Source organism: Odocoileus virginianus, chromosome 11, assembly GCF_023699985.2.
Source record: "Odocoileus virginianus isolate 20LAN1187 ecotype Illinois chromosome 11, Ovbor_1.2, whole genome shotgun sequence".
NCBI lineage: Eukaryota > Metazoa > Chordata > Mammalia > Artiodactyla > Cervidae > Odocoileus > Odocoileus virginianus.
Window position 1 is genome coordinate 9,175,616 of NC_069684.1, and position 102,795 is coordinate 9,278,410.

General features: G+C 39.4%; 1 protein-coding gene, 1 long non-coding RNA gene and 1 pseudogene across 5 annotated transcripts; 2 read left to right on the forward strand and 1 right to left on the reverse strand.

Moving 5' to 3' along the window:
• Positions 1–30,725: 30,725 nt before the first annotated feature.
• Positions 30,726–31,751, reverse strand: LOC110145613 (uncharacterized). Of its 2 annotated transcripts, none has more exons than XR_002316263.2 (2): positions 31,433–31,751; positions 30,726–30,934 (listed from the first exon to the last, which is right to left on the reverse strand). It is a non-coding gene; the product is annotated as an uncharacterized lncRNA (long non-coding RNA). The 2 variants fall into 2 exon arrangements; XR_002316262.2 differs by having other exon boundaries at positions 31,032–31,751.
• Positions 31,752–31,859: 108 nt separating this feature from the next.
• Positions 31,860–101,763, forward strand: PPP2R5A (protein phosphatase 2 regulatory subunit B'alpha). Of its 3 annotated transcripts, none has more exons than XM_020906012.2 (13): positions 31,860–32,787; positions 63,613–63,809; positions 68,546–68,647; positions 85,245–85,337; positions 89,588–89,718; positions 90,232–90,291; positions 91,186–91,294; positions 92,097–92,150; positions 97,279–97,329; positions 97,627–97,746; positions 97,827–97,954; positions 98,752–98,853; positions 100,559–101,763. In XM_020906012.2, the coding sequence occupies exons 1-13, from the start codon at positions 32,595–32,597 to the stop codon at positions 100,719–100,721; spliced, it is 1,503 nt and encodes a 500-aa protein (XP_020761671.2). In that variant the 5' UTR covers positions 31,860–32,594; the 3' UTR covers positions 100,722–101,763. The 3 variants fall into 3 exon arrangements, with proteins under 3 accessions (XP_020761671.2, XP_070330009.1, XP_020761672.2); XM_070473908.1 differs by lacking the exon at positions 31,860–32,787 and adding an exon at positions 35,502–35,544; XM_020906013.2 differs by lacking the exon at positions 31,860–32,787 and adding an exon at positions 48,089–48,112.
• Positions 39,125–39,225, forward strand: LOC139037565 (U6 spliceosomal RNA; annotated as a pseudogene).
• Positions 101,764–102,795: the final 1,032 nt, after the last annotated feature.

A 102,795-nucleotide genomic window follows, 5' to 3' on the forward strand; every position in this document is an offset into this window, starting at 1 on the left:
CATATTGATTGACTGATTAATCAATCAATAGACAGACTTCATTGGAGTCCTAAAAGTAATTGTCTTTACAGTTACTCAGTTCTCTGTTTCTTTGGGTTCTGTGCTTCAAAAAAGACAAAAGGAGACCCATTGCAGATGCCAGAGAGAGGCCCTTCCAGAATCCAGGGTGAGAAATACATTAGCCTGAATCCCTGGCTTACCAAACTTGGACACTGTGTTGATAATCAACTTTGTCACCTGGAACTCCATGAAGTCAGTTTCCCTATGTGTATACATTTCTTTCCTTCACACCAACAATCCAGCAGGTACCACCTTCATTTTCTTTTGTATGTACAATAAGAGGGAAAGAGCCAGAGACGTATATACAGTGTTCCACTTCCCCAAGTCTGAATGGGATATGGCTCCAGTTCCTAGAGGGCAGAACTGATGGGAACTGAATGCTATTTGATGTTTTAGGTGTTTCCAGTTCAAAGAACTGGAGGACAGAACCAAGGCATGGAAAACAGCATCCACACAGAGGGCAGAGGTAGCCGCTGCGAGGCACTTCTCCCAAGTGGCTGCTGGAGAGCAGGTGTCCATGAGCACACAGACACCACCGTCTAGGATGCCCGGAAGAAACTGAGGAAAGGAACAAAGTGCTGATGCATGCCACAGCATGGGTGAGCCTCGACCGTATGCCAAGTAAAAGACGATAGACACACAAGGCTACATATTGTATGACTCCCTTGACTTAAAGATATCCAGAAGAGGCAAATCCATAGAGATGAAGAGTAGATTAGTGATTGACAGCAGCTGGGAGGGGAAGGGAATGAAGAGTGACTACTTACTGGGTATGGGCTTCCCTGGCAGCTCAATGATAAAGAGCACCTGCAATGCAGGAGCCATGGGAGATGAGGGTTCAATCCCTGGCCCAGGAAGATTCCCTGGAGGAGGGCATGGCAACCCACTCCGGTATTCTTGCTTGGAGAATGCCATGGACAGAGGAGCCTGGCAACCTACAGTCCTTAGGGTTGCAAAGAGTCAGACATGACTGACATGACTCAGCACGCACTTACTGGGTGCAGGGTTTCATTTTCAGCAATGACAGCGTTCTGGAATTAGATAGTGGTGATGATTGCAAAACCTTGTGAATGTATTAAAAACCACTGAATTGTGTACTTAAGGTGGTAGATTTTTGTGGTATGTAAATTATATCTCAATTTTTTAAAAAGGAAGGAAAGAATTGGGAAACTTTGGGGTGATAGATGGATGGCCCAAGATCCTAATCCACCAGCGCTACAAGCTAATAAAATTTTGGTTATCTATGTTAATGCACCTTCTTCTGTTATCCAAATTGTTCCTCATTAGGCTGGTGATGATTGGGATTATGGCTTTCCATAAGCATTGAAGGAGGTGTGGTCTTCCACATTGTACAGGGGTTATGACCTCTGTGGCTGTCCATGGTGGCCCTACATCTCTGTGAACTTCTTCAACGCTTAGAATCCCCACTGCCCATGACAGAGGGATGGAGACTTTTTTCTAATTGTTTCCTGAGTGTCCATTTATTTTCCTAGTTGCAATGTAAACTTTTTGAGGGTAGAAACTGTGTCTTTTTAGAAAATTAGAAATTCTCTCTTCTCCTGCCTTAAGCTGAGCACCCATAGGTGGTCCTCGATCACGTGACCTTCTCATGCTGACTCTAAAGTGGATATAGACCTGGAGTCTGGCAGCAGGGCCCACACTGTGTGAGCCTTCAACTCTGGACAGGGCTGTATTCTATTTGCTGCTAAGCTCTTCAGATTCCTCTCTGAAGGTCAGGGATAGTTCACGGGAACCAGAGATTTTTCCTCATTTCTGTCCTAATGCTTGGCATCATTTGTTCCCTTCAATGGGAAAGCTAGAATGATCTCCGCAGGTCATGCGTCGCCTGCTTCTTCTGGGTCACAATATACTCCGACATGGAGCAGGCTGATTATGATAATAGATTTGATATTATTAATAAACTCCATCAAAACTGAGGCCTAAGCAACAAAGCCAGTTCAAAAGTCACTACAAGTTTTCTCTTTTTTTTATTATCGATACTTTTTCACTGACATATAGTGGATCATAAAATGTTGTGCTAATTTCTGCTGTGCAGTAAAGTGATTCAGTTTTATATATATATACATTCTTTGTTTAATATTATTTTCCATTATGGTTTATCATAGGCTATTGGATACAGTTTTCTGTGCTAATACACTAGGACCTTTTTGTTTATCCATTCTATATATAAAAGCATCTGCGCATGCCCATTTCCCACTCCATCAAGTTTTCTCTTTCAGTGGAAGGAAAAGGAACTTCCAATTAACGTGTTAGCGTTTATCTCCCTCCATCCAGTTCCTCCCACGTTTCCTAACCTTTCGGGAATAAAAACAAATCATTTCTGACAGCGGTGAGCCCCCCTCCGCTCCGGGAAGCCCGGTCGGGAAGGTCGTCACGTCCCAGCCGTCCTTCCTGCGCTGCGCAGCCCTCTGCCTCTCAGCCTCCAGCAGAAGCAGGCCGGCACAGCCGGGCCTCCCCTCCAGGGCCTGCACTTCGGAGCCTCCAGACGCGCAGGCTGGGTGTTGACTCGGAGGCTTGGGTGAATAGGAATGTCGCTTCCTTGTTGCAGAGCTGGCGGACTGCCCGCCGTGCCTGCTGACTGCGAGCCAGAGATGGCCTGAGGTCTACCCGTCCTCTCTGCAGCCACGTTCTCAGCCTCCCTGTGGCTGGGGCACGTCTGGACTCAGCATTTCTGCCTCCCAAGGGGATATGCGTGCTTGTGTGCATTATGTGGATGTTTGTGGAGTTTGTATATATCATGGGCTGGCGAGTTTATGTGCACTATGGGTTTGTGTATTTTGGGAAGTGAAGTTCCAAGTATATGTAAAAATCAGTATTTGTTGTAGAACAGTCTAATAAAGAAAAATGTAAGTGAAAAGCTACTCAATATCACCTTAGTGAACATTCTCCCTTGTCTCTCTCTCTCTCCATATATATATTATATATATAGAGAGAGTTCAATTGCTCTATCGTGTTCGGCTTTGTGACCCCATGGACTGCAGCACACCAGGCGTCCCTATCCTTCACAATCTCCTGGAGTTTGCTCAGACTCATGTCCATTGAGTCAGTGATGCCATCTAACCATCTCATCCTCTGTCATCCCCTTCTTCTCCCACCTTCAATCTTTCCCAGCATCAGGGTCTTTTCTAAAGAGTCAGTCTTTGCATCAGGTGGCCAAAGTATTGGAGCTTCAGCTTTGACATCAGTCGTTCCCAATGAATATTCAGGGTTTATTTCCTTTAGGATGGATTGGGTGGATTTCCCTGCAGTCCAAAGGATGCTCAAGAGTCTTCTCCAGCACCACAGTTTGAAAGCATCAATTCTTTGGTGCTTATATATATATATATATATATATATATATATAGCCATTCTATGAGGTAGGTACTATCAGTACCCCTCTTTTACACATGAGGAGAATAAGTCACAGAGAAGGTCAGCAATGTTAGCCTCCAGTCAATGGCCTCACAGCTGGTAAAGGTGCAAAACCTGGATTTGGACTCAAGTGATTCAAGAACTCTGTTCTTCACCACCAGCCATGGACTACACAAGCCAGCAAGGGAGTTCACTCATTCATTCAACACTTACTGAGCACCTAAATGACATGGGCTATGTCGTGAGGGTAAAAATATGAATAAGACCCAGATCTTGTTGAGACTCAAAGTCTTTTGAGGGAGGAAGATATGTAAATAAATCATTGCAACTCAGAGTAATAAGGCAGATTACAGACAGAACAAAGGGGAAGCCATTAATACTAGCTGGAGAATTTATAGAGGTGACATTTTAATTGTGTCTCAAAAGAAAGAACAAAGAGAAACTTTACAAGAGAGTTAGGGTGGGGGACCTTAAAGGGTAAGGACATTTCAGGCTGAGCAAATAGCATGTGCAAAGGTACTGGAATCTCAAGTCCGTGGTGTGACTGCAGGGAGAGTAGAAAAGCCAGAGGAGGTGTGTATTGGAGGGTAGCTTACAGATAGGAATGCAAGACTGTTGAGGGTCTGGATGCTCCACCGAGGAGTTTGGCCTTCATTATATAGGCAGGGGGGAGCGACAAGGGTGTTTGATCATGATGATGTTTTAAAAGAACAGCTAGGTGGTGGCTCAGATGGTAAAGAGTCTGCCTGCAATACAGGGGACCCAGGTTCAATCCCTGGGTCGGGAAGATCCCCTAGAGAAGGAAATGCAACCCACTCCAGTATTCTTGCCTGGGAAATCCCATGGACAGAATAGCCTGGCAGGCTATAGTCCATGGGGTTGCAAAGAGTCGGACACAACTGAGCAACTAGTACTTAACGTCCTGCAGGAAGATTCAGAGTGGAGTGGGATAGTAGTGGGAGACAGAGTAGAGATGGTATTAATAGTTATGTGTAAGTCAGAAAAGCAATGATTCTCAGTCCTGACTGTCCAGGAGCACGCCCAGGGAAGGAGCCTAGAGCTCAAGAGGGAGGTCTGGGCTGGGAAGATTTTGGGAGCTATGAACATATGGGTGGAAAGTTGGAAGTTGTAGAAGTAGATAATGAGGTGAACTCACTCAGTGGTGTCTGACTGTTTGCAATCCCAGGCACTGTGGCCCGCCAGGCCCCTCTGTCCATGGGATTCTCCAGGCAAGAATACTGGAATGGGTTGCGATTCCCTTCTCCAGGGGATCTTCCCAACCCAGGAATCAAACCCAGATCTCCTGCGTTGCAGGCGGATTCTTTACCTCTGAGCCGCCAAGGAAGGAGATAATGTTTTGATGCAATTAGCCTAGGGTGGGGCTGGGATAACAGGTGACTTTAAAAACTCCCCAGGTGATTCTACTATGCCCACAAGGTTGGAAGCATGTTAGCACAGGGTACTGGTTATGGCTACAGGCTCTTAGCTCTAAGGCTTACCAGCAAGCAGGGGACCTTGCACAAATTACTTAATATCTTTAAGCTTTCAGAAGTCTTCTCATCTGTAAAATGGAGATGGTAATAACTACCTCATTAGCTTGAAATTGAATCAGGTAAGGTATCTAGGTATTTGAGCACTGTTCCTGGCACATAATAAGCATTCCATACCTAATAGTTATTTTTATATTGCTGTGATTTACAATTCCAAGAGGATTGAAACTAAGTCAAAGGCAGGGAAGATGGCAAGAAGTACATGAATTATAAAGACATTTCAGGGTTGGAAAGATGGGGCTCAATGAGCAGTTAGATAGACGGTGGGTGAGGAAAAGAGAAGTGAAGAGAATTCCCTGATTTCAAGCTTGAACAACTTGAGTGGTGCTGATGCTGTAACTGAGTTTGGGAAATCAGGAGGAATAGTGTACAATGCAAGAGAAAAGAGAAGAGAAGTGTTGGGATGGAGGAAACAAGTCGGACTAGACGTACTGAGCAGGGTGCTTGAGGCCACGCAGTAGAGGCATCTAACAGGAACTAGAGTTATGTGTGGTCTGGAGTCAAGAGAGGTCTGGGCTGGAGATGTTTTTATGGGAGCCATGAACATATAGGTGGAAAGTTGAAACTAAAGAAGTAGATGTATCTCTCAGGGAAAGTATACATAGTGAGAAGAGATGAGGGCCAAGTCTAGAAATTCGAATGCCCACAGGTAAGGGGCAGGGGGTAAGGAGTCTATCCCCCAAGAATGAGGTAGAGAGTAGAAAGAATAAAGTAACAGTAATTAACATAAGGAAAACGCTCGGAAATAACTGACTGCAGGGAAAGAAAGAAGCCCAGGATGGAAAGAGGTCTGGTTAAGAGTGTTGAGCAAAATAACGGATTTTTAAAATTTGGTCCCTTTGATTCGAGGGTGCTCTTAAAAGACTTTCCAGTTCCCTCATTTTGCCCACTCCTTTCAAAGGGCATCTTTTCCTTCCAAATCTGGATGGCAGACCTGGGGGCAGGAGCCGTGGCACAAAGCCTTAGCCACACCCAGCCCGGCGGCTGTGAATCACTGTACAGAGCATCATTTCAGGCCGTGTATGTGGAGAACCTTCCCGGAAGCTCTCAGGAACCAGCCTGGGGAAAGCCCCTGCCGCCCAGCACTCCTCCCCAGCTCTCTGTGACTCACAGAACCTAGCTGACCTCTTCCTCCTCAACTCTACCCTCCAGTCAGGCATCCTCACCTCCCCCTTCTCCACCTGGAGGAATGTTTTCAAAGTAGCTCCTCCCCAGGAAAGATTTAGAGGAACCAGCTCGCTCACTGAGCCCAGAGAGAGACCACAGAAGCGGGCAGTGTTGGGAACCAGGACTGTGCAAAGAGCCTAGCCGCTGAGGACTGGTGGAAACCCTTCTGAAGCTCAAGTCTGATTTTAGTGGTTCTCAAAGTTTGGACCAGCAGCATCAACTAGGAGCTTGTTAAAACTGCAGATTCTCGAGGTGGGTCCCAGACCTACAGCTTCCGGACCTCTGGGCGTGGAATCCTACAAGCCCCTCTGAGTGGTTCTGACACATGTTCAAGTTCCAGAGCTGCTGTCCTGCATCTTTAACAGAACTGGAAACACCAAGGTTGAGAATCTTTTCTGTCTCTCTCACCCTAGTACACAATTCTGCAGACAGAAGAGCATAATAAATGCTAATCAGCAAGTATTTCTTGAGGATTTGGTATGTGAAAAATTCTTCACAACACTGAAGCTAACACACACACACACAGACTTTATCTTTGAGAGCTCACGGCACATGCAAAACTTAGGTTGAAGACTGGGTAACACAAGGTTTAAGTGTTGAAATGAGTGGATTTAGACAATACTACAAGGAAAGTGAAGTTGCTCAATCGTGTCCAACCCTTTGTGACCCCATGGACTGTAGCCTGCCAGGCTCCTCTGTCCATGGGATTTTCTAGGCAAGAGTACTGGAGTGGGTTGCCGTGCCCTCCTCCAGGGGATCTTCTCAACCCAGGGATCGAACCCAGGTCTCCTGCATTGCAGGCAGATTCTTTACCATCTGAGCCACCAGGGAAAGACATTTTGCTTTAAAATGAGTTAAAAGAGATCTCACAGACAAAACTAATTATGATAAGTAAGCGTGACCTTGTTTGGATCCTAATTAAAAAACACAGCCAACTCTAAAAATGATTTTTTTAAGAACAACTTGGGAAACTTGAATATAGACTGAATAATAGGTGTTAAGAAGGAATTATGATCAGTTTTATTAGGTATGATCATGGCTTTGTGGCTATGTATAAAAACGTCCTTTGGAGGAATGCATGCTTAAGTATTTGCGCGTGAATTTGCACTATGTCTACAATTTGATTTAAAGTGTTCTACTCCCCCCCCGCCCACACACATACTCTCCCCCCCCAAAATGTGGAGACAGGATAGACGAAATAAATATGGCAAAATTTGATGGCTGTTAAAGCTGGCTGGTAAGCTCATGAGGGTTTTATATGAGTTTGGAAATCTTCATACTCCAAGTTTTTGCTTGTATGTCAGTGAAGTGATGTAGACCTGAATGGCAGAGCAATTTGGAGCTGGGTGCTAGAGAAAGGACTGGAGCCCCCAGAGAAAGATTTGTTAAGGGGATGTTGCCAAGTACTTCCTTCCTCCTTGCCTGTCTCTCTCTCTCTAGGAGTTAGCACCTCCCACATACCAAGTGGGGTACAGTATAGTAAAAGCAGCCCAATGGGAGCAGCAGGTGTCCTTTGGGGAGAGGGGAGGTGGTTGCAGAAGTCAGCTGCCAGACTGCAGAGGAGTGTGGGAAATGCCAGGCTGTGTGTCTGGCTGGACTTTGTGTTGTAGGCAGTGATGAGGCTTCTGTGCAGAAAATGCAATGATGAGATCTTTGCTCTGGGTGGATTCATTTTGACATTCTGGGCAGGATGGAACGAGCTGGAGAGATCTGGGAGGGGGCTGTTACCAAGGTCCAGGCATGAAGAAGTGATAAGGGCTTGGGCTTTACAGGAGTGACATTTCAAGATGAACCAAGAAGCAGACAGAGCTGCTGGTGACGATTTAGGACGGTGGCAGGTGTGAGTCAAAGATTCACTTGAAGGACTGGGTACATGGAATGAAATGACGAAACTGGACTGATTTGGGAGATGAGGATGAAGAAGGTGCAAAAAATCTAAGGTGAGGCTAGAACTGAGCTGAGTTATATCAAACAATGCATGCATGCTTAGTCGCTCAGTTGTGCCAAACTCTTTGGGACTCCATGGACTGTAGCCCGCCAGGCTCCTCTGTCCCTGGGATTTTCCAGGCAAAAATACTGTTGCTGCTGCTGCTAAGTAGTGGGTTGCATTTCCTTCTTTGCGGTATCTTCCCAATCGAGGGATCGAATCCGCATCTCCTGTGTCTCCTGCATAGCAGGCAGATTCTTTACCCGCTGAGCCATCTGGGAATAGACTGTTCCAAGTAATAGGCCAATTTGAGGGGAAGTGAGGAATTCAGAGTCAAATAAATCGACCGGTTACGTAAATAAAGCCTGATGAAAGTTTGGAGACTAGAGTCTGAAAAAGAATATGGAAAAGTGAGTGGCTGAGCAGAGATAAGAAGTGAAACTCTGGGGACAGTGGGGGAGGCAAGTGGGTGTTTCCTAGATGCTGAAGAAACCCTGCTTTTGAAACCCTGCTCTCCTGTGGTGTTTGCTTCCCGTTTGAGATGGGAGAAACTTCCTAGGCTTCCATCCATTGGGCATGGCTCTAAGGGGCATCGGTCTGCACCACGCTGCATCTCGGTTGGATACTGATGGCTGAAGGACACAGCCCCAGGCTAGAAACTCCAGAGGGCAGGGGTCACTCTATTACTCCAGTCCCAAGGGCCCAGGATGTAACATGCTTTCTGGCGATGCTCTGCTAGCTGCTGCTGAGCTCCCAGCTTTGAGCTTCGCAGAACTAGGAGACTAGTTCTTGCCCTGAGAACCCCATGAACAGTATGAAAAGGCAGAAAGATAGGACACCGAAAGATGAACTCTCCAGGTCAGTAGGTGCCCAATATGCTACTGGAGATCAGTGGAGAAATAACTCCAGAAAGAATGAAGGGATGGAGCCACAGCAACACCACCACCCAGCTGTGGATGTGACTGGGGATGGAAGCAGAGTCCAGTGCTGTAGAGAGAAATACTGCATAGGACCCTGGAATGTCAGGTCCATGAATCAAGGCAAATTGGAAGTGGTCAAACAGGAGATGGCAAGAGTGAACATCGACATTTCAGGAATCAGCAAACTAAAATGGACAGGAATGGGTGAATTTAACTCAGATGACCATTATATCTACTACTGTGGGCAGGAATCCCTTAGAAGAAATGGAGTAGCCATCATAGTCAACAAAAGAGTCCGAAATGCAGTACTTGGATGCAATCTCAAAAACAACAGAATGATTTCTGTTTGTTTCCAAGGCAAGCCATTCAATATCACAGTAATCCAAGCCTATGCCCTGACCAGTAATGCTGAAGAAGGTGAAGTTGAACAGTTTTATCAAGACCTACAAGACCTTCTAGAACTAACACCCAAAAAAGATGTCCTTTTCATGATAGGGGACTGGAATGCAAAAGTAGGAAGTCAAGAAACACCTGGAGTAATAGGCAAATTTGGCTTTGGAGTACAGAATGAGGCAGGGCAAAAGCTAACAGAGTTTTGCCAAGAGAATGCACTGGTCATAGCAAACACCCTCTTCCAACAACACAAGAGAAGACTCTACAGACGGACATCACTGGATGGTCAACACCGAAATCAGATTGATTGTAATCTTTGCGGCCAAAGATGGTGAAGCACTCTACAGTCAGTAAAAACAAGACCAGGAGATGACTGTGGCTCATATCATGAACTCCTTATTGCCAAATTCAGACTTAAATTGAAGAAAGAAAGGAAAACCACTAGATCATTCAGGTATGACCTAAATCAAATCCCTTCTGATTATACAGTGGAAGTGACAAATAGATTCAAGGGATTAGATCTGATAGACAGAGTGCCTGAAGAACTATGGATGGAGGTTCATGACATTGTACAGGAGGCAGGGATCAAGACCATCCCCGAGGAAAAGAAATGACAAAAAGGCAAAATGGTTGTCTGAGGAGGCCTTACAAATCGCTGCAAGAAGAAGAGAAGCAAAAGGCAAAGGAGAAAAGGAAAGATATACCCATTTGAATGCAGAGTTCCAAAGAATAGCAAGGAGAGATAAGAAAGCCTTCCTCAGTGATCAATGCAAAGAAATAGAGGAAAACAATAGAATGTGAAAGACTAGAAATCTCTTCAAGAAAATTAGAGAAACCAAGGGAACACTTCATGCCAAGATGAGCACAATAAAGGACAGAAATAGCATGGACCTGACAGAAGCAGAGGATATTAAGAAGACATGGCAAAAATACACAGAAGAACTATTCAAAGAAGATCTTCACCACCCAGATAATCACGATGCTGTGATCACTCACCTAGAGCCAGACATCCTGGAATGTGAAGTCAAGTGGGCCTTAGGAAGCATCATTACGAACAAAGCTAGTGGAGGTGATGGAATTCCCGTTGAGCTATTTCAAATCCTAAAAGATGATGCTGTGAAAGTGCTCAATATGCCAGCAAATTTGGAAAACTCAGCAGTGGCCGCAGGACTGGAAAAGGTCAGTTTTCATTCCAATCCCAAAGAAAGGCAATCCCAAAGAATGTTCAAGCTACCGCACAATTGTGTTCGTCTCGCACGCTAGCAAAGTGATGCTCAAAACTCTCCCAGCCAGGCTTCAACAGTACGTGAACTGTGAACTTCCAGATGTTCAAGCTGGATTTAGAAAAGGCAGAAGAACCAGAGATCAAATTGCCAACATCCGCTGGATCATCAAAAAAGCAAGAGTTTCAGAAAAACATCTACTTCTGCTTTATTGACTATGCCAAAGTCTTTGACTGTGTGGATCACAACAAACTGTGGAAAATTCTTCAAGAGATGGGAATACCAGACCACCTTACCTGTCACCTGAGAAATCTGTATGCAGGTTAGGAAGCAACAGTTAGAACTGGACATGGAACAACAGACTGGTTCCAAACAGGAGAAGGAGTGCATCAAGGCTGTATATTGTCACCCTGTTTATATACAGAGTACATCATGAGAAACTCTGAACTGGAAGAAGCACAAGCTGGAATCAAGATTGCTGGGAGAAATATCAATAACCACAGATATGCAGATGACACCACTCTTATGGCAGAAAGGGAAGAACTAAAGAGCCTCTTGATGAAAGTGAAAGAGGAGAGTGAAAAATTGAACTTTTTCAACTTAAAGTTAGGACTGAACATTCAGAAAACTAAAATCATGGCCTATGTTCCCATCACTTCATGGTAAATAGATGGGGAAACAGTGGAAACAGTGACAGACTTTATTTTGGGGGCCTCCAAAATCACTGCAGATGGTGACTGCAGCCATGAAATTAAAAGATGCTTGCTCAAAAAAAAAAAAAAAAAAAGACGCTTGCTCCTTGGAAGAAAAGTTACGACCAACCTAGACAGCATATTAAAAAATAGAGACATTACTTTACCAAGAAAGGCCCATCTAGTCAAAGCTATGGTTTTTCTAGTAGTCACATATGGATGTTAGAGTTGGACTATAAAGAAAGCTGAGCACCAAAGAGTTGATGCTTTTGAACTGTGGTATTGGAGAAGAGTCTTGAGAGTTCCTTGGACTGCAAGGAGATCCAACCAGTCCAACCTAAAGGAAATTAGTTCTGAATATTCACTTGAAGGACTGATGCTAAAGCTGAAACTCCAATTCTTTGGCCACCTGATGTGAAAAACTGACTCATTTGAAAAGACCCTGATGCTGGGAAAGACTGAAGACAGGAGAAGAAGGGGACAGCAGAGGATGAGGTGGTTGGATGGCATCACCGACTCAGTGGACATGAGTCTGAGTAAACTCCGGCTGTTGGGATGGACAGGGAGGCCTGCTGTGCTGCAGTCCACGGGGTCGCAAAGAGTCGGACACGACTGAGCGACTGAACTGAACTAAACTAGGGGACTGTTTGTCAAGACTATTTAATTACTGGGCTAACAAACAAGGAAAAAAAAAATGTCACACGGGGCAAGATTTCAAGATCAGAATTACTTCAGCTGCCTGTGGAAATAACACCAAGTTGTGCAACAAGGCTTTTGGGGTGAAAAACACACATTCCATCTTGGTCTGACAGTCTGACCACTTGTAAAGCACAACCCATTTTTCCTTTTTCGGAGCTGTGGACAGGACAGTGGTGAGATGCCCACCCTCCACCAGGAGAAAAAAAAAAGAGAGAGAAAGGCCTGATATTTTGCAACACCCTAGAAGCTTTGTATTGGGTTCTCTTTCTGATTCTTTGTTTCCGGAAAAGGACACCAAGGAGCCAATAAGACCCAAGGTGGGTTATTTTTTTTCTCAACTGCTTTCCTTCCTGCTGAAAACCTCTCTAGCTTTGCCCATCCCCTCTTCTTCACCCCACCCTCACCCCACCGCAAAGCCACTTCCTCCCCAGAGTCTGAGCTCGCCCACTGACACCCCATTTCTCCTCTACTCCACGCTCCTCCTCTCACAGCTACCCGCCCAGGGCTCACGCCCAGGCAGCTCGACCCTGGCCGAGATTCCGCCCTCACTCAGCAGCCTGTACAGAGCTGGCATGGTCAAGAGGGGTCACCTTGGGAGAAGGCAGGCAGCAGTGACTGGGGTGGTAGCCTGAGAGCCCGGCCCATCTGGGCCCTGTCTTGCTGGAATCACTTTAAATATGACTTCCTATTATTACTCCTCTTAATATTCTTAATATATGAAGAAAAGCTAACACTGAGTGTGTACCTGATTACATGCCAAGCGCCTTACAAGACTTCTCATTGAATCTCCTAGGAAACACGTAACGTAGGTGCTGTCACCGTTCCCTCTGTATCCATTCATCCATTGATGGACACTTAGGTCTCTTCCATGTCTTGACTTTGGTAAACAGTGCTGCTATGAACACAGACGTGCATGTATTGGGTTGACCAAAGAGTTTGTTTGAGTTTTTCCATAACTTCCTATGGAAAAACCCAAACAGACATTTTGGCCAACCTGATATCTTTTTGAACGAGAGTTTTTGTCTTTTCTGGATATATGCCCAGAAGTGGGATTACTGGATCATATGCTAACTCTAATACCATCCCCTTTTAAAACATAAGGAGGTAAGGGTCAGAGAGGTTAAGCAACCTGCCCAAGACCAGACAGCAGCCAAGAGGCCATGCTGGGATACAGACGCAAATATGCCTAATTCCTGATCCCCTGCTCTTAACCGTCATGTTATGCTGCTTAAAAGGCATTTAGCTCGACTTATCCCCACCCACAGAAGTAGGGAAGACCATTTCAAACAAGAAGGTCTTTGGAAAATGAAGCTGGTCACCAGACGTCTGGGGTTATACTTAGCCCCAGAATCCACAGGGACCTGTACCTGGTCATCTGCAGGGAACCCTGCTCTTTCTCAAGCTTGCAGTCACCAAGCTCCTGCTTTGCCAGGCCTCTCGGACCACATCCTACTTGGGCAAGTGGTAATAGGGCCAAGGTCACAAACCTGATTCTTTCGTGGTTGTGTTCACATCCATCTAACCTGTGGTAACATATGGTACTCCTAACCTGGGCCAGCATTTCTCAAGTGTAGACCCCTGGATGGCAATGGAAGTGCTTGATATGATCCTCTATTTTTAAAAAATAAACAGTAAACTATGAAACTATGTCCCCTAGAGATCAATTGTCAAAAGTTACAACTTTATATGAAGATAGTTATCTATTTGCAATAGAGACCTGGCACCTCATTGAATCCTAATCCCTGAAAGGCTAAGCTCCCAAATTTACTCCTTTTTCCTTAAAGGTATACTGAGAAGTTGTAGAGGTGTTCTAACCCAGGTGAGATATCAAATTTTGTTTACTTGTTCTGAGCTTGTTGAGGTCATGACATACCACCTCCTGACATCCCTGCTGTGAAGAATCTAGGGTTCAGTAACTTGGCACAGATCTGGTCTAGGGCTAGGTGTACAGCAGAAATGAACAGCTCCAGAGAAAACCATACAAGTTGGCCTCCTGCAACCATGGCTGAAGACTGCGGGGATTGCTAGTTGTCCAAAACAGGCTCAAGGCCAATGAAGGAGGTGAGTTCCTCTGTGTACACAGCACTGCAGAGGGCCTGGTGGAGAGCCAGGGCCATGTGCAGAACTTCGACCTGAGTGGAGGTGGCAGGGAACACACTCATGCGGGTGAAAATAGGCATGGAGACGTGCACCCAAAACTACACTATGTACCGTGATGAGGGGGGCCGAGACATGAAGGGAAAAGAACCAGTGGGTTGAAAAAGGGAATAGATGTCCAAAAGAGGGAGAGCATGGAGCTTGGAGTTGAACAGTTTAAGCCTAGATGGGGAGAATAATGTGTCCCTGGGTGTGGACACGGGGCCCAGGTCAGAGAGCGCTTGTGGAGCTCAAGGCTTATGCCCAGGAGAACACTGGAGATGAAACCAGCTGCTTTCTGTGGCACCATGCCATTGCCAGATGGTTGGGATGGTTTTACCCCCAATCTATAACCTCATTGATTAATTCATCAACATTTATTGAGTTTCAATAAGTGACTAGCATTGTGCAAGACAGCAGAAATATGATTACAGTTTAAAGATGGTCTTACCTTCCAAGAGCTTATGCCCTAAGTCTAGTTAGGGAGATAGTAAAGCAAAGAGATGATCACAGCAAATGGTAATAGAGACAATGATAGAGACGCTCTCAGGCGCTCAGAGATAGCCTAGGAGGGAGACCAAGCTGGGGGTGTGTCAGGGATGGCGGCACCCGCGGCATCTTAAAGAACAAACAGGAAATGGAAGTAGTCCAGGTGGGAGAATGCATTCTCAGAGTTCAACATGGGTGATGCTACTGAAAGGAGAGAGCACATGGGGAATTAGAAGTATTTAAGTGTGGCAGGGAGTGTTGAGGAAGAAGATACCGGCAGGACTGAATGTCAAACTAAGGTTGCAATGGCAAGCGTCTTGGGATTAAAGATCTTAAGCAGGGAAATAATGGTGTTAGCTTTAATCCTTCAGTGGTTGATAGTCATGGGTCTAGAGAAGAGAGGATAGTTTTATGGAGAATAACCACAGCGCCTCTCCTGAATGCATGCCCACCATCTCTCCCAATATCTTTACTCCCCTCCCTTAACATTTCTGTTTTCTTTTTTCGCCCTGTACTATTCAGTGCCCACACCAAGAGTGTTGTGAAGATATCTTGATTCTACTCTGCTAAGGAACATGAGCAGGCTTGGGGTCAAGTTCAGAGGCCTCCATGTGAATTTCTAGATTTCATTCCAAGGTACCCTTCAAAAGTACCCAGGAGACTGAGAAATAGTTTGGCAGGAAGATGCCTTGCAAAGTCTTGCAGATATCTCTTACCTCTGCTCCAAAATCCCAGGGTAAAGGCAGGCTCTAGGGGACATGAACATGAACACATGTTCATGATATTTTTGATATTAGTTCAGAACAATCTGAGAATAGGCAGAGTAGGTAGATGGATGGATAGATAGATAAACAGATGGGCAAATACTACTGTTGGTATCACAATCATATTCTGCTACCCAAGTTTCTCTTTTCAATAGCTACCTTCTCTGTTGTAAGAACTTTAACCTATTTACATATAATTATTTTCCCTCTAAAATGGTTTAAAATGCCCATTTGATTTCTAAGACACAGTGGGTATTGGGGGCACGGACTAGCTTTTTAAATGGACTGGTTTCTTTGAAAACAGGAAGCAGTACTGGCCAAGTTCATTAAAAATCAGCATCAGAGAATACTTACTAAGTACTTAATTATGTAATCAGATTTTGGCTTGGGGGCTGGGGACAAAGTTAGAAAGGAAGAGGGAGACTGGTTGTACCTGGCTGGGTGAAAAGAGAGCAAGGGACTGAGACAACTGGGTCCCTCTCCACACATGCTGGCCTCTGTCGGCCCAAGTCTCTGAGCCTGGGGGCCAAAGCCCCAGACTTGTGATGTCCTACTTCTCCAAGTCCAGTGATTAGGGACCCTTTTCCCTGGGGAGGGTTAACCCCCTTCTGGGAATGATTGTCATTGGTGCACTCAGCCTAATGACACAGTCTAACTTTAGAATAGAAGAATGGTTTTAAAGATGTAGATGTATGTTTAACTGGGAAGATATTCCAGGGGTTAAACCCCGCCTTTTCCCTGCCCTTGCTATGTACTCCTTTGTACCTCCTTCGTAGGTTGATTTACCTCTCTGTCTCAATGTAGCAGTCAGCCTTTTAGAAAACATCTTCGTTATACTTTTCAGATTTCATAGCATTATATCATTATACAGAATAATAGAATTTTGAGGAGGGAAGGCCCCTCCTCAAACCCGCATGAATTGCTACCCAGACTCACACTGAAACTAGTGATAAAGCCTGAATCCTGTCTCTCTTGTCTCTACCATGTTGCCTCCCTTTCTCCTTGCCAATTCACCATCACCTTAAAGCCACAAAAATGCAAAACAAACTTGAACCTTGTGTTGAGAGCTAAGCCCATGAGTCATGGTTGAACAACAGCTTCTTTCTCTCCACATTAGCTGTGTTTCCTCCACTGTAACCCAAACAAGAATCAACCGTGCTACCATGAATGTCATTAAAATGATGCTTCCCTCAGTGGCGCTGGAGTGGCATTCAGGGTCTCCTGTCGTGGAGCAGGCACTGTTTGGATCCTGCAGTAACCCAAGTAGTAAGCTGTCTTCTCCTGATGGAGTAAGCAGGGGGATTTGTGAGTGCAGAAGGCACCCGACCTCATTCACTTTCAGATGGTCAGCAAATCCTCTGGTGGAAAGAAGGATTTCCAAACATCTTAAATACCTGAGGATAGGGAAAGCTCCCAGGGCAAGAGGAAGGAATTTCTGGGAATAAGCTGTCTGAGATCAGCAAAAGAACTGATTGGAATGAGACCTTGTGTCACTTTCTAAAATTGAACATGGCTAAAAATAGCTGTTGGAGGGACTTGGGAAAGAAGGAGCTTTGCCTTGAGTTCTAGGAATGTCCCGTAGGGTGGGTGTCTGCTTTGCTTCCTGACCTCTGCTCTGTCCTTTGCTACCACCTCTGCCCCTCTTACTTCCCACATCAGCTCTGTTCTGCCTGTTCAAGCTTATCTCAAACTTTTGCTAAAAACTTCCTCTCTCCAGTGATGCTCTTTGTTCTTTGTAGAGGATACTTGAGTCTCCAGAGTTCAATCTCAAAAAAGGAACTTCCCTCTAATGTTTTCAAATGTTCTCCACTTGTGGACCAAATATTTTTTGAGCAATTATCATGTGCTGTTGGAAAATTCACAATTTATAAAGCATACACCCTACATGATTACTTTAAAACAATACGAAGTAATATATGGTTAAATGTCAAGGAAATGGCAACCCATTCTAGTATTCTTGCCTGGAAAATTCCATGAACAGAGGAGCCTCGCGGGCCACAGTCCATTGGGTCACCAAGGAGTTGGACATGACTTAGGGACAACAGCAACAACATACACAACAGGTAGGAGGTGTCTCAGGAATTTAGAAGAGACAGAGAGATCATGTTGGGGCTGGAGTCCATACCGAAGGCTCCACAGGAAAGCAAACCTTCAGACTAGATGGTAAGAGGGTGGAACTGGGGAGATTGGAAATAAAGCCAAGCTGAGAAGTACTCCCCCCCTCTACCATCCCTACACTATTGAATTTAAGAGCAGTGAGCTGAAACAATGTCCTGCTGTATAGAGGGGGAACCATATCCAATCTCCTTAGGATAAACCATAATGGAAAGGAATTTTTTTAAAAAAAGAATGTACATATGTGTTAAAAAAAGAATCTGAGAGTGGATATGTATGTATGTTGTATATCTGTAACCAATTCACTTTGCTGTATGCCTGAAACTAATGCAACTTGTAAACCAACTATACTCCAAAAAACAAAAAAAAAAGAGTCATGAGCTGAGCCAGATTACAGAAACTTCTGAACACCAGCTAATGCATGGAAGATTCAGCAAGTTTGTGGTGGGCCCCTACCTCCTATCAAACAATTCTGCATCCCTTATCTCATTTAATTCAATAACTAAACTTGTGAGAAACATGTTGTTATCACTATTTTACAAATGAGTGAATTAACAGTTAAGAAATTTCTCAAAGACACATAGTTAATAAAACTACAGTGATGGCTATTACACATAGAAATTCCTATGTGTTAGATACTATTTAAGAATTCTTATAACAACTCTTATAGTGAGGTAGGAACTATTGTTATTCCCCATGTTTTAGATGGGAAAAACTGAAGCATGGAGATGTTTAGCAACTTGCCCAAGATATACAATTAAGAAGTGTCAGAGTCTAGACTTGAATTTAGGCTACCTGAAGCCTAAATCTTAGTCTCTGAAGTCTCTACCCTAGGGTAGAGTTGCCAGTAGACATACAATGCAAGATACAGATGTGAGCCACATATGTAAATTTAAATGTTCTGATGAAAGTGAAAGTTACTCAGTCGTTACAACTCAGAAAGTTACAGCTCTTTGGGACCCCACTGACTATACAGTCCATGGAATCCTCCAGGCCAGAATACTGGAGTGGGTAACCTTTCCCTTCTCCAGGGGATCTTCCCCACCCAGGGATTGAACCCAGGTCTCCCACAGTGCGGGCAGATCCTTTACCAACTGAGCCACAAGGGAAGCCCAAGAATACTGGAGTGGGTAGCCCATTCCTTCTCCAGCCAATCTTCCCGACCCAGGAATCAAATCATGTCTCCTGCATTGCAGGCAGATTCTTTACCAACTGAGCTATCAGGGAAAGTAAAAAGAGGGGATTCCCTGGTGGTCCGGTGCTTAGGATCCCATCCTTCCCCTGAAGGGGACACGGGCTCAATTCCTGGCCAGGAAACTCCCTGTAAGCCATGTGGTGCGGCCAAAAATAAAATTTTTTTTAATAAATAAAAAGTTTAAAAGGTAAAATTAATTTTAATAGCATTTTATACCAAATATCTTCAAAACATTATCATTTCAATATGTAATTATTATCTTTTTATATTATTTATGTTTTTGTATATTCAGTTCAGTTCAGTTCAGTTCAGTTGCTCAGTTGTGTCCAACTGTTTGTGACCCCACGCACTGCAGTGCGCCAGGCTTCCCTGTCCTTCACTGTCTCCCAGAGTTTGATCAAACTCATGTCCATTGAGTCAGTGATGCCATTCAACCATCTCATCCCCTGTCGTCCCCTTCTCCTCCTGCCTTCAATCTTTCCCAGTATCAGGGTCTTTTCCATTGAGTTAGTTCTTCGCCTCAGGTGGACAAAGTTTTGGATGTCACATTTTTATTCTAAGTCCAGGGTGCATTTTTAAACTTAGGCCACATTTCAATTCAAATGTTAAATTTTCATCAGAAATAGTTATCTTCTATTTCATACAATTTGTGGTTTAAAAAAGTAGAGTTTTTTCAAATTATTTCAAGCATACTGAAGTCTTCCAATGACTGGGTTCAGTTTCAAATATCACTCTTCCAATGTGAGCATCTGTATTGTCAAACTTAGTTTTTTTGTTTTAGAAGAAATGAACTGACTTTGAAATAAATTGAAATGAGTTTCAGTTCTATCTAAGTTAAGTAATTCACTAACTTTTCTGCAAACCCAGTATTATTAACGTTAAATTCAAAGAAGTATTGTACAAATTGAAAAGCAACTATGAATTCATCAATATTCATATTTATATAAAATGTTCATGTTTTTATTTTCGTTTTTGCAGCTGACTTACATAATGCTCTTGGTTACAATGAAAATCTTCTGTATATTAATTCAAGCTTGAAAATATGAAAATAAATTATTATTAATATTATTATTGTGAAAATTTTCAATTTCAATATAAATTCTTATACCTTCTTGATAGTACTGGTGCCTGTTGGGGATCCCTGCTGTAGAGTCTCTTCTAAAAGCCCTAGGACTTCAACAAGTTCTCTCCATTCTGCCTGGTCGGAACTCGATTGTTTCCCAGCTCTGCTAAGGAGCTAGGTTAACTTTTAGCAATCTGAATTCTCTTTCCTAAGTCCCATAGAGTTAGTTGTACCTTATGCAGTTTAGCATTCAGCTTAAGATTCAGAGGGACTCAGGATTTCTTTCTCCGTATACCTCCCTGTTCTCTGGTATTCTGCCTCAAAAAATACAGCCACCTCATCCTGCCCAAACTCTGATCGTTTTGCCCTCGTTTTAGCAAGACTGTTTTGTCTACTTGGATCCCTCTTCTTGTGATCTGGAAAGTGCCTCCAGGCAGAAAGTTAGGCACATTGTACAGATACGTACTTCCTTTGTTTCTCTCCTCCCAGGAATCACAGTCCTGCACTATGTGTTGTACGATGAAAACAGTTATTTCATGCATTTTTGCCCCAATTTCTTGTGTCCTGTGAGAGGGTTAATCCAGTTTCTGTTAATTTTCATGTCTGGAAGTGCAAGTTTGTTCACTGTGATTTCTTTTTGCACTACTAAAATAGCTCTTGCTTAAGTCAATAAAAATATTTTTCTGTACACGTCAAACTGTCTTCTAACTTTCCTCCTTGATGTCACTAACAGGCTATTACTTCCTTTCTCCCCAGGAGTCTAAGTCAATTCATTTCCTTTGTTTTTGTTTTTGCAACCCATCTGTTCTGGCTTTTACTCTGCTGGTGCTACTTCAGTGTCACTTTTCCTGTGGGTGGACATTCTCTAAAGTGGTGCTCAAGTCTCTCTTTCTTCCTTTATCTAGCTCGCTTTGGGGAATCCTTACTCCGCTACCTGAAGGTTGGCAGTCTGTCTGCTGGCTGGATCTAACGCACATTGCAGAGAATTCTCTTTGTGTCTGGGTTTCCCCTTTCACAAATGCCCAAGTATCAGCAGGAGGAGAAGGGGACGACAGAGGATGGATGGTTGGATGGCATTGCCGACTCGACGGACACGAGTTTGAGCAAACTCTGGGAGTTGGTGATGGACAGGGAAGCCTGGCGTGCTTCAGTCCGTGGGGTTGCAAAGAGTCGGACATGACTGGGTGGCTGGACTGAACTGATCAGCTCAATTTCACCATTTTTAAAATACAGTGACCCCGACTGGGGAGTTAGCTGGCGCCACCCTGCATTGGAAGCGCAGAGTCTTAACCACTGGGCCACCAGGAAAGTCCCTGCTGAGCCCTGTTTGTGAGCGCAAGGGCCGCTGTGTTCCTCATCCCTGACTCCCTGCCACAGCGGCTGGGCCCTGCTTCTCCTACTGCAGCCCTTCTTCGTGTTTAGCCCTGGAGATCCCCGAGGCACACGGCAGGCTGCACATCTTTTGCCCATTTGCTTCTGTCATTCTTTTTTTTTTCCTTGAAGAAGAAAGAGAGGTTTGTGTTGTTTGTGTAATTTCCCTCTTTGCTCTGGCCTACTCCAGGTGGTCAGACCAGTCTATTCTTCATTTTTCCCTCTGTTAAATCTAGCATATCATCGCCTCTTTTTAAAAATAAAGATCCAGATCTCCGCCTCAATGACCTTAAGAAACTCTGTTAACTCAACGACCCTAGCCTCAGATTCATCTTTGCGTCCCCTTTCCTTCCTTCCTCTGACACTCCTTTCATTCCCTAGTCACAAGAGAAAACTGGCTTAGCCTTTGAACTTTTGGTTAAAGGCCTCCAGTTCACGTTGTCCACCAATTCAAATTCTTGGCACCATTTGTAATTCTTCCCTTTGAATTGCCACCCTCACACCCATCCAGTCTCTCTGGTATTTCCTTGTAATGTCTTTCGTATCTATTCTCAGGGCCATTTTAAATTAAATCCTGTGGTTGTCAAGGAAGGGGGAATGGGGAATGTCAAGGGCTGGGTAGTCGGGACTGTCATTTGGGAATTTTTTCAAAATACCGTAGAGCTTAGAAAATCTCCACAGGTGGCTGATACACTTTGCTTAGCACCACTCAGCCAAGTCCTTATCCTGGACACTTATCCTCACTTCCACCTAATCTCATTGGCTTCCACTTTCCCCACCCAGCACTGTTAAAACACTGCTTTCCAGGAGACATCTTCCATTCAGACATTCTTTGACATCTCTGCACTGACTCCAGCATGAAGTCCAGACTTACAGACACTCCATCTTCTGATACATCTTCTTTGTCTGCTGCTTCCTCCAAGTTTTCATACCAAACTCCCTTCAACTTCCTGATGTATGTACCTGCTTCTTTCAGGGCTTTGCCTTAAACATCTTCTTCCTGTTTCTTGGAATAAGTTCCCCTTTCTGCGTTTTCTGGACTAACACCTTATGTGCTTCAATTCTCAATTCCAGAACCTCTTCCTCCAGAAAAGCTGTCTTGCTCCCCACCCCATAGATTCTGCATTCTACTTCTCTGCTTACTTCTGACATAGCGATTATTATACTGTTTATGGTGGTTTGTGGGGTTTTTTGCTTTTGTGATATCATTTTACTTACTTTCCCAGACACTCTGAGGGAAAAACCTATTGCTGTTGTTGCTTTCTTTCCTATCCCCAGAACCTAGGGCACCAACTAGCCAATAATAATCATTGAATGTTTCTTGAATGATTCAATAATCATTGAATGACCAACCTAGACAGCATATTAAAAAGCTGAGACATTACTTTGCCAACAAAGGTCCATTTAGTCAAGGCTATGGTCTTTCCAGTCGTCATGTATGGATGTGAGAGTTGGACTATAAAGAAAGCTGAGTGCTAAAGAATTGATGCTTTTGAACTGTGGTGTTGGAGAAGACTCTTGAAAGTCCCTTAGACTGCAAGGAGATCCATGCAGTCCAGCCTAAAGGAGATCAGTCCTGAGTGTTCACTGGAAAACCTGATGTTGAAGCTGAAACCCCAATACTTTGGCCACCTGATGTGAAGAGATGACTCATTTGAAAAGACCCTGGAGAAGGGGACGACAGAGGATGAGATGGCTGGATGGCATCACTGACTCGATGGACATGAGTTTGGGTGAACTCCGGGAGTTGATGATGAACAGGGAGGTCTGGTGTGCTGCGGTTCATGGGGTTGCAAAGAGTCAGACATGACTGAGTGACTGAACTGAACTGAACTGAACTGAATGTTTCTTGAATGACTGAATGAATGTAGTTTTTCCTGCTTTCTCTCCCATTACTCCTTTAGAAATCACCTTCTTGAGTCAAGACATCTACATGCTATACTTCCCAACCCAAGTGCCTTCATACCCTTCCTGCCTTCACTGACTGGTGGACACTCATTCCAAGCAGTGAGACAGAGGGCGGGCGGAGGTGGGGCGTAATAAACTGGACCCTTTGTGTTGGAGAGGTGTGTAATAAGCGCTTAAATGGCACTCTCCCTCAACACTTCTACTTTACTTAGTTAATCATGCCCACTCCTCTGGCTCCAGCCAAGATCTCAGTGCCAGCACCACCTGTGAGCTCGCTTGGACTTTGTCTTGGCTCTCATCAAATACTGTCCTGAGAGAGAAGTCATTAATGTCTTTTCCTGGGCTTATGCCTCATCTCTCCCCCTCGAGTTGGTGCTCCCTTACGGTGGGGACCACAATATTTAGCCATAGGCTCTGTGTTTATAACAGGCCTCATAAATCCGTGATGGTGCCTGTTTGGTCCATAGGACGACCAGCCCTCCTGGTTAGCCCATCTGTGTTTGTAAATGATACCATATTTCCTCTGGTGCATATTCCCTGCTTTGTTCTCTTGGTTGAATTTTTTAAAAAATATTTATTCATTTATTGATTTACTTGGCTGTGCTGAGTCTTGTTGCAGCATGCAGGACCTTCCATCTTTGTTGGGGTGTGTGGGATCCATCTCCTTGACCATAGGTTGAACCCCGACTCCCGGCAATGCGAACGCAGAATTTTAGCCACTGGACCACCAGGGAAGTCCTCATGGTTGAATTGTGATTGATGTGAGCTCTCCCCGCTGATAGTGAACTCCATGAAGTCAGTCTTATTTCACTCATGGCTACCCTCCGAGCACCTGGAATAAACCAGGGACATTACAGATCAATGAATATTTTTTGAGTGAATAAATAGGAAACATTGGACCTCATTATATCTCTCGATTAGCTCATTTTCCCACTAGGTTACAGTACTTCAGAGCGCCACATTTACAAATTTTTTACAGTGCTAGGCATCTTATAGCAGTGAGAGTTCAATCCAGTCAATTAAATTTCTTTGTGAATGCCTCTATACAGACTGAATAAACAGAACTAGAATTTCCACTTCTTTCTTTCTTTTTTTTTTTTTTTAACTTTTGGGTGTCACTGTGTACAAGTTTTGATGCCTGAAATTCTTTAGATTATCTTACAACCACAAATAAGTAAGCAAGTGTTAGTCACTCAGTCTTGTTTGACTTTTTGTGGCCCCATGGACTGTAGCCTGCCAGGCTCCTCCATCCATAGGATTCTCTGGACAAGAATACTGGAGTGGGTTTGCCATTCCCTTCTCCAGGCTCTACTGATTTCTACAAGAGAAGAATAGAGAACCCCAGAGATGCTAGAATATAAAAAAATTGTTCCAGGACATGAAAGAAGTCACTGGAAACAAGGAGAATAGGAGAATTCTAGGAGAATAGAGATGAGTGTCACACAGATGAGAGAGACCTTAATCATCTTGTTTGATCTCTTTCTGCCAGATTCGTTGTATGAATAGTGCCTGGTATATGGCAGGTGTTAAATTTATGAAGGTGATTACATATACCTACCCAGAGACACACACAGTTTAAAAAGAAAAAAACAACTGTGTCCTTTGGCACAGAAGTCAAATCTTAGGATCTGGAAACACTGGAGAATTTCCAGTTCAATAATTCCTGAAAATCCTGTAATGTTACGAGTACTGCTTCTTCAAAGCATAGACATCACCTGATATTGAGGATATAAGGTTAATTTCTTAGATTTTCAGACTGACTATTTTTTGGAAGTTTGAGCCAAAGTAGGAAGCCAGTAAGAGAAAAAACATTGCTGGCATGCAGCCACTAGGTATCTTAAGACAAGGACTGCTTCAAAACTTGCTAATGCTTCCTCCAGGCAGATGAAAGAAGATCAGTTACAGGTTTGTACAAAATCTGCATATGAGTGGAACAGTAAGGAGCTATATAGTAATTTTATGGGCTTTCCAGGTAGTGCAGTGGTAAAAAAAAAAAGAAAAAAATCCACCTGCCAATGCAGGAGACGCTGGAGATGGAGACATGAATTTCATCCTTGGGTCAGGAAGATCCCCTAGAGAAGGAAATGGCAACCCACTCCAGTATTCTGCCTGGAAAATTCCATGGACAGAGGAGCCTGGAGGGCTACAGTCCATGGGGTCATAAAGAGTCAGAGAGGACTGAGCAAGAATGACGACAGTATTTTTAGAATTACTGTGCTGCAAAATACAGCCAGAGAGCAGTTCTGTTTTGAATTTAATCTGCTTTTTTTTTTCCTTTTGCTCATTCACCTCCACATCAAATTTTGACTCAAGGTGTTGCATAATATATTCTTCTGCTGAAATGGAATTTTTTTTTTGGTAGTATGTTATGTGAAATAAGTAAATTCACTGGCTGAGATAATGAAATCTTTTTTCTCAGTTCCCTGACCAGGAATTGAACCAGGGACCATGGCAGTGAAAATCCAGAATCCTAACCATTAAGCCACCAGGGAACTCCCTGAAAATCTTTTTAGTAATGAAGAAATGTGGGTAAATTAGTTTCTTGAATGGCAAGTATTCTCTGTTGTTTTTGTCCTTATCCATATAAAATTTTTGTTTTGTTTCAAGACTCACTTCAAACATTACTCTTTCTGTTACATTTTCTCTGACCCTCTTTGCAAACCAAATTTGCTCTTCTTTCCACTGTGCTTACACAGCGCTGTAAGGAACACTTAGGATATACTCTTTGATCATTTGTTTGTGCTATCCCTCCTCACTAAATTGAAAGGTCCTTGCTTCATTTATCTTTTCATTCCTAGTGTCTGGCATATTGCCTGGCACATGGATGGCACTTGAAAATACTTGCGGGGTTGAGTTCACCAATATCGGTCTTTTAAACCCCACTCTGCAAAGATGAAAAGATATGTCATGAGCTGAGCTCCTTCAAACTATTCTAGTTCCTCATCTAGTATACAGGTAAAGTATCGCCCACATCAGGGGTTATCCAGTATTTTCGACTCAGCCCACTTAGATGGGGCAAAAGACCTCACAGCTATGGGAAAAGGATTCAGAGATAATCATAAAGTGTAAGTGTACCAACAAATATTTTGGGGGAATTACTAATACCTCTGCTGTACCAGCAGCTCACATTCATTCCTTCTGAAAGTCCTATGTAATCCTCCGCTAAGATAAATCTCCAATCTAATCATCTCTACAGCTACTGACCTAGTCTGGGTTCTTGGTTGGCCAACACAATAGCCTGTACAATAGCCCACAACAAACTTATTTAATCATGACAAGCTTAACTGACAGCAATTTTTAGCAAAAATGGCATCAACTAAAAACCATGACTACTGATCTTGCCCTGTTGACAAAGGGTCCTTTCTGAAAATTGCTGAAATTCCATTTGTCTCAGTGTGCACTTGTGTTTGAACAGTGGCCAGAAAGACAACACAGAATCAGAGTTCTTGGGAAAAAAATCTAAAAAGTGCTGAATTTAGTTTATGAAAACCAAGTGCCCAAAATCTTTGACCACTTGGCGAGTAAGTTATTAGTCAGAAGATTTCATTGTATAAGAAATAAAAGTCTTCTGTAAGTCCTGGGGGAAAAAAAAAAAAGGACTTTCCAGTTTGGATCAGTTTGAGGTCTGTGAGAAGGACCTGCTTGATCTACCTGGGGTCAGGTAACAACTTGACCTGATTAGCATTTAAGGTCCCTTCAAATTTCATATTTTGTTGATTCATAGCATGCATGTATAATATCTGTAACATGAGTGAATTAATAAAATGATGAAAGAATGAATGCATAGATATGAATAAATCTGTAAGAACTCTGGAAGCTTCACTGAAGTATAGAGCGGTGGTTTTCAAACTTCTTCAGTGATGCGTGCTCAGCTGATCAGTCGTGTCCAACTCTGCAAGCCCATGCACTGTAGCCCGCCAGGCTCCACTGTCCATGGAATTTTCCTGGCAAGAATATTGGAGTAGATTGCCATTTCCTACTCCATCTTCAGTGATGAAATATCTATAAATCATGTAGCTTTTGGTGGAGCCTCTAAAAATGTCAATTTATTAAATCTTAAGAGAGTAAACTGATTCTATCTCTAGAAGCACATAAAAGAATCTGATAGCATTGATTGCCTCCCAGGAAGGGAATTTTATATAATTTAAATGCATTTAAATAAGAAGGAATGATATATTAAAAATTAATGTTTTATGATACTATCTTGATTTAGATTCAAGTACAATAGCACAGTTGTATGAATAAAAATTCTAAGAAAGATACAAGGAAAAAGTTTATTTTGTTTCTGTAAATTGGGAAAAGATCACTACTATTTGATTTTCAGATAAAGCATATTTGTTTGGTGTTCTATAGGAGTACCGTTTGGGAATCATCTTAAGGAAAGAGAAATGTTGGCAGCCAAAACTTTGCTTGGACATGCTTTACAGAATTTCACAGTGATTTGAACATAATACTGTCTCTGATGCACTCTTAAAAAAAATTCTTCTAGTATTCTTGAAATTTAAAGCATAAATAATATGCTTAGCCATCAGAGTTGCTGGAATGTTTTTTCCTCTAATGCACACTTTAAACCATTAAAAGACCATGATTTTGCTATCGTAGATATTGTCATCTCATTCAGTTCAGTCGCTCAATCATGTCCGACTCTGCAACTCCATGGACTGCAGCATGCCAGGCTTTCCTGTCCATCACCAACTCCTGGAGTTTGCTCAAACTCATGTGCATCGAGTCGGTGATGCCATCCAACCATCTCATCCTCTGTCATCCCCTTGTCCTCCTGCCTTCAATCTTTTCCACCATCAAGGTCTTTTCCAGTGAGTCAGTTCTTCGCATCATGTGACCAAAGTATTGGAGCTTCAGCTTCAGCATCAGTCCTTCTAATGAATATTCAGGACTGATCTCCTTTAGGATTGACTGATTTGATCTCCTTGCTTATTTTCCCCAGCAAGCTAGTCATTGTGAATAAAAGAATGAAATCAGTAAAGAAATCAAGTCATGTAAGGATAAAGTAAAGCAAAGAATTTGCCAGTGATGAAGTCTTGGCCTCTGACTTATATATGGGTCTTCAAATATGGGGAAAAACAGGAGTTCTACAGCATGGAATCATCGCTGACACTCTTGCTTGTCAGGGGTACAAACAGTTCAGCACTGAGATTGCGATTTTCTGTTAGATGATTCTTAGGGACCGAATCTGTTTATGTCTCAGATACCTTATTTACTTAAGACAGTGCATGGAAGAGAAGTGATTAATATCATGCACATGATAATACATATGTTCATACATATGTTCATAAAATTATCAAGTGCATGATATTCACTTTTCCAAGTGTTGTTATTTTATGCATCATATTTAAAACTCATGCCAATATTGTAAAGAAGGCTGGTTACTTTTTTTTTCTGACATAAAAATGTGGAAATCAAACCTCTGAAAGGGTAAGTGACTTGATGGGACCATACTATAATTAATAAAGTCAGGCCTTTTGAGTCTTTGGCTGTAGTCCGTTCCATCCCACCCAAAATGTTTGGTAACTTGAATCTAGAATGCCATCTTGCTCTCTTCTTCAGTTTTGACTCACACTTTCTTTAAAATTTTTCTCGAAATTCTTCTCCAAGAGGCTGTTTCAGAAAACCCAGACAGTTTTGCTGGTTCCAAGCCTCCCAAGAATTTTGTTTCCAGTATCTATTTTCTAACTGTTCTGTTCAGTCTCTATTTTCCATTATTTATTATATGTCATATTCCAGTATGAATTTTACCTTTGTTAGTGTGCTTTCTGCTATCTATTTCCCCTTCTTAGCCTATGCAAATTCTCTTTATTACAAATTCTGGACATTTATGATCTACTTTAAATAACATCCAGGTGGCTAGAGAATAGAGTTTCAAACATTCACGTGCATAAGAGTGACCTAGGAAACTTAGTAAAAATGTATTTCTCAGGGGACTTCCTTGGCAGTCCAGTGGTTAAGACTCTGTGCTTCCAATGCAGGGCACGCAGGTTCAACCTCTGCTTGGGGAACTAAGATCCCACATGTTATGCCATGCGGCAAAAAAAAAAAAAAAAAGATATGTTAGTGCTTTTCCCTTCGGTTCTGATTCTGTGTGTCTGGAAGAATTCTGTGTGTCAGGCCCAGGAATCTGCATTTTAAATAAGCCCCGCAGAGGATTCTTATGCAGGTAATCCAATGAATATACTTTTAGAAACCTTGTTCTTGAGAAATAAAAATTAGATTGGTAGATACTGCATATTTATACTTTGTTCAGTAAGAGATACAAAGGTATAAAATAAGCGAGTTCTTACTCTTTTTTTATTAATTTCATTTATTAATTTCTTTTTGGCTGTGCTGGGTCTTCATTGCTGGACGCAGGCTTTTGCTAGCTGCAGAAAGTGGGGGCTACTCTCTACTTGCAGCGCTTGGGCTTCTCACTGAGGTGGCTTCTCTTGTGGCAGAGCACAGGCTCTAGGCTCGTGGCCTCAGTCATAGCAGTGTCCAGGCTGAGTTGCTCTGTGGCACGTAGGATCTTCCCGGACCAGGGATGAAACGTCCCCTGCACTGGCAGGCAGATTGTTTACCACTGGACCACCGGAGGTCCCTTATTCTTTCGATGTTTACAAACATCCAGGGAAGAAAGAGCATAGTACCTGCAATCTCTGACCTCGTATGAGGACAGACTTTGTGAGTGGTGTAGGTGATAAATGCTTTGTGCTTAGTCGCTCAGTCGTGTCTAGCTCTTTGCGACCCCATGGGCTGTAGCCCGCCAGGTTCCTCTGTCCATGTGGGTTCTCCAAACATGACTACTGGAGTGGGTTGCCATGCTCTCCTCCAGGGGATCTTCCTAACCTAGGGATCGAACCCAGGTCTCCCACATCGCAGGCCGTTCTTTACCGTTTGAGTCACCAGGGAAGCCCCAATAGATGCTTTAGGAATGCAAAGAAGAAAGGCATCACTTTGACTCAGATTATCATGAAAGGCTTCAGGAAAGATAGGGGTTGAGCTAAGATTTGAAGAAAGATGGGCCTCAAAACGATGGGGGGGGGGGGGAGAGTGGATTATTTCAAGATATTAGAGCTAGTGATGGTCAAGGAATCTGCTTCTAGGATATCAGTATGTAGAATGATGTGTCTAAACTGAAAAAAGAGTTTGTGTAGAGACATGGCACAATTTATGCCCGGAAAAACATCCACGAGTTAGAACGAGGAGAACCTGGAATTGGGACTTTACTCCAGAGGTACTGGATGGTTCTTCACACGTGCCAATAAAATAAATGTGGCATTTAAAAAGACTTATCTGGCAGTGAGTTTGAAAGCCCTGAACTATATTTGGGAATCGGTTAAGCAAATTGCAAGGAAAGCTTGGTTTGAACGTTTGTTAAGATAGATTCAACACAGTCTGGAGCTTGATTGGATGAGAAAGAAGTCTAAGACACTGCTGAAGTTTGAACCTCCTTGACTAGGACGCTTGTGTTCAATATCACTACTCAGTGAATATAAGGAGGGAAATATTTTAAGGTAGCATTTGATTCTAGATCTAGAATTCAACTTCCTACCACCTTCTTTACCTGTGCATCAGGTAGTGTTGCTTAAATATATGGCAGCTATTTTTAGCATGTCGAAAGGAAAAGATCTGGGGCTGGTGGAAGAGAAATGGAGATTGGGGTCCACTAAGCCAAAGACAAGACAAGCTGTGCAGTTCACTTGTTTTTATTAGGCATCATTATACAGAAAGCACCGGACAAAAAACTAAGATGACCAGCATTTCCGGTCTTTAAGAAGTTTAAAATCTGGATGGAACCTGTAAGATATCCTAGTAAGAGTAAACGGCCAGTCCTCAAATCTACAAACTTCTGATCAGCGAATTCATACTCGTCCTGTAGAAGCAGTTCAAGGTCTCCGGCTGAAGAAAAGGGAAAATTAGTAGGATGTTAAATTGGGAATGAGAAACCTCTTCTTGGAGGATGTGGATTTGGGAAAGGGTATGAAGTAGTAGGCACCAGACAGTCCGAACTCGCGCTAAAACAGCTCTCAGGAACTGTGCTGCCAGAACCTTCAGAGAGCTGTAAATTTATCCGGTAACTTCCAAGTGCGCGGCTTAGGGCCAGAGAGGCTCCAAAGCCCGCCCAAGAGTCCAGCATCTCTCTCCCATTGGACAAGCTCATTTCCTCGCCTTCCTCCTCGGGGCGACTTCAGCCATCAATCACAAGGCTTGTTGCTCCACCTCTTTCCAGTGACGTAACACTTGGCACGCCTTCGCGCTCCCGCCTTCAAGCTCCCCACCAGTCGCTTCAGCTCCTTATTGGCCAGCAGAGAGGGGAGGAAAGGGTACGAGCCTTCCCTTTTGCTCTCTAAACTCCCTACTCTAGTTTCCCGGTCTCCTCATAGGCTGTCCACGTACCCATCGCCTAGAGCTGTCGCGCAGGCGTGCACTTACGCTCGCTGCTGGAGCGGCACTTCCCCTCAAGACTTCAAGAGTTACGCGTTGTGACGTAAGAGGGGCACTCCGCTAAGCCGTTTTCACTTACGATTGGCTGTGGCCGAGGTCCATCACGTAACCACGCCCCCCTCGCTCCGCCCGACCTCCCAGTTTGATAAGACCTTGCAGGAGGCCATGCCTCAACCCTTTGGGCCGCTTCGCCCTGCGATTGGTTGAGGGAGCTGGCATGCTTTCCTACCCCCCACCCCGCAACTCCTTCCCTAGCTTCCGAGAGGCTGGCCGGACCCCTCGGAAGTTGTCAGTCAATCTCTTCCCTCCCCATCCCCCCCGAGGCCCCGCCCCCGGCCTGCGCGCCCCAAACGCGCGCGCGCGCACACGCTCGCACTCCCCCTACAGCCGCCCGCCCCTCTCCTCTCCCAGCACCTTCTCAAGTTGTAGCGGCCGCTCGCCAGGGGTTCTCTGTGGGCGGCGGAAGGGCGCGTGGGGGGGGGGTTCGGACCGCTGGGCGCTTCGAGGAGCGAGTGTGTGTGTGTGTGTGCGCGCGCCCGGGGCCGGGGCAGCGGGTCACCGCCCCGGGAGATGAGGGGTCGGCGCTGACAGGGAAGAGCGCCGGCGGTGGAGACAGCAGCTCGGAGGGCCCCGCGATGGCAGCGCCTCGGGAGGAGGCTCGAGGCAGGGCGGGCTGCCCTGGCAGCGGCCACTGAGGTGCTGGCGGGCCGGCCGGCCGGGGACCCGGGCCGCCAGGGACGAGAGGCGCGTTCGACGTCCGCGCCCTCGCGCCCTCGCCTCAGTTGTCTGAACTTCGGGCTCCTGTCCACCCGCCCTCGGAACTCGGGAGTCAACAACTTCTTCACACACCACCCCCCCTCCGCCCCCGCCAGCCCCGGGGAGCTCGCCGAGCGGCGGGGACCGGGAACCTCCGGCCCTGAGATGTGGCCGTGAGGCGTCGGCGGGCGGCGAGGAGAGAGCTCGGCGGGCACCCGGGAGCGGGAGGGCGGTGCGGCCGGGGGGCACGGGGCGGAGGGGCGCGAGCTCCTCGGCGCCTCTCCCCCGCCTCCTCCTCCTGCCGCTGCCCGTTCCGTGCAAGCAGCAGCCCGAGCTGCCAAGCGCCAGGGCCGCGGAGATGTCGTCGTCGTCGCCGCCGCCGCCGCCGCCGGCGGGGGCTGCCAGCGCCGCCATCTCGGCCGCCGAGAAAGTGGACGGCTTCACCCGGAAATCGGTGCGCAAGGCGCAGAGGCAGAAGCGCTCGCAGGGCTCGTCGCAGTTCCGCTGCCAGTGCAACCAGCCGGAGCTGCACCCCTTGCCCCAACTCAAAGGTAGGTAATCTCCGAGAGCGCAGCCCGGGGAGGAACGCACGGGTTCTCCTCGGCGCCGCTGGAGTCTTTGCTTTCTCGGGGGCGGGAGGTGGGGGGTTCCTTCTGCCCACTTGGGGCTCGCGTTCCCCAAGCTTCCTTGGCGTCTTCCCACCCTCTTTATGATTTCAGACAGGTTGGATGTTAAAAGAGTCTTGCTTTTTCTTCCCCCTCACTTATCTGGGTTCACTTTAACTCTTCCCTTCTTGGAGGAGGCCAGCACCCCTCCCTCCCCACCTGCGCTCTCGGGTTCCTGCCCTTGGGATTGCAACTCTCCTCCTGAGTTCGGAGGGGTAGACTTTTTTTTTTCAATCTTCTTCCTCGAGTCTTGCCCTTCCCCATCTTGTTGTAACAACCTGTCTTACGTTCCGACCTTCACTTTTCTGAGACCTGCCTCTCTTAGCTAATCTTTTGCTTTTCCACTTAATAAGCGTCTTTGCGCACACTCTTTTACTTCCCTCTCATCTTTCCAAAGAGTCTTAGGACCAGGAATCCTAATGCGTACACCGGTTAAGAGTTACCTGCCTTCAGATTGATTTATAAAGAAAAAGCCTAAAAATCTGACCAGGGTAGTGTCTTTCTTACTGGGTCATTAGATTAAATGTTACTCTTTAGCCCAAAGAATGGGAAGATTTAAAATATTGTCTGAGAAGATACACACGGTAGAGTTGGAAAAGTATTAAGGAGTAGGTCGTGGTGCCTTGCAATGGAATGGGAACTTGGTTCGCCAAGCAGTGATTCCAGGGACTCTGTAGAGTTTGTACAGTAATTCAAATTGGTGTCCGTGCCTAATGCCTCACAGGAGAACTTGGCACTCCTTCTGGCTCACTTACTTTTCCCACTAGGTTTAGAGGATTAAAAAAAAAAGAAATTGGTTCCTGACGTTCTAGTTTATTTTTTGTGGATTACTACCTTTTAATTTTATAATCTAAGGTCTTTGCTTTTTATGAGATAGACATTGTCATGGAACAAGATGATAATGGTTCTAAACATTTGAATTTCTTTTTTTCTGCAAAAGAAACCTGATTGAAATCTAGATCATCTGTTTTGCAAGACCAGGAAATAAAGTTTCTGTTCCTAAATAGATAATGTTCAGGAGGTTTTTCGATCAATTTAAAAGAGCTCCAGCATCCAGTTCGAGGCCAGCTTGGTTCTGATTTGTCTTTAGGCCTAGGAATCCAGTCTTGGTTTGGCCAGGAGTCTATAAAGAAAACCCCAGATCAAATCACAGTTGACCTGCAGTAACTTTGGAGCCCCATTCACATCCTACACTACCCTGCTTCTTGGGGTGCTTCTAAGCATCCCACTGCCAAAATCAAACTGGCTTTTGAAAGAAAGTTTTATTTAAGATGAGTAGCCTGTGGTACTGCGTTTATCATTTGCTCTTTAGTATACAAAAATTGTTCAGACGTACATATCATAGCCTACAGTAGACCACGATGGTAGATGTTGCCAAGACTTTAATTCTTGAGTGATGTCATAGCTATAAAACAGTATTATCTTACTTGTTAGGATATTGAACTGCTATTCATGAATTTTAAATTTTAAACTTAACTAAAACATCATAGTTATTTTTACATTATTGGGTTTTTTCCCCATTAAATTGGCAAATTATTTTTGAAGGTTTGGTGCTGGTGTTAGTGTTTTCTTTCATATGTCTTTGCTTTTCAGTAAGATATTGTGGTTCTTTATATTGTTTTTTCATTTTTTATTAATTTTTATTAGAGTATAGTTGCTTTACAATATTGTGTTAGTTTCTCCTGTACAACAAAGTGAATCAATTCTACATATACTCTGTTTTTTAGATTTCCTTCCCATTTAGACCACAGAGCACTGAAAAGTCCCTGTGGGTTCTCATTATCTGTTTATTTTCTACACAGCAGTGTATATGTGGCATCCCCAGTCTCCCAGTTCATCCCACCACCCTCTTCCCTGCTTGGTGTCCGAATGTTTGTTCTCCACTTCTGTGTCTCTATTTCTGCTTTGCAAATAAGTTCATCTTATATTGCCCTTTTATATATAATTTTGTATTTAATAAAAATAATTGAATTTTAAACCTATATTGATAGTTACTTCAAGCCAGGAGATGCAACTTTAATATATTTTGCTTTTAAAAGCCTAGCAAAAATACACAGTCAGTAATCATCTAAGTTATATGGTGTGTAGTTCAACAAGTTGAAGGTGCCATTAAATGTTTTATTTATAGTATTTTGCTCACTAGTAGAGAAAAAAAATGAAATTTTAGATTTAATCTATGTGTTTCACATGAAAATACAGTATTCTTTATAAGGAAATTTATGTATTCAGGATAAATTTATGTAAATTTAATTGAGGAATAAGATTCTTACTTAGATTACCCACTGATAGGAAAAATGACTTTTACTCCAGTTGCCAAAATGCTTGAAAAGTGGTTTTTTAAAAATTCAGTTGCTTCACTTAGTACTTGGGCAGTGTGTCCTTGATACCACATGTTGTGTGCTTTTTCTGTCAGTAGTAGTTTTTTCCATTTGTGGCCTTAACAAAAACCAGTGGAAAGCCCTCTAATATGCGTATGAAAGAGAATTTTTCTTCCTTCTCTGAAATACCATCTTACAGTGGAGTGATTCAGATATTTGTGGGCATACAAGATCTTTTCAGTGTTTATACCAACCTGCTTATGTTACACTTTGTCCACATGGATCTGAGCTGGAAGGATGCCAGCTATTTTCCTCAAAGCATACGGTGGGTAAAGATTAACAAAATAATCCCATTTTTTCATCTAAAGAAGTTTATTTGTGCGAAATAACTTACTAATGGTAAAAATGGTAGAAATGTTCAGAGAAAATTCTATTTTATTAAAGAAAGTATTTTAAAAACAAGCCTTGTTTAAAAGGAGTTTTTAAAAATGAGAAACTGTTATGTAGGCCCTCAATCTGCCTTGTATAGCTTAAAAAGTTTTTTTCCAAAACACTTGAAATTTGTTACGTTAGTTCTATAAGTTCCTCTGAGAACTAAGTATGAGAAAATAAAAGTAGGGACATTCTATTAATCATTTCTCTGTATTTATATTTACATTAGTATTGTCCTCAATTTTTCTACCTTAGAATTTTCCGCTAGTAACCAACAGTTAGGAAACATTTAACTTTCAAAAAGAATAATAACCTGTTAATGGGAAGTTTTTCTGTCTGTTTAACCTGTTTTGTGTCTCTGAAAGAATTGGTTTGGTTAGAATAATAGATGTCATACAGTTATATAACAGCATTTATAAATTATTTTATACTTTTCCTTACATTTGTAAATTATAAAAATAATATCAATCATAATAAGTGAAACAGTCCAGAAAGTTGTATAATACCTAATCCCGGCTATCTGTTTCTTTTTCGCACCTACTGAGGTAATGTTGTGTGAGAATCCACTACCTTGTATTTTTACAAAAATTACATATCATTGTGTCATCCCAGCAACTCTGTGTAAGACCAATATTATTCCCAGAGGTGACTTTGAGACTTAAAGAGCTTAGTTTCAGGCCTGTGATTATTTCTCTGGATGGCAGTTGACACTGGCACCCAGGTTAAATGATTTCAGTATTTTTGCTGTTAACCTGCTTTATGAACATTTGAGCAGGATGATAATCAAGTTGGGTCATTGGGGTCAGCCCTGGGTCAAAGGTAAACATTTAATCTTTCTGAGTTGCTTTTCTTATCTGTAAAATGGGGATAAAACCTTCTATCTCCCTAGGATTGTGAAGTTTATGTGAAATAATGTAATTGGTGCCTAAAAATAGGCAAAGAATATTAGTTCCCATTCTCTTGATATTTGGAAATTCAAATTAAAAGTATTTTTTAAATGAAGGGTTCACATAAATAGTACAACTTTGCTAGTGTAAAGTATTAATTATTTATAATCAGATCTCAGATATGATTTATGTGCACTGAGGTGAAGCCATACATCAGCATAAGTGTGGATATGGAAATAGGGTAGAATGACTTTTTAAAATGTTGAATGCTATAGTTAGAAGTTTTTTTAATCAAGCAAAGAAATTGAATTAACCAGTAGAATTACACAGGTGTGCGTCTCTCATAGGAGACAGACTGTAAATGGCAAAGAACAGAATGAAACTGGTGTTGAGATTAAAGTCCCCTTCATATGAGGTAAAGAATTTCCCAAATTTCCTCGGTTTCTTGGTTGTTACATTCTTAAAAGTTGGGTCCTCCTGGAGGTATTGAGGCTTGTAATAGTGGTGTTCATTTGAAGTGTTCCCTTATCTATAGGGAACACTTTTTGTTTTTGTTGTCGTTTTTCTTGATATATGTGGTCACAAAGAGTCGGACATGACTGAGTGAACTGATGTGGTCTTTTAGGGTATCTGGTACAAGAGCACTGACATGATTCGAAATTTCCTAACTAATGACTTTTTTTGTGCTGGTGAGGAACACTACTCACTCAACTTTTAAAGTTTATAGATTTTTTTACCCAAAGTTCATTCATCTAAACCCAAAACCCATTTTAGTAATTGGGATAGCATTAAAGGAGAGTTGAAATTCACCTGAATATGTTAAAAGTGTTTCTTTACAAAGGAATATATAACATTTTAGTCATTTTACAACTATCTTCTGGAAGTATTAATAGTACCATATTTCTTCTAGTCAACTTATTTTTTAATTTTTAAAAACTTTTAGGTTAGGGTATACCTCTAGAGAAATTACTATAGTGTCATCGTTGGCCTTCACATGAAGGAAAAATGTTTCCATTTAAGTCTTAACATTTTCAGAATTCCTTTTTAGGGTCAGATTTCTTTTCCCCCCAGTTTTATTGCCACCTCTGATTCTTAATTGAACTTTGGATCCTTTTATGAAGTGCCTGTAAAGTAAGACTACAGTTAAATGTGTTTAAGTAAAATAGTGTGATCATTGGGCCAGAGTACCGTCCTGTAAATAAACTGAAATTGTCTTCCTGCATTATTGATGAGTCACAATCACTTCGGGCTGGTTGGTTAACCCTTCTGAACTTTTTACTTGTAAGAATAGTATTTTCCCTTGATACAGTCTTAAAGATGAATTAGTCTTTAATGAGTTAAAGACTTTGGATGACAAAGACAGGTTTATCAACAAAAATAATACATTTGGGAAATAATAGATTTTTGAATATTCTTTGAATTTTAACTTTTTAAAAATTGTAAAAAGCCGGGGATGGAGACTAGCTTATTTTTATTTATATATGGTTAGCAGAGTTGTCAACCCTGGCTGTGCTCTTAGAGAGTTTTAAAAAGCATCAGTGCCTGGGTCTTACCCTCAAGTGATTCTAAATAAATTGGTCTAAGGTAGGTTGCAGGCATTTGTATTTTTGAAAGCTCCCAGAATAATTCTAATGTGCAGCCAGGGTTGAGAATCACTGGTTTGACATTATCTATCTATTGATTTAATTCATTAATTGAGGCTTTGTCCTTTTCTCTAGGTACTCATGGCTCATTACCCAGCCTATTAACATTTCCTGCCCTCACTTCACCTGCTGCTATTTACTCTTCACTCTCTTAACTCTGCTGCCCCCTGTGGCTAACCAGCTGCTTTCCTGAAGGGGGAGAATGCTGTTGGATTCTGGAGTTTTAGGTGTGATCTATTGGATTTTGTTGTAGTTAGCGTAATTAAAACTCTGCTGTTATCCTTTGATACAAGGTGATCAGGTTTGTTTTAAGGTGATCAGATTTGTTCTTTTCTGTGATTTTTGGAGCTGTGGCTGAGTTGTCAAGCAGAAGTGAGAACATAGGAAAGCAGTTTGCCTAGTTTTAATCCCATCATTCAGGGTAACATCAGTTCAGTCCAGTCGCTTAGTCGTGTCCGACTCTTTGCGACCCCATGAATCGCAGCACGCCAGGCCTCCCTGTCCATCACAAACTCCGGAGTTTACTTGAACTCATGTCCATCGAGTCGGTGATGCCATCCAGCCATCTCATCCTCTGTCGTCCCCTTCTCCTCCTGCCCCAAATCCCTCCCAGCATCAGGGTCTTTTCCAGTGAGTCAACTCTTCGCATGAGGTGGCCAAAGTATTGGAGTTTCAGCTTCAGCATCAGTCCTTCCAATGAACACCCAGGGCTGATCTGCTTTAGGATGGACTGGTTGGATCTCAGGGTAACATAATCCCAACCAATTTGGAATGTAAAACTATTTACTGTATATTCACAGCATTGTTCCACCTCTTGAAAATTTAGAACTAATAACTACTGTATAAATTGACTATTCGGTGTTGAACAAATGAGATACTGTTGATCATAACTGTGTTTTTGGTAACGCCTTATATTTATTTAGCATCAAGTAATGTTTTTCTTGTGGTTGCCTTGGCAGCACATATACTAAAATTGGAACTATAGAAGATTAGCATGGCTTCTGCACAAGGATGACACATATTTGTGAAGCATTTCAGAATTTTGCAGAATAAACAGAGCATTTTGGGGGGAAAAAAAGAGAGAGAAATTTTTTCTTCAGAGGGTTTTCACATCTATCCTCTAAAATTTTTTTTTTATCCTCTAAATCGTGACCATGACCCTAGTCTTTTACTGAAGGTAGGGCAACAGGGACCTGGGGGGGCCGTTCACATTTTATAACCGTCTTTTGTCTTTGGTCTTTCTATCAGCCAGTTTGAATAATACCCGTATTTGTTGATTTGTTGTTTTGAGTCAGTGTCAGTCGTTACGTAGTGAAGTCCTCTCTCCAGAATGAGATGGTAAGATTTTTGTGAAAGCAGAAGTCATCTGTTTTCTCGTATCCTGTTATAGTACCAAAATACAGTGTTGTGTGCATAACAAGTGTGATCATGTAGATAGTCACTGTTTTGATTAAGAAATTACCTGTTAGCCCTCCCTTTACACCTTTATTCGGGGTTTTTTTTAAGTAAATTAATTTTGGATTTTTAATACCATGATAAATAGTAGATATAGTTTTGAAACAGATGATTGCTCCTGTATTTGGGGCTTTGCCAGTAACTGGTGTGACATGTAACATTATTGCTAGGGAAGGTATTGTGTAAGATCTGTGTGGAAAAGTAATACTGGGTTGACTTCCAGATGTGAACAGCTGTATATAAATACCAGATAAACTGAAATAACTGATTTCCAGTAATTTCTAAATTTAAGGTCCAGTCTTTCTTTATAAGGATGTCCTTGAGGAGATGAAAGGAACAGATTTTAAATACATAATTACTTTTAGTGCATTATTATGTAACAGGTAACCCACGTGATGTATCAAAAGAGTTTTACATGACAGACTACGTTTATGTGAAATAAGCTGTACTTGTCTGAGCAGGATATTCACTAATGAGCAGTTTCAGACCACTTTTTATGTATATGTTTTTGAACTCTTCCCTGAAGAAATTGATTCATGTGGGTTTTTGTGTGAGTAATGGTGCATTTTAGAAATCTTGCAGTTTTGATCAGATTTCTTAAAGAAATCTATTAGGATTTTCTGGTAGTTTGCTGAGTATGATAGGTTCACGTTATAAAATCCAGAGAACCTATTTCTAACTTGGGTACTGAAGGCAAGGGATTTCTTGGGCACTCACTCCTCCTACTGGAATGGTGATGCTAATTGCATTTACTGTTGACTTACTGCGCTGTTGTATCTAGTTGAGCCTTCCAGTGCTGAATGGGACCTCAGGAGTCATTCTGGTTTAGCTTTCATTGGGAAAGAGTTTTACTGTTGTTCCTTAAAAAAAAAACACACACGCATCTATGCAGGAGACCTGGGTTTGATCCCTGGTTTGGGAAGATCTCCTGGAGGAGGGCATGGCAGCCCCCTCCAGAATTCTTGCCTGGAGAATTCCCCATGGACAGAGGAGCCTGGCGAGCAACAGTCCATGGGGTCGCAAGAGTCAGACGTGACTGAGCAACGGAGCACACACGCACACGCACAAAATAAGTAGCTATCTTCTCTTCCCACCAGAAGAGACTTCTTTAAGATAGGGAGAAAAAGTATGGGGTTTTTAAGCTCTTAGATGCTCCCTCAGAATTTGCTTAGTGAGTGAGTAAACTGCACAGACAATAACTAAAAAGAATGTTATCTCTCTGAAACCAGAATTTTTTAATGACTGGACTTAACTTGTAGTAAAGGAGTATAAAATATTGACTCTGGCTTCAGAAATGATACATTTTTTCTGTTTAATTGGTCTTTGCCTTTGACTCACACTCACTGATAAAGGGGGAGAAGGAAATAGCCCCCCACTCCAGTATTGTTGCCTGGAAAATCCCATGGATGGAGGAGCCTGGTAGGCTACAGTCCATGGGGTCGCAAAGAGTCGGATACGACTGAACGACTTCACTTTCACTGATAGAGGATGTTCTAGAATTATAATTATTATCAGAAGATGATGATTATTTGAACTCATGGTTAATCCTGTGCCTTTAAATTTATAAAGTAAAAATGATGAGACAGTTTTTGTCATAAGCTCTGAATTTTGATTTAGCAAAGCTGGGTGTCTTTAAAACAATTTTCCAAACATACTTTTCTAAAGATAAATATTTGTTGAAGTCATAAGTAAAATAAAATATAACTTCTATAGGAATATATGCTTTTTTCCCACTTGCACTACCATTCTTCTTTTAATTAGCCAGAGGAAAAATATTTTGTTGGCCTGCTGTGAAACTGGAAATATGCTTTGCTTTCAAAATCTAGTACAGAAATATTTTCCTCTTTGATGTTCATAGTGCTTAAATTTTAGGTGAACCATTGTAGAGGTTAAAATTTTATTCAGTAAAGTTAATAAAACGATGAATACTTTTTCTTTTGAAATGCCTTTAGGAACTTGTGGTCTGGTGGGGTACATCTAGACATGTAAGCTGGTGGTTTCAGTTAGCGACAAGTGTTGTGATAAGAGTAAGCAGTAAAAGCCTAGGGTAGTGTCTGAGGGACCCAAGTCAGTTTTGTATGTGAGGAGAGATCAGGGAAATCTCCCTGGAGGAAGTGACAGGTAAGCTGAGACCTGAAAGGCTAGATGTGTTAGACCAAGACAGATGGGTTCTAAGAGGCCTGCCAAGGACAACGTGGGCATCCTTAGAGGTAAGTAAGTGGCTGTGATGTAATTCATCTCTTTGCATGCTCATGGGCTGTGGCCATGGGATTCTCCAGGCAAGAATACTGAAGGGGGTTGCCATGCCCTCCTCCAAGGGATCTTCCTGACCCAGGGATTGAACCCTGGTCTCCCGCGTTGCAAATGGGTTCTTTACCATCTGAGCTACCAGGGAAGCCTGTGACTTTGATAAGGAATATTAAAATAGGGAACTGGCTAGAGAAGAGATTGGAGCAACATGTAGGATCTAGGTAACAGCCTTGATGCTGTGTCCTGCAGTTATTCCTGACAGTAGTGTGAAGAATGTATTGGGAGATGACAGTGAAGAATCCTAGTTAATGCTGGCACAGTAACACAAGCAAGAGGTAATGGTCTCCTTGTCTAAGTGGGGATGAGTGGTATCACAGCAGGGACTTGGAAAGAGGAAAAATCAATGATGATACATTCCTGACTTGGGCAGCTAGTTGTCTGGCAGCAGTTTACTGAAAGGGAAAAAGAGTAGAAGATCATATGTGGGAGAAGATAGTGGTTCTACACGTGGGACAGGTTGAACTACCTGTGGAAATAGAAGTGAAGAGTCAAGTAGGAAATTAGATATTTGGATCTGGAGCTAAGTAGAAAGAGCTGCGCTAGGAATCAGCATTTAGAAAGTTTAGATTAAAGATGATTTTTGAAGAGATGCAAGTAGAAGCAACTGCCTACTGAAAATGTATAGACCAAGAAAAGGGCAAAGAATATCATCATTTCGATGATGATCAGAAGAAAAGGAGCAACAGCTTGAGTGGAAGATAGGAGAGAGTAGGGACAGGAGAGAGTAGGGACAAGGTGGTCAAAGGAAGAAAATGTTTTTAAATAGGGGTGGGGCTAGCAGCAGTCAGAAGAGCTGCTGACAGGTCAAATATATAAGAACTGAAAAGCTTTCGTGAGTTTGGTAGTCTTCAGGCATCACTGGTGACTCGAGATGCGTTTCAGAGGGTTGATGATCTTGAAACCAGAGTTCTCTAAGGTGGGGAGTGAATGGAAATGGAGAGCCAAGTCAGTAAGTATGGGCATCTCTTTTAAGAAGCTTGACAATTAAAAAAAGTATCACTCAAACTGCTGGGTGGAGAATGGATTGTAGCAGAACTAGATTTTTAGAAAGAGGACCAGTCAAGAGTTTGTTTTAATAGGCTAGATGAGATATGATATGGCTAGGGCTGGGGAGGTAGCAGTAAAGATGGAGAAAGAGAGATGTGTTCAAAGTACAGCTAAGCTGGGATCTGTCAATGAACTGTATAGAGGAGATGGACAGACAAAGGTAGGAGTCAGAGATGTTTCCCAGGTGTTTTAGCTTGGACAGCTAGCTGAGTGCATAGGTCTACCACCACTGAGAAGGAATACATTAGAAAAAGAACCAGGTAAAGAGGAAAAATTCAGAGTTATAATTTAGACAATTCTTAGTTTGAGATGTCTTTTGGAAACCTAGGTATAAATATAAAATAGACTTTTGGATGTGTGAATCACAAGAGTGCCCATTGGTAATTTCTGTAACTTCTAAATATGAATTAAAAGATGTTGAGATTATTTATTAGAAAATGTTAGTAGTTTGAGATGTTGACCACTATATCTTTTGGCCAAAATGGGATTATCTAGCCCCATTGAGTGCAATGTCTCTACAAGACATCGTATAGTGGTAAGATATTTTTTATATATGTGGCAAATAGATGGGGAAACAGTGGAAACAGTGGCTGACTTTGTTTTTATGGGCTCCAAAATCACTGCAGATGGTGATTGCAGCCATGAAATTAAAAGACGCTTACTCTTTGGAAGGAAAGTTATGACCAACCTAGACAGCATTTTAAAAAGCAGAGACATTACTTTGCCAACAAAGGTCCGTCTAGTCAAGGCTGTGGTTTTTCCAGTGGTCATGTATGGATGTGAGAGTTGGACTATAAAGAAAGCTGAGCACCGAAGAATTGATGCTTTTGAACTGTGGTGTTGGAGAAGACTCTTGAGAGTCTCTTGGACTGCAAGGAGATTCAACCAGTCCATCCTAAAGGAGATCAGTCCTGAATATTCATTGGAAGGACTGATGTTGAAGCTGAAGCTCCAATACTTTGGCCACCTGATGTGAAGACTGACTCATTTGAAAAGACCCTGATGCTGGGAAAGATTGAGGGCAGGAGAAGAAGGGGATGACAGAAGATGAGATGGTTGAATGGCATCACAGACTCAATGGACATGGGTTTGGGTGGACTCTGGGAGTTGGTGATGGACAGGGAGGCATGGCGTGCTGCGGCTCATGGGTTCGCAGAGTCGGACATGACTGAGCGACTGAATTGAACTGATCACAAAATACGATGGGATAGGTGCATGAATAGAGTAAGTTACTTAATTGACTGTTTTCTGCCTTTAGACTAGAAGTTAAATACTTTAGGACCTAAGATCCATAACTTCCTTCCCAGTATTTAGGCAGTTAGTGCTTGGTTTTAATATTTATTGAGTGAAATATTGAAGCAAATGCTATTAATTGATTTAAAGAAAAACACCATTTTGTGCCATGCAGTAATTTATAATTTTATAATGATTTATAATGAAGTGATAGTTTACATACAGCTCCAAATTGAGCATTTTGTTGATGAAGAAACCAAAACATATAGGTTATATTCTTGTGCAAGTCATTTATAACTTCATCTTCTCAATTAATTCCTCCTCTTTAATGTGAAACTGAAGATATGTATTGTCTGCAGTAAAGCAAAATTAGCACTTTATTTTTTATTTTTTAGCACTTTATGTTCTAACCGTGCAAAGGAGAAATAGTTGAAAGCCTTACAAGAAAGATACTGATATCTTACAGTACCTGGGCAGGTAGGCCAGTACTGAACATAGATTTATCCAATACCCTGTAAAGCAAAAGATCTTTACGTCTTAAATTCTTCTGGTATAAAAATGCTTTGTTGATTTTCTTTGCAGGTCTTCCTTTTAGCACAGTTCTTCCATTTTTTAAGTAACGTGAAGTTTTTCTGTAGAAGAAATTGGAGAGTATCTGTTTTATGAATGAGTACTGAGAAGCAAGATGAAGTGAACTTTTAAATCGGTTAGCACATTTGTGTCAGCTAGATTTATAATTTGGTGTGTCTACTCAGTTAAAAGTTATAATCTGTAATTAGCAGCGTTGAGGAATTATGGAATTGTTATGGGATATCACAAACTGATTAGATTCTGTCCACTTATTTTTTCCTCTCTGTTCCCTGCTACACATGCTATGTACAAATAGTTTTTGAAAAAATTTTTTTTACCTGTGACCATTTTAACATTGTACTTTCTAATCATTATTTCCCAATTCAAGGAAGGAAAATAAATTGGAGTCAGATAACTGAGGCTTGAATATAATAAAAGTCAGTTGGGCCAATTCATCTTATCACTTGACTGCTATTATTCTCCTTCTAAATTCCCCCCAAAAACTGAAATTAGACAATATGTCATCTCATTAAGTAGTTATCTACATATATTTGTGCTCCCAGACTAAATTTGAATCCGAAGTGGAAATAAAGTAGCAAATGTAACAGTGAAATATTTTTAAGGTGCATTTAATTTTCACAGTTGTATTTTCTTCATAGGAAATTTCTATGATTCATGTAAGAGAGGTTAAAAAATAACCCAGCTTTTATCTACTTACCAGATACCTAGGCACTGATTTTGGTACTTCATAAAGTTTGATAATTCTGTTTTTGATTTATACCACCTGGTAAGCTTACACATAACATATCTTAATATTTTGAGAACTGCTTTAAAAAAACATCTAGAAAAGTAGTTTCTCCTGTGGAATAAGAATGACTATTTTAGGATACAATACTTGCAATGAGTCATGAGTAATCTCAGTTTTCATGGTTTTCTAAAATAAACTCATTTAAAGACTGTGCAATGAGAAATATCATATTCTTAACTTCCCTATTTCTTGTATAATGGCTTTATTATTTTTGTATAAACTTACAGACTTACTCTTAAAAAAACAAGCCAAAAGAGAATCTTAAAAGAAGAAAGTAAAAATCCCCAGCCAGAAGAAACTTCTAAAATTTTGAGCATCTTCTTAGATTTTCCTATTAGTGAGATCATATAATGTATGCTGTTCTATAATTCATTACTTTGACTTTAATAAAATATTATAAATAGCACATTTCTGAAACAAAAAATGAAATCTATAATTGTTTCTGAATATATTTTATTATTTTTGGAAATGCTGAGTCAAATAATTTTAAACCTTGATTATGAAAATTCCTTATATTATCCATAAAAGGAGAGGAAATAATTTCTAAGAGTAGTGGTACTTTATTTTAGGGAGATTATACATGGATCTCTTAGAAAATCTAATTAAAGGAATCCATCATCTTCTCAGAAAATACATACAGTATTTTATATATAATTTCAGGGTCCTTGAATTGCACTACCGCCACCACCACCCTGAAGCCTATCTCTGGTCAGATAGAGGAGGGGAGTGGGTAGGGTGTTTTGTGGACTACCATAGGCCTTGCTCTGGAAACTTCAACAACCCTGTTAAAGTTGGTAATCCTTTTTCTTAACACAACAGCAGGTGTTTCTCAGGGAGTGCAGGTAGGGTTAGCTAAAAGACGAAACTCATCACAGCTATCAGAACCATCTATAAAAACACTTAATACTTCTTGTTCCCCAAAGGCCCCAAATGAAACAGTTCAGTTCAGTTAGTCACTCAGTCATGTCCGACTCTTTGCGACCCCATGAACCACAGCACGCCAGGCCTCCCTGTCCATCACCAACTCCTGGAGTCCACCCACATCCATGTCCATTGTGTCGGTGATGCCATCCAACCATCTCATCCTCTGTCATCCCCTTCTCCTCCTGCCCTCAATCTTTCCCAGCATCAGGGTCTTTTCAAATGAGTCAGCTCTTTGCATCAGGTGGCCAAAGTATTGGAGTTTCAGCTTCAACATCAGTCCCTCCAGTGAACACCCAGGACTGATCTCCTTTAGGATGGACTGGTTGGATCTCCTTGCAGTCCAGGGGACTTTCAAGAGTCTTTCCCAACACCACAGTTCAAAAGCATCAATTCTTTGGTGCTCAGCTTTCTTTATAGTCAACTTTCACATCCATACATGACCACTGGAAAAACCATAGCCTTGACTAGACGGACCTTTGTTGGCGAAATAATGTCTCTGCTTTTTAAAATGCTGTCTAGGTTGGTCATAACTTTCCTTCCAAAGAGTAAGCGTCTTTTAATTTCATGACTGCAGTCACCATCTGTGGTGATTTTGGAGTCCCCCAAAATAAAGTCTGTCACTGTTGCACTGCTTCCCCATCTATTTCCTATGAAGTGATGGGACCGGAGGCCATGATCTTAGTGTTCTGAATGTTGAGCTTTAAGCCAACTTTTTCACTCTCCTCTCTCACTTTCATCAACAAGGGTGCTTCTAAAAACCTTTACTGTATTTAATGAATAGTAGGCTTTATAATCAAATTAAGCAGATGATAGAGATATTCCATTTATTCTCCTAGGAGTCTGTTTTTCAGTATTCTGCTTCCCAAGGTTCTACATTCCAAGAAATCCATCTAATATGCCCCACTAACTTATCTTCCTTTCTTGTTCTTATCTACTTTAAAGTGATTTTTTTAATTGAAAAAAAAATGGTAACAGTGAATTGTTTGAGATAAAGATTGAGCAGTTACGTCAACCCTTCTGTAGTGTAGTAGTTCTGGACATACTCATATTTGAATGGTAGTTGAGTAAGACATGTTTAATATTTATGTTCTTTAAAGTTTTAGATAGTGTTCTAGGGGTTTTCTTAAAATGGTATATACAGTTGTATATTAGAATGCATTATCAGACTGGTAGGGTACATATATTCAGAGTCCTAAAATGTGATATCTACAATTTCCCCAGCATTTTCAATTTTAATGAAATCATAGACCCTTAACTAAGTCATATTTAGTTACAATGCTATGAGTCATTTGTTAATAAACATTTCCATTGTTACTTTGTAATAGCTTGATCCTCTAAAGTTTCAAATAAAAGCTGATTTTAGACTCCTAGTTATTAATGTTCTAGGGGTATTGCCAAAAAAAGCTACATGTCCTATATTCTGTGCCAGTTTCTTAAATTAGAATCTTGGATTGCATCCTCAGCGTGTCACTGTAGTGGTATTGCTGGGTTGCTATGATACGGTGCTTGTTCTATAATTTGTAGCATGAATCTTATATGAGAACCTACTTTAGATTCCAAATATGTGAGCAGCAGTAATTGGGAGTATGTTACTTTTTTTCTTTTAAGAAAATTATACCTATAAAACTGTTATTTCTGTTACGAGTTCTGATACCTAGACCTTCAAACTGTTCTTAGATGTAAAACAGTGAACAACTTGAAATAATTTAGTCATCGCTAAGAAGTTTAGTTTATCATATTAACTTTTATGAAAATGGACAAGAGCAAGATTTTATGATAATGAATATTTTAAGATTTCAGTGTTCTCGGTATTTGAGGTCTTGAAAGAAATGAATGCAGACTAGGTTTTCTGATAATAGTCATTTAAGACAGTACCAGTAAAACCATATGACAAGGGAAAACTCCAAGCTTTAATACTGTTCTGAATGTAATTATTTTTCTTCAGTGAACTGTTCTTAAAACCAGCCTTACATTGCCATTTTAATAAACTATTATTATCATCTCTTTTAAGAAAAATGTTATTGAAGTATAGTTACTGAAGTATAGCAATGTGTTAATTTCTGCTGTATGGCAAAGTGATTTAGTCATACATATATATACATATATTAACTTTAATATTATGGTTTAATATTATGGATAATATTATATATTATCATTAATATTATGAGCTGTGATCAACCTAGATAGCATATTAAAAAGCAGAGACATTACTTTGCCAACAGTGGTCCGTCTAGTCAAAGCTATGGTTTTTCCATTAGTCATGTATAGATGTGGGAGTTGGACTATAAAGCAAGCTGAGCGCCGAAGAATTGATGCTTTTGGACGGTGGTGTTGGAGAAGACTCCTGAGAGTCCCTTGGACTGCAAGGAGATCCAGCCAGTCTATCCTAAAGGAAATCAGTCCTGAATATTCATTGGAAGGATTGATGTTGAAGCTGAAACTCCAATACTCTGGCCACCTGATGCAAAGAACTGACTCACTAGAAAAGACCCTGATGCTGGGAAAGATTGAAGGTGGGAGAAGAAGGGAATGACAGAGGATGAGATGGTTGGATGGCATCACTGACTTGATGGACATGAGTTTAAGTAAGCTCCAGGAGTTGGCGATAAACAGGGAGGCCTGGCGTGCTGCAGTCCATGGGATCGCGAAGAGTCAGACTCGACTGAGTGACTGAACTGAAACTGATTATGGTTTATCACAGACTATTGATTATAGTTCTCTGTGCTATACAACATGACCTTGTAGTTTATCCATCCTATATATAATAGTTTGCATCTGCTAATCTCAAACTCCCAATCCTTCCCCTCCCCACTCTCCCCTTCCCCTTGGCAACTACAAGTCTGTTCTCTATATCTGTAGCCTGTAATTTAATATGTTCATTTGTTTCATATTCTAGATCCCACATGTGAGTGGTATCATATGATACTTGTCTTTCTCTTTCTAATGTACTTCATTTAGTGTAATAATTTCTGGGTACATCCATGTTGCTTCAAATGGGATTATTTCATTCTTTTTATGGCTGAATAGTATTCCATTGTGTGTGTGTGTGTGTGTGTGTGTGTGTGTGTGTGCACATGTGCATATGTGTGTGTATATATAAAATACTACAGCTTCTTTACCCATTCATCTGTTGATGGGCAATTTTGATTGTTTCCATGTCTTGGCTATTGTAAATAATGCTGCTATATGAAGATAGGTGTGCATGTATCTTTTCAATAGTTTTGTCTAGGTATATACCCAGCAGGGAGATTGCTGGATCATATGGCAATTCTAGTTTTTTGAGGAAACTCCATACTGTTTTCCATAGCAGCTGCACCAATTTACATTCCCATCAACAGTGTAAGAGGGTTCCCTTTTCTCCACACCCCCTCCAACATGTATTATTTGGACTTTTTGATGATGGCCATTCTGACCTGTGTGAGGTGGTACCTCATTGTAGTTTTGATTTGCATTTCTCTAATAATTAGTGATGAACATCTTTTCATGTGCCTTTAGGCCATCTGTATGTCTTTGGAGAAAAGTCTATTTAGGTCTCCTGCCCATTTTCCAATTGGGTTGTTTTTTTGTTACTGAATTGTAGAAGCTGTTGATTTAGTATCTGTTTATTTTGGAAATTAAACCCTTGTTGGTTGCATCATTTGCAAATATTTTCTCCCACTCCATGGGCTGTCTTTTCATTTTGTTTATGGTTTCCTTTGCTGTGCAAAAGCTGATAAGCTTGATTAGGTCCTATTTGTTTTTGTTTTTATTTCGGTTGCTTTGGGAGACTGATCAATCACTGATATTATTTCTGTCAGAAAAGAAAGTTAGTCGCTCAGTCATGTCTGACTCTTCATGATCCTGTGGACTGTAGCGTGCTAGGCTCCTGTAGGCAAGAATACTGGAGTGGATTGCCATTTCTTCTCCAAGGGATCTTCCCAACCCAGGGATCAAACCCCAGTCTCCTGCATCGCAGGCAGATTCTTTACAGTTTGAGCCACCAGGGGAGCCCCGGTAAAATTTCTGTCAGAGAATTTTTTTAAAACTTTCTACTTTGTATTGTGGCATAGTCGGTTAACAAAGTGCTGTGATAGTTTCAAGTGAACAAGGAAGGAACTCTGCCATACTTACGTATGTATCCATTCTCCCCCAAACTCCCCTCCCATCCAGGCTGCCACATAATGTTGAGCAGAGTTCCACGTACTATGTATAATTTAGGTCCTTGTTGGTTATCCATTTTAAATGTAGCAGTGTGTACCTGTCCTTCCCAAACTCCCTTACTATCCCTTCCCTCCAGCAACAATAAGTTCATTCTCCAAGTCTGTAGGTCTCTCTCTGTTGTGTAAATTCAACTGTATCATTTCTTTTTAGATTCTACATGTAAGGAATGTCATACAGTATTTCTCTATGTCAGAGAATGTTTTGCCTGTGTTATTATTAACTCTTACATGTAAATTTTCATTTACATGTTCCATGAAAATTTCTAATTTAGTATGCTAAATTAGTATAGGCAACGTAAAGACAAAACAAGAATATTCTAAGCATCTGTTGTAAACATACATTTATGGTGGAATGAAGTTTATGTGATTATTATGTGTATATGATCTTTAAACTGTAGTTGATCCTTAAACTTTTACTATCTTTGAATAATACCTTAGGTATTTGACATAAAAGTATTTTAGAGATCAGGACTGGATTAAATTTTTTTTTCCATTTATTTTTATTAGTTGGAGGCTAATTACTTTACAACATTTCAGTGGGTTTTGTCATACATTGACATGAATCAGCCATGGATTTAAATGTATTCCCCATCCCGATCCCCCCTCCCACCTCCCTCTCCACCCGATCCCTCTGGGTCTTGCCAGTGCACCAGGCCCGAGCACTTGTCTCATGCATCCAACCTGGGCTGATGATCTGTTTCACCCTAGATAATATACATGTTTCGATGCTATTCTCTCGAAACATCCCACCCTCGCTGTCTCCCACAGAGTCCAAAATTCTGTTCTGTACATCTGTGTCTCTTTTTCTGTTTTGCATATAGGGTTATCATTACCATCTTTCTAAATTCCATATATATGTGTTAGTATACTGTATTGGTCTTTATCTTTCTGGCTTACTTCACTCTGTATAATGGGCTCCAGTTTCATCCATCTCATTAGAACTGATTCAAATGAATTCTTTTTAACAGCTGAGTAATATTCCATGGTGTATATGTACCACAGTTTTCTTATCCATTCGTCTGCTGATGGGCATCTAGGTTGCTTCCATGTCCTGGCTATTATAAATAGTGCTGCGATGAACATTGGGCTGCATGTGTCTCTTTCAGATCTGGTTTCCTCGGTGTGTAAGCCCAGAATGGATTAAATTTTTTAAACATCTTTATTTAGATATGATTTGTGTACCGTAAAGTTCATCTTTTAAAGTATACAATTCAGTGGCTTTTGGTATATTTACAGATAAGTGCTACTGTCACTATAGTCAATTTTAGAACATTTTCATTATCTCAAAAAGAAATGTTATACTCTTTAACTATCCCGACACTAAGCAATCACTTATCTATATTCTGTTTCTACGGATTTCCCTATTCTAAACATTTTGCATGAATGGAAGCATACAATTATGGCCCGTTGTTTTTTTTTTTTTTTGGCGTGCTCAGTCGTGTCTGACTCTTTGTGACCCCGTGGACCGTAGTCTGCCCAGGCTCCTCTGTTCATGAGATTTCCCAAGCAAGAATACTGGAATGGGTTGCCATTTCCTTCTCCGGGGAAATGGCAGTAGTTGTGACAGGAAAAGAAAGTGAAAGTGAAAGTCACTCAGTCTGTCTGACTGTTTGCAACCCCATGGACTATACAAGAATTCTCCAGGCCAGAATACTATAGTAGGGAACCTTTCCTTTCTCCAGGGGATCTTCCCAACCTAGGGATCCAACCCAGGTCTCCCGCATTGCAGGCAGATTCTTTGCCAGCTGAGCCACAAGGGAAGCCCAAGAATACTGGAGTGGGTAGTCTGTCCCTTCTCCAGTGGATCTTCCCAACCCAGGAATTGAACTGGGTCTCCTGCATTGCAGGTGGATTCTTGACAAACTTTTTGTCAAGGACTTTTTGTCTTTTCCTGACCACAGCCTCAACTTTAAATTCCAGTGACTTCCAGCTAACTGCTCTCTTGTTTTCAGCAGTGCAGTGGAGCATCATTGTTCAGCAGTCCAATCAAATTCAGGCTCCTTTGAAGGAATAGTTCTTGATGTTAGTGTTCAGTATTTGTTCTGACACCAGGAGGGCTCCTCTAGGCTGCTCCTTTATCTGGTACTGTCTTGCAAACTCTCCAGCCTAGAGTTTAGCCTTATATCCTCATTGAATCTACAGATCTCTCTATTACCTTTTACCACAACTGCCACTGTTTTGAGAAATTCAGCTTAAATTTAAGCTTGAACTTTTCATGCTCTGTTGAAAATGAAGCCAGTTCCTTTGGGAAGAGACAAAACAGCTGATTTATGGCTTGTTTCTCCCCCTTCTCCAGGCAAAATCTTGTGAGCCAGAGCCCTGGAGCTGGGAGGGAGTAAAATGGCTTGCTTCTCTCTGAGGAACAACCCATTTTAGGAGCTGAATGTGAGGTGGAGAGGGGGCAGGAGCCTGAGATTTTCTTGGCTTTCCTCTTCCAGTGTGGAACCACAGCCTTACAGTCCAGGACTAAGGTAACTGGAGCCCCAGTGGTCTCAGTGGTTCTGCACCAAGAGTAGAGTCTTGGTTCCACAGGTCGAAGTTGGGTAGAAGATTGGATTTCTACCCAGGTAGGAGAAGGACTTCTACCCTTCTTGACAACACTGACCTGGGAATTGACCTCTGCAACAGGTAGCTGTGGGCAGAATGAGAACCGCCAGCGTTCTGCTCCACACCTGAAGAAAGCTGTCTGACTGGGGACTGGAGGTAGAGGGATCCTTGGGTGTACCTCTCTGGAGTGGAATTTCTGCCAGCTGAGCTGACAGGAGAAAGGCAGGAAGCTGTCTTGGTTCAGGAACCAAGACTGGCTTTTCACTTCAGATATTCATAGATATTCTTGGATAGATGATTCCTCATTTACTTTTCACCTTAGGATCATTTCCAGAGGCTTTAAAAAGTTATTTTTAAAATGATCTTCATCAACTTCACTGGAGAGCAGGTCTGTGGAGCTCTTAAGCTTGTCTTGCTAAAAGTTGATCTCCCCGTGGACTAGAAGATTTAGCTTCTTTTATAGTAATAATTTCTACCTTACAATTATCTAGAAATTCATAGCTTGCAGGTATATAATAATGCCAATAAATTTGAAAACTTAGAGGAGAGGAGTTGGGAAAATCCCTTGAAATAAAACAAACAGCTTTCTCAAACTGACACAAGAAGAAACAAAAGTCTGAATAAGTCTTACATTTATTTAACTGAGTCCTAATTAAAAACCCTGACAAAGACAGTACAAGAAAAGGTGATTACAGACCAATATCCCTTGTGAACATAGATGGAAAAATCTTATACAAAAGATTAGTATTTTGAATTTAGCAACAAATAAATACAATGATATATCATGATTATGTGGGATTTATGCCAGGAAGCTAAGGTTGGTTTACATTCAAAGTGATTTGCTGAATAAATATTCATAGAATAAAAATGTCCTGTTATTCCTTCAGTACAAATAGAAAAGTTGAAAATTCCTTTTCTGTACAGTTAGCTTCTCTGTAGTGCTTTTCCATGCACACTCCAGTCACCCAGGAGCCTTGATCTGCAGTGTCTGTTTAACTCAGTCTATTTGGCTTTTGCTGTTTCAAACCTGTGTTGTTTCTTCCTATACTGCAGTCTGGAAAGTGTTACAGATACAGCTGTTGCAGTTGTGGAACTCACTCTTTTTTCCTTCTCTCGGGAATAGCAGTCCCGTAGTACCTGTTTTCCAGCATCTGAAGATAGTTACATCATGTATTTTGTCCAGTTGTTAGTAGTTTACTATAGGAAGATTAGTCTGTCAGAAACAGAAGTCTTGCCCACACTTTTTGTCAAGCTTATGCAATAAGTATGAAATAATATGTGGCATTTCATACATAAACTCACATATAGTTTATATATAGTTACATTTTTCTCCTTAACTAGTGTGTGGTTAAATGTCTTTTCTTATTTATTGGTGCTTTGTGTTTCACATGCCTTTCTATAGGTTTATCTTCTTTGTCTTACTGATTTATAGATTTTGTGTGTGTGTGTGTGTGCATGCTGGGTGCCATTCAGAGTTGGTTAGAAAACTCTAAATCTAATTTTCCTATTCACATTTAGTTTTTTAGTTATCTTGGAATTAAATGTATATATAAGTGAGGGAATCTAATTTTTTAAAATGAATAGCAGGTTGTCCTTGCATAATTTATTTTGAAATTCCCCACTGACTTTTTTTTTAAAGAATCAATTCTACTGTATATTAATCTATGTATGTGTGCATATTTCTAGGTGCCTTATTTCCCTGGCCAATGGTCTTTTTGTCTATTCCTGCACAATACCATTTAGTTTTAATTACCTTGTGTGATAAGATCACTGCTCCCTTCTTTGTCTTAAAAATCTTCTTGGCTATTCTTGGTTGTTTATTTTTCCAGATCAATTGTGAGAGCAACTCTTCAAGTTCTAGCAAAACACCCTATTGTAATCCAAAATGTATCTCTATTATTTATGTCTTTGATATATTTCTTAAGAGTTTTATAATTTTCCTCGTAAAAGTCATGTTTTGTTCTTTGTTAGATCTCTCAAATCACTTGCCCCTGGAACCAAGTCACCATATGGAGAGGTCATGTATGGGGGTTCTGGCATTAGCCGTAACTAGTCATTCAGCCAGAGGCCAGAATCAACTATAAGACATAAGAGTGATTGAGCCTTCATATGATTGCAGTCCCTAGTTTTCTAGTTTTTTTTAGCTTGAGGCCTTAGACATCATGGAGCAAAGATAAGTTGTCTGTATCTCTGACCCAATGGAATTGTGATAGATAATAATTATTGTTGTTTTAAGCCTCTAAAGTTTGGGATTATTTGTTATGAAGCAGTAGAAAATTAATACACTGGATACAATTCTGGTTATGATTTGGCTTTTCCTATAAGCAGGAGAGTTCCAGAAAAACATCTACTTCTGCTTTGTTGACTACACCAAAGCCTTTGACTGTGTGGCTCACAACAAACTGGAAAATTCTTCAAGAGATGGGAATACCAGACCACCTGACCTGCCCCCTGAGAAATCTATATGCAGGTCAAGAAGCAACAGTTACAGCTGGACATGGAACAACAGACTAGTTCAAAATTGGGAAAGGATTCCATCAAGGCTGTATATTGTCACCCTGCTTATTTAACTTATATGCAGAGTACATCATGTGAAATGCCAGGCTGGGTGAAGCACAAGCTTGAATCAAGATTGCTGGGAGAAATATCAATAACCTCAGATATGCAGATGACACCACCCTTATGGCAGAAAGTGAAGAGGAACTAAAGAGCCTCTTGATGAAGATGAAAGAGGAAAGTGAAAAAGCTGGCTTAAAACTCATTCAAAAAACTAAGATTATGGCATCCAGTCCCATCACTTCATGGCAAATAGATGGGTAAACAATGGAAACAGTGACAGACTTTATTTTCTTGGACTCCAAAATCACTGCAGATGGTGACTGAGGCCATGAAATTAAAAGACGCTTGCTTCTTGGAAGAAAAGTCATGACCAACTTAGACAGCATATTAAAAAGCAGAGACATTCCTTTGCCATCAAAGGTCCACATAGTCACAGCTATGGTTTTTCCATTAGTCATGTACAGATGTGAGAGTTGGACCATAAAGAAAGCTGAGCACTGAAGAATTGATGCTTTTGAAGTGTGGTCTTGGAGAAAACTCTTGAGAGTCTCTTGGACTGCAAGGAGATCCAACCAGTCAATCCTAAAGGAAATCAGTCCTGAATATTCATTGGAAGGACTGATGCTGAAGCTGAAGCTCCAATACTTTAGCCACCTGATGCGAAGAACTGACTGATTAGAAAAAACCCTGATGCTGGGAAATATTGAAGGCAGGAGGAGAAGGGGGCGACAGAGGATGAGATGGTTGGATGGCATCCCCGACTCGATGGACATGAGTTTGAGCAAGCTCTGGGAGTTGGTGATGGACAGGGAAGCCTGGCATGCCGCAGTCCATGGGGTCGCAAAAAGTCAGACATGACTGAACGACTGAACTGAACTGATAGGTTTGCTTAAGGTTTAACTGGGCTTCCCTGGTGGCTCAGTGGTAAAGAATCTGCCTGCCAGTGCACGAGACGTGGGTTCAACCCCTGAGTTGGGAAGATCCCCTGGAGGAAGAAATTGCTACCCACTCCAGTATTCTTGCCTGGGAAATCACATGGACAGATATAGTACTTGGAATAATTTCTCATCCTAAATTAATAAAGTAGCATTTGTTACTATGTCATGAACTTGGCTAAATTCTATTTATATTTTATATGATAAGAAAGCATGTATCTGCATGTATAAGGCTGAGGAATAAACTCAGACATTGAAAATTCATCATGAACACCATGTTTCTTTAGAAACTGACCTCTTGAGAATGAATTAACATACTAATGTGGTTGAGATTGGGTTTTCATATATTCCATGATACTTATATACTCAGATACAACTTGTACGATGTTAAAAAACCTGAACTTGTCTTAAATACCTGTTAATTTGGTGGTACAGTCTTTCTAGATAGGTTTCATAAACTGACACCAAAGAGTACAGTGTAAAACTTCCTTACATTTTTCTAAAGACTCTTATTTACTTCAAAAACTTCTTACAAAGTTCACTAATATCAAGTGAGTCAGGTGATCAGCTAGGTTCTGTACTCAACTACATAGGTATTTTTTTCTCAAATAGCTTATTCTGTGAACCTTGAGATATCTTGTGACTCCAGTAAGAATCCACCTTGGAAGTCATGTTGCATCACTTCTGCAGTATTCACTCTATTCCGTGGAAGCAAGTCACTTTAGTTCAGCCCATATTGATGGCAGAAGTAGACTCCACCTTCTGAAGAAAGGAGTATCTAATAATTTGTGGACAAATTTTAGAACTACTGTGCTTGATAGTTTGCAGTAGTTTTGGGCTTCCCTGGTGGCTCAGATGGTAAAGAATCTGCACTGCAGGAGACTTGAATTCAATCCTGGGTCAGGAAGGTCCCCTGGAGAAGGAAATGGCATCCCACTCCATTATTCTTGCCTGGAGAATCCCATGGACAGAGGAGCCTTGTGGGTTATAGTCTTTGGGGTTGTAAGAGTCCAACACCACTGGGAGACTAATGCTTAACACTGCACTTGATAAGCTTGAAATTAGTACAGAGGAAGTTTTATAAATTAACGATATTAGGCTTATCATATCCTGATTCTCTGCCTCACAATACAGGGCATAGTTGTGTTTAATGGTCCTAGTAGACTTAAAATCCTTTGACTAAAGTTTTTTACTGCAAGAGGAGAGGGTGGGATGAATTGAGAAAGTAGCACTGACATATGTACGGTAACATGTTTAAAATAGGTAACTGGTAGGAAGCTCCTGTACAGCACAGGGAGCTGAGCTCCGTGCTCTGTACTGACCTGGTGGGTGGGAGGGAGGCTCAGGAGCGGGGGGATGCATGTATACTTAGAGCTGATTCACGTTGTTTGTACAGCAGAAACTAACGCAGCCTTGTAAAGCAGTTATCCTCCAATTAAAAATTTAAAGAAGTTTTTTACTCATTGAGTAGTGTTTGCATGGGCACTGTCTTTATTTGCTTCTGAGGAAAATGAAGAAATAATGATGGGAAAGTGCATTCCAGCCAGTACCTGTGCAAACGGGCCACCTGGGGAACCTGGAACTGTCAGCATGAATGGAACTTAGGATGTAAAGGGGGAATGATGGGAAGTGAAGTTGGAAAGGTAGTGCCCCTCAGTTTCTCCTTCTCTCCCTTCAGCCTCAGCTTTTGTCATCTTTACATTTTTAAGACTAATATTTTCTATGGCCATAATTAAGTTTTATGTAAATTGTTGTTAATTCTAAAAATTGAAAGCCAGTGGGCAGGGTTTATGTGTGACTGCATAGGCTCCAGAGCTGCATAATATATTTCCTTTCTTATTTAGTTTTTTTAAGTATTTCCTGGAATTTCTAATTGTCTATTTTTTTTCCACCTTTAACATACTCTCAGTTTTTTCAAGATAACCCTAATGATTCTGCTTTGAAGACCAGTTTCTTAGGGCCTTCTTTCCTCCTGCTCTAAACTGATCCAGTTTTTTTCTAGGTCTGCTTTTCTTTTTTTTTTTTTCTTTTTCTTTTTCATTTATTTTTATTAGTTGGAGGCTAATTACTTTTCAATGTTGTAGTGGTTTTTGTCATACATTGACGTGAATCAGCCATGGATTTACATGTGTTCCCCATCCCGATCCCCCCTCCCACCTCCCTCTCCACCCGATCCCTCTGGGTCTTGCCAGTGCACCAGGCCCGAGCACTTGTCTCATGCATCCAGCCTGGGCTGGTGATCTGTTTCACCCTAGATAATATACATGTTTCAATGCTGTTCTCTTGAAACATCCCACCCTCGCCTTCTCCCACAGAGTCCAAAATTCTGTTCTGTACATCTGTGTCTCTTTTTCTGTTTTGCATATAGGGTTATCATTACCATCTTTCTAAATTTCATATATATGCATTAGTGTACTGTATTGGTCTTTATCTTTCTGGCTTACTTCACTCTGTATAATGGGCTCCAGTTTCATCCATCTCATTAGAACTGATTCAAATGAATTCTTTTTAACGGCTGAGTAATATTCCATGGTGTATATGTACCACAGTTTTCTTATCCATTTGTCTGCTGATAGGCATCTAGGTTGCTTCCATGTCCTGGCTATTATAAATAGTGCTGCGGTGAACATTGGGGTGCACGTGTCTCTTTCAGATCTGGTTTCCTCAGTGTGTATGCCCAGGAGTGGGATTGCTGGGTCATATGGAAGTTCTAATTCCAGTTTTTTAAGAAATCTCCACACTGTTCTCCATAGCGGCTGTACTAGTTTGCATTCCCACCAACAGTAGGTCTGCTTTTCTTGAATTTCCGTAATTCCTGGATTCCATTCCTTGCCCTTTCTCCCTATTGCAGTGTCATGTCCTCAGAATTTCCTATGAAAGGTTGTTTGAGGGTGCTAAGTTTTCCAAGTAGTTGCATGTATGAAAGCGCCGTTTTTGAACCTGTATACCTTGTTGATACTTGGCTAATTACAGCGCTCTAGATTGGCATAAGAATTCTAATGGCAGAGTCCCATCATATGCTGGCTTCTTCCTTGCTGGTAAGAAATCTGGTGGAGATCTGCCTCTGGTTCTTTTGTGAGTGACTTTTTAATTTGAAGGCTTTTAGTCTTTTTACCTGGGCATCTGAAATTTCAGTGTTAGCTAATAAATTACCCCTTTGTTTAGGTTTTGTGATTTTTTTTTTCTGTTTATTTAATTTTCTTTCATGTTATGGTCTTTTCCCTGAATATCTGGTGATCCTTTATAATCTATTGATATGTATGAGTGAACAAAAAAATGACTTTAGAAGTTGGGTGGGATTTATTAATGGTCTAGTTTTGTTTACAGTAATTGGGCAGGGAACTAGTTAAAAGCTAGAATGTATGAATATTTCTCTGGGACTGTTCGGTTTCTTTAGGAGCAACTTTCCAAGTTTGGTTTTTCTTTGTGTGTGTGTTTTTTTTTTTTGATGGCGGTGGGTCTTTTTGTTTTTTTCCTGGAGCATGAATGACTGTGTTTTGGAGTGGGGTAGTAAACTGTTTAGCACATAACAGCTTTATATACTGCCACTCCCCCCCCATTTTCAGTTCAGTTCCCATCCTCTATTTCAGCTGGCTTTTCTGATCTGAAGTTCTTTAGGAACCTCGTCTATAATCCCTTTTTCTGTTTATTCTAGGATGTGACTTCCTCTCTTTTGGTTTTGTCACTTGCCACTTCACGTACTTTGAATTTTCTAGAAATTTGACTAAGTCTGTTGCCGAAGGGACCATTCTTCTATTCTCTTTGATACTGTGAATTTCTCTCTCTCTCTCTCTGTCGCTGGCCTAATCATTTACAGTAAAGGGAAGGAGATAAATAAATTTGCCATTTTTAAGTAATATGCATTATGATCGCTAAGTGGGTGAAGATGTAGAAGATAGCTGTTAAAGGAACACTTGATATTTCAAAGACAGTAGTCTTATACTTACTCTCTTTCCATTCTAGGTAATTGAATCCCAGTTTCTTTTCAAGCATTCTTTGTGATCTCGGGCATACTATGTACTGTGAGGTCTTACAGTGTTAATACTTCACATATTGTGGAGCTGTGGCTTTCGATTTGTTTTTTGACTGAAAACTGTAATAAAAAACACATTTTACTTTACAGCTCAGTTCTCATGTAGTGTTTCATAAAATAACACTCTTACATACAATATGCTGATATTTTATATTTGTTTTTAAATTCTGGTTGTGACCCTTGATTCTGTGTCTACCTAAGGCCATGCAAGGATCTCAGTAGCAGTGAGAATTTTTTAGTGGGATCAAATAAAATAGAATACAGTTAAGTTTTTAAAAAATTCATCTTTCAGCCAAATTTAAACTAACTATGTGTTTTGAAAGACATACCTGATTTTTAGATGATTCCTTGATCATGTAGCTTTTCTTGTATCTCTAATAATTTACATGAAGAGCTTCTTATATTGGGGATTTAATAATATTTTTTAAAAGAGCACGATATCCTTACCTCTGATATTGTTATCAATATCAGTATTTTGAAGCAATGACAATAAGTATGACTATATTGATATTTCAAGTCTATTACATTGGCCTAGTAAAAATAGTCAAGTAAAAACAATATGTGACCTTACCACCTGAAAGTAAGACATTGCCATATTGAAACACCACTGAGTATGCTTCATTTGCAAGCATGCTTGTAATGGGGAAACTGAAGTATAACGTGATCAGTGTAGACACTGTCAATACTTTTTACATTTAGTGAACAAAATTATTATACATTCTTTTTCTCACAAATTACTTTTTATTCATATTTATGAAATACAGCCAGGCTATCGTCTTATTTTTTCTGCTTATTGAAATAAATTTTTTGTCTCTTATGAGAAAATTCTGAAAATTGATGTTTCAGAGAGATCCCTAAGAGTTAGGCTATATTAAACATCTGCAAGTGCAAAATATTTTCTAATTTTTGAATGATGTAAACATTGATCTTTTCTTACTAGGATAACCATTATAAAAATGTTGTTGACCAGTGTAAAAATGTTACATGTCTTGAACCTAGAAGTAGGCCAACCAACAGCAGACGACAGGAGCATCCTCTCTTCTCTCACTTAACCTTTTACAATCTGATCAACTCTTCCACTATTGTTTTACCTTGGCTTCCAAGAGACTCAACACAAGTGCTTAAATACAGCAGTCAAATACCTTGTATAGCTTTCCTCCTTTTAATTAATCCTGATTTTATTTTTAATTGTTCTGTTTATATTTAATCTTGCAAGCACTCTCAAATTCTTTTTGACTCCAGGTTATATAGAAAATAGATTGTGTGGGTGTGTATATGTGTGTGTATATGTATGGTAAACAGCGATATCTTTTACATTTGTTTATTGCCTGATAGCATTATTTTTTAAGGTTTTATATCTTGCCTTTTCAACTTGCTTCTAAGCTCTTGAAGACAGGAAATCATCTCTAACTTTCAAAACTAGCCTCAAAGGACTGCTTTAAAAGTTTCATAGGAAACACTTAGAATTGTATTTGGCATGAAGGAAGTGCTAATGTTAGCAGCATTATGTTTTGTTATGTAGCACGCAGACTCTCCATAGAACATGTACTTATAGGAGGGGTTTAGGTAAGAAAAGATTTCTCTATTTCCCAGTACCTACAAAAATTTGAGGACTGGACATTTCTATTTTAACTCAGTGCCAAACAAGTTGAAATGTTAACTGCTTTCTAAATATATCTAATGTTTGCTAAAATCCAAAGGTGACCTCTCCCATCCAAATATTAGGTAATGCTGGGACATAATTCTGGAGGAAAAAGCAACTTGAAAGAAGTCTTTAGACTAAGTAGCACATTACTGAATGGAGAAGCTATGAAAAACATGAATTTCTTCTGAGAGGAGGCTGAAGAGATAGGTGCCCAGAAAAAGAAACTTCCTTTTTATATGTAACATGTTCCTGAATCTACTATTTGCTAGTCTTGAAGATCATATTGTGTCTTCTGACATGTTAGTGGTAGGCTACTAGCCTGTTATGTAAGAGAACCCCATGGACTTTAGCCCACTAGGCTCCTCTGTCCATGGGATTTCCCAGGCAACAATACTAGAGTGGGTTGCTATTTACTCCTCCAGGGGATCTTCCTGACCCAGGGATTCAACTCGCGAATCCTGCATTGGCCAGTGGATTCTTCAGCACTGAGTCAACCTGGGTAACCCCCTATATATACCATGTTAGTAGTAAAAGAGATGAAAAGGAAAGCCTGCTCAATGAATGATCCTTGCCCTTGAGGAACCTCCTCTGAGTTGGAAAGACCCCTTGGAGTAGGGCACTGGTAGGTGGTGGTGATGGTGGTTGTTTAGTCTCTGAAGTCATGTCTGACTCTCTTGCGACCCCATTGACTGTAGCCCGCCAGGCTCTTCTGTCCATGAAATTTTCCAGGCAAGAATACTAGAATGGGTTGCCATTTCCTACTCCAGGAGATCTTCTCAACCCAGGGACTGAACCCATGTCTCTTGAGTCTCCTGTGTTTGCTGGCAGTTTATCACCACGTCATGTGGGAAGCCCTCGGATGTCACAGCTGTAGTCTAAATGATGACTGTGAGTCATTAAAGTGCAGAGGGAGTGACGAGAAGAGGACAGATTGCAGATAAAGAAATGGAATCAATAATATTTAATGATTGATTATGGGTAGTGAGAGAGGAGGAACGTAAAATTTTATTCCTGGCATGAGTAACGGGATTACATGGTAAATTTCTCAGTAGGCTTTTGAGAGAAATTTTACTTTATGTATGTGAATAGCTTCTACAGAATAGTAAACATATGAAAGTAACTTCTGAGTAGGTCATTTCTAAGTTTCTCTTTATTTTTATTTATAGATGCCACCTCAAATGAACAGCAAGAGCTTTTCTGTCAGAAGTTGCAGCAGTGTTGCATACTGTTTGATTTCATGGACTCTGTTTCAGACTTGAAGAGCAAAGAAATTAAAAGAGCAACATTGAATGAACTGGTTGAGTATGTTTCAACTAATCGTGGTGTAATTGTTGAATCAGCGTATTCTGATATAGTAAAAATGGTAAGCTTCTAGACTTTAAGTTCCTCAGATTTATATAAATTAAAGTAAGATCTGAGGTGTAATTATAATTTCATGAGATTGATTTTTAATAAATGTACAATAGTTGATGTACTCAAAAGAATTTTTTTAAAAAATATTCCATTTGAAAGATACATTCCAGTGATGCTATCATTGCTTTGTAATAGTTTGAGAATTCAGTAGCCACAATGACTGGTGGCTACCACATTGGAGAGTGTGGATATAGAGCTTAGGAGAAAGATGTAAGCTCAAGATTATATGGGTTGGTAATTAATGTCATGCAGCTGAATGGAGAAAGAAGATCGAAAGGGGGAAGAAAAGACTAGTGAAAAATATGGGGTTCTCCATATCTCAGAAGTAGATAAGGGAGTCAAATCTAAACCACTCTTATTTAGGACATTTTGATATCATACATGTAGATTCTATAGCACTGAATTTTAATCAAAACTCAGGACCCTTAAGTTAAATGATATAAACAAACATTTGAAATATCTGATGTGAAAAAAAAAGTATTGAAGAAAGATTGTTTAGGGTACTATTTATGAATTATTTAACCATATTCTTCAAACTGTAGAAATTTGTTTAGGACATATGATTTTTGTATTTTAGTGCATAACAAAATATAAAAAATTCATTTGGAATAATTAAGAGTCACCAGGCACACAGTTTAAACTTGTGTTGGTTATAAAAGGTTTCAAAAGAGTCGGACATGACTGAGCTACTAACACACAGAAGGTTATAGCAAGTATGATCTAAACTAAAGTATACTCTTTGCATTGGTCACTTAAGAAGGCTTTCTTATCTCTACTTGCTATTCTCTGGAACTCTGCATTCAGTTGGGTATATATTTCCTTTTCTCCTTTGCCTTTTGCTTCTCTTCTTTTCTCAGCTATTTGTTAGTCCTCCTCAGACAACCACTCTGCCTTCTGGCATTTCTTTTTCTTGGGGATGGTTTTGATCATCACCTCCTGTACAGTGTTACAAACTTCCATCCATTGTTCTTTGGGTAGTCTGTCTACCAGATCTAGTCCCTTGCATCTATTCATTACCACTACTGTATAATCACAAGGGATTTGATTTAGGTTATACATGAATGGTCTAGTGGTTTTCCCTACTTTCTTCAAATTTGAGCCTAAATTTTGCAATAAGGAGCTGAAGATCTGAGCCACAGTCAGGTCCAAATCTTGTTTTTGCTGACCATATAGAACTTCTCTGTCTTCAGCTGCAAAGAATATAAGCAGTCTGATTTCAGTACTGGCCATCTGGTAATGTCAATGTGTAGAGTCATCTCTTACGTTGTTGGAAGAGGATGTTTTGCCAGCATATGCTGGGTCATAGAAAAGGGAATTCCAAAAAAAATCTACTTCTGCTTCATTGACTGTGCTAAAGCCTTTGACTACATGAATCACAACAAACTGTGGAATATTCTTAATGAAATGGGAATCCCAGACCATATTACCCGTCTCCAGAGAAACCAGTATGCAGGTCAAGAAGCAGCTGTTAGAACTGGATATGGAACAACAGACTGGTTCAAAATTGGGAAAGGAGTACATCAAGGCTGTATGTTGTCCCCCTGCTTATTTAACTTACATGCAAAGTACTTCACATGAAATGCCGGGCTGGATGAATCACAAGCTGGAATCAAGATTGCGGAGAGAAAAATCAACAGTTTCAGATATGCAGATAATACAACTTTAATGGCAGAAAGTGAAGAGCAACTAATGAGCCTCTTGATGAAGGTGAAAGATAAAAGTGAAAAAGCTGGCTTAAAACTCAACATTCAAAAAACTAAGATTATGGCATCTGCTCCTATCACTTCATGGCAAATAGATGGGGAAACAATGCAAACAGTGACAGACTTAATTTTCTTGGGTTCCAAAATCACTGCAGATGGTGACTGCAGCCTGAAATTAAAGGACGCTTGCTCTTTGGAAGAAAAAGTATGACCTACCTAGACAGCATGTTGAAAAGCAGAGACATTACTTTGCCAACAAACATTCGTCTAGTCAAAGCTATGGTTTTTCCAGTAGTCATGTATGGATGTGAGAGTTGGACCATAAAAAGTGCTGAGTGTCAAAAAATTGATGCTTTTGAACTGTGGTGTTGGAGGAGACTCTTTTTTTTTTTTTTTAATTGGAGGCTAACTACTTTACAATACTGTAGTGGTTTTTACGGTACATTGACATGAATCAGCCATGAGTGTTCATGTGTTCCCTTGGACAGCACAGAGATCAAACCAGTCAATGCTATAGGAAATCAGCCCTGAATATTCATTGGAAGGACTGATGCTGAAGCTCCAATACTTTCGCCACATGATGCAAAGAGCTGACTCACTGGAAAAGACCCTGATCCTGGGAAAGATTAAGGACAAGAAGAAGGGGGTGACAGAGGATGAGATGGTTAGATGGCATCACTAATGGACATGAGTTTGAGCAAGCTCCAGGAGATGAAGGACAGATAAGCCTGGTGTGCTGCATTCCATGGGGTTGCAAAGAGTCAGACACGACTTAGCTACTGAACAACAACAAAATAAACTATACTCACATATTTGAGTCAAATTATTCTGTAATTTGCCATATGTTAATAAATTCTGGGATTTAATTTGTTTTCTCAAGCATAAAGGTGTGTGTTTTTTTGTGTGTGTTTTAAAAAAATTTCTTTTAACTTCTGGGTACTTCATTTCTAGTTAAGAAGCCTACTCAGTCTCTTAGTTCCTTAAAGCTTTTTGCTGTATTTGCAGTACATAGTATTGGTGGCTACAAGGTTTACTTTTTCTTTTACTACAAACAATAATGTGTGATTTCAAAGGCAAATTATGCCCTTCTTTGGGATGTATTCCCTTTTTGAGTTCTAGCTATGAGTTTCTGCCACTTGTTGTGAAATTGATATTTATTAAATTGTCTATTGGCTCTTCCCCATATACAGGTTTTGAGTTTTAGAAAATCATATTTTAGATTTTTACTTTCTAAGTCTTATGGTTGTGTGTGTGTGCATGCTAAGTCAGTTTAGTTGTGTCCAACTCTTTGCAACCCTGTGGACTGTAGCCTGCCAGGCTCCTCTACCCATGGGATTCTCCAGGCAAGAATACTGGAATGGTTTCCATGCCCCACTCCAGGGTATCTTCCCAACCCAGAGATAAAACCCACATCCCTTGTGTCTCCTGCTTTGCAGGCATATTCTTTGCTGCTGAGCCACTGGGGAAGCCCCTTATAGTTCTAGTAATTGACGGTTAATAGTTATTTGGCATACAGTAGATGACTTTATTTTTCTGGGCTCCAAAATCACTGCAGATGGTGATTGCAGCCATGAAATTAAAAGACTCTTACTCCTTGGAAGGAAAGTTATGATCAATCTAGACAGCATATTAAAAAGCAGAGACATTACTTTGTCAACAAAGGTCCGTCTAGTTAAGGCTATGGTTTTTCCAGTGGCCATGTATGGATGTGAGAGTTGGACTATAAAGAAAACTGAGCACCGAAGAATTGATGGTTTTGAACTGTGGTGTTGGAGAAGACTCTTTGAGAGTCCCTTGGACTGCAAGGAGATCCAACCAGTCCATCCTAAAGGAGATCAGTCCTGGGTGTTCATTTGTAGGACTGATTTTGAAGCTGAAACTCCAATACTTTGGCCACCTGATGCAAAGAGCTGACTCATTGGAAAAGACCCTGATGCTGGGAATGATTGAGGCCGTGAGAAGGGGACAACAGAGAATGAGATGGTTGGATGGCATCACCAACTCAATGGACATGGGTTTGGGTGGACTCCGGGAGTTGGTGATGGACAGGGAGGCCTGGCGTGCTGTGGTTCATGGGATCGCAAAGAGTCGGACATGACTGAGCAACTGAACTGAACTGAAGATGCCACTTCATAAGAATCATTGTGAATTTGCTTACACCACCAAACAACATTTGTCTCATCCTATTCCCCGAATAATTTATCTTAAATGACTGACACCTCAAGTGTTAGGGCCTTACGTGTTTATTGAACCATTTGGTCTGTCAGTCTGTTCATCCTTCTTCAGAGAATTTTGAGTTGGGCTCATAATCTATTCTTTACTAGAGAAGAAGGATTATAGCGTACTTTGGTACTTAGACAATGTGAAAGATGAGTTATAATCTAAAATGAAGAGTTCCAAAGCATACCCTTATTTCAGAGAGATTAGTATTTTTTAAAGGCTCAGAGTAAATGAAATCAAATCATCATGGGGTATTATAAACTATGTCTGTAATGGCTGTGAAAATGTTATACCCCCATCCTCCTCCTCTTTATAAAACGTGGAGTGTGTATAAGAATAGAGATATTTACCAAGCTCTTGAGTTATAAGGTAAGTAAAAATCTGGGCTAAAGTAATGGGAGAAACTGTGGAAAGACGGATAGGTTAGGGATAGGGAGACTTAGGGACTTTATGCGCCCCTCCCTCAGTTTCCTCCCCTCCACTTTTTTTTTTTTTAAAGCAAAACTTTGAAAAAAAAATTGTAGTTTAAGGAAGTGGAATCTGGAGGTAGTCTGTATGAAATGTGATGTCTGTAGAGGTCAGAGTTACGGGGTAGAGAAAAGAAGGAAATGGGGCCTTCATATCTTGAAGAGGTTGATGGGTTTTCAGCTAAACTTACAGTCACAGCTTTTTTCTTAAAGTTATCTTTAAAATATTTCGTTTTGAATTTTTAAATTTAACTGAACAACAGAGAATAGAAGTCTAAATTTATTTTTCTTTACAGATCAGTGCTAACATCTTCCGAACTCTTCCTCCAAGTGATAATCCGGATTTTGATCCAGAAGAGGATGAACCCACACTTGAGGCCTCTTGGCCTCACATACAAGTATGGAACATAATTTTATGTTGACAATTTTTGCATTTATGCTGTTCTTCTGAAATCATAGAACTCTGTTTTAGATTTGAGTGTCTACTTAAAGTACCAGATTTTTAATACATTTTCTTAACATTTCCTTTTCCCAAAATACTGCTTTTCATTTTTTTTTTACTGTAAATTACACTTAACATTTACCTTTTAAACTGTTTTAAAGTATATTCCATAGCATTAAGTACATTCGTACTGCTGTGCAGTTATCACTATTACTTAGTGTAATAGCCACTTTTTCATTACCTTTTCATCAGTCACAATCTTTTCATCACCCCATATGGAAACACCCCTGTCATTAACAGTCAGTTCCCATTCTTTACCCACCCCCTACCTCCCAGCCACTGGCAGCTATTAATCTACTCTCTGTGTCTGAATTTGCCTGTCCTAGATATTTAATATATATGGACTCATAATATGTGACCTTATATGCTTAACATAATATTTTCAGGGTTCATCAATATTGTACCATGTATCAATATGCCGTTCCTTTTAATAGCTGAAAAATATTCCGTTGTGTGGGCATACCACATTGATCCATTAATCAGTAGATGAACAGTTAGGTGGTTTCTACTTTTTGGCTGTTGTGACTAGAACTGGTATGAATGTGTAAGTTTTTGTTTAATGTGTTTCCTATAAGTTTTGACATGTTGTGTTTTTATTTTCATTCATTTCAGAATGTTTTCTAATTTCCTTTGTGACTTATTTGGCCTATTAGTTATTTAGGAATGTGTTTAGTTTCTGGGCTTCCCTTGTGGCTCAGCTTGTAAAGAGTCTACCTGCAAGGCAGGAGACCTGGGTTCCATCCCTTGATTGGGAAGATCCCTTGGAGAAGGGAAGGCTACCTACTCCAGTATTCTGACCTGGAGAATTCCATGGACTGTCGTCCATTGGGTCGCAAAGAGTCAGGTACGACTGAGTGACTGGGCTTCCCTAGTAGCTCAGCTGGTAAAGAATCTACCTGCAGTGCAGGAGACCCTGGTTCAGTTCCTGGGTCAGGAAGATCCACTGGAGAAGGAATAGGCTACCCACTCCAGTATTCTTGGGCTTCCTTGATGGCTCAGCTGGTAAAGAGTCCCCCTGCGGTGCCAGAGACCTGGGTTTGATACCTGGGTTAGGAAGATCCGCTGGAGAAGGGAAAAGCTACCCACTCTAGTATTCTGGCCTGAAGAATTCCATGGACTGTATAGTCCAAGGGGTCACAGAGTCGGACACGACTGAGTGACTTTCACCGTAATTTCTACATATTTGTGGCTCCCATATTTCTTTCTGTTATTGATTTATAATTTTATTCCATTGTGGTTGGTGAATATACTTTGAAATTTTCAATCCTTTTAAATGTATTGGGCCTAGCATATAGTTTATCATGGAGAATGTTTCCTGTATACTTAAGAAGAATGTGTATACTATTGTTATTGGATGGCGTGTTGTGTTGAAATCTCTTAGATCTAGTTGGTTGTTTAAGTTTTCAATTTCCTTGTTGATCTTCTGTCTAGTTCTCTCCACTGTTGGAAATGAAATATTGAAATTTCCTACTGTTACAGTTGAATTGTCTGTTTCTCTCTTCTGTTACGTCAGTTTTTGATTCATGTATTTTGGGGTCTTATAAATTATGTTTATAATCATTTTATAGTTTTTGTGTTAAAATTCATTTTGTCTGATATAGTATTCTATAACCTCTATTTAAATACTATATTTACATAAATACTATATAAATATAGTATATATAAATATTACATAAATTTATAGCCACTATATAAATACTATATATAGTATTTTACAGCCACTGTCTAACTCTCTTTTGGTTACTGTTTGCATGATATATCTTTTCTGTACATTTACTTCTTATCTATTTGTTTCTTTTAATCTAAATTGTGTCTCTTGGGAATTTTTTGTTGGTCCAATGAATGGTTAGGACTTCTCAGTTTCACTGCTGAGGGCCTAGGTTCAATCCATGGTCAGGGAACAAAGATCTGCAAGCCACACAGTGTGGCTAAGTAAATAGTGTCTCTCGTAAACAGCATGTGGTTGAAACCTGTATTTTTTTTAAATCAGTTCTGACAGTCTCTGCTTTTGATTGATGTTTAATCCATTTATATTTAACGTAATTGCTGGCAAGGTAGAACTTAACGTTCGTTTGCTGTTTCGGCCTTCCCTGGTAGCTCAGTGATAAAGAATCAGCCTACAATTCAGGAGATGTAGGTTCTATCCTTGGGTTGGGAAGAACCCCTGGAGAAGGAAATGGCAACCCATTCCATTATTCTTGCCTGGGAAATCCTATGAACAGAGGAGCCTGGCAGGCTCCATGGGGTCACAGAGTCAAACACAATCTAGCGACTAAACCACATTTTGCTGTTCTATGTCTTATGTCTTTCTCATTCTTCTACCCCTCCATTATTGGCTTTTGTATTAAATAACGGATTTTCTGGAGTACCATTTTAATTCCTTTGTTTCTTTAACTATACTTTTTTGAGATATTTTCTTAGTACTTACCCTAGGGATTACTCTTTAAAACGAACTGGTTTGGTTGAATAGTAGTAGCACACAAAACTTCGGCCCAGTATGCCTCCATCCCCCCACTTCTGCGCTGTTACTGTCGTACAAGTTGGGTCTTTATGCAGGCATTTTATTGAGCTTTGCAGATACTGCATTTACAAATTGAAGGTTTGTGTCAACCTTGTGTCAAGCATGTCTACCAGCACCATTTTCTTACTTCATGTCTCAGTGTGACATTTTGATAATTCTTGTAATATTTCCAGCTTTTACATTGTTTTATTTTTATGGTGATCTGTGATCAGTGATCTTTGATGTTATTATTGCAAAAAGATTATAACCTGCTGAAGACTCAGATGATGGCTAGCATTTTTAGCAATAAAGTATATTTAAATTAAGGTATGTACATTGTTTTTATAAAACATAATGTGATTGCATATTTAATAGACTATAATATAAACATAACTTTTATATACATTGGGAAACCATATGACTTGCTTTAGTGCAAAATTCACCTTATTATGGTGGCCTGGAACCAAACCTGCAATATCTCCGAAGTATGCCTGTACATTGTACATCCATCAACCCAGTTTTGTAATTATTGCTTTATGTGATTGTCTTGTAAAACAAAATGAAAGAGTTATAAATAAAAATACATTTACACTCTGATATTTACCTATGTAGTTCCTTTACCCATGCTCTTTCTTTCTTCCTATGAATTCAAGTTACATATGGTGTCCTTTCGGCTCAGCCTGAAGGATTCCCTTTAATATTTCTTGTAAGGCAGGTCTGTTAATCTGGGAATATCTTAATTTTTCCTTCATTTTTGAAGGACAGTTTGGCTGAATATAGAATTCTTGGCTAACTGCCTTTTCCCCTCAACACTTTAAAAGTGTCCTCCCATTGATCCTCAGGTGTCTATGGTTTTCTGTCCAAGTCAGTTATTAATCTTACTAGGATCTGATGTATGTGATACATTATCCCTTGCTGCTTTGAAAATTTTCTGTTTGTCTTTAACTTTTGTCAGTTTGATTATGATATCTCTAGATATGGATCTCTTTGACTTGATTCTAGTTGGAGCTCCACTGAGCTCCAGTTGAATTCATTGTATAAATTAATACTTGTCATCAAATTTGAATTGTTTTTAGCCATTTCTTCAACTATTATTTCTTCTTCCTTCTCCTCTCCTGAGACTCCCATTATGTGTAGTATGTTGGTGTGACTGATGGTAGCCCACAGGTCTTTGAAACTCTGTTCATTTTGTGTTCAGTTTTTCTTTTCTCACCTCAGACTAGATTGTCTCTATTGATCTGCCTCTCTGCCAGCTCAAAGTGTTTTTCATTGTTTTTTTTGTGTGTGTGTGTGTGTGGGAAAGTAACTTTACTGAAGTCCTCACTCTGCCATTGCAGAAGTCCTCTCTGAAGCACATCTTTTTAGTTGAGACTGAGGGAGGGATAGTCGTCCTGCCTTAATGCCATTGTGTGACAACTCACTCCTCATAATTATTGGAAAACTGGTAATAAAAACTTACTATTTAAGTAGGACAAATTCTTCCATTAAACCCTCTCCAGCTAATTGTTTCTAGCCCTAACTTTTTTATTCAGACATTCCCCACAAATACGTGGCTTTAATAAAAGGTCGTCTAAGGTTCATTCAGTTAACTGAATCATGTTGGCGCTACCACACTTAATACTTAAATAACTAGGGCTCTTTAGATAAGATTGAGAGCAGAACATATTGTAACTCTTATGCTGTATTTAAAAACTGTTACAAAGGTCCCATTATAGCTATGAGATATATGTGTTTAGGGTTTCTTCTGCATGGGGGTGTGTATATGTATGTGCACGCTCAGTCATGTCCAACTCTTTGCAACCCCATGGACTGTAGCCCCCCAGGCTTCTTTGTCCATGGAATTTTTTGGCAAGAACACCTGAGTGGGTTGCCATTTCCTTCTCTAGGGGATCTTCCCAACCCAGGGATCATATCCATGTCTCCTGCATTGGCAGGTGGATTCTTTACCCACTGTGCTGCCTGGGAAGCCCTTACAGGGTTTCTTTACACATGTTCTTATATAGCTAGTCTTTATGATTATTGGCTTTTTTATTGTATACATTAGGTTTTATTTTTGTTCTCCAGATTGTCTAATTAAAATGCTCTGAGAAGACCCATATTATGCCTTCAGGTTACAGATATTTTCTTACTTTCAAAATAAGCAAAGCTCTGAGGGAGAAAGTAAAAGGAACTCTTGCCTAATGCTTCAACTATAATGACTTTAATATTTTTTATTGGGGTATAGTTGATATGCAATATTATATTAGTTCCAGGTGTATAAATAGTGATTTGGTATTTTTATAAATTATACTCCATTTGTAGTTATAAAATATTGGCTATATTTCCTGTGCTATATAATATATTCTTGTAGCTTATTTACATTATAAATAGTTGTTTGTACCTTGTAATCCCCTACCCCTTTCTTGCCTCTTCCTTCTTTCCTGTCCCTAGTGTAACCACCTGTCTGTTCTTTATATCTGTGAGTCTGCTTCTTTTTTGTTATATTCATAGTCTGCTTTATTTTTTAGATTTCATGCTTAAGTGATACCATATTTGGCTTTCTCTCACTTACTTCACTTAGCATAATACCCTCCAGTTTCATCCATGTTGTCGCAAATGGCAAAATTTCATTCTTTTTATAGCTGAGTAGTATTCCCTTGTATATATATACTATATCTTTTTTATTTGTTCATCTGTTGATGGATACTTAGGTTGCTTCCGTATCTTGCCTATTTTAAAACTGCTGCTATGAACATTGGGATGCATGTATCTTTTCAAATTAGTGTTTTTGTTTTCTTTGGATATGTGCCTAGGGGTGAAATTGCTGGGTCTTATGGTAATTCTGTTTTTAGTGTTTTGAGGAACCTCTGTATTATTCTGCACAGTGACTTCCATCTGTTTACATTTCCACCAGTAGTGCACAAGTCTTCCTTTTTTTTGCATATCCTCACCAACATTTGTTGTTTGTGGTCTTTTTGATGATAGCCATTCTGAAAGGATGATTTGTGTATTTTTAAGATGATAGTGTTAGTGACCTAAAATCTGCAGGCAAGCACAATGAAATGTTGTTCTAGAGAATTGAATCTATTTGCCTACATATGACCGATAATATTGGTTTATCAGATGGCTTGCTGATCGAGCTTAGCTAATTAAATTATGTGTGTGTGTGTGTGTGCTCAGTCGTGTCCAACTCTTTGCAACCCCATGGACTATAGCCCGCCAGTCTCCTCTATCCATGGGATTTTTCAGACAAGAATACTGGAGCAGGCTGTGTAATAACACTATAAAAAGTAGATATTGTTGATATGTTATGGATAAGCTTGAGATTAAGCTAAAATAGATTCAGAATCCTGCCCAAGATTATACAAAAAGTAAGTGGTAGGATAAGGTTTATAGCAAAATACTGCTCCAGTGTCCTTGTCCTACATTATTAAAAGCTTTACTACCTCCCCTAGAGTCCATCTACGGTCCAAGACAGATACATACAAATTCCTATGATGTTTTAATTCATACCTTTTTAGCTTCATTTAACACCAATAAATAAGGTCTCCCACTAGCTGTCACTTTTTTTTTTTAGCCCGCATAAAGGACTTTTTAAAGGTATAATTATACAGGTACAGATGTGCCTTAGTTAAATGGTACAGCAATTTATATATACAATTCTAACAAGATATAAGAAAATTATTATTACAAAGTATGGTGAAGTGGAAATGATTCTGGTGACAGACATCTACTCACATCTCAGTTTCAATAACTTTGCTATGGAAATGATCTTAATTAAGCTGCTAAATTTCTCTGCATCCTCCTTTACAAAGCTGGCATAAAACAGGGTTGTATAAAAATTGAATGGGATAACACATGCACAAAATATAGCACAATTTTTTTTTTAACTCTAGTGTCTGTTTTCTTTGCATTCCCCCCATTTTTAAAAAGATATACTTTTGATATTAAGAAAGAAGTGTATATATCAGTTCAGTTCAGTTGCTCAGTTGTGTCCAACTCTTTGCGACCCCATGAACCACAATACAATACCCCAGGCCTCCCTGTCTGTCACCAACTCCCCGGCCCACCCAAACCCATGTCCATTGTGTCAGTGATGCCATCCAACCATCTCATCTTCTATCGTCTCCTTCTCCTCCTGCCCTCAATCTTTTCCAGCTAATGGTTGCCTTTATGCTGATACCTTTAAGAAATACACTTGGTGCCTTCTTTTGTAGCTAGTTTATTGATTCTCTAGAATGAACAATATTGAAATTAGTAAGTAGTCTTTTCTTCCTCCACTTCCTGCCTCTCTAGCTCTAGTGTAAAACAATATACTTTTACTCTCACAGTAAATACCTATATGCCCATCACTTGTCATTAGTTCTACAGGAAATATATTTAATATTTACTGTTAATCCTTACGAAAAATTTCTCTGATCATTTCTTGGTAATTTGAAGCTCATTCTTTAGTAGAAGGTCTCATGTGAACATTACTTCCTGAGTTCTTGCATGTTTCATAGCAGTTTGTCTGTGGCCTTCACATTTAAAGATCAGCTTGAATTGGTATAAAATCCTTTCAGCTTCTTTCCTTAATTTCCTTAAGTACCTTAAATATTCCATTCTCTTCTGATTTCAGTCTGACTTTTTTTTTCTTTTCATATTCTTAGTGGTTTTGCTTGGATGCCCAAAAGATATTTTTCCTTTAATGGCCAATTGCTTTTATTGAGCTATATGTAAGTGTTGACTTTTCTACATCAGTTTTCCCAGTTGAATGGTGTTCTTTCACTGTAAAAAGCCTACTTTTATTTCTGAAACATTTTCTTCAGTAATAGTTTTTTAGTATTAATTTCATTCTACCATGTTGTTTTTCTTCTTTCTGCTCTTCATGCTGATTCTGTCCTTCTGTCTCTATATCTTACTTTCCCTTGAAATCTTGTTTTTCTCATCTCTTTCTTTGTTTTGTTGAATTGTTTTTAATTTATCTTTTTTCTTTACTCTTTCATTTTTCCATTACTCTAGTTGAAAGGCAGACTGACAGAATGAATATTTAGTTTTTCCACTTTCAGTAGTAGAGACATACAGGGGGAAGGGAATGGGTGTTATATTGGCTTATCTATAATGCCTGCCACAGGCTTGAACCATTAGAGGCAAGAATCCTTCCTGAATAAAATGAAAAATGATAGCTTTGTTAATGACAATAGGATAAATAACATCAGCTATTTTCTACATAGTTCCTGGGAGATAGAGAAGAACCTTGCTTTATATATGGGTACACAGTGTTGCTTCAGATTATATTGTTTGGTTTGGGGAAGGTTGGGGTTTTTCTGGCCACATCATGTGGCTTTCATGTGGCTCTTAGTTCCTCCTAGGCCTTTGTCGGTGAAAGCACAAAGTCCTAACCACCGGACGGCCAGGGAATTCCCCCAGATTGTATTGTTGATTTTTATTTTGCAAGGACTTGAATTTTTTAGTGACATTTCATTTTATATTTTATTATAAAAGACAAGAGAAAGAAATTTGTATTCTGAACTGTTTGGGACATTTAAAAGCAATAGTGTGCTTCCTTATTTATTTGATTTGTCTAGCACCTATATGGAGAAGGAAATGGCAACCCACTCCAGTATTCTTGCTTGGAGAATTCCATGGACAGAGGAGCCTGGTGGGCTGCTGTCCATGGGGTCGCACATAGTTGGACACGACAAGCGACTTAGCATGCATGCATGCATTAGAGAAGGAAATGGCAACCCACTCCAATATTCTTGCTTGGAGAATTCCGTGGACAGAGGAGCCTGGTGGGCTGCTGTCCATGGGGTCGCACAGAGTTGGACACGACTGAAACAACTTAGCATGCGTGCATGCATTGGAGAAGGAAATGGTAACCTACTCCAGTGTTCTTGCCTGGAGAATCCCAGGGACAGAGGAACCTGGTAGACTGCTGTCTATGGGGTCATACAGAGTTGGACATGACTGAAGCAGCTTAGCAGCAGCAGCACTTATACATCCAAATAGAATGAAAGAGGAATCCTAGGATTAGTGTAAATTGATAAAACTTTTATCAACACAGTATAGCTTATGGAATAGAAAATCTGAAGTGGTAAACTACTTTTTAGTAGCACTGCACACAGTTCATCTGAAATTTATGCCATGGTTTGTGTAAAATTAGCAATACTAAGTTTAATAATACAGAGATTTTAAAAGCATGAAATTCTTATTAGCTGGTAAGTTGTACATATTTTTAATCACATGTAGTTGGATAATCTCAAAAGAATCTCTTCAGTCTTTGAATTTTGAAAAATAGTTTTTCCATTAAGATATTTGTATATGCTCTTGAGAATTAACAGTAAAAATTCAGCCATACATACAGTGTGCTTTCTGTTTTTCACTGGTAAGATTTGAAATTTCACTTAAATTTGCTGAGACTAGTGGTTCTTAAATTTTAGGGGATGGTAAGTTACTTTCAAAATACGATTTTTTAAAAATGGGTTTTCTCTGAGACATTCACAGAGACACACAAGAAATGTTATATATCCATCATCTTCTGATTAAAGGCTCTGGTCTGTATATATGTGTTTATAGTTTAAAATATTTCTAGTAATTAAATTTGGTATACAATTTTAAAATCTGGCAGTCAGATGGCCTGCTAAATATGAAGTGTGAACTGATTGATAGGATTTGTTATTATTTAGTCATCATATTTTCTTTACAGTAAAATGTTGAGGCTGTTCTGATGAATGAAATTAATAGTGTAGCACTTAGGAAATTTGCTAATTAAAATTTCTGTCCTGGTTGTTAATATTATTTGAATCAATTCACCTGAAATTTTTTGTTTTGTACTAAGTTTGCATTTTATTAATACATTTAGCTTATTGGATCTTTGCTGCTAGAAGATAACTTGGTAGGGTGAAAAGTAAACATTAAATTTAGTTAATGAGGGGAATAATTTCAAATAATTTCAAAACCTTTCAAAATTTTGTTTCTTCAACCTTTTCATGAATTTTCTTAAAATGTGCTAATTTACAGTTTCTTTTTACTTTTTTTTCACATGGTAATGGAAATACTAATGAACAATGGAATAAAGAAACACTGAAGAAAAGAACAAAAGAAAGGCCATTTCAGTACTAGGGGATTGGTGGATTGGTCATATCTTTTAATTTACTAAGTATTATATGATAATTATTAACATAAAAGTTGTGTTATTTTAAAATTTTCTTTCCTAAATATTATTGCTTTATATTTATTGAAGACCAAAAAGATAGTAATTTTCTATGTACCTACTTTTAGATAATTAGAGAAGCATGACTGTTCTACTAGCCTGGAATACTGGCAGATTATGTAGTATTTTTGTTTTCTTTTATCAATTTTCTTTTTGGCACAGGTAATTAAGATGCAATTATGGGATGCAAGAATTCTTCAATATCCGCAAATCAATCAATGTAATATACCACATTAACAAATTGAAAAATAAAAACCATATGATTATCTCAATAGATGCAGAGAAAGCCTTGGGCAAAATTCAGCATCCATTTATGATAAAAATCCTCCAGAAAGCAGGAATAGAGGAACATACCTCAACATAATAAAATCTATATATGACAAACCCACAGCAAACATTATCCTCAATGGTGAAAAATTGAAAGCATTTTCCCTAAAGTCAGGAACAAGACAAGGGTGCCCACTCTCACCACTACTATTCAACATAGATTTGGAAGTTTTGGCCACAGCGATCAGAGCAGAAAAAGAAAGAAAGGGAGTCCAGATTGGAAAAGAACAAGTAAAACTCTCACTGTTTGCAGATGACATGATCCTCTACATAGAAAACCCTAAAGACTCCACCAGAAAATTACTACAGCTAATCAATGAATATAGTAAAGTTGCAGGATATAAAATCAACACACACAAAAATAAAATCAACACACAGAAATCCTTTGCATTCGTATACACTAACAATGAGAAAACAGAAAGAGAAATTAAGGAAACAATTCCATTCACCATTGCAACGAAAAGAATAAAATACTTAGGAGTATATCTACCTAAAGAAACAAAAGACCTATATATAGAAAACTATAAAACACTGGTGAAAGGAATCAAAGAGGACACAAATAGATGGAGAAATATACTGTGTTCATGGATCGGAAGAATCAATATAGTGAAAATGAGTATACTACCCAAAGCAATCTATAGATTCAATGCAATCCCTATCAAGCTACCAACGGTATTTTTCAGAGAACTAGAACAAATAATTTCACAATTTGTATGGAAAAAAACCTCGAATAGCCAAAACAATCTTGAGAAAGAAGAATGGAACTGGAGGAATCAACCTGCCTGACTTCAGTCTCTACTACAAAGCCACAGTCATCAAGACAGTATGGTAATGGCACAAAGACAGAAATACAGATCAGTGGAACAAAATAGAAAGCCCAGAGATAAATCCACGCACCTATGGACACCTTATCTTTGACAAAGGAGGCAAGAATATACAATGGCAAAAAGACACCCTCTTTAACAAATGGTGCTGGGAAAACTGGTCAACCACTTGTAAAAGAATGAAACTAGAACACTTTCTAGCACCATACACAAAAATAAACTCAAAATGGATTAAAGATCTAAACATAAGACCAGAAACTATAACATTCCTAGAGGAAAACATAGGCAAAACACTCTCTGACATAAACCACAGCAGGATCCTCTATGACCCACCTCCCAGAATATTGGAAATAAAAGCAAAAATAAACAAATGGGACCTAATTAAAATTAAAAGCTTTTGCACAACAAAGGAAACTATAAGCAAGGTGAAAAGACAGCCTTCAGAATGGGAGAAAATAATAGCAAACAAAGCAACGGACAAAGAATTAATCTCAAAAATATATAAGCAACTCCTGCAGCTCAATTCCAGAAAAATAAACGACCCAATCGAAAAGTGGGCCAAAGAACTAAACAGACATTTCTCCAAAGAAGACATACAGATGGCAAAAAAACATGAAAAGATGCTCAACATCACTCATTATCAGAGAAATGCAAATCAAAACCACAATGAGGTACCATTTCACGCCAGTGAGAATGGCTGCTATCCAAAAGTCTACAAGCAATAAATGCTGGAGAGCGTGTGGAGAAAAGGGAACCCTCTTACACTGTTTGTGGGAATGCAAACTAGTACAGCCACTATGGAGAACAGTGTGGAGATTCCTTAAAAAACTGGAAATAGAACTGCCATATGACCCATCAATCCCACTCCTGGGCATACACACCAAGGAAACCACAAGAGACACGTGCACCCCAATGTTCATTGCAGCACTGTTTATAATAACCAGGACATGGAAGCAACCTAGATGTCCATCAGCAGATGAATGGATAAGAAAGCTGTGGTACATATATACCATGGAATATTACTCAGCCATTAAAAAGAATACATTTGAATCAGTTCTAATGAGGTGGATGAAACTGGAGCCTATTATACAGAGTGAAGTAAGCCAGAAAGAAAAACACCAATACAATATACTAATGCATATATATGGAATTTAGAAAGATGGTAACGATAACCCTGTATGTGAGGCAGCAAAAGAGACACAGATGTATAGAACAGTCTTTTGGACTCTGTGGGAGAGGGCGAGGGTGGGATGATACGGGAGAATGGCATTGAAACGTGTAAATTATCATATGTGAAGCGAATCACCTGTCCAGGTTCAATGCATGATACAGGGTGCTCGGGGCTGGTGCACTGGGATGACCCAGAGGGATGGGATGGGGAGGGAGGTGGGGGGGGGGCTTCAGGATGGGAAACACATGTACATCCATGGTGGATTCATGTCAATGTATGGCAAAACCAATACAATAAAGTGAAAAAATAAAAACTGAAAAATAATTTTTAAAAAAGATGCAATTATGTAGGATACTGAATAGAACATAGACCTTTTTAAGATAACTTGGCTTTAGGACCTAGAGGCTCTTCTTTATGATCTGTATAAGCAGAAATTTAAACTGGGGACATACATATTTTATAATGTACACCTTCATGTTCAAATACTTCTCAACCAGATACTATATTTTAAATATTTGCATGTTCTCAGAATCTAAAATTGTAGGGACCACAGCTTAATGTACTAACACTTATACACAGAAATAGAAAAGAAACATCTTTTATCCTTATTTAAGATTGAGAAACATTTTTATTACTTTAACCTTTTTATCATAGTTATATGTTGTTAATTATCTTTTTAATTATTTTAGTTAAAAGAGCAGGAGGGAAAACAGGTTGATCCTGTACAAGCTGTTCAGGGTACACACAGTATATGTCTTAATTTTAAAAGGATTACAGAAGGGAGAAAAAGATTCTTACAGAACTAGGATTTTGTTAGTGTTTGCTATGTCCTTGGCAATAGGTGGCACTAGTGGTAAAGAACCTGCCTGCCAGTGCAGGAGATGTAAGAGATGTGGGTTTGATCCTTGGGTTGGAAAGATCCCCTGGGTTGCGTGACAGCCCATTCCAATATTCTTGCCTGGAGAATCCCATGGACAGAGAAGCCTGGTGGATTACAGTCCATAGGGTCACACAGAATTGGACATGACTGAATCGACTTAGCATACATGCAGGCAGTGTTCTAGGCACTTACTATCTCTCATTTAGTTTAGTATATGTTAATTCTTATATAAATTCAGTAAAATATTAGATGAATTTTTAAAACTCCATTTAAGTTAGCTTCCTCTTAATAGAGGCTGGAAAACATTCAGTTAACATATTCCTTGAAAAAAAAGACCTTTTGTATATTTGCAAATCATTAAAGTTGCTTTTAAATCTTTGCCTTTCTAGGTCAAACATTTCTAGTGCCTTTAGCTTTCTGTACAGGTCTTATTTTCAAATACAGTAATACATTACAAATACATTAATAATCTATGCTGTTTTGTGTTGTACCTTCTAGAACCTTTTATTGGTTAAGACCAGAATTTTATATATTTTAACTATCATAGGAAAGACACAGTACTGAGTAGAAAGGGAAGATTATCCTTCATTCCTTATAGTTTTTAGTTATCTTAGTTATCAGTTTTTAGGGTGTTTTTTGGCTTATAGGAATAGGAAGACCAGCCATACACTGAACATGCATGAAGTTTGCCATTTTGTTAGAGAATTAAACTCATTGCTGAAAGTATCTGTTGTCTTTTGCAGCATGGTTTCTTAGGTTCTTGGGGCAAATCAATTTTTCATGTGGAAGGAGATAGAGAAACTTTAATACAGAAATAGTTTCTCAGCAGCTGTGATTTTTCATTCAGCAAATACTTATCTGTTGTTTTTAGGCATTACTCTAAATATTGGGGGTAAAGTATTGAACTAATAAGCAAACTGTCTTACATTCTTGGGGGAAAGAATAACTAATACTATGTCAGGGTGTGATAGATACAATAAAATAAAACAATAGTTCAGGATAAACGGTATAGAGAGAGTGACTATGGAGACAGGATGCAATTTTATAGAAATGTAGTCTTAGTTGTGCCAGTCTTAGTCTTAGCTCTGTAGATCACTCGTGTTTATTCTGCCCCTGATTGGGATTATTCAACATGTGTTTAACTTTTTGTCATCATCTCTTCAGTGGTGCTAAGTTGGTAGTATAAAAGCAATCCACTGCTAATCCTGACTGGTCACTTTAATTAATGTTCACTGTGTCAGGTAAACAGTGCTGATGAAAGCTCTGTAAGAAATAACGTCATATCTGTGATAAGTGCAGGTTTCAACTGGGTATGTGATTTAGAGGGTGCATTTTGATCTGGAGCTTGATGTCTTGTAAGTTTCCCAAAAGACATGCTATTACTGTTAAAATTAATAAGCCTTAATTAAGCCCTCCATTTCTGATGCACATCTTAAGAGGGAGAGTGTATAGGTTAATGCATGCCATCCTTGACTTAGAATTGACTTGGGTCCCACCTTACCATGGCTTTTAACTTGGGATCTGCATAAAGATTCTGCATCTCTGATTCCATACCCGCCAGCTTCTCCCCTACACTGTCGTCTTCTTGAGACAGGTTCTACTTATCTTGTAAAAGTCCTCCTCTTTCTTGTCCAAAATTAAATCTAATGCAGGACTCAAATTATGTGTCCTCCTTAAAACTTTGCCTGTTGACCTTATGCCACAGTGATATAGCCCTTTTCTGAGTATCTCCTGCACTCATAGTTCTTGTGCATATACCATCTTATATGTTTTTATTTTTGTCTTACTTCCCCAGTAAGTGAATGAGCTTTACAGTGCCTACTATCTGTTCATACTAAATGTAGCTAAAGGAAGACCTGTTTTTTCTACTCCCAACATTTCTGATGCCAAATATATAGATTTTCCACACCAAGAAATTCTCCAGTCCTCACTGGGTGTCCTATAGTTTATTCATTCTGACACTAACTACCCACAGTTAGCAAGGACCTCTAGGGTGAAGGACTTAGTCCAATAAGACTGTTCTTCACTGAAGATGACAGTCATGATTCTGGGCCTCCCATCCATCTAACTGGCTATAAATCTGAGGTTACCGTGACCCACTCTTCCAGTTCAGTAATTTGTTACAAGAGCTCACAGAACTCAAGGAATCACTTTACTTACTGTTACCAGTTTATTATAAAGGATAAAACTCAGAAACAGCCAGATGAAGAGAGGCATGCATACGGTAAGGTGTGGCAAAGGGCTCGGGTTTTCCATGTGCCATCCTCTTAGCACCTTGATGTGTCCACCAACCCTGGAAGTCCTTAAGACCCCTTTGATTAGGGTTTCTGATGGTGGTGATTCTTGTTCAGTCGCTAAGTCATGTCCAGCTTGACCTCTGTTACCAAGTCGACTGTCATGGTATTGCACTACTTGTCTTCAAGTAACCCTGATTTGGGGCTAAAGTCTGCACCTGCCAATGCAGGAGTTTGATCCCTAGCTTGGGAAGATCCTCGGGAGACGGAAATGGCAACCCACTCCAGTATTCTTGCCTGGGAAATCCCGTGGACAGAGGAGCCTGGTGGGCTACAGTCCATGGGTCGCAGAGCTGGACACGACTTAGCGACTAAACAACAACCTTTAGGGATGCCAGAGAGAAGCTGTAAAGTGCTTTAAGGAAAAGGTGAAAGTTCTCAATTGAATAAAGCAAGAAAAAAAGCATATGCTGACGTTGCTAAGATCTGTGGTAATAAATCTTCTATCTGTGAAATTCTGAGGAAGGAAAAAAAATCACACTGGTTTTGCTGTCACACCTCAGACTACAAAAATTACGGCCACAGTGCGTGGTGAGTGCTCAGTTAAGCTGGAAAAGGCATTAAATTTGTGGAGGGAAGCCATGAACAGAAAAGGGTCCAGTGCCATTCAAGCTTTCAGTCATGGAGAGGTGGTGCTTAGAACTTAGCACTCAAGGTTAAGAGGGCAGTACTGTATTTTTAAGATGCCTAGCACTTTTTAAGTAGAGGCTTATTAGGGCATTTAGTTTATTCACTGTGGTGCACAGACATTTATTTCTGAGCCCTGCACTTACATGATTTGGTTTATTATTTCTAAAGTGTGGATTAGACATCCTGGTTTCGATTTAGTTACTTTTTTACCACTGTAGTTTTATATAGAAGGACTTGAAATTTTTCTCTTTTTTAAAACTGATACTGATACACTGTCCCTTACAGTTCAGTTTATTCTTATCTGGAGGTTTCTGATCCTGCATTTAAGGAGCTCTGGAAATTAAGCTGAGGTAGTTTGGTAGACCACTGAAGAAAAGTTCCCAGTGAGTATGGAGTGCAAAATAGTCTTCTGACTTAAATATTTTATGGGCATCGTCTTTGTTTTCTGGCTCCTGTAAGTTAATATTTTCAATGAATGATGCAAAGCAATAAATCCAAAATGTACCAACTTAGGAGACCAAATTGTGTGTATATATTTAGTTTTGAAAAAATTGTTACCAATTCACCCCTTTTTATAAAGAGATCTGAAATCTCATTACTGAGTTGTTAAAGGAGGTGTGTTTTTGGTATGAATTCACATAGGGTAAAATTTTATAGGCTTCATCTTGGCTTTTATTTCATTTTGTCCTTCAGTTGGTGTATGAATTCTTCTTGAGATTTTTGGAGAGCCCTGATTTCCAACCTAGCATTGCAAAGCGATACATTGATCAGAAATTTGTACAACAGGTAAGGAATTCTTCTGTCTTAAATTTCCTTATATTCATTTCCACAGTGATTTATTAACTTGGCTGGTCTTTCAAAACTTTAAGGATTTCTTTTTAACAGCACCTAATATTCTTGCCAGATGATGAGAATAAAAGTAAAGTAGCTTTGAGAATACAGGAATATTTTTAATCAAGGTTCGCCTTGTTATATCAATTAAATTATCCTGTCTAAATCCTAAATTTTCATAGTTGTTTTATGAAGACCAGAAAAGCAAGCCTTGTTGGAATATCTAACTTAGAAAATTTGGTGTAACTAAGGGGAAAGCATTTTTTAAATTTTTAAGTCTTTGAGCTTGAACTTGACATATGGTTCTAAGCACTGTGACAGAGAGGGGGAAAAATAAATATGGAATTATTTTTAGAAGTTTGGGCTTTATGTCACTACCTTTTCTCCCCTACTCCTTCCCACCTTATGAATTCTAGCCTACCAGTTCCTGAACCACAGATAAAATACTTAAGAAGGAAAGGCGGTAAATATATGTGATAGATACCTTCTTTCTTTTTATAAGTTGATTGTTAGCTGGGGTTTGGTGGGGTTTTTTGTAACCTAATACTTAAAATTAGTTTGTTAGAATGTGTTCATTTTTATTTTCAAAATCTTTTCAATAACTTAAAGGCATCTTTCAAAAAAAAAAAAAAAGGGCATCTTTCAAATACAAAGGACTTTGCTGGCCCTAGACAAAATTGTGAAGTAGACCAAACTTCTCTGAGTCCATTTTCTCTTTTGAAATACTTAGCTGTGAGTGATGTCTCATTAGGAATTTGATACTCTCCTTTTCTAAAGTAATTAGCATATTAAAGAAAGGCAGAGGATGAGTGGAAGGGTAGTGATGAAGTGCTGAGGCCAGATTTTTTTTTTTTTTTTTTTTTGAGGCCAGGATTAAAGATCATTACAAGGACCTTTGCTGCCTTCTTCCCACCATGTGTGTCCCCTAGGATAACGCTTATACCAACATGAGCTCCACATATTGGAGTAGATTTCTGGTCATCTGCTGTAGCTACCACGTAAAGTATTTTCACTAGTTTCTGTGAAGTATTGATAAATGAAGAACATTATCATTGTCCTTTAACCTTTCAAGTATTTCTTCAAGAAATACTAGGTGTGTGTTAACTGTAAAATGTTAATTTCATTTCAATACCAAGTTAGAAGCAGTCATTAAATGGAGCTATGTTATTTTGGTATTAGAGATGAATGCATGTTTCCTTCTGTAGTTCACGTGTGCTATAGAAGAAATACAGTGTATTAAGGAACTTTAGTAATGCTGTGTTAAATTGTATTTAAGATAATATCAGGTTGAGTGGAACAGTTGCCGTAGGGCTTCTTCACCCTGGAGCTTGAGGTATTTTGGCTGCTGGATTATTCAGAGGTTTTGAGGGGGAGCAGGAAGAAAGCTGGTAGGATAGGACCCATTCTCTACCTTCTACTCTAAATGCCTGAATTATCCAAGAAGCCAAGGCCCCATAATTTGTTTCTAGCAGTTTATATCACTGTGCTTTCACAGATCATTGCTCTGAGGTATTCTTAGTGTGTTGCTTTAATAAATATTACTATGACATTTCTTGGCTTTTATATTTTGAAATTATTTAATTAGGTGGTAAGTTTAAGACTTAGAAGTACAGGAGAAAAATCTGAAGTATAAATTTGGACATTTGTTATTGTAAGAGAAGAAAACAAGTATATAACTCCAGGTTATGCTCAAATCATTTTCCAAAGGAGGAAGCTAAGAATTATTTAGTGCTTTTTATGTGCCAGGCACTGCCCTTATCTGCTGTTACGTAAAGAGCTAGATCATGTCCAAATTTGCAGAGCTGGAAGATGGCACAATCAGGATTTGATTACATGTAAATCGATTATAAATTTGATTATATAAAACAAATTATTTTATTTCAATTATAATATTTCAAAATATTTACTTAAATAGATTTTCTACTTAGCTAACAACTGTTCTCTAATACTTCACATTGACCCCGAGGATCAGCTTGTATTATATTTGTTCTTGAATTAGACATAGTGACCTGAATAATTAAGGATTCCTTTTATTAATTTCAAAGCATATTTTCCAAGTAAACCCGGCATCAGACACTTGTATTTGAGTGTCTTAAGTGAATAGCTTAGCTACTTTAATTAGAATAATTTGAAGTGACTTAATTAGGTATAATAATACAGATTCTCATGCTTTATGGATATTTTTAGCTGAAACCTCATGCAGTACTTAATAATCTGGCAAACACCAAATGCAGACAGTAAGCAAGACACTTTAGGATTATGACTGAAGTTATCACTGCTGTCAAAGAATACCCACTCTTGTAGAAGAGATACACAAATTAACAATTACATCTAATTCAATACAGAATGGAAAAAAACCTTAAGGTTCAGAGCTTGCTATCATGACAGTAATTATTAGATTGATGAAAAAGTAATTGCAGTTTTGGACTGTGAATTTTAAATCATTATAACAATGCTCAAACACATCTTTATTAATAAAATAGGAACCATTACAAATCAACACAGTTTTGCCAGTGAGATATAAGTTTGTTTATTCCTGTAAAAAACCATGCTTTAGGATTCAACGAAGTCTTGAAAAGCATTTTCTGCCTTCTGCTGGTTGTGGAAGCATTTTCCCTGAAAAAAGTTGTCGAGATGCTTGAAGAAATGGTAGTGGGTTGGCAGGAGGTCAGGTGAATATGGCAGATGAGGCAAAACTTTGTAGCCCAATTCATTCAACTTTTGAAGCATTGATTTTGGGACTTGCAGTCAGGCATTGTCATGGAGAAGAATTGGGCCCTTTCTGTTCCAATGCTGACTGCAGATATTACAGTTTTTGTTGATCTCATTAATTTGATGAGCATACTTTTCAGGTGTAATGGTTTCGCTGGGATTCAGAAAGCTGTGGTGGGTCAGACTAAACAGTGACCATGACCTTTTTATGGTGCAAGTTTGGCTTTGGGAAATGCTTTGGAGCTTTTTCTCAGTCCAACCACTGAGCTGGTCATCAGCAGTTGTCGTTTAAAATCCACTTTTTGGTGCATGTCAACAATCCAATCGAGAAATGGTTCATTGATGTATTATAGAATAAGAGAAGACAACACTTCAAAATGACGATCTTTATGATTTGCGGTCAGCTCACGAGGCACCCACTTACTGAGCTTTTTCACCTTTCCAATTTCCTTCAAATGCCAAACGACTGTATGATGGTCAACGTTGAGCTCTTCAGCAACTTCTCATGTAGTTGTAAAAGGATCTGTTTCAGTATTGCTCTCAACTGATCATTGTCAGTTTCCAGTGGCCAGCCACTGTATTCCTCATCTTCAAGGCTCTCATCTTCTTTGTGAAACTTCTTGAACCACCATGGCCTGTACATTTGTTAGCAGTTCCTGGGCCAAATGCATTGTTGATGTTGTGAGTTGTCTCTGCTGCTTTACGATCCATTTTGAACTCAAATAGAAAAATCGCTCGAGTTTGCTTTTGGTCTAACATCATTTCCATAGTCTAAATATGAAATAAACAGCAAGTAGTAAGTCATTGGGCTTTATTAGCAAAAAACCATAAAGCAAGAAACACATGTTAAAATGATGTATAACATAACCACATTTGCTTAAAAATGTATTCCAATATCAAACAGCAGGTTTCAGCAGTGCAAAACAACAATTACTTTTGCACCAACCTAATAACAATCCCAAAGTACAGAACATAAAATTCCTTGATGACTTTACAGGTAATTGTATTTTATAAATAGGTATATATTTTTTCCTAAGAAAATTCAACTTTTCATTTAAAACACAGTATTTAAACTTATTTATTTAACAATTTGCAATCTACAAGCTTAAGATTCTATGTGTAGTTTTGACATACTATCAAAAAACATTTTTTAAAAAGTCTCAAATTTCAACAGTTTAAAATTATGAGCTATGTTTAGTAGTCAAGAGTAGGACAGAATTTTAAAATGAGTGGGAAGGCAAAAAAAAATTACACTCCTTATGTTTTGAAGTGTTTATTTGATTTATTGTGCCTTATTTTTCAAAATGAAATAAAAGAAATACTCCTTAAGCTTTTCTTTAGTGCCATTATTTAGCAGTAATAAAGTGAATCCGATAAGGCGCAGGGTCTTTTAAAAAAATTTAAAGATTTTGTGGGTTATCTTAAAATCAAAATTAGAGTGAAGTGTTAGCTCGATTATTTTTAAAAAGTAATTTCTCAGATTTTTTTTAAAGCTCCTGGAGCTTTTTGATAGTGAAGATCCCAGAGAACGTGACTTCCTGAAGACTGTTCTACATCGAATTTATGGGAAATTTCTTGGATTAAGAGCATTCATCAGAAAACAAATTAACAACATATTCCTCAGGTATATTGTCTGTATATTCATATATAGCACTTTTTTTCCCTTCCATATTTTTTTTAATTCCAGTTTCTTTAGGTTAGTTTTTAATGTCTGAAACTTAGAAACTTAACTGATAGTAGTTGAGTCATTTCTAGCCTATTTTGTGGATATCATTTGATTGCATCTAACTTTTTCTTGTAACTTCTCATCTAAGTGGATAGTACTAATGACAGTTTTTAATAGATAATACAAATGTTATTCATGTTTAATTTTTATTGAGAGAAGAATTTGTTTGAGCACTTGTTTAAAAAAATTCTGTATAAATACTGTTTAAATCAATAGCTCTTAAAGTATTTTCAGTTGATGTTCTGACAAAGCTAATTAAATGTATGTGGACCCTATCTTGACTACTTTATAAATGAAATCATTAAGTAGGTCCTTCAGCATTAGGTTTTTCTTTAATCTTTGTACCTTCTTGCATCTTTCATTCAGTTTAGTTTTCTGATATTTTTCTTTATATCTTTGTTTTAAATTCAGGTTTATATATGAAACAGAACATTTCAATGGTGTTGCTGAACTCCTTGAAATTTTAGGAAGGTAAGTTAGTTTTTTGTTCTTTTTAAGAATTAAGTAACTTTGAATGCTTTATGTATTAAAGTATTAGCTGGGATTAGAGAAATTATTTCACATTTTAGAATTTGAATATATAGTGTAAGGCATAGTTTCTCAACTGAATTCTTACTGTAGCTTTTTAGGGGGTCAGCATATTAAAGTGGTGCCACACAAAGCATCTATTTCATAGCAGATGTCCTGCTTTTGAAACTGTGGCATATTTTATGCCTAATCTTGCCAGACCGCCTCGGAAGTTAACAGGATCTGATTGGGAAGAGATGAAATAAGCTATAGTGAATCTTTGATGAAGTTATAGGAGTTCTTGTTCCAATGTTGATGGACCATTCCCATACATCTGTTCTTTTTAGAAGAATCTATAGCCTTCGATTTTAGTTCTATGAACTTTTTTGCCTTCTTGTTTACCACATAGCAGTATTAACCTGAGAGTTTAGACCCTCTATTTAAAGAATGGTTTTAGTCTCCTCTATTAATATTTAGGGCGTGATTATGGAGAGAACTGTTCTTAATTTCAGAACTTCCAGTGAAGTAAGAGAAACTACCCATTTACTTCAGCATATATTGAAAATCCTAACAATATTGATATTGACTCTCCTGTGCTTTAGAGAAGAAAAATAAAGGCATAAATAAGTGATAGGCTTATAGAAAACGTAAAATTTCTTACTGGAACATTAAATTGGCAGTTCTCCTTTTCTTTTGGGACCATTGCATGACTGATAGTCTGTCTAACTTAGGTTGCAGATAGGTAAGTCATTCAACACCAGGCCTGAAGCAGAGCAGTTCCTATGTACTTGGCAATGTAATAACTTAGAAATAAAGTAGTAACTACGTAACCCTTCCCCTGCCTTTTTTTCCCTCCAGTATTATCAATGGCTTTGCATTGCCACTGAAAGCAGAACATAAACAATTTCTAATGAAGGTTCTTATTCCTATGCATACTGCAAAAGGATTAGCTTTGTTTCATGCTCAGGTAAGTAGCAGATTTCAGGTGAAATGAACATTGTTTCAAAAACTGATACAAAGGCAGAGAAACTGAGACATACTGAGGTGGCAATTTTAAGTATACTTAAGCAATTTGCTTTGTAAGTTGCCCAAAGCAAATGTTTAATTATATAATAATTTTTAAAGCATCATGGTATTTAGTATTCTTAAATAAGCTCAATGCATTTTAAGTATAGGCATAGGAAAAATCAAGTTCTTTTCTAGTCCAGACCCTGACCTAATTAACTGTGTGACTTTGAACACATCCCACATATTTGCAGAATGTTCTGTCTAGCCTCCATGACCTAGTTAGAGAATGATTTTGGTTTCTTCTATTAGCACTCAGAGAATATCATATCAGCATAGGCATACATGTTAGAAACATGCTAAAAAACTAAAATGTTAGCACTAGTCTTATTTCTCTCAGCTTTATTTATCTATCTGTTTATTTAGTGGGCTATGGTTACATTTCTGATTTATAAGACAAAGACAGTTACTTTTAATTCCCCAAAGAACTGGTCTACTGCCTCAATGATATCAAAAGATTGATATGCCCAACTACATTTTCTTTAATATTTCATTTAACTTAATATTCAGAAGTTACTACTGAAAAAAGGACATCTTTTTAAAGTAGAAGTTATTTATATAATTATGGGTATATTTATTTTTATATATTGCCATAAACTGAAATTTGTTAAAATGAAGTAGTTTTGTTAGCTAAATATAAAAATCCTGTCTTACTAAATGTTATTTCATTCAGTAATATTTATAAACTGTCCCTTGCATTTTAGCTAGCCTACTGTGTTGTACAGTTCCTGGAGAAAGATACAACACTAACAGAACCCGTAAGTGTTTTATTTATTTTTATGGTTTTGGTCTATATCATAGCATTTTATTTTAGCTTCCTTTATACCCTTATAACTCTACCAAACAGTTGTAGTAACATATTTTAAATTAAAATCATTTGGAAGAAGGAAAGTTAGGTTAATCTGTATTTAAAGAATGAGAATGGGATGGCAAGTTCTCATGAATTACATGTCTTGAATAACAAATATAGGTTAAAATGAATATATAGTAGTTAAGATGTGTGATGACAGGCTCAAATGACTACAGTGAAATCTTTTATACATTTATTATCTTCAGTGCTGGTCTTTTTCATCTTCATTCACCTTTTAAAATTAAAACATACTGTAAGGGTTCCAAAACTATTTCCTCGAATTTTGTTTTACCTTTAGAAATAGGATTTTCCCTCTTATTTATGATAAACCATGTGATAGGGATTGAAAATATTTCCTTGTCTTTGGTGACTGAGCTATAATCTTGGAGTAAAGATTATTTACTTTTATGAATCAGCATAGCAATTTAGTGTTAGAATTCTCCTGCTTACTAATTATCTATTAATACAAAGATTCAGGAGAGAATAAAAATGTTACCATGAAAATTGACTGAAGATTCTAGAAAAACAAAAGATAAGTTTAGGGAGAAACAGGAAAGGATAAAAACTTAAGAAAACAATGTTTCAACCTTGGTGAAATAAGTATTCTGAGAGAGTGTCTTCTAGGTATTCTAAGTCTAAATAGTTAAACTAATAAGAGTTCTTGACAAATAGCACAGGGCTTGAATGATTTAAATTATATGATTTTCTTCCTATTAGAACTTTCTGAGTCTAGGGGCACTTGAAAAAATTACATACTTGATCTTCCTTTGACTTGAGTTTTGTGTGTGTAGAGGAACAAAAGGTATTTTTCCACTTGCTGATATTTAAAGCTTTAGACTTTTTAGATTTGCAGTTCTTTCTGAAATATCTAAAAACAGTTTTTAAAGACAAATAGGAGAATTAGAAGCCCAGTACTTACATAAAACCACATTAACCTCTAAAGTGGATTAAAACTTAATAGAAATCCATGATATTAGAATTTAGAGAAAGAAAGCCCATAATATGGTTTGTGTTTGGTGGCTAATAAACAGATATACATTAAATATGGTTAAGTTAATATGGAGTGGATTTGGGAGATAGCTGATTTCTTTTTAAAGAGTGAAAGTTTAGAGAGAGGGACTAGGGCCAGACATTTGACATAGGTGAATTGAGTCAATAGCAGTAGGAGCAGCATGAGGAGGTAAAATGTCCAAGTTGACAATTCATTAAGATCTGCAGATAATAGAGATATTGCAGTTACTACTCCAGGCCATTCTAGCACCAAAATTAGGCCATAGTACTTGGGTTTGAGCCCTAATAATCATTTTCTAGAAGCCTGGCATTCATATCAAAGCCTCCTACAAATTGTAAATAAGTCAGAAGTTTGGCTGGTTTGTTACATTTTTCGTGTTCCTAGATCTTGTATTGAAATTATTTTATTTTCCAAAATGGAAATTACTTTATTGTTACATTCATTTATCAAAGTAATGTGTTGATTCACACAAGACAGATCATAAAGCATAATGTGAAGGAATTCCTTGAAATCTGATCCCCTAAAGATAACCATACAAATTGGTGAATGCATTTCTATAAATTTTTTCTGCATGTATATTTATGTGTAAACAGTGGGAAATGCTGACTGGATTTTTTCACCTCTCAGTATAACATGGATATCTTGCCATATTAGTCTGCTTCATAGTTTCATTGGTAGCATCAAATTCCATTATATGAATTGCTATAACATATTTAATTAATCCTCAATTCATGGACACTTGAGTTATTGGAGTTTTTGTTATAAACATGTTGCTGGGTATGGAGATGTTTTAGTGTGTTGGAATTATTCTTTGTCCTGTCTGTAGTGTTGCTTACAAAAAAATCTTAATGTGTGTATTAAAATAGCCTCAGAACTGCACACCAGAAAAAGATAAGGTTTACTATATGTAATATTTTTAATAAACCAAGTTACTGAAATTAAAACCTGTTTCTGGGTCAGAGTATAGTATGTGATTGTGCCTGTTTCCCCACATCAGCCAGTATTTAAAATTTTTGCTAATCTGATAGGTATGAAATATTTTAATTGGATTTTTTAAATTATCACAGCCATTCTCTTACGAAGTTATTGGTCATTTATATTTCTGTGTCCTTTGCCTACTTTTAAGCCTTTGCCTGTTGTGTTTTGCAAGTATTTTTTTAACCATTTAGAGTTTTCCTTTTAATTTTGAATATACTGTTTTTAATATTTGCCTCTTTAAAGAACTAAAAAAAAATTTTAATGTTGGTAAATCTGTTCATCATTATAGCTTCTGGCTTTGGTGTCATGCTAAGTAAAATCCTTCTACCTTTTGAGATTCTAAAAAGACACTCTAGTATCATGTTCTAGTTATTTTACAGATTTAGTTTTCACATGTAAAAACTTTATTCCATCTATAATGTTTTTCTAGGGCTGCCATGACAAATTACCACCATCTTGGTGGTTTAAAATGACAGAAGTGTGTTCTCACAGTTCTGAAGGCCAGAGTCCAGACTCAAGGTGTCAGCAGGGCTGCGCGCCCTCTGGGCTCTGGGGGTCATTCGGTTCCTTGCCGCTTGCAGTGTCTGGTGTCTGCGGGCGCTCCTGGTTTGCGGCTACATCTCTTCAATATCACGGTGCTGCCCCTTCTTCTGTCTGTCCTCCATGTTATCTTGTATAAGGATACTCGTCATTTTGGATTTAGGGCCCATCCAGATAACCCAGAATGATTTCACCTTGAGATCCTTAATTATATCTGTAAAGACCCATTTTCCAAATAAGTCACATTCGTAGATTTCATAGAAATTAGGACATGAACATATCTGATTGCAGGCCACCATTCAACCCACCACGCTATTGGACACTGAAATTTTCACGTGACAAGGATAAGAAATTGTATTTGTCTTCTATTGCTGCATAACAAATTGTCACAAAGTTCAGTGGCTTGAAACAACAAACATTTATTATTGGATGGTTTCTGTAAGTCAAGAATCCAGGCACAACTTAGCTGGGTCCTCTGCCTCAGGGTCTTTCATAAGACTGCAGTCAAGGCGTTGGCCGGGGAAAGTCTCCGATGAGGGAGGAGCGGCTTCTGAGTTCATGTGATGGTTGCTGGTAGCATCCAGTTCTTCACATGCTGTTGGGCTGCTGTTCCTAACTGGGGGTTGGCAAGCAGCCACCCTTAGTTCCTTGGTACTTGGGCCTCTCTGGCTTCCCAGGTGGCGCTAGTGGTAAAGAACCTGCCTGCCAGTGCGGCCGATGTGAGTCATGGGTTTGATCTCTGGGTGGGGAAGATCCCCTGGAGGAGGGCAGCACAACCCACTCCACTGTTCTTGCCTGGAGAATCGCGTGGACAGAGGAGCCTGGCGGGTTACAGTCCATGGGGTCACACGGAGTCGGACACGACTGAAGCAGCTTAGCATGACGGGCCTCTCCAGCATAGCAACTTGCTTCATCAAAGCTTGCAAGACAAGAAGGCCCAGGAGAGTCTGTTCATAAGGTGGAAGTCACAATCTTTTGTAACTTTCCCATGGAAATGACATTCTGTCCCTTTTGCCACATTCTGTTGGTTAGAAGCAAATCCCCAGGCCAGTCCACACTTAAGGGAAGGGCTCAACTATACAAGAGAGTGAGTTCAGGAAGTCAGGACCACAGGAGATTCTTTTAGGCGTCTGCCTCCTACAGGAGATACATTTTTTTTCTAACTGGTGACCCACCAGTTCAAGTACCACCAATTCATTGACTAATGTAGCTGTCTTCCAGGAACTGAAAGGCCACCTTTGTCACATATTAAGCCTTGTATATACTTGAGTCTGTCTAGACACTCCTCTATGTCATATCTTTTCTGTCAGTTTCCATGCTAATGCCTTAATTGTTTTAATTATTATCTGATTATTATAACTGATATTTTTTAAAGGTATTGATTTTTATATATTTATCTTTTATCTGACCACATACTGAATTTTCCTACTCATTTTAGTACTTTTTCAGTTCTTTTACTATTTAAGGGGGGTATATAATTAATATTTATACACTTAGGCAAGTAAGTATAATTCTGGTATTCCTTTCCAACATTAGTTAGCAAGTTCTTACTGGATCGGCTCCAGAACAGTGTTCTTCCCCAGTTTTAATTTGAATGAGTGTTCATTACTGGACAAGACCAATAACTATAAACTTACTTAAAAGGCTGTTAAAGATTTACCTCTACCAAAAGCACCAGACCCAAATGGTTTACTGCCTATTTCCAGGAATCATTATATAAGTTGATTGCAGATGGTTTCTGATAAATTCTTAGTTCAGGCTTAAAATTGTTATCAAAATATACAGTCAATCAAACAACTGTTCAAAATCTTTTGAGATGATCATATAGTTTTGTTTTTTTTTCATCTCTTTTAACCTGTAACTATAAAGAGTTGAATCATTCTGGAATTTCTGGAATAACTTATAGGGTAGATAGTATTATTCTGTTAATATACTGTTATTTTCAGTTTAGTACAGATATTTTACAACTGTGTTTACTTGAATTCATGACCTCTTTGTCTCGTAACCTCTTTGGCTTATCAAAACTGTGCTAGCCATGAAATAAATTTGGAAGCTTTCTGGCTTTTTTGGGGGTGCTTCATGATGGTTTAAAAAACAGGAATTATCTTCCTTAATTTCTCTGTAAAATAACTTCCCTTCTTCACCAAGTCATTATCTCATACTTACTTAGTAGGAAGTAGCCCTTACTACTATTAAAATTACTTTATTTATGAGTTTAATTGCTAACTGTGTCAGTCTTCCTGCTTTATGAAAATCAGGGACCATCTTCGTCTTGTTCATCAGTGTGTCCCTGATCGAGAGCAGTATTTGGTACAAAGGCACTCAACAAGTATCTGTTGAATGGGTAAAAGCCTAAATAAAGCTGAGCGGAGTAAGGGGAGATGCAGAGGTATTGAATAATACTCTTCTACTTCAGAATGAATATTGATGTTATCAGTTATTTAAAATTTCCTGAGGTTAGCCAGTTTCATTGCCTAATTCAGCTAAATTTTTCCCTTTTTTGCAGGTGATCAGAGGATTGCTGAAATTTTGGCCAAAAACATGCAGTCAGAAAGAGGTGAGTTTTGTTCAACAAAAACAGTGCATTTTATTAGAACTTTTCAATCTCATGGCTATAAACCATGCTTCCTTGGGTTGCGGATATCACCACCACTAACTACCAAATGGGAACTGTTCTGTGGGTATTAGAGATACTTGGTAGAAGAGCTGTACATTATAGTAAGTTGCATATACTGTCAAGATATTTTTCATCCACTGTTTAATTTGTAGATTAACCTTCTCATTTGTGTTTTCTATATTACCATCATGTAATTTGTCGTATTATGTTTCTTAAAAGAAAATTTTTTTAACCTAGGTGATGTTTTTAGGAGAAATTGAAGAAATCTTAGATGTCATTGAACCAACACAATTCAAAAAAATTGAAGAGCCTCTTTTTAAGCAGATATCCAAGTGTGTATCCAGTTCTCATTTTCAGGTATGGTGTTTTCAGTGAAGCCATTTATATTTTATACTATTACTTTTCTTAGTTTTGATGTTTCTGAATGTCTTTTTTAGGTTGCTGAAAGGGCACTGTACTTCTGGAACAATGAATATATTCTTAGTTTGATTGAGGAGAATATTGATAAAATTCTGCCCATTATGTTTGGCAGTTTGTACAAAATCTCCAAAGAACACTGGAATCCGTAAGTGTCTTTTATGTTGATTGTGTCATTTTTGTTTTTCTAACGTCTTTGTCATTTGATCTCATAACCCATACATAGGAAACCTATACGGATTTGGAACTCTCAAGGTTAACATCACATGGTTCTATTCTGCAATGAGTTTTATGAAGTTGTACATATATGTGGGTCTGTATGTTTGTTTGTTTGGAGCAGAGAAAGGTTTATTGCAGGGCTAAATTAAAAGAATGGGGTGGATCATCCTTAAAAACTCTGAACTCCTGCATGTTCTTAATTCCAGTTTAGAATTGCAAACCTAGGGACTGTCTGGTGTGATATTTTGCCAGTATCCAGGCTCACCTCTCAGCTGGCTTAGCCCAGGGAGAAGCGTCAAGTGCTCAAGGTCATGTCAGTGATGTTTAGATTGCATATGTTCTAAATTCTGTAACATCCTTATCCTGTTGTCTACTTTTCTTCTTACAAGTCATAGTAATTGCATCTTTTTCAGCTTCTTTTAATGCTGTTATTCAGGATTGGTGATAGTAGACTCTAGAGCAGACAGGAAGCTGGCCATAACATTTTTAGGGTTTAACCCAAGCATGACACAGTGGGAAGGACGTTAAGTTTTGAAATCAGATAGACCATCTCTGCTACCACTGGCTGGGTGACCTTGAACAAATTACTGAACTTCCTGAGCTTCAGTCTGTCCTCACTAGTGGATTGGCTGCGTCAGTCAGTGTCAGCCATCTCAGAGGTGATAGTGTCACATCCCCATCTGTTAGTAGCATCAGTAACCCAGCACTGGCTTGTTCTCGCTTTAGGACCATTGTAGCGCTGGTGTACAATGTGCTGAAAACCCTCATGGAGATGAACGGCAAGCTTTTCGATGACCTTACTAGCTCATACAAAGCTGAAAGACAAAGGTATTTGACATTTTAAATTTCAAACTTAACTGTACATTTTAGATTAGTTGAATGTGATTCATTCCATAAGGTATTCTAAGTTAAAATTATGTTTAATTTGAACATCTGAGGTGGTGGTAGTGGTTTAGAACCTGCCCACCAGTGCAGGAGACACAAGACACGAGTTCAGTCCCTGGGTCAGGAAGGACGAAATGGCAGTCCACTCCAGTGTTCTTGCCTGAAGAGAATCCCACGGACAGAGGAGCCTGGAGGGCTACAGTCCACAGGGTTGCAACGAGTCAGACAGACTGAAGCGACTTAGCATAATAAATGCTTCATGGGCTTCCCCAGTGGCTCAGGGTAAAGGTTCCACCTGCCAGTGCGTATGAGCGGAGGAGCCTGGCAGGCTGCAGCCCAGGGGGTTGCAAAAAGGTGGACCAGACAGTAACAACAGCAGCACTTTAACGTCAAGTGTGGGGGAGCTCCTGATGGCTACATTGTGGCTTTAATGTGGATCGTAAATACTGATCTCATGAGCCTTAGACTTCATCAGGCTTGGTAACATCTACATTGTGAAGTACAATTTATGCTAAATTTTAAATAACTGTTTTACTCATTTTTACATTTATGAGAATTGCTTTTGTCCACATGGGCTTCTATAGTGAGCTTATTCTTTAACTGTTCCTTGCATAATATTTAAACTTAAGGTGGACAATAACTGATGTACCTGAGTCCATTTATTTCTAATAAGTGTATCACCGATTATGTTTGGAAAAACTGATTTACTTTGACTGTAAAGTTCCTAGTCCTGGTTTTCTGGTGTCAAGTAGAGAAGGGATCTCTCTTCAAGGTCATCCTAGTCCATCAATAACTCAATGCATTATTTCTCTTAAATAGCACCTCTCAGGCAGGAATACAAATTACATAGTTAAGAGCCCTCGGAAGCAATAGGAAGAAGGAAGAGATGACTGAGATCATATGAAACTTACATTGAAAAATGCATATTTCACATAACTAAGACTGATTCTTGTATCTCACTATCTGCGTAAATCAGCACTTTTGTCCCCTTAAAGCATATATAACTGCAGAACTGTAAGCCTGTGGGTTTTTCACACATTTATATAGCCCTTCAGAATAGTTTGGTCCACGTTATTCAAAAATGTTCTCTTTAGAACTGAAATTAAGTATTAATAGTTGAAGCAACGTATTTTGAGTTTTGTGGGGTTTTTTAGAGATTATTCAGACTTTAAAGTTTCCATCTGACATGTAAGAGACAAGGGACAGTAAGGCACAGACTGGTTGGTAGCTTAGAGACGGGATGCTGAAGGATGTGGCTCCACCAGGAAATGGCTCCAGACCGACTCATGGCCAGCCCGTCAGTCTGTTGGCAGAAGAGTGCTCGTGACCACCATAGCCACTGCACGGGGTTTACGTGACTGAGTCCACGCTGAGTGCTCTGTCGACCACAAAGCACTAGCACAGTGGCCGTGGCGACGGTGGTCCATTTCAGCTGGTGCAGGAGATGCACGGACATGGTTAAGTACACTAAGGAGAGTAATGGCAAATAACGCCGTGCCCTGGGTAAACCTGAATCTCACATGCTTTAGGTGGAGGGGTTTAAGTGAAACGTGAGTCAGTAGTCTGTTTTCCAGCAAACTGCCAAACAGCATGTTTCTTCAAGCTGTGAAATAAGTTTCTAACTACAAAATTCTTGCTTTGTTTACAGGGAGAAAAAGAAGGAATTGGAACGAGAAGAATTGTGGAAAAAATTGGAAGAGCTAAAGCTAAAGAAAGCTCTAGAAAAGCAGAACAGTGCTTACAACATGCACAGTATTCTCAGCAATACAAATGATGAATTAAAAAAAAAGCCTGCCACCTCTGTTGGCTAGGCGGTTTTGTACACTTTTTTGAAATATGTAAAAATTATGAAACAAACCTCATCAGTATAATATAATTAAAAGGCCAATTTTTTTTCTGGCAACTGTAAATGAAAAAATATATGGACTAAACATAGCCCTGTGCTGTATCATGGCCACAGTATATTGTAACCCTTGCCTAATCATTGATATGTGTCACTTCTGAAGTTTCACAGAAATGAACTTTATCATTGATGTGATATGAGTGAAATAATTATGGGCGTGGTAAGAATCATGACTTGAATCCTGGTTTTGGTTGTGTTGCACATAGGCATAGTAGTCTGCTCTGTATATTTTTCCCTTTGATAATGTGCTTTTCACATCGCTGCAGACCTTAGTTACATCCTAGGAAAAAAGACTATTTCCTAAACTAAAACTAAGGTGTAATTCTTATCCTTTCTTTCATCTCTCCCAAAAGTATGGTGGAGGGAACTACTTGCCCTAAGCCTTCCTTTTGATATATTACTGTACTCTGGAATTTGAGCAAAAACTTAATTTCCAGGCTTTTAAAAGCACAAATTATAAATAAAAGCTGGGAAAGTAAACCAGGTTTCCGATCAGTCCTTATGAATCTTCCCCCTTCATCTCCAACTCCCCAGGGTGATGAGCACAGACGCGTGGAGGCAGCACAGTGAACACCACCTGCCTCTCAGTCCATTCCTCCTCTTTCTCCCAAAGGCTGAAGGCAGGGCCTTCCCAGTCCTCACAGCCTGCCCTTCTCCGGCCCCTCCCGACAGGGACGGAGGCTTTGAGTCCCACGGTGTGGTGGTGCGGAGCGTGTTGTCACTGCCTGGCTTTACTTAAAGGAAATGCAGTAGGCTTCCTCTGTAGGGTTCTGAAAAGGCGGCCAATAGGAAGTCATGTACGTTTTTACTTGGTCAAGTATTTCTCACACTTTATTATCAGAGTACCATTCCAATCTCTTAACTTGCAGTTGTGTGGAAAACTGTTTTGTAATGAAAGATCTTTATTGGGGGATTGAGCAGCATTTAATAAAGTCTATGTTTGTATTTTGCCTTATGTCACCTTTGCTTTTTTCAGCACTGAGTTGAGACATCCAGAAGCCCCACCCCCTCCATTCATTCATATGTATGTACAAACATATGTACATACATGTATACAGAGAAAACTTGTAAGGCAAACTGAAAATTGTATGCCAATTAGAGAATAGGAAGACTGTGTGCCAGAGTTGAGTGCTGCAGCCATTTACCAAAGCTTTCTGTTTTACAGAATTTGTACATAAAATTTAAATTTGAGGATATCTCTCCACCTCCCTTCATGTCCCTTTATGTTAATAGGATGGGTTCTAACTTACCTTAAATGTGTATGCATACATATACAGTGTTAATTAAAACAGACCCAGGAGCAAAACCTCAAAATCTGTAAGTAATGGCACTGTTTTTTATGGGGGGCAGGGAGATTGTGGCAGAATCAGAAATTGTAACCAAGCTTTCCACTACTGATAACCTGCTTCTGGTCTTTCACAACCATAAAAAACTCTAGCACACTATTCCTAGGTCACTGCAAAAGCAACTCGTTCCACTCATTGTGGCCCCAGGAGAAACTTCCTTTCAGGATACAGCTCATATTTTACACTGTTTCCAAGTGGCAGCCTTACTGCAACCATCCAGATCCAGTGTTCTTGCCCAATGCTCCACGCTAACCGGAGGCCAGCTAGGATTACTGACAGCTGGGGGCAGCACACGTAAAAGAAAAGGGATCCTACTACTGAATACCACAAAAGGCAAACCCAGCCTCCCGAGAAGCGAAGGCTAGGTCTAAATGTCTTGGTCTAAGCATATAGCCTTTTACTAAGAGCAGCTAGAGTAGGTTTTGGCAGGCTGCAGTTAGTTAATAGCTGTTAAAGAGCTAGAAACACTCACTTCCGACCTAGGTACTCTAAAGCATATTCAAGAGATTTCTCAACTTCCTAAAATAACAGGAAGTGCAGTTTTAGTATGTTCACTGGAGCCAATTTTGTGAGATACTTAGTATGAAAATGGTGTGTCAACTTTAGAAATACTTTAAAAATACACACACTTGTTTT

Coding starts and splice junctions, on each gene's coding strand:
- PPP2R5A (XM_020906012.2), top strand. CDS start 32,595: ATGTCGTCGTCGTCGCCGCCGCCGCCGCCGCCGGCGGGGGCTGCCAGC. Junction 32,788..63,612: donor CCCCTTGCCCCAACTCAAAG/GTAGGTAATCTC, acceptor TTTTATTTATAG/ATGCCACCTCAAATGAACAG. Junction 68,648..85,244: donor CCTCTTGGCCTCACATACAA/GTATGGAACATA, acceptor TTTGTCCTTCAG/TTGGTGTATGAATTCTTCTT.